General features: G+C 41.8%; 3 protein-coding genes and 1 gene segment (V, D, J or C); 2 read left to right on the top strand and 2 right to left on the bottom strand.

Annotated features, from left to right (window-relative positions):
- Positions 1–16,066: 16,066 nt before the first annotated feature.
- On the bottom strand, positions 16,067–22,755 carry LOC115175827 (protein S100-A13). Its single transcript, XM_029735370.1, has 3 exons — positions 22,498–22,755; positions 19,941–20,072; positions 16,067–17,178 (listed from the first exon to the last, which is right to left on the bottom strand). Exons 1-3 carry the CDS (start codon positions 22,507–22,509, stop codon positions 17,011–17,013), a joined length of 312 nt encoding a protein of 103 aa, XP_029591230.1. The 5' UTR covers positions 22,510–22,755; the 3' UTR covers positions 16,067–17,010.
- Positions 22,756–41,774: 19,019 nt separating this feature from the next.
- LOC115175826 (Ig heavy chain C region, secreted form-like) lies at positions 41,775–48,409 on the bottom strand. The segment is given in 8 exon segments: positions 41,775–42,464; positions 44,713–44,756; positions 45,150–45,190; positions 45,275–45,305; positions 45,972–46,070; positions 46,201–46,521; positions 47,357–47,671; positions 48,210–48,409. Coding segments are annotated over 8 exon segments (1,020 nt in total).
- A 5,842-nt stretch (positions 48,410–54,251) lies between these two features.
- On the top strand, positions 54,252–103,445 carry LOC115175825 (semaphorin-4A-like). 9 transcript variants are annotated; one of them, XM_029735364.1, is made up of 16 exons: positions 54,760–55,024; positions 65,470–65,513; positions 68,125–68,371; positions 87,922–88,082; positions 88,546–88,605; positions 91,290–91,388; positions 92,784–92,889; positions 94,166–94,288; positions 94,654–94,781; positions 94,904–95,085; positions 96,581–96,725; positions 97,584–97,773; positions 97,909–98,024; positions 99,412–99,575; positions 100,649–100,737; positions 101,419–103,445. In XM_029735364.1, the coding sequence occupies exons 3-16, from the start codon at positions 68,275–68,277 to the stop codon at positions 102,252–102,254; spliced, it is 2,496 nt and encodes an 831-aa protein (XP_029591224.1). In that variant the 5' UTR covers positions 54,760–55,024; positions 65,470–65,513; positions 68,125–68,274; the 3' UTR covers positions 102,255–103,445. The 9 variants fall into 9 exon arrangements, with proteins under 9 accessions (XP_029591225.1, XP_029591227.1, XP_029591224.1 ...); XM_029735363.1 differs by having other exon boundaries at positions 54,760–55,050; XM_029735365.1 differs by lacking the exons at positions 54,760–55,024; positions 65,470–65,513 and adding an exon at positions 54,252–54,270.
- Positions 103,446–109,202: 5,757 nt separating this feature from the next.
- mrpl24 (mitochondrial ribosomal protein L24) lies at positions 109,203–114,164 on the top strand. Its single transcript, XM_029735358.1, has 6 exons — positions 109,203–109,292; positions 110,018–110,204; positions 110,675–110,770; positions 111,474–111,577; positions 112,078–112,208; positions 113,684–114,164. The coding sequence occupies exons 2-6, from the start codon at positions 110,022–110,024 to the stop codon at positions 113,818–113,820; spliced, it is 651 nt and encodes a 216-aa protein (XP_029591218.1). The 5' UTR covers positions 109,203–109,292; positions 110,018–110,021; the 3' UTR covers positions 113,821–114,164.
- Positions 114,165–132,111: the final 17,947 nt, after the last annotated feature.

Genomic DNA, 132,111 nt, shown 5'->3' with positions numbered 1-132,111 from the left:
CTCTGAATCTTTGGAAGCTCTCTGCGGACCATGGCTTTTGCTCTGAGATGCAACTAAGAAAATGTCAGGAAAATCCTACTAGAACAGCTGAACTTTATTTGTGATTAATCAGAGCCACTTTAAATGATGGCAGGTGTGTAATGACTTCTATTTAACATGAGTTTGAATGTGATTGGTTAATTCTGAACACAGCCACATCCCCAGTTATAAGAGGGTGTGCACACTTATGCAACCAGGTTATTGTAAGGTTTTTATTTGTCATTTTTCCCCCTCGAAGATTTCAGTTTGTTTTTCAATTGAATTGTTCACATTATAGGTCACATTAACAGTAGAAAAAGTTCTGACATGATTTATCTTTGTCTCATTATTTTACATCACAAAAACCTGGCATTTTAACAGGGGTGTGTAGACTTTTTATGGCAATTTGAATGCCATTAATCCGCCACCATTTCAGCATGATAATGAATACTCACCAGACATATCACTCATTGAGCATGTTTGGGATACTCTGGATCAACGTGTACAACATCGTGTTCCAGTTCCCTCCAATAACCAGCAACTTCGCACTGCCATTGAAGACGAGTGCGACAATATTCCACAGGCCACAATCAACAGCCTGGTCAACTCTATGCGAAGGAGGTGTGTCGCGCAACATGAGGCGAATGCTGGACACACCAGACACTGACTGGTTTTCTGATCCACGCCCCTACTTTATTTTGAAAGGTATCTGTGACCAACAGATGCATATCTGTATTCCAAATCATGTGAAATCCATAGATTAGGGCATAATTCATTTATTTCAATTGGCTGATTTCCTTATATGAACTGTAACTCAGTAAATTGTTCCATGTTTCCGTTTAGATATTTATTCTGTATACTTCCAGTGGCTACGGATCAGTGCATATATTGTCATAGGCCTACTGAGGTGTTTACATGAAAACCAGTCAGCCAGGATCTTCATTATGCTACCACAAAGTCGTGGGCTGTTTTGGCCATAAAATGGAGAGGCCTAAATCTAGCCTAAATACTGGATCTGCACAGTCGGGTCCAAGCCAATGATTTCTAATAGGTGACTGATAGGGTGCTGTGTTGAAGCCACCATACCTCCATCTTTGCACTCCCCCACTTTGTAAAAAAATTTTTTTTTTGGAAGCTCTAAAAATGTATGTCTACATTAATTCTTGCCACATGTATTCTATTACATATACTTTAATGCATACTTTTAAATTATATTATGTGAGCTAAACATTAAAAAAAATACATTTTAAGAAAATATCCATAAACTATTGAGATTACTAATGTTGCTGTCCCCATCACAACCCCCAAAATGCTTAAAACCATTTAATTTTGTCCTCGAAACATTTAATTGAAATACTGTAGAATAACATTAATTCCTATGGAGGACTGCTCCAGCTGGGGAGCGCCAATGTGGCTGACCAGTGGCTTCAAAGCCTCTCAATGGCCAATACATAGAATAATCAATCCAGGGTTTATATACATCATTGGTCCAAACCCGTTGGTTCGCACTACCACCCACCTCTGTTAAACACATGCTTGTAAAAACGAATTCATGTCATAATCGAAGACCACAGTAAAACGCTTAATGTGTCTCTAGAATGCGCAGCTGTTTGGTTTCACATGCGTGTTCAATAGCGACTGGGGAGAAGGGTGTGTCCTGCCTTCAGAGCTTTCGAGCTTTCTCGCCATTCCTCCTCGCTGTCTTCCAGAAAAACAGACGCCCAAATTTGCGAAGACACGGGAAGTGGATTTAAGAGCCTGATTATCCCTAACTGAGGTATCTGTCAATGTCTCTGGTACGATGTCTCATTGCTGGACGTTTAGGCCTATGTTGAAATGACACTGTTCAGGAGACTAAGGGATGGCCTACACCAGGGCTATTCAACTATATTCTTACAGGGGCCAGATGTAAAAAAAGGTTCATTGCAAGGGGGCCGGACATTTTCCACATGCGATTATTCTTCGGAAGAACTGTTTTAAAAAAAGCAACGCACACACACACACACCAATAAAGCACTTGTATTAACATTAAATGTTGCGAAAAGTATTTAGGAAAGAAGTGGAGGCCTCTTAACCAACGTGACTCGAGGTGCACTCAAAACATTTGATAATCATTGAAAAGGAAAAGGCACAAATGCTCGCTCACCGTTTTTTAAATGTAATTTAAACAATAATTACAAGCTTATTAAAACGAATTAGGTCATTTTAAAAATCATCTGAAAACGAAGCATCTCAATAAATAATGCAAAGTTATGTCAAATCAGGTAATGACAATATCCAATCTGAAGGAAGTATGCTTTGAATTAATTTCCTTCCTGTTTTTTTTGTCACAATTCCTTCTAAAGAGTCATTGTGAGCATGAGAGAGGCAAACAGAAGGCACATAGATGTGTTCCTGAGAGTCGTTGCATTCAGGAAGGGGGTCATAATATTTTGTACAAACGTTAAAGCCAAGTTCATATAAAGAAAAAACATACTCAAATATAAAATGATCTTTCATGACCTTAAGATTAAAAACTCCCTAAGAAGGAAGGAAAGTACAGTATGAGTAAATAACTTATACAAGCAACTTCATACAAGACACACACACACACACAACACACACACACACACACACACACACACACACACACACACACACACACACACACACACACACACACACACACACACACACAGATATGATTTTGGGTAGGAAACAGGCACACACTCTGGCACAGGCAATTCAATGCAGTCTTCCAGTCTTCCACATAATTAACTTTCAGACAGTCATACCCTTTGTGTTGTAATAGTGTCATTATCTGTGGTCTCATTCCACTGTCTCTGCATGCATTGGTGTGTCAGCCTGTCTGTCTGTCTGTCTGTCTGTCTGTCTGTCTGTCTGTCTGTCTGTCTGTCTGTCTGTCTGTCTGTCTGTCTGTCTGTCTGTCTGTCTGTCTGTCTGTCTGTCTGTCTGTCTGTCTGTCTGTCTGTCTGTTACTTGATGAGTCTGAAAAGAGCGATTTGAACTGTTTGGACTACCTTTCAATTCTTTGACAAAGTCTGCCTGTACTTCTATAGTCTTGAGTCCTTAAACGACTGAGTCTCACAGTTGAGATATGGTGCAGCAATTTGGGGGCGTCGTATCAAACTCTTGGTCTCATGCTCAAGGCAAACAGGCTGTCCCAGTATTTGTAACTTTTTTGGGTAGTTCTTGTTATGTGCTTACCAGGTTATTAAAATATGTACATATTTTGATTGCTTCCACAAGGACACCATATCACTTATATTTTAAATCAGAATTATGTTTCACTATGAAAGAGAGAGAGATACTGTTAGATTTTTTTCAAGTGAACCCAAAAAACATCCAGCCAAACAACTTTTCCTCTCCCTTCAGTCACCTCATTATTACGGAATGCCAGAACCTGTTAAAACTTGCAGCACAGTGAATTGACTATGTTCCGGTCTTGTTTACATACTTGGCCATAGACATTGCTGCAACTTATGTGTGGCTCAACACCCTGTCATGAGGTGAGGCGCTGATATAGCTGATGAGAACCTGGCAGGATCCCGTTTCGCAGGCAGTCAAATGGATGAGTACAGTGTAAGGGTGCGTCTCAATAGTCTGAAGTGGCTTCCTCTCCTTCCTCTCCAACCGGAGTATACTTTCACCTGTTTTTCAGTGTAAACAAAGAAGACGTTGAGAGGAAGGCGTTTTAGGTTATTGAGATGCACTCATAGATTTCCTGCTACCCTCATCCTCTACCCTTGAGGAAACATCAGGCACCCTACAGGGCATAGAAGGTAGCACAATTTAAATACAGAACAAGCAGCGTTATCACTATCAATCCTCAGGTGCTGCATTCCGTCTGGTTTTCATTTCCCCCTGCACCTGATCGATTAAGCAACTGTCCCGAGAGGGTGTGGTATATTGGCCAATATACCATGTTTTTTAGGCAGAACATCAACCGGAGTGCCTGGATACATCCCTTAGCCGTGGTATATTGGCCATACACAACAAACCCCCGAAGTGCCTTATTGCTATTATAAATCAAGTCAAATGTCCAGGTAGCCATTTTATTAAATCTTCAGCAGTCTTATGGCTTTGGGGTAGAAGCTGTTCAGGAGACCTTTGGTCCCAGACTTGGCGCTCCGGTACCGCTTGCCGTGCGGTAGCAGAGAGAACAGTCTATGACTTGGTGACTATTTTTTGGGCCTTCCTCTGACACCGCCTAGTATAGAGGTCCTGGATGTCAGGAAGCTTGGCCCCAGTGATGTACTGGGCCGTACGCACTACCCTCTGTAGCGCCATACGGTCAGATGCCGAAGGTAATGGATAGGGGTGTAATGGTTCAACAAACCCATGGTTCGGTACCTATTGCAATTTTGGGGTCACGATTTGGTTTCGGTACAGCGGGAAAATGAAATGCCAGTGTCACGATTGTCGTAAGGAGTGGACCAAAACGCAGCGGGAAAATGTATACTCATCTTCTTTTTTTATTTGAAGAAGGAAAAACTAAATAAATACGTATACAAAACAAACGACTCCAAACAGTCCTGTCAGGTGCAACAAACACTAAACCAGGAAATAACTACCCACAAACCCCTATAGAACAAACACCCCTATAAATAGGACCTTCAATCAGAGGCAACGAGAAGCAGCTGCCTCCAATTGAAGGTCAACCCAATAAACACCACATAGAAATAGACCAACTAGAAATAACATAGAAATACACTAACATAGAACATAACCCAAACAATCCCAAAACACCCTAAACAAACACCCCCTGCCACGCCCTGACCAAACTACAATAACAAACAGCCCCTTTACTGGTCAGGACGTGACAGCCAGCAGGTACTGTAGTTAATTTTTGTTTATTTAAGAAAATACAAAGTGTTGGTATTTCTGATTCCTTAAATGATCATGAGTCATATAATGCCTGATGAGAGCTCAATCAGGAATTCCAACACTTTGTATTTTCTCAGACATTGTGTCGGCCTATGCTATAATGTTTTCTTACAGAGAAAAATATGCTCACTTGTGTAACTCTCATAAAGGTGAGGTGTCTGTAGCACTACTTTTTTTTCGCGTTTCCGTCTTTCTCCAGTGGTAGGAATACTGGGGTGATGTCGCCATAAATGTGTCAACATGTTTGAGGCATTGGTAGCTGCATAGGTTATTCTGGTTGAGCAGTGCCAACATACTCTCTCTGTCCATCGCCATTGTAATCTACTGCAAAGTCAAACATTTCCCAAATTTGAGATTTAAATTATGGAGAATCCTTCTGGTTAATCAACCCCACCACTCGCCATCGTACAGAACTAGTTCTCGGCAGCACCTCAAATCAAATCAAATTTTATTTGTCACATACACATGGTTAGCAGATGTTAATGCGAGTGTAGCGAAATGCTTGTGCTTCTAGTTCCGACCATGCAATAATATCTAACAAGTAATCTAACAATTTCACAACAACTACCTTATACACACAAGTGTAAAGGAATGAATAAGAATATGTACAGTGGGGCAAAAAAGTATTTATTCAGCCACCAATTGTGCAAGTTCTCCCACTTAAAAAGATGAGAGAGGCCTGTAATTTTCATCATAGGTACACATCAACTATGACAGACAAAATGAGAAAAGAAAATCCAGAAAATCACATTGTAGGATTTTTTATGAATTTATTAGCAAATTATGGTGGAAAATAAGTATTTGGTCAATAACAAAAGTTTATCTCAATACTTTGTTATATAGCCTTTGTTGGCAATGACACAGGTCAAACGTTTTCTGTAAGTCTTCACAAGGTTTTCACACACTGTTGCTGGTATTTTGGCCCATTCCTCCATGCAGATCTCCTCTAGAGCAGTGATGTTTTGGGACTGTCGCTGGGCAACACGGACTTTCAACTCCCTCCAAAGATTTTCTATGGGGTTGAGATCTGGAGACTGGCTAGGCCACTCCAGGACCTTGAAATGCTTCTTACGAAGCCACTCCTTCGTTGCCCGGGCGGTGTGTTTGGGATCATTGTCATGCTGAAAGACCCAGCCACGTTTCATCTTCAATGCCCTTGCTGATGGAAGGAGGTTTTCACTCAAAATCTCACGATACATGGTCCCATTCATTCTTTCCTTTACACGGATCAGTCGTCCTGGTCCCTTTGCAGAAAAACAGCCCCAAAGCATGATGTTTCCACCCCCATGCTTCACAGTAGGTATGGTGTTCTTTGGATGCAACTCAGCATTCTTTATCCTCCAAACACGACGAGTTGAGTTTTTACCAAAAAGTTATATTTTGGTTTCATCTGACCATATGACATTCTCCCAATCCTCTTCTGGATCATCCAAATGCTCTCTAGCAAACTTCAGAAGGGCCTGGACATGTACTGGCTTAAGCAGGGGGACACGTCTGGCACTGCAGGATTTGAGTCCCTGGCGGCGTAGTGTGTTACTGATGGTAGGCTTTGTTACTTTGGTCCCAGCTCTCTGCAGGTCATTCACTAGGTCCCCCCGTGTGGTTCTGGGATTTTTGCTCACCGTTCTTGTGATCATTTTGACCCCACGGGGTGAGATATTGCGTGGAGCCCCAGATCGAGGGAGATTATCAGTGGTCTTGTATGTCTTCCATTTCCTAATAATTGCTCCCACAGTTGATTTCTTCAAACCAAGCTGCTTACCTATTGCAGATTCAGTCTTCCCAGCCTGGTGTAGGTCTACAATTTTGTTTCTGGTGTCCTTTGACAGCTCTTTGGTCTTGGCCATAGTGGAATTTGGAGTGTGACTGTTTGAGGTTGTGGACAGGTGTCTTTTATACTGATAACAAGTTTAAACAGGTGCCATTAATACAGGTAACGAGTGGAGGACAGAGGAGCCTCTTAAAGAAGAAGTTACAGGTCTGTGAGAGCCAGAAATCTTGCTTGAATGTAGGTGACCAAATACTTATTTTCCACCATAATTTGCAAATAAATTCATAAAAAAATCCTACAACGTCTTTTTAAGTGGGAGAACTTGCACAATTGGTGGCTGACTAAATACTTTTTTGCCCCACTGTACATAAAGATTAATGAATGAGCGATGGCCGAACGGCATAGGCAAGATGCAGTAGATAGTATAGAGTACAGTATATACATATGAGATAGGGTATGTAAACATTGTTTCAAGTGGCTAGTGATACATTTATTACATCACTTTTTCATTATTAAAGTGGCTAGAGATGAGTCAGTATGTTGGCAGCAGCCACTCAAAGTTAGTGATGGCTGTTTAACAGTCTGATGGCCTTGAGATAGAAGCTGTTTTTCAGTCTCTCGGTCCCCGCTTTGATGCACCTGTACTGACCTCGCCTTCTGGATGATAGCGGGGTGAACAGGAAGTGGCTCGGGTGGTTGTTGTCCTTGATGATCTTTTTGGCCTTCCTGTGACATCGGGTGGTGTATGTGTCCTGGAGGGCAGGTAGTTTGCCCCTGGTGATGCTTTGTGCAGACCTCACTACCCTCTGGAGAGCCTTACGGTTGTGGGCGGAGCAGTTGCCGTACCAGGCGGTGATACAGCCCGACAGGATGCTCTCGATTGTGCATCTGTAAAAGTTTGTGAGTGTTTTTGGTGACAAGCCGAATTTCTTCAGCCTCCTGAGGTTGAAGAGGCGCTGCTGCGCCTTCTTCACCACGCTGTCTGTGTGGGTGGACCATTTCAGTTTGTCCGTGATGTGTACGCTGAGGAACTTCCACCTTCTCCACTACTGTCCCGTCGATGTGGATAGGGGGCTGCTCCCTCTGCTGTTTCCTGAAGTCCACAATTATCTCCTTTTGTTGACATTGAGTGTGAGGTTATTTTCTTGACACCACACTCCGAGGGCTCTCACTTCCTCCCTGTAGGCCGTCTCGTTGTTGTTGGTAATCAAGCCTACCACTGTAGTGTCGTCTGCAAACTTGATGATTGAGTTGGAGGCATGCATGGCCACGCAGTCATGGGTGAACAGGGAGTACAGGAGAGGGCTAAGAACGCACCCTTGTGGGGCCCCAGTGTTGAGGATCAGCGGGGTGGAGATTTTGTTTCCTACCCTCACCACCTGGGGGCGGCCATCAGGAAGTCCAGGACCCAGTTGCACAGGGCGGGGTCGAGACCCAGGGTCTGGAGCTTAATGACGATTTTGGAGGGTACTATGGTGTTAAATGCTGAGCTGTAGTCGATGAACAGCATTCTTACATACAGTGGGGAGAACAAGTATTTGATACACTGCCGATTTTGCAGATTTTTCTACTTACAAAGCATGTAGAGGTTTGTAATTTTTATCATAGGTACACTTCAACTGTGAGAGACGGCATTGTTTTAGATTCCGTCTCTCACGGTTGAAGTGTACCTATGATACAAAATTACAGACCTCTACATGCTTTGTAAGTAGGAAAACCTGCAAAATCGGCAGTGTATCAAATACTTGTTCTCCCCACTGTAGGTATTCCTCTTGTCCAGATGGGTTAGGGCAGTGTGCAGTGTGATTGCGATTGCGTCATCTGTGGACCTATTGGGGCGGTAAGCAAATTGGAGTGGGTCTAGGGTGTCAGGTAGGGTGGAGGTGATATGATCCTTGACTAGTCTCTCAAAGCCCTTGATGATGACGGAAGTGAGTGCTAAGGGGCGATAGTCATTTAGCTCAGTTACCTTAGCTTTCTTGGGAACAGGAACAATGGTGGCCCTCTTGAAGCATGTAGGAACAGCAGACTGGGATAAGGATTGATTGAATATGTCCGTAAACATACCAGCCAGCTGGTCTGCGCATGCTCTGAGGACGCGGTTGGGGATGCCGTCTGGGCCGGCACCTCACAAAAGGACAGTTTGAAATGTGCCAATTGAGATTAAAATTTTGATTACAACGTGGAACATTGCTACGGGGACTTGCTTTCATTCAGCCACAAGAGAATTAGTGAGGTCGGTCACTGATGTTGGGCGATTAGGCCTATATGCATTTAGCACTCAAATCTCAGCTGAACCGTGAGGTAGACAATTATTGTTTTAGTAAAGTAAAAACCAATAAAACAGTAGATTATACAATTTTGAATATGCTACACATCAAAACAACTAAAGGTATATTTTATTTCATTTGTTATAGACAGTTTTTAAGGACACGTAACTGTGGATAATTTGGCCAGTATTGCTTGTTTATTGATGGCACTGTCAGTGCCCAGTTGGAGGTGTCTTTCTCTCTCTCTTTCTCTCGGATCTGAACGGGTCTCTCGGATCCCTACCAGCACGGGTCTGTTTGGGTCTGTTTTCCACGGTCCTTTTCGGAACTGGTCTGAAGGTCCTCGGGTCCATTCGGAACGGGTCTCAGTGAAATTTGTATTTATTTATGCATAATTGGGTCGGGTGGGAAAGCCACAGATCCATTTAGAAACGAGTCCAACTTTTTGGACCTGTAAAGACCTCTATCACATAAGCTCTAGTTAGATTAACGAAATAGCCTGAAATGTTTTTGTTTTTTTAGCTTAGATTTACTCAAGAGACATACAACGCAGTGTAGGCCTTGGGTTTTAATAATTTTTTATGTATTCATTTGGCGTTTACAGTGTGGACCGAACAGAGGTCCTCATATGGAACGGTTTAGTACAAATAAGTGTACTGTTGCACCCCTAGTAATGGGCTAAGGGCCATACCCTCTCAAGCAATGACATGTCAATTGGCCATAAAAAAAATGACATGCCAATTGGCTATAAAAGTGACAGAAGATGCAAACTTTGAAAGCTCACGCCCTTCACCCCATTTTAGCTAAAGTCCTGAAACTCGGTACATACTGTCGGTCCTTCTCACAAGGAACATATTTGCCTCAAGGACCTATAAGGTCCCACATGATGGATTTTTTTATTTTGAAATTTGTGAGAAACATTTTCATGGGCAGTGCAGTTAAAACTGTGCTTTCCTGGTTTTTTTTGTATGATATTTCAACACACTGAGATCGAAAATAACACTCAAAAATTATGATAATGCCCTTTTTGTGTAAGAGCTGTTTGGGAAAAAAACCTGCCACATAATGTCACCTGCCAATCTGATTATAATAGACCAATTAATGTTCATTGTTTATTTACATATTTCCTCCTAGATTTGGTGCTGGTCCCGCCCAAAAGCAAGAGTGATTGCGCAATATGGCTGCCTTTGCACTGTATATCCAAACAATTTCTAAGTCTAATTTGGCTTAGATTTATTTTTCATTATCAACTGTCAGAGAAGTTCAGTCAAACCTACTGCACAGAGGTACAAATCTGTCATTCTGCCCCTGAACAAGGCAGTGAACCCACTGTTCCTAGGCCGTCATTGAAAATAAGAATTTGTTCTTAACTGACTTGCCTAGTTAAATAAAGGTAAAAAAATGATAATTAAAAACCCTAGCCTAAGTAACATTAGCCAGCTAGCTAACGTTAGCCACCTTGCTAGAATTATTTAGCAAATTTGTAACAAATTGTATATATATTTTTAATTAATATGTTACAAATTTGCTAAATAATTCTAGCAAGGTGGCTGACGTTAGCTAGATGGCTAATGTTACTTAAGCTAGGGGTTTTAAAAAATATATATTTTACCTTTATTTAACTAGGCAAGTCAGTTAAGAACAAATTCTTATTTTCAATGACGGCCTAGGAAGAGTGGGTTCACTGCCTTGTTCAGGGGCAGAACAACAGATTTGTACCTTGTCAGCTCGGGGATTCAATCTTGCAACCTAGGTTCATACCAGGTTCATACCCCTTGACTTATTCCACATTTTGTTGTGTTACAGACTGAATTCCAAAAGGATTAAATATCATTTTACACACAATACCCCATAATGACAAAGCAAAAACATTTTCAGAATTTTTTGCAAATTTATTGAAAATTAAATAAATATCTAATTTACATAAGTATTCACACCCCTGAGTCAATACATGTTGGAATCACCTTTGGCAGCAATTACAGCTGTGAGTCTTTCTGGGTCTCTAAGAGCTTTGCACACCTGGATTGTACAATATTTGCAAATTATTCTTTAAAAAATTCTTCAAGCTCTTTGAAGTTGGTTGTTGATCATTGCTAGACAGCCATTTTCAAGTCTTGCCATAGATGTTTAAGCTGATTTAAGTCAAAACTGTAACTAGGCCACTCAGGAACATTCAATGTCATCTCAGTGTATATTTAGTCTTGGGTTTAAGGTTATTGTCCTGTTGAAAGGTGAATTTGTCTCCCAGTGTCTGTTGGAAAGCACACTGAACCAGGTTTTCCTCAAGGATTTAGCCTGTGCTTAGCTCTATTACATTTCTTTTTATCCTAAAAAAAACTCTAGTCCTTGCCAATGACAAGCATACCCATAGCATGATGGAGCCACCACCATGCTTAGAAATATGAAGAGTGGTACTCAGTGATTTGTTGTGTTGGATTTGCCGCAAACATAATGCTTTGTATTCAGGACATGTAGGGCCGGTTTTACAGACAAGGCTTAGTCCCAGACTAAAATGCCTGTTTGAGCTGTCTTAACTCAAAGTGACTTGCACAGACTTGCGATTTAGTAGTAGTAGTAGAAATAGTAGTAGAAATAGTAGTAGATTTAGCCTGTTCTGGATTAAACAAAGACGATTGCAAGAGGGAGGATTAGAGCTACTCTAGGACTAAATGGAATCTTAAATGAATCCTTCAAAGAGGCAGGTTTAACTTCTGCTTAGTACTGTTTGTGAGGGAGTATGGACTATTTGGAATATGTAAATAGTGACCAACATGCACTACAGAGGCCAGCCAGACGAGTACTTGTGGATAGGAGTAATCCATTACATTTACATTTACGCCATTTAGCAGCTTATCCAGAGCGACTTACAAATTGGTGCATTCACCTCATTATTAAATTACTTTGATGAAATAGCTTTTTGAGACCGCTTTCGTATGTACAAAGAAAATGCATTGGAGATAATATATCTTTGCTTGAGCCTAGACTTTCCTCTGTCTCAAAGAGGAAGGCCATTACCCAATTCTCTCCACGTTCTGATCACTTTGAGGTTTTTGGCATCTGGAATCTTTCATCGTGAAACTGGTGATTTGTGTGGTGCCAGTGAAGCAACTGTGTGTAGAATAGTTCAAAGTCTGCAGGGCCATTTGTGAACTGAGGAGTCTTTACATCAAGTTTCCTGATGCTGCTGGCCAAGCCAACTATAAAGTCTGCAGGGCCATTTGTGAACTGAGGAGTCTTTACATCAAGTTTCCTGATGCTGCTGGCCAAGCCAACTATAAAGTGCAATTCTATGAATATGGGCACTTCCCAGGAGTGATCGGCTGTATAGATGGATGTCATGTTCCCATCAACTCCAGATGCTGAGGAGTTCAGGAACCGTAAGGACTGGTTTTCTATCAATGTTCAGGGTGTATGCACTCCTAATTTACACTCTCCTAATTTAGAGGTTTCAAACATTGTTGCCTGTCGGAAAGGTGCAACTCACGATTCAAGGATTTTTCTCAACTCTTCACTGTGTGCTCAGTTTGAGAGGACAACATAGTGGGCTACTACTTGGTGAAAGTGGATATGGTCAGTAACTTTTTAGTTGCTCCATACATAAATCCCACAATAGCTGAGCAGCAAAGATACAACATAGCTCATATTCGCACGAGATGGATGGTCGAGCGTATGTTTCGAGTATGGAAAAATCGATTCCAGTATTTACGCAATACACTTCGTTTCAAGCCAAGAAGATGCTGCAAGGTGATCATTGCTACAGCTGTGCTGCGCAACTACCTGAAGCAGCATTGCTGTCCTGATCCTCCAGATCAAGCAGATGTGTGTATGGCTGAGGCAGGCAATGACCAACGAGGACTTGCACATATTTAAATGAGATGCATTTAAATATGGAATGTATTCATTATGGATTATTTTTGTTTTGGTAATGTTTGTTCTGTACAAAATTCAAATAGTATGCAGCAAAATTAAATGTGACTAAACCAAGGCTGGTTTAAAATGTAGTTTATGGTGATTTAAATACTCACTCATGAATATCCAAATGACAAAACATGTATTTTTTTACATATCATATTGTTCACCATGGCTGGAAATCACTATTGTCTCATTACTGTATCTTTTATGGATCATACCTCTCTCTTCAAACTTCATATCCAAATCAACCTGTAGAATTCTCATTTTCTTTCCATGGTATATGTACTTTCTTTGGTATATGTACCATTTGTGCTCAGGTCTTCATCTAAACTGTCCTAATGGTCATCGTCTGGTATACCATCCAGAGGTTGCTAGTGCTCTATTATTCCAGACAGCAAGTCACTCAATTCGTCAGTCTTGTCTTGGTGGTCCACCACCAGTAGTACATCGCTCTCTTCTGATCTCTGCATTCTCTCTTTTTAAAGCCAGTTTAAGGTTCTTCCACAGAGTCTATAAAAGGCAGATATCATTCAATATGTGATGTCACAAAAATATGAATATGAGAAATACTGATAATGAAGATATCTCACCTGAAGTTGTTGTACTATTCTTGTGGTTACATCATTTGCATTGAATTCACTGCAAATTGCAGCCCAACCACTCTTTTTCTTTTGCTCAGTAGCAGTAGTATGGTTTTTACTTTCAACAACTGGATGGTTTGACAGAAATGTTTTAGTAACATTTTTTCATATTCACAAAAGTTTTTTGAACAAATTATTTTTGCCTATGTCATTGTTTTGTCTCAATATTCATTCCAGTAATGGTGTTTTCTATTCCATTCCGGGTTTTTATGCACACCATTAGACCAACAGCATGTGCTCATACTTAACCTAATCAGGCTTAACACAGGTGTTCTCATTTAGGCTTACTTACCTTACTCCAGGACTCTACAGTCTCTGACTAACTAAGCCAAATTTAAGCCACGTTCATGAAAGCTACTTTAATGTCCTAGTTTAACTAGTACACATTAAGGCCTACTCCTGGCTTAATCTAAGCCCAGTCTGTGAAACCGGCCCAAAGTGTATTTCTTTGCCACATTTTTTGCAGTTTTACTTTAGTGCGTTATTGCAAACAGGATGCATGTTTTGGAATATTTTTATTATGTACAGGCTTCCTTCTTTTCCCTCTTTTTTCCCCCTAGAAATAGATTCCCTTCTTTGCGCAGCATTGGAAAACCTCCCTGGTCTTTGTGGTTGAATCTGTGTTTGAAATTCACTGCTCAACTGAGGGAGTTTACAGATAATTGTACGTGTAGGGTACAGAGATGAGGTACTCATTCAAAAACCATGCAACTTATTATGTGACTTGTTAAGCAAATGTTTACTGCTGAACTTATTTATGCTTGCAATGACAAAGGGATTGAATAATTATTGACTCAGTACATTTCAGCTTTACATTTTTTATTAATAAAAAAAAAAAATCTCTGAACATAATTCCACTTTGATATTATGGGGTATTGTGTGTAGGCCAATGACACAAAATCTAAATGTAATTAATTTAGAATTCAGGCTGTAACACAACAAAATGTGGAAAAAGTCAAGGGGTGTGAATACTTTCTGAAGGGAGTGTTTATCGACTGAATGGATTCCGCTAGTGCAGTGGTATTCACACTTTTTCAGCGGGGACCACATTTTTTTCTCAAGAATTTCTCACAACCCTACCTCAAATCTAATGACACAACCTTAAAATCTATACATTTCTATTTTTACATCAACAAATAATCTTCAATTAATTACATTTTCATCTCTTATCAAAATGAAAAGAAACGAATAAATACATTTACTCAATAACATTACATTTTTCTAATTATCTTTCTCAAAAACTTTTGCATATTGTCCCATACAATAATCTGTACTCCCAACATTTGTTTCCTAAAAAAATGAATATACATTGAGTGTACAAATATTATGAACACCTGCTCTTTCCATGACATAGACTGACCAGGTGAATCCAGGTGAAAGCTTTGATCTCTTGTTGATGTCACTTGTTAAATCCACTTCAGTGTAGGAGAAAAGTCGAAGAAGGATTTGTAAGCCTTGAGACAATTGAGACGTTCCATTCAGAGGGTGAATGAGCAAGACAAAAGATTGAAGCGCCTTTGAACAGGGTATGGTAGTAAGTGCCAGACGTGCCAGTTTGTTGTTAAGAACTGCAACGCTGCTGTTTTTTTCACGCTCAACAGTTTCCCATGTGTATCAAGAATGGCCCACCACCCAAAGGACATCCAGTCAACTTGGCACAACTATGGGAAGCATTGGAGTCAACATGGGTCAGAATCCAGAGTCCATGCCCTGACAAATTGAGGCTGTTCTGGGGGCAAAGGGGGCCGCTCAGATGTACGAATATTAGATTCTGACTTGTAGATCATTTATTATCAGACTTGTAGATCATTTACATGTTTCAATTCAGTCATGTTTCAACCTGTCCTGATTCAACAGACACTTACCTCTGGGTGAGTCATGTAAAGTTTCTCCCCATTTTCTCTTGCTTGCTCTAGTTGTCGCTCACTCAATCTCACACATGCGCAGTTGCAGAGAAGAGGAAGAGATTAGCCAATTACACCCATTTCTAATAACAACATGTCGTATCTTTTTTGTATGCCAGACAGTGCCTGATTTGACCTTGTCTGATTTTCAATGCAGTATTACACTTGGTCCTGACAACTTTTGAATGCTGAAGGTGCCGCTCAGATGTACGAATATTAGATTCTGACTTGTAGATCATTTATTATCAGACTTGTAGATCATTTACATGTTTCAATTCAGTCACAAAATATTAGAGGTATTTCCAGAAGGCAGAGAAAAAAACGTCATAGAACAGGCGTTGTGTAACGTTTGGGTGTAGTATATTTACTGGTTTTGCACATCTTTCCTGATTTATGAAGACACTGCCATTTTTTCTTTGAGAATTTGTGAATGTGTTTGCTATTGTTATGAAGTTTTAGCTTTCAGTATTACTGTTTTTGCATTCTGTATTCTGATTTCTGTTCTTATGCTTCTGCATCATGGGATGAAGGTGAAGACCTTGAGGGGGGCTGCCAGAAGCAAACGTTGAACCAAAATAACTGCTTGGCTGGGGAAAAAAGAAATGTAATAAATTATAGGATTTTAAGTCCTTTATTGTTATTGTAATTAATTCCTTTCAGTCATGTTTCTTTTTATTGTATTTTTAATAACAGTATGTCAATAGGCTTCAGTTACCACAAGACCAGTTGTTAACCAAAAAGTACCACAGGACCATATAGACCCCATAAAAAAACCTTGTGGTACAGCTAGGATCACGATTACCACATAAACCTGAATTCCTGTGGTATACAGCTACCACACAATTTACCATTACAACAACAATTACCATGCGGTTACACCAAATAACCACAAACAAAAATCATTGAATTATCACATAAAAACAACAAAACGATCGCACAAAACCACAGGATTTGTACCCCAGCAATAACAAATTCATGCAGTAAAATGTTCCAAAATACCACACAATGTCTGGATATCATAGGTCAGGTACCACAGGAATAGCCCAGAGTTCCACCCCAATGGTTGAATCAACATTGTTTCCACGTCATGTCAACCCCAAAAACAAATGTGATGATGTTAAATCAAAGTGGAAAACTGATTGGATATGCAAATTTTTTTTTTTTTTACCCAACTTTTAACCTAAATCCAATGACATGGTGACATTTGTTGTTGATTTCACGTTGAATTCATGGTTAGTTGACAAATAAACCAAATGTAAATGAAAACTAGATGTTGAACTAATGTCGGTGCCCAGTGGGACAACACTACCACAGGAGAAGTACCAGAGGAATACTTGACTGTGTGTGGTAAAATTACCACAGGACATTTTTGTAAGGGAGGGAGTACAAAAAATGATTGTAAACCAAGCAGCATAGAGCTAGGAGATGAGCACTGCTGGCACTACCAAGCATGGGAGATGTACATAAAAAGGCCTGTAGTGGAGGGGGTGAGTACTATGTGAGTGTCCAGGTCTGGATGGGAGCAGTGTGGTGAGAAGGGCTACTGACACTGGGTGGGATACTGTCTGGTTCCCCCTGGCTCACACCACCGTCAGAAGGCATGGACCTCACAGGAGCACACAGCTGCTCTTGGACACTTTCTTACTAATGAGATCATGCTGCGTGGTGGCCAGCGATTGGATCAAGCCCCAGAAGTGTTTGAAGGTGATTCCCTCACCGTCCGACACACCCATCTGTTTCATCATCATGCCCAGGCCTTGCTCTGAGCCTCCAGTCTGGGTGAGGGAGGGAGCACAAAAACAACTCTTTATTATATAGGCACGGTATTTAACACTTAATAAGCACTTATTGACAGGTAATAAGAAATAAAGTAATCATGCATAGACATGTATTAGCAGGAAGTTAGCAATTAGTCTATTACACTTTTGAGAGTATAACATTGTTGCCTACATTACTCGGTAGGCTATATTCACAACAGCGTGGGTGAACGCTCAAATGTAGGTGCGAGGGGAATGGAGTGATTTGGTATTCAGCCAAAGTGTGTACTTTGTCAACTGTGTCATATGTTCCAGACTTTGTTACCCTCTAGTGGTTATAGATCCATGGCTCTTTTTCTAGGAATCGCCACCATATTTTACAATAGGTATGGGGTTATTTTCTGCAGTGGTGTAAAGTACTTAAGTAAAAATACTTTAAAGTAATACTTAAGTCGTTTTTTGGGGTATCTGTACTTTACTTCACTACATTCCTAAAGAAAATAATGTACTTTTTACTCCATACATTTTGCCTGACACCCAAAGTACACATTACATTTTGACAGGAAAATGGTCCAATTCACTCACTGTCAAGAGAACATCCCTGGTCATCCCTACTGACCCTTATCTGGCGGACCGACTAAACACAAATGCTTTGTTTGTAAATGAATGTCTGTGTTGGAGTGTGCCCCTGGCTATCCGTAAATAAAATAAAAACAAGAAAATGGTGCCGTCTGGTTTGCTTAATATAAGGAGTTTGAAATGATGTATACTTTTACTTTTGTATACTGAAGTATATTTTCGCAATTACATTTCTTTTGATACTAAAGTATGTATAAAACCAAATACTTTTGGACTTTTACTCAAGTATTATTTTACTGGGCGACTTTCACTTTTACTTGAGTCATTTTCTATTAATATGTATCTTAAACTTTACTCAAGTAGGACATTTGAGTACTTTTACCACCACTGATTTTCTGCTTATACAACCTTTCGACGCCAAACCCACCACTGGTGTGCGTGGCCAAAGAGCTCTATTATTATGTCATCTGACCACGGCAATGACATGAAAATAGAGCTCTTTGGCCACTCGACCTGAATGTACTGTATGTCCTAGCTGATGTGGCTAACTATTGTGTAGCAGAAAAACTCTACTTGGTTGTCAAGTGGTGGATGAAGTCGACTTGGTGCAAGGAGTCATATTACAATTAGGCCTACAGTTGTTCTGCTCTATTCATAAGGAAAACTGTTATTTACTTCTCTGTCAGATCGTTTAATCCCCCTCCAGATGAGAGAACAACCTTAAACCTTCATCACTTGTTCATATATTTGAACTGTCCTTTTCCTGTTTTTCAGAAGCATAGCTATCTTTGTCACCCTCTGGCAGATTCAGACTCGTCCTGGAAAACCGCCTTAGGCCTCAGACAAGTAAGCAGCGAGTTCCAAAATGAAGATACTTTGGCCTTTTTAATGTTTCAAATAAAGCATGTGTCAGATTCAGTTCGTAGCGAGACGTTTAACTTTAAAGGGCCAGTGCAGTCCAAAAAGGTTTTATTGTGTTTTATACACACTGAGTGTACAAAACATTAAGAACACCTGCCTAATATTGAGTTGCACCCCCCCTCTTTTGCTCTCAGAACCGCCTCAATTCGTTGGGGCATGTACTCTGTAAGGTGTCGAAAGTGTTCCACAGTGATGCTGGCCCATGTTGACTCCAGTGCTTCCCAAAGTTGTGTGAAGTTAGCTGGATTCCTTTGGGTAGTGGACCATTCTTGATACATACGGGAAACTGTTGAGCGTGAAAAACCCAGCAGCGTTGCAGTTCTTGACACAATGAGGATGCCCATGGCACCTACTACCATACCCTGTTCAAAGGCACTTAAATATTTTGTCTTGCTCATTCACCCTCTGAATGGCTCACATACACAATACATGTCTCAATTGTCTCAAGGCTTAAAAATCCTTCTTTAACCTGTCTCCTCCCCTTCATCTACACTGATTGAAGTGGATTTAACAAGTTACATCAATAAGGTATCATAGGTTTCACCTGGATTCGACTGATCAGTCTATGTCATGGAAAGAGCAAGTGTTCATGTTTTGTACACTTAGTGTATATTTACACACTATGAGGTTGGAATAATAATGTGAAATTGTGAAGAGCTGTTTATAAAGACTGGCTGAAATTTCTGCCTGTTTTGGTGGGATGGAGTTTTGGCCTGCCTGGTGACATCACCAGGTGGTATAAGTTAATAGACGAATAACAAAGAGTTTTAAACCTCTCTGCCAATAACATCTAGTTTTCAAGTTATATATCCCTCTCATTAGGCTCGTCCAATTAGGCCCCTCACTCAGACCACTCCCAGACAGTTAAATTACATTTGTTTATTTTTGACCAATTTAATAGAAAAACATAACAGTAAAGTACTTAATTGTTACCCAGAAATGATTTGATATTGCGAGAAAATATGGCTGCATTGGGCCTTTAAACCATGGACATCCAGCGTAGGTGCTCAGGATATGTGCTAACATGTTTAAAACTCAATTAGTTACTGAGTGCCAAGTAGATTACAGCCAAGTTTATTTTGCATCCAGCCTAGCAACCGACGCCCACAGGCTTTTCCTGAGTGTTTGTTTGGGAGTCATAGGATGCGGTGTGTACTGTATGTGTGTGGTTGAGTGGGGGGGGGGGGTAAGAGTCAGAGCCACGCCCTACTGGTAAAATCAATGGCAGGTGTGGCCAGGGAGGGCGTGGGCAACGTAGCCGACCGTTGAAGCTTATGTACCTTGACTAAGTTGGGCAGCTGGGAGGCGAGGAGATCTTTGAACTCTTTGGTTTGGAGCGTGGGACCTTTATTGGCCGCAGCGGCATGGAACTTTGTAACCAAAGTGTTGATGGCCTTTTCCAGGTCGGAGTGCTGCGCCAGAGGAGGAGAAATAAACGTGTTAGGGTGGGGGAATCAAATAATATAACAATAAGGAACGCATTATCTGACAGTACTTTGAAGTTCATTATGTGACGTTTATTATTATAATAGATCATTAAAAAAGAAAGAGAGAAAGTTAACATATTCTCGAGACAGACTCCCGAGGTGTGTGTCAAACAGTGGAGGCTGCTGAGAGGAGGACGGCTCATCATAATGACTAGAACGGCGCGAATGGAGTGGAATAAAACACATAGGAACCATGTGTTTGATACTATTCCACTGATTCTGCTAAAGCCATTACCACGAACCCGTCCTCCCCAATTAAGGTGCCACCAACCTCCTGTGGTGCCAAAGTGTACCGACCTCCACTCGCTTCAGTCCCAAATACCCCCAAAATGTCAGACACTCACATCCGTCCTCAAGTGCATATCTTGCATGCCTCCACGTGTTTGAACCCTACGCAAAGATACCACTCTTGATGTTTAACCCTGTCCTTGAATTACTTCATCTCAACAACATCGAACAACACTGCAGCATTCTTCTCCGCACATATCACGCACTTCTCCATTCAGTTAATTAACTTGCACCTTTCACAGTATCAGTGTCACTGAAAGCTTAGTGGTTAACCAACTCTGTGTCGCTTTTGTCAGTGTTGAAAAGTTAGTATAGTGCTATAAACCTAATAAGCCACAAAACAACTAACAGTATGCTCATGGGTGACATAGGATGAGTTTTAAAGAAAACGTTGTGAGAAATAATATGCTGAGGGAAAAGTACAGTTATACAGTTAGTTATACTTCCAGGTTACAAATCACCTGTTTGGAAAGTAGACGGTATGTTTGTCAGTGGAATATGAAACTGTCACACAGACTTGTTATGTTGGTCATTGTGAAGGACATCATTCTATACTCTCTTTAAACCAACATCCAAACACCCAATCTGTTGTAACTGTTGGGTTTTTGTTCATACTACTTTTCATTTATGTCCTAAATCACTGACATGAAATAACTGTTCAGGGACTTTGCTATGTCACTCACCCCTATTCAAATAGATATTTGAATACGCTATTGAAATGTGAGCATCTGTGGGTGGGGCGGGAGGAGTAAGTTTAAGTAACGAGAGACTATTGGAAGGCACATTCAGACAACTGGTCTACATGTAGAAGGTACTGGAAATACCTGCAGGTTGGGGTAGCTACAGTATGACAGCTCAACCCCTCACTGTTTATTTTCAGGGTGTGCCAGGGGCGGACTACATTTGCCCGAAACTACATTTCGGGCAAATGCCAGATGGGCTGTTCAATCTTTTACCCATTGGGCCTGTCTAACTTTTGTTTTTCACACAAAATGATCACTATCTGGCTAATAATGGGGGCCTCGAGGAAAAAACTGGGGTTTTGTGTCAGTCCGTCCGTCTGCCTGTCTGTTCGTCTAGCTGTCATCCCTCACTAATCTCCAAAGAAGGTCTCTGTGGCTTAGGCCATGGGGACGGAATAAGAAGGGACTGATTGCCTCCCCGTGCTTTCCATTTCCACACATGGTCTGTCTATAGACACAATTGAGAATTGAGAATTGCTCCCTCAACAGCATATGGCCTAGATTAATTTGTTATTGTCCACATTCTTTGCTGCTGTCCAGCATGCACACTGATCAGTGCATTGAAATGATTCGTGGTAAACTCACGTTAAGCTGGCAAGAGTGCATGCAAAGTTGGCCATATGCAAACGCCTATAGGACTTAATACGATCTCATGGACTGTGTCATGATATAAATTGGATAGCATAATATCTCAATGGAATTTTGGTTAAACTACATCTGTGCCACTTCCAACGGTAATCAGAACGATGCGTAGAAGTTGGGGGAAAGTTATCACCAAAATAACAACTCCATTCGTTGCTTCTAGGATGTGTAAAGCCACCATCTCCTCAACTGCAACGTTTTGACAAGTGTTGATGAATAAAAATGAATGAATGACATTTTATTTTCATGTCAAATCGCCAATTGGCAACCCATCCCTAATGGGATTAATTGACACATAAACAAACATTACAATAATTCACTGTGAAATGATAATTCTTCTTCCAGTGGTCTCTGCATTGCACATCGCATAAAGAGTGAAAAAATGTATGGTAAAAATCAATACATAATAGTAAATAAGGTTATCCAAACAATAATTACATCCCTAGAGCAGTAAAATAATATATATACATACATACATACATACATACATACATACATACATACATACATACATACATACATACATACATACATACATACATACATACATACATACATACATACATACATACATACATACACACTGTATATATACACATACATACACACATACATACATAAATAAATACAGAAAAAGAAACCGAAGGTATGATATTAAAATTGTATAGTAGGCCTACCTGTTCAGCCATTTAGATCGTTTTGTGCTGTCCTTTTTCAAAGTGAAGTTTTCTCTCTGCGATGTTCAGTAATTGCTACTTTTCTTGCTCAGCGTTCAATTGCTTCTGTCACATATTGGCAAGATTCCTAAATGATCTCACTCAAGAAAAGAAAAAAATGCAACTCGATTCCACCTTCCGTGTCAGTCAGAGAAAGCTATGGGAAAGTACAGTGTGCTCAGTGTAACCCGATGCATTGGGACTGTAAACTTCACGAGGCAGACAGTACCACATGCAGTCATATAGGCCTACCACCCTTCTATTATTGCAAAGTTCTCTTTCATTTAGAAGTTCTGCAGAGAGTAGCCTACACAGTTGTGCATTTAAAATGTATTTGCTATTCAAGAAGAGCCTGGGGGTGCTTCCCTCAACATCTGGAAACATTTAGCAAAAGTTGAAACCGTCTGCAAGTTTAGACTGGAATTTTTCTTCTTTATTGTTGCAATTTTTAACCCCTCGTATAAGCCTACCTATTTTATGCAGTTTCTGTAAAGCTTTGAATATCCACCAAAATAATACATTTCTCAATAGGCCTATTGTAAGAAACCTTTATGAACCATGCATACATGGACGGTCCTTATGGGCAGTTTTTTTTTTCGAGGTTGTTTGTAATTGAAGTCGTTTGTCATTGTCCATTCCAATTACCATTAGGTCTACATTCATTTTTACAAAGGTATCAGAGGTTGATAAGGACGTGCTGGCGAACTAAAAAGTGATGTGTGCACAATGAACAGGCACGACAACATTCTTGGAAGTATTAACAGAGTGGTGGGGAGACATGGGACTCGATAAAACAGTTTCTGTCCATAAATTGTCATAGGCCTATTGAGGTGTTTACATGAAAACCAGTCAACCAGATCCTTCATCATGCTACCACAAAGAAATGGGCTGTTGCAGCCTGGTCTCATTGACTATACGTAACATAGGTAAACAAATCCGGGACACTCAAATTACCATGATATGTAACGTTTGGTATCGTTACATAAGACACAAGGTTACTCAGCGCAAAAACAAAATTGTAATTCGTAACATATCATCCAGGAATGAATACATACCATGCGAAACATAACATACTGTATCATCCTAAATGATTTGTCTTGGATTTACATACAGAATAATATGAAATGCTATGAGACCAGATTGGCTGTTTTGACAGGCCTAAATCTAGCCTAGATACTGGATCTGCACAGTCGGGTCCAAACTCGTTGCTTCGCACTACCACCCACCTCTGTTAAACATATGCTTGTAAAAACGAATTCATGTCATAATCGAATACCACGGTAAAACAGTTAATGTCTCTCTAGAATGCGCAGCTGTTTGGTTTCACATGCGTGTTCAGTAGCGACTGGTATCCCTGGGGAGAAGGGTGTGTCCTGCCTTCAGAGTTTTCGATGTTCTGCTCTCTCGCCACTCCTCCTCGCTGTCTTCCAGAAAAACAGACACCACTCCCAAATTTGTAAAGCCACAGGATCAAGTGTATTTGAGAGGGCTGGCAAGCTCTAACACAGGTATCTGTCAATGTCTCAGATGCAATGTCTCATTGCTGAGACGTTTAGGCCTATGTTGAAATGACACTGTTCAGGAGACTAAGGGATGGCCTAAACGCTACAGTGTACCTACTATTTTATACAATAGTCAAATACAGCATTGATGATCAAATGATCTTTCATGATTTTAAGATGAAAAACTCCCCATGAATGAACGAGAGTACAGCATGAGTAAATAACTTATAGAAGCTACTTCATAAAAGACAAATAAACACACACACAATTATTCATATACATATATGTTTTTTGTAACAATGGCGCCGGAGAAGAAGGCTGACGTTTTACGTGTCCCCAACCGATTGTGTTTTCTTTCTTCGTTTATTTGCGTTGTTTGTAACTTTTTTAAACTTATTTTGTACATAATGTTGCCGCTACCGTCTCTTATGACCGAAAATAACTTCTGGACATCAGGGCTGCGATTACTCACCATGGACTGGCAGAATATTTTTTTCCCTTTAACGAGTCTGACGAGCCTGACACGAATGATATACTGCTTTCTCGGGAACAGGCCCAGATCCCCGTGATTTGCGTGAAGAGGAGGTGGAGAAACAGGGGCCGGAGGGCGGGCTGCCTTCTGAGAATTTGTAGGCGATCGAATAAACCCCCACTTCCCTCCATTCTGCTAGCAAATGTGCAATCTTTGGAGAATAAAATCGATGACCTACACGGAAGATTAAACTACCAACGGGACATTCAAAACTGTAATATCTTATGCTTCACGGAGTCGTGGCTGAACGACGACACTATCAACATATTTGGCTGGTTTTACGCTGTACCGGCAGGATAGAACAGCGGCATCTGGTAAGACAAGGGGCGGTGGACAATGAATTTTGTAAATAACACCTGGTGCACAATATCTAAGGAAGTCTCGAGCTATTGCTTGCCTGAGGTAGAGTATCTCATAATTTGCTGTAGACCACAGTATCTACCAAGAGAGTTTTCATCTGTATTTGTCATAGCTGTTTACGTACCACCACAAACTGAGGCTGGCACTAAGACAGCATTGAATGAGCTGTATTCCGCCATAAGCAAACTTGAAAATGCTCACCCAGAGACGGTGCTCCTAGTAGCCAGGGACGGCGCTCCTAGTAGCCAGAGACTTTAATGCAGGGAAACTTAAATCCGTTTTACCAAATTTCTATCAGCATGTTAAATGTGCAACCAGAGTGAAAAAAAACTCAGAACAACCTTTACTCCACACGCATACAATGCTCTCCCTCGCCCTCCATTTGGCAAATCTGACCATAATTCTATCCTCCTGATTCCTGCTTACAAGCAAAAATTAAAGTAGGAAGCACCAGTGACTAGATCAATAAAAAAGTGGTCAGATGAAGCAGATGCTAAGCTACAGGACTGTTTTGCTAGCACAGACTGGAATATGTTCCAGGATTCCTCCGATGGCATTGAGGAGTACACCACATCAGTCATTGGCTTCATCAATAAGTGCATTGATGATGTCATTCCCACAGTGACGGTACGTACATACCCCAACCAGAAGCCATGGATTACAGGCAACATCCACACTGAGCTAAAGGCTAGAGCTGCCGCTTTCAAGGAGCGGGACTCTAACCCGGAAGCTTATAAGAAATCCCCCTATGCCCCCTGATGAACCATCAAACAGGCAAAGCGTCAATACAGGACTAAGATCGAATCGTACTACACCAGCTCTGACACTCATCGGATGTGGCAGGGCTTGCAAACCATTACAGACTACAAAGGGAAGCACAGCAGTGACACGAGCCTACCAGATGAGCTAAACTACTTCTATGCTCGCTTCGAAGCAGTCTGTCTGTCTGTCTGTCTGTCTGTCTGTCTGTCTGTCTGTCTGTCTGTCACATCACAGAATTCTTGTCAATTTCTGTTCCACCTTACGTAAATTCATTTACTTGACAAGTCTGAAAAGAGCGACTTAAACTGTTTTGACTTTAAGTCTCAGAAATAACTTTTTATTCTTTGACAAAATCTGTCTGTACTCGTATAGTACTGAGTCCTTAAATGACTGAGTCTCCTAGTTGAGATATGGTGCAGCATTTTGGTGGCGTTCTATCAAATTCCTGGTCTCATGCTCAAGGCAAACAGGCTGACCACAGTCCCAGTATTTGTAACTTTTTTGGTAGTTCTTGTTATGTGCTTACCAGGTTATTAAAATATGTACATATTTTGATTGCTTCCACAAGGACATCATATCACTTATATTTTAAATAAGAATTATGTTTCACTATGAAAGAGAGCCAGCCAACAACTTTTCCTCTCCCTTCGGTCACCTCATTATTACGGAATGCTAGAACCTGTTAAAACTTGCAGCACAGTGAATTGACTATGTTCTGGTCTTGTTTGCATACTTGGTCATAGACATTGCTGCAACGTATGTGTGGCTCAGCACCCTGTCATGAGGTGAGGCGCTGATATAGCTGATGAGAACCTGGCAGGATCACGTTTCCCAGGAATGTCAAATAGATGAGTACAGTGCAAGGGTGCCTCTCAATAGTCTAAAGGGGTCTTCCTCTCCTTGTCTCCTCTCTTTCATCTGCACTGGTCTGAAAACACAGGATAAGTGAAAGCAATATGGTGGATTCCGACCGGAAGTATAATTTGACCTGTCCAGTTCTTTTCTCATCAGTGCAAACGAAGGAAAGGAGGCGTGGAGAGGAGGGTGCTTTAGATTATTGAGATTCACTCATAGATTTCCTGCTAGAATCATCCTCTAGACCAGGTATTTCCAAACTGAGGTACGCACAATGCCGTTTTTTCTTCACATTTTCAAACAGTCCATCTATATTTTCCAACGGGATATACATTTGGGTGATGTTTTTTTCTCGCCTGAGTTGCCTCGTTTCACTGCCAAAAATATCCAGTGTTCAGCGAAATAACGACACAATGTCAAATACAGGTAGCCTATTCAAATAATTATCATCCAATCACATTAACCTTTACTCTCTCGCGGGAAATCCACTAACGGTTCGTATGTAGCCAAACGTAGCTGCTGCTCATTCCGTTTGCTCAAAAATTGATAAATGGTTAAAAAAAGTAAGGCCCGCGTCTATAGAGACACATACCAGCTCTGTACTGCTGGTACTGCTACTACCAGCAGTACTACACCTGCACCTGTCGACTACACAAGTTGTTCTGCTTCCATGAGCACATCCAATGCTAGCATCAGTAATTCTACATTTGTTGTTAGCCCAGCTAGCATGGACACTGACAGTTGTGAATCTGATGCAGCCGAAGAGCTTCTGCCCCCTTACCCGGGACAACACCGAACAACAGACAGGGACGTTGGACCATCGAAGAGGTGCAAATCTGATGAGAACTACATTGATTTGGGGTTCACTTATATTGGGAGTAGTGCCTTTCCTCAGCCACAGTGTGTTATATGTGCAAAAGTACTATCTCACAACTCGATGAAGCCTTCACTCTTACGCAGACATTTAGAAACAAAACATGGCGAGAATTAAGATGACTTTCGAGTAGTAAGACATGCATTTGATTTGATTTGATTTAATAAGAAGGGGCTAGAAGCGTCTTATACTGTGAGCTACCGAGTGGCTAGGACAGGCAAACCCCATACTATTTTGGAGGACTTAATTCTTCCTGCTGCCACGGATATGGCTGGGACAATGCTGTGGGAAAAGGCCAAAGAAACTATACAGACAATGACTTCATCAAACAACACTGTTTCACGACGCATCAGTGACATGGCAGGAGATGTTTTGAAACAATTACTGCTTTGCATTCAAGCCTGTGAATTCTATGCGTTACAGCTGGATGAGTCAACAGACGTGGCGGGCCTGGCACAGCTCCTGGTATATGTCTGTTACGTTAATGGGGGGTCAATTAAGGAAGACATCCTCTTCTCAAACCACTGGAAACCAGGACAACAGGAGAGGATTTTTTTAAGTACTGGACAGCTTTGTGACATCAAATGGACTTTGGTGGTCAAGATGTGTTGGTATCTGAACTGATGGCGCAAAAGCCATGACAGGGAGACAGTGGAGTGGTAACGCCTGTGCAAGCAGTTGCTCTCGAAGCCACTTGGGTACATTGCAGCATCCACCGAGAGGCTCTTTCTGCCAAGAGAATGCCTGACAGCTTGAATGCCTGACAGTTTTGGACACTACAGTGAAAATGGTTATCTTTGATAATGCAATTGAATTTAATCAGACACCACTACCAGATTTCTGGATTGGGCTGCGCTCAAAGTATCCTGCCTTGGCAAATCACGCTGTTAAGACACTGATGCCCTTTGCAACCACGCACCTATGTGAGAGTGGATTCTCGGCCCTCACTAGCATGAAAACTAAATACAGGCACAGACTCTGTGTGGAAAACTATTTAAGACTGAGTCTCTCTACAATACAACCCAACACTGCAGAGTTATGTGCATCCTTTCAAGCACACCCTTCTCATTAACATGTGGTGTGTTATTCACACATTTCAATGAACAAATTAGGTTTTAAATGTAAGATGCCGAAATAAAGAGCAAAATTATTGATTATTATTATTTGTGCTCTGGTCCTATAAGAGCTCTTTGTCACTTCCCATGAGCCGGGTTGTGACAAACACTCACACTCATTCTTATGTTTAATAAATGTATGATATAGTGTGTGTGTGGCAGGCTTACAATGATGGCAAAAAACAACATTTGAGAGTGAAATGACCCTGGTTCTAGATGGGGTACGCAGCTGGAAGTTGAATGTTTCAAGGGGTACGGGACTATAAAAAGTTTGGGAACCACTGCTCTAGACCTCTACCCTTGAAGAAACATCACGCACCCTACAGGTCATAGTAGGTAGTACAACTGAAATGTGAAACCAGCAGCATTATGACTGTAATCTAAATGTGATCAACTCCAATCCCCAGGGGCTGCAATCCTGCTGTGTTTCGTTTTCCCCTTGCTATTCATTGATTCATGTCATTCATTTCCCAGAGACTGAGTCAAAGAAATGAACAAAACCTGTCAGACACTGTGGTCCTTACAATTGCATTTTCAACGCAGTAAATAGTATTAACAAATTGGTGAATTACTGTAGATCTGCAAAAGATATTCATTATTTAGTTGAATATACTAATGTTCCACATTGACCATACATCAAGAACGGGCTCTTCTGCTCTACATGTAATGATCAGCCACATTTACAAGAAAAGAGCTGACAATTATTAGTAGTTATAACTGTAATTAAGTGATGCAATGGTTCTATTGAGGTATTTCTTAATGTTGTAATAGTCTAACAGACTAGTGGACAGGAAACACAGGCCTTTGCAGAGAGATGAGCTGTGTTTTTGAAGTGAGGTTGTGTGGTTAGAAGTGGAGAGAGAGACGGAGTCTGATCTCACAAACACTATGAGGCCCTCAATAGACAAGTGACAAAGTAATGATGTATACACTACCAAACACCAGGCAAGTCAACATTAAACTGCCTTTAAGAAAGAGTACCAGTAGTCATTATTGATGGCATCGAGGCAATCATCAGTCCTGTTCAGACCAGGAACTGCTGAAGATTTAATTCATCATAATATGACATGTGAGAAGAAAAATGAAAAGTAACATTTTACTGTAAATGTAATACACAAACAGGAGGGCAACCATTACCTACTGGATATGCAGACAAATGTAAATCACTGAAATACCTGTTTACCCCAGTACCATAGTTTAATTAGGCAGGTGTTGAGGATTATCTACCATGACTAATGCGCACACTTTGGACTATCTGTCAAAATATTCTCAACAACTGGACTAGTCTGGCCCTAAGAGGTTTCTAAAATAAAGAATAGGAAGAATGTTAAAATATTTCTAAAAATGGTGATCCTGTATGTTCTATGTACATTTTTAGCCTTGGTGTAAAGTTTACTCTCTTGTCAATAACTCTTGAGGATCTAAAATAAAAACCATTTCCGGGACACCTAGACCATAGGTTAGCTGTAGATGCACTGTTGAAAAGCTTTTATTCAGTTTATCCTCTGATGTGTCAAGATGCGTACTTGTCTTTTGCTAATCACCCAACTCTTGATGAGTTGAATCAGATGTGTTAATAGTGCTGGGACAGAACCAAAATGTGCACACCTTGGGGTTTAGAGAGCAATGGACTTAGAAGCACCGCAGTACTACAAATAAAAACAAACATGGATAGTGGCTGTTTATTGCAGTTTGATATAAATGCATTAATTGTTAGGCACAATAGGATATCCAGTACAAAACACGAAAATAATGCAACTTCCTGTAGTTGGCATAACGCCAAAAGGATTAAAATGCTCAACATTCAACATCATACACCCCTAATGGACACAGCAAGGCATTTCAATTCAAAGAAGGAAAGTAAAGTACAGTATACACATTCATCAAAATATGGTATAATGTTTAGTAATGGATACTTCGGCAATCATCACATGTTTTGTATGTGTTTGTAAAACCATACAGCCGTCTACCGAGGAGCTCACAGTGTTAGCACAGAGTCTCTCTCCACCTCTAACCACACGATGACTCATCAAAAACAAGGCTGTGTTCTCTGCATGGGCCTGTGTTTCCTGTCCACTTGTCTGTTTAAAGCAGCGTAAACACGGACTATGACAACATAAGGAAACACCTCGGTAGAATCATCGCATCTCACATTTCAGCCACAACTAGCTACTATTAAAAGACAGCTCTTGTCTTGTTTTAGTTGCTCACAATGTATTACAGAAAAGCGGGTTAAAGTAATACTGGTCAATATGAGCAAATATTGACAACAAAAAGAAACGTACAAGAATTGTACAAAACATCAAGAACCCCCCGCACCCCTTTAGCACTCAGTACAACCTATATTCCTCAGGGCATGGACTCTACAAGGTTTCAAAGGGTTCCACAGGGAAGCTGGTCAATGTTGACTCCAATGCTTCCCACAGTTGTGTCAAGTTGGCTGGGTGTCCTTTGGGTGTTGGACCATTCTTGATACACACGGGAAACTTTTGAGCGTGAGGATGAGGATGCCCAGGCACCTACTACCATACCCTGTTCAAAGGCACTTCAATCTTTTGTCTTGCTCATTCACCCTCTGAATGGCTCACATACACAATCCATGTCTCAATTATCCTTAGGCTTGAAAATCCTTCTTTAACATGTCTCCTCCCCTTCATCTACACTGATTGAAGTGGATTTAACAAGTGACATCAATAAGTGATCACAGCTTTCACCTGGATTCACCTGATCAGCGTATGTCATGGAAAGAGCAGGTGTCCTTAATGTTTTGTACACTCAGTTGATGCCAATGAAGATACGTTACGTGCAACCAGTTTCCAATTGAGGAGTTAAAACATATAAGCTAATTTAAGTGGAGTAATAACATTTTCATATGGAAAAGTAGAAAGATAAGTACACATTTACAATGTGTTACTCCTATTGTCATTACTGAAAAGAATGTGAGATGTGTAGCTGAGTATGTGAGACTCAGTAGCAGAGTAGTCCTAAATGTGGTTTGATTTCTGTTTCTAATTGTGCCAGAGCAGTGGACAGGAAGTGACACCTATCAAGTCAGGTGGTACAGTAGAGGCTTTGTTGTGTCCTCTTTGCACTGGTGTAAAGTACTTAAGTAAAATTACTTGGGGCATCTGTACTTTACTTTACTATTTATATTTTTGACTACTTTTACTATTACTTCACTACATTCCTAAAGAAAATGATGTACATTTTACTCCATACATTTTCCCTGACACCCAAAAGTACTAGTTACAATTTGAATGCTTAGCAGTACATGAAAAAGGTCCAATTCACACACTTATCAAGAGAACGTCCCTGGTCATCCTTACTGCCTCTGATCTGGTGGACTCACTAAACATAAATGCTTCTTTTGTAAATGATGTCTGAGTGTTGGAGTGTGTCCCTGGCTGTCAAAAAAAGTTATTAAAAGGACATTTTGCAGTCTAGTTTGCTGAATATAATGAATTTGATGTATAGCATTTACTTTTACTTTTTACTTTTACTCAAGTATGACAACTGAGTACTTTTCCCACCTCTGCCTCTTTGTCGTGTGGTTTGAAGAGGCGGCACCAACTGCGGTGGGCTTTCAAGGTAAAGCTCATAGGTTGACTTCTGAAGAATGCATGCACTCATGACAAAAAAACTCCCCACTGCAACTGTTGTGACCTTCTGTGTCTTTCTGAATAATTTGTCACTAATGGTGTTTTATAAACCTTTTATTAATTATGATAAACATACTGATCATCATCATCATTTGCGTAAATTCTATTCCAATTCAATAAAACAAGTGTAACTTTGCATGCTGCACTGACTCATTGAAACATAATGGAGACCAATATGTTGTGTAACTACTTCTTCTCTTTAAAAGATGTTAGTTTGTCTGAGGTTGCTAACCAGAATGGTAGCATCAATTGTCTGCAGTCTATTTTTACTCACTGACATGGCCTCACAACTCTTACCAGGTCAAAGACATGACCACCATATTGCACATTTAGGTTGGAAAGCATTTCAGTCTGTGTCTACGTTTGATTTAGCTTAAGCAGAGAGGCTTGCATAAAATGTAAAGATGAGCCTTGTAAAGATAAACTGATGTGAACAGACCATATATAACTTATAATTACTTGGACTGAAAAATGTATTGACATGCCTCAAAATATAACATTCCCCTGAATCTGCCACGGACTGCATCGAGAGACAGCTCTCTAAAAAATGACATAAATGTCACTGTAATATGTTGCAGAAACTGTTTTGAAATGAAAAGCACCTTTATTGTCATTCATTCATTGATTCTACACAATTCAAGATAGCGTGAGATACGTAATGATATGTGTTTCACTACAGCTCTTTTATCATAGCGATTCCCCATTGAACTATAAAATAAAATAAAAACATTTTCAATATAATTTGAACAAAAGTGAACTATCACTTTAACCCCATATCAATCTATGCAAAGCATTTGGTTAATTACCATGTTTCTATATTCAGGTGCAGGGTCCATCATGTTGGAGGACTCAACAGTGACCTAGTTTCGACCTTTTGTTGAGGACGTGGTCGGCGGCATCATCCCCATGAACTGCGTTCTGGAGGGGTTGACATCTTACTGCTTTACCGTTGCCTGCATGAGACTGCCAACACAACCCGGGGTGCTGTGAGTCCCCAAGAACATCATTATCAACATCAGGTCTCAGTATGACATCTTCATGAAGATGTGCCCTGTGTTCATCTACATCGCTGCTGTCACCGACTCTGGGATTTACTGCTGTGCTGTCATATACAGGCGCCGTCATATACAGTGCATTCGGGAATTACTCAGACCCTTTGACTTTTGCCACATTTTGTTACAGTCTTATTCAAAAAGGTATGAAATTGTTTTTTCCCCATCATCAATCTACACACAACACCCCATAATGACAAAGCAAAAACAGTTTTTTAGAAATTTTAGCAAATTTTTAAAATAAAATCAAAATGAAATATCACATTTACATTAGTATTCAGACCCTTTACTCAGTACTTTGTTGAAACACCTTTGGCAGTGATTACAGCATCAAGTCTTCTTGGGTTTGACGCTACAATCTTGGCACACCTGTATCTGGGGAGTTTTCCCCATTCTTCTATGCAGATCCTCTCAAGCTCTGTCATGTTGGATTGAGAGCTTCGTTGCACAGATTTTTTCAGGTCTCTCTAGAGATGTTAGATCGGGTTCATGTCCGGGCTATGGCTGGGCCACTCAAGGACAATCAGAGTCCCGAAGCCACTCCTGGGTCTGCTTGGCTATGTGCATAGGGTCGTTATCCTGTTGGAAGGTGAACTTTGAGCGCCCTGGAGCAGGTTTTCATCAAGGATCTCTCTGTACTTTGCTCAGTTCACCTTTCCCTCGATCCTGACTAGTCTCCCAGTCCCTGCCACTGAAAAACATCCCCACAGCATGATGCTGCCACCACCATGCTTCACTGTAGGGATGTTGCCAGGTTTCCTCCAGACGTGACGCTTGGCAGTCAGGCCAAAGAGTTCAATCTTGGTTTCATCAGACCAGAAAATCTTGTTTCTCATGGTCAGAGTCCTTTAGGTGCTTTTTGGCAAACTCCATGCGGGCTGTCATGTGCCTTTTACTGAGGAGTGGCTCCCATCTGGCCTCTCTACCATAAAGGCCTGATTGGTGGAGTGCTGCAGAGATGGTTATTGTTCTGGAAGGTTCTCCCATCTCCACAGAGGAACTCTGGAGCTCTGTCAGAGTGACCATTGGGTTCTTGGTCACCTCTCTGACCAAGGCCCTTCTCCCCCTATTGCTCAGTTTGGCCGGGCGGCAATCTCTAGGAAGAGTCTTAGTGGTTCCAAACCTCTTTCATTTAAGAATAATGGAGACCAATGTGTTCTCGGGTGCTGCAGACATTATTTGGTACCCTTCCCAAGATCTGTGCCTGGACACAATCCTGTCTCGAAGCTCTACAGACAATTCCTTTGACCTCATGGCTTGGTTTTTTCTCTGACAATCACGGTCAACCTTATATAGACAGGTGTGTGCCATTCCAAATCATGTACAATCAATTGAATTTACCACAGGTGGACTCCAATCAAGTTGTAGGAACATCTCAAGGATGATCAATGGAAACAGGATGCACCTGAGCTCAATTTCGAGTCTCATAGCAAGGGTCGAATACTTATGTAAAGGTATTTTTTTTACATATATTTGTTTTATAAATTTACAAACATTTAGAAAAACCTGTTTTCGCTTTGTCATTAAGGGGTATTGTGTGTAGATTGATGAGAATTTGGATTTTATCCATTTTAGAATAAGGCTGTAATGTAACAAAATGTGGAAAAAGGGAAGGGGTCCCAATACTTTCTGAATACACTGTATAGCCAGCCGATCTACTTAGGCATCGGCACCACAGTGATTTTTTAAAGATTAGTCCAATAGCATTTTAACTATTAAAACATTAATGTAACCTGATTTTATATTGTTTTGTTGTATCTCAAATTTTACTTTAACTTCTATTCAGTAATAGTCACAGTGTCACGTCCTGACCATGGTAAGCTGTTATTTTCTATGGTAGAGTAGGTCAGGGCGTGACAGGGGGGTTTTCTAGTTTACTTTTTCTATGTTGGGTTGTTCTAGTTCGGAACCTCCAGCGGCGGTCTGCAGTCCAGAACCTCCAGCGGCGGTCTGCAGTCCAGAACCTCCAGCGGCGGTCTGCAGTCCAGAACCTCTGGTGATACAAAAGCGGAGGGATCAGCGGGCGGAGCGGGGGTTACGCCCTGAACCAGAGCCGCCTCCTCTACTGGAGGATTCGCTGGATGATAAGGTTCTGTGTACTGCACCAGAGCCACCATAGACACTTGTTACCCTCCCTACCCTCCCTTTTTTATGTTTAGTTGCATTCGGAGTCTGCACCTCTGGGGGGGGGGGGGGGGGGGTACTGTCACGTCCTGACCATGGTAAGCTGTTATTTTCTATGGTAGAGTAGGTCAGGGCGTGACAGGGGTTTTTTCTAGTTTAGTTTTTCTATGTTGGGTTGTTCTAGTTTTTGTATTTCTATGTTGGGTTTTTGTTTGAGATGATCTCCAATTAGAGGCAGCTGGTCATCGTTGTCTCTAATTGGAGATCATATTTTAGTTGGGGTTTGTCCCACCTGGGTTTGTGGGAGATTCATTTTGAGTAGTGAATGTTTCACCTCTGCGTCACGGTTTGTTGTTTTTGTTATTTTAGTTTATTTATGTATTGCATAGTTTCACAGTATAAATAAAATGTGGATGGACACACACGCTGCACTTTGGTCCGCTCATTCCTACGACAACCGTGACAGAAGCTCCCACCACATAAGGACCAAGCAGCATGGTCAGGAGACATGGACCTGGGAGGACATTCTGGATGGCAAGGGATCCTGGACGTGGGAGGAAATCGAGGCTGGATGGCATCGCCTCCCATGGGAACAGGTGGAGGCAGCGAGAGCAGAGCGGCAATGAGACGAGGAACTAGCACGGGAACGACGGAGGCACAAGAGGCACCCCCAACATTTTCGGGGGGGGGGGGCACATGGGGAGATTGGCAGAGTCAGGGTGGAGACCTCAGCCAACTCCCCGTGCTTACCGTGGGGAGCGAGTGAAGAAGCAAGCACTGTGTTATGCTGTGATGCGCACTGTGTCACCAGTGCGCATTCACAGTCCGGTGCGATCTGTGCCCGCGCCCCGCATTTGCCGAGCTAGGTTGAGCATTCAGCCAGGAAGGGTGGTGCCAGCTCAGCGCTCCTGGTCTCCAGTTCGCCTTCTCGGCCCAGGATATACGCGCCGGCGCTGCGCACTGTGTCGCCAGTGCATATTCACAGCCCAGTTCGTCCTGTGCCAGCTCCCCGCGTTTGCCGGGCGAAAGTAAGCATCCAGCCAGGACGGGTTGTGCCAGCTATACGCTCGAGACCTCCGGTGCGCCTCCACGGCCCAGTATATCCTGTGCCTGCCCCACGTACCCGGCTTCCAGTGAGTCTATCCAGCCTGGTACGCCCTGTGCCTGCTCCTCGCACTTGCCCTGAGGTGCATGTTACCAGTCTGGCACCACCTGTGCCAGCCCCACGTATCAGGCCTCCAGTGCGCATTCCCAGTCCAGAGCTTCCGGCGACAGTTCCCAGTCCAGAGCTTCCGGCGACAGTTCCCAGTCCGGAACCTCCTGAGACGGCCTACAGTCCGGAACCTCCTCAGACGGCCTACAGTCCGGAACCTCCTCAGACGGCCTACAGTCCGGAACCTCCTCAGACGGCCTACAGTCCGGAACCTCCTCAGACGGCCTACAGTCCGGAACCTCCTGAGACGGCCTACAGTCCGGAACCTCCTGAGACGGCCTACAGTCCGGAGCCTCCTGAGACGGCCTACAGTCCGGAGCCTCCTGAGACGGCCTACAGTCCGGAGCCTCCTGAGACGGCCTACAGTCCGGAGCCTCCTGAGACGGCCTACAGTCCGGAGCCTCCTGAGACGGCCTACAGTCCGGAGCCTCCTGAGACGGCCTACAGTCCGGAGCCTCCTGAGACGGCCTACAGTCCGGAGCCTCCAGCGACGTCCTACAGTCCGGAGCCTCCAGCGACGTCCTACAGTCCGGAGCCTCCAGCGACGTCCTACAGTCCGGAGCCTCCAGCGACGTCCTACAGTCCGGAGCCTCCAGCGACGTCCTACAGTCCGGAGCCTCCAGCGACGTCCTGCAGTCCGGAGCCTCCAGCGACGTCCTGCAGTCCGGAGCCTCCAGCGGCGGTCTGCAGTCCGGAGCCTCCAGCGGCGGTCTGCAGTCCGGAGCCTCCAGCGGCGGTCTGCAGTCCGGAGCCTCCAGCGGCGGTCTGCAGTCCGGAGCCTCCAGCGGCGGTCTGCAGTCCGGAGCCTCCAGCGGCGGTCTGCAGTCCGGAGCCTCCAGGGCGGTCTGCAGTCCGGAGCCTCCAGGGCGGTCTGCAGTCCGGAGCCTCCAGCGGCGGTCTGCAGTCCGGAGCCTCCAGCGGCGGTCTGCAGTCCGGAGCCTCCAGCGGCGGTCTGCAGTCCGGAGCCTCCAGCGGCGGTCTGCAGTCCGGAGCCTCCAGCGGCGGTCTGCAGTCCGGAGCCTCCAGCGGCGGTCTGCAGTCCGGAGCCTCCAGCGGCGGTCTGCAGTCCGGAGCCTCCAGCGGCGGTCTGCAGTCCGGAACCTCCAGCGGCGGTCTGCAGTCCGGAACCTCTGGTGATACAAAAGCGGAGGGATCAGCGGGCGGAGCGGGGGTTACGCCCTGAACCAGAGCCGCCTCCTCTACTGGAGGATTCGCTGGATGATAAGGTTCTGTGTACTGCACCAGAGCCACCATAGACACTTGTTACCCTCCCTACCCTCCCTTTTTTTTATGTTTAGTTGCATTCGGAGTCTGCACCTCTGGGGGGGGGGGGGGGTACTGTCACGTCCTGACCATGGTAAGCTGTTATTTTCTATGGTAGAGTAGGTCAGGGTGTGACAGGGTTTTTTTCTAGTTTAGTTTTTCTATGTTGGGTTGTTCTAGTTTTTGTATTTCTATGTTGGGCTTTGTTTGAGATGATCTCCAATTAGAGGCAGCTGGTCATTGTTGTCTCTAATTGGAGATCATATTTTAGTTGGGGTTTGTCCCACCTGGGTTTGTGGGAGATTCATTTTGAGTAGTGTATGTTTTACCTCTGCGTCACGGTTTGTTGTTTTTGTTATTTTAGTTTATTTATGTATTGCATAGTTTCACAGTATAAATAAAATGTGGAACGACACACACGCTGCACTTTGGTCTGCTCATTCCTACAACAAACACAGGCATGTATTTGTAAAAACAATTATATATAATTATAAATCTGTTTCCAAATGATCTAAAACCATTTTTATTTCCTTCACCAAAACCCTGAAACAAAATGGGAACTCCTCTTCCCTTAATATCATAGTTTGTACTACTGTAATAATATTGACAGTATGTTAATGTAGTAAGTAGTCTATTAATTTGACAAATTCAGTGAATATGAAGATATTGAAAAACGTTTTGTATTAAACTGTGCCATTGCATTTGATGAGATGTTATTGTGTGTCACTGTCAGACTTCTCTACAGTGTTACACCATAGTGAGTCTCTACAGGGTGCTGGGAATTGTCTCCGCTCTTCTTCTTCTCATTACACTGACTGCATGGGCACAACTATCAGGCAAGAGCAACAAATCAGGTAAGATGTTTTTCCGTATTTGCCAAGATAATCCATCCACCTGACAGGTGTGGGGTATCAAGAAGCTAATAAAACAGCAGGATCATGACACAGGTGCACTTTGTGCTGGCCACTCTAAAATGTGCAGTTTTGACACACAATACAATGCCACAGATGTCTCAAGTTTTGAGGGAGCGTGCATTTTGTCATGTTGACTGCAGGAATGTCCACCTGAGGTGTTGACAGAGAATTTACTGTTCATTTCTCTACCATAAGCCGCCTTCAACGTTGTTTTAGAGAATTTGGCAGTACTTTCAACCGGTCTCACAACCGCAGACCACGTGTAACCACGCCAGCCCAGGACCTCCACATCTGAAACCAGCCACCCAGACAGCCGATGAAAACTGTGGGTTTGCAGAACTGAAGAATATCTCCACAAACTGACAGAAACCATCTCAGGGAAGCTCATCTGCGTGCTCGTCGTCCTCACCAGGCTCTTGACCTAACTGCAGTTTGGCAGTTAGTGGGCAAATGCTCGCCTTCGATGGCCACTTGCACGCTGGAGAAGTGTGCTCTTCACAGATGAATCCTGGTTTCAACTGTACCGAGAAGACGGCGTCGTGTGGAGGAGTGGTTTGTTGATGTCAACATTGTGAACATAGTCACCCATGGTGGCAGTGGGGTTATGGTATGAGCAGTCATAAGCTACGGACAATTGATACATTTTAATTTTATCGATGGCAGTTTGAATGCACAGAGATAGCGTGACGAGATCCTGAGGCCCATTGTCATGCCATTGATCCGCCGCCATCATCTCATGTTTCAGCATGATATTGCATGGCAACTTCTTGCAAGGATCTGTACACAATTTCTGGAAGCTGAAAATGTCCCCATGGCCTGAATACTCACCATGTCACCCATTGAGCATGTTTGGGATGCTCTGGATAAACGTGTATGACAGCATGTTTCAGTTCCTGCCAATATTCAGCAACTTCGCACAACCATTGAAGAGGAGTGGGACAACATTCTACAGATCAACTCTATGCGAAGGAGATGTGTCAGGCTGCATGAGGTAAATGGTGGTCACATCAGATACTGACTGGTTTTCTAATCCATAACGTATCTGTGACCAACAGATGCATATCTGTATTTCCAGTCATGTAAAATCCATAGGTAAGGGCCTAATGAATTTATTTCAATTGACTGATTTCCTTATACATATGAACTGTAACTCAGTAAAATCTTTAATGAACACAGATAGCACTTTCAGTTAGTCAGATTTTTTTGTTTAACATTTTTCTTTATTTTTTACTTTTGACTATGATTCACGCACACACGTAGCTACACTGAACAAAAATATAAACGCAACATGCAACAATTTCAGTTTCTTCTTTAGGCTAGCTTGAGAAAAGCAACAGAAAATCCCTAAACTAAAGAAAAGGAGGAGGGCTTTCATTGTGAAAACTGCAGTAAATCAACATTCAGAATAAAAGTGCTTTGAGAGAATCGGAGTGCTTCATACCAACTAGGAAGATGTTATTAAGTATGTAGTACATTTTCTCTCTTGCGGCTGGCCAACTGGGTTTTGAAAGGCTATAGGATATTTTAGTTTGACTCATTTTCTTATTTATTAACTTTTTGATTTCATTACATTTTATGCAATATGCATAACACATATAATATGTTAGAGGAGCCTAGTGCTTCCATAAAGTGCTATCTATCCTTCAAGTACTGTCATGATGAAATGTTCTTCTTTCTCATCTCGTGGCAGTCATCTTGTGTCACTGTCTCCAAACATCCAGTAGATGTGAGTGTTTACTATAAATCTACCTGTCCTGTCACTCAGTCTGTAGTTGTTTTTTACCATTCAAACATCAGGTAGGCTGGAGTTAACTATTCAAACACATTAGGTAGGAAACTCCGTTAACCAAGTTATCTGTATCAACGTTTTAAAAAGTAGCTGTCATATTTTACAAAATGATTATTTCTGTGATGGGTCTATATTGCCTCATGTTGTATCATACTGTAGAAGTGTATATAACTGTACTGTCCTTTGTATTAAGAGTACATTAACATTTCATTGTAATACTTTTGTTCTGTCTTGCCATTACTTACTTGATTTCACCATGACTGAATCCAGCTACACTTCATTGAAACCTACTAAACCTTTTATTAAATCCTGTGTGAATTGGATGGAATACACATCCTTGTCACTCATCAGCCAGGGTGCTTAATTTCCCATTCAGAAGTAAGTGGGAGCATAACTATTTTCCAATCCTTTAAAATAATGTTGTTGTAGAAAATGAACTGTTACAATAATAACAGCACATTCCATCTATTGTCTGAGTTTCATTCATATCGTGAAAGCTGCTGAGGTTAGGTGATAGGATGGGAGCATATCACAAAAGTAAAAAGGTTTTCTAGCATAATGCGCTATTGGGTGAAAAAGCCTGCATATAGAATCTGCTAGTGGTTCGTTATAAGCAAAGCACAGATTTGATCAAAGCGGTGTCTGTCCAAAAGCATATCATGCTCAGAATACCACACGAGAGAGAGAGAGAGAGAGGAGAGAGATGAGAGAGAGAGAGAGAGAGAGAGAGAGAGAGAGAGAGAGAGAGAGAGAGAGAGAGAGAGAGAGAGAGAGAGATCTAAAGCTTAAACTACTGTGGTCTGTGGTGAGCTTCTGTTCCCAAGGCTACAGTCCTACACCTGTTACCTGTGACACTTTCTCATGTTACACAATCTGCAGTCTGTGCAGGATCAAACAACTCATGTTCCAAAAACAGTGAGCCTTTTCATTTTGCTCAGAGAAATAAGACGTACAGTTTGTCAAAGTGCCTTTGAGAATTTTAACATCATATTTTTTTTGCATTCAAGCAAAGTTTTTAAACATATGTTTTAGATATCTGTTCAAAAACAGAGGCCTGGTTGGCACTAAGAGTTCCAGGGAAATGATAAATTAGATAAAGAGGTAATAAAATGAAATCAAACAAAAACAAAAGCATTAATTTACAAGCCATATTGATTGATTTGATTTTGGATAATAAAACTCTTAGTTTTAAAAGTACAAAGAATCCCAGAGGATGACACACAATTGTGTAAGAACATTTATTTCCAATGTGGTCTTCTGTGTAGGACAAAAACAGGACACAAGAAAATACATGGAAATACATGGGCCAGTGGAGGCTGCTGAGGGGAGAACGGCTGATAATATTGTCTGGAGCGGAGCAAATGGAATGGCATCAATCCATGCGTTTGATGTATTTGATACTATTCCAATCCAGCCAATAGCACGAGCCCATCCTCCCCAATTAAGGTGCCACCAACCTCCTGTGACATGGGCCGATGATAAGTCGCTAACTAGCCTACACCATAACAAATTCACAATCAATACAAAATTCAAGAATATTTCAGTCATTTTCCTATTCAGACCTGTAGACTTTTTGTGACAGAAGGGCTCTAACCTGACCTCTGAAAACCTTTCTGGACTGGGACAGCTTAATGACGAATGGGAGTCTATTCTACAGTTGAATTCCAGTATAAAAGAAAGAGCTCTGTGCCGCATCGTTGGTTCTGGGCACTTTGCAATTGCGGACACTGGCTCTTGCTTTGTACACAAATACATATGTAATAATCTCAATGTTTTCAGTGGAACTTTATAAGCATCTAGATCATGAAAGAATACCTGGAACCTTTATGTAATTTCTTTGTCAAAATCTGATTGGAGAACTGTATTTGTGTGTCTCCCAAAATTGATATGGTCCAAAGTCGTATACTGGACCTCCTGTGGAACGATCAACACCAGGGAGTTAATTCTCAAGGGTTCAGAAATAGGTACAGTATAGTTGTTGCTTTATATTCAAGTATACAAAACTGCTTTAATACTTTATGTGGACTGAATTGGGGCAGCAATACTGCAAATGTAAACCAGGCTCTCATATGTGACTATTCATACTATGGATGTGATATTACATCAGTCAATCAATACATTCACAATGGAGATGACTGAGTAATCTAAAACAATCATTCTAGGGGTGAAGGTAGGTTTAGCCTCAATTCATTTGAGTTTGTTTACAAATATAATCCATGTACAAATGTCAATGTGTATTTACACAACCAGGTACAGTGGGGAAAAAAAGTATTTAGTCAACCACCAATTGTGCAATTTCTGCCACTTAAAAAGATGAGAGAGGCCTGTAATTTTCATCATAGGTACACATCAACTATGACAGACAAAATGAGAAAAAAAAAATCCAGAAAATCTCATTGCAGGATTTTTAATGAATTTATTTGCAAATTATGGTGGAAAATGAGTATTTGGTCACCTACAAACAAGCCAGATTTCTGGCTCTCACAGACCTGTAACTTCTTCTTTAAGAGGCTCCTCTGTCCTCCACTCGTTACCTGTATTAATGGCACTTGTTTGAACTTGTTATCAGTACAAAAGACACCTGTCCACAACCTCAAACAGTCACACTCCAAACTCCACTATGGCCAAGACCAAAGAGCTGTCAAAGAACACCAGAAACAAAATTGTAGACCTGCACCAGGCTGGGAAGACTGAATCTGCAATAGGTAAGCAGCTTGGTTTGAAGAAATCAACTGTGGGAGCAATTATTAGGAAATGGAAGACATACAAGACCACTGATAATCTCCCTCGATCTGGGGCTCCACGCAAGATCTCAACCCGTGGGGTCAAAATGATCACAAGAACGGTGAGCAAAAATCCCAGAAGCACACGGGGGGACTTAGTGAATGACCTGCAGAGAGCTGGGACCAAAGTAACAAAGCCTACCATCAGTAACACACTACGCCGCCAGGGACTCAAATCCTGCAGTGCCAGACGTGTCCCCCTGCTTAAGCCAGTACATGTCCAGGCCCGTCTGAAGTTTGCTAGAGAGCATTTGGATGATCCAGAAGAGGATTGGGAGAATGTCATATGGTCAGATGAAACCAAAATATAACTTTTTGGTAAAAACTCAACTCGTCGTGTTTGGAGGACAAAGAATGCTGAGTTGCATCCAAAGAACACCATACCTACTGTGAAGCATGGGGGTGGAAACATCATGCTTTGGGGCCGTTTTTCTGCAAAGGGACCAGGACGACTGATCCGTGTAAAGGAAAGAATGAATGGGGCCATGTATCGTGAGATTTTGAGTGAAAACCTCCTTCCATCAGCAAGGGCATTGAAGATGAAACGTGGCTGGGTCTTTCAGCATGACAATGATCCCAAACACACCGCCCGGGCAACGAAGGAGTGGCATCGTAAGAAGCATTTCAAGGTCCTGGAGTGGCCTAGCCAGTCTCCAGATCTCAACCCCATAGAAAATCTTTGGAGGGAGTTGAAAGTCCGTGTTGCCCAGCGACAGCCCCAAAACATCACTGCTCTAGAGGAGATCTGCATGGCGGAATGGGCCAAAATACCAGCAACAGTGTGTGAAAACCTTGTGAAGACTTACAGAAAACGTTTGACCTGTGTCATTGCCAACAAAGGGTATATAACAAAGCATTGAGATAGACTGTTGTTATTGGCAAAATACTTATTTTCCACCATAATTTGCAAATAAATTCATTAAAAATCCTACAATGTGATTTTCTGGATTTCTTTTTCTCATTTTGTCTGTCATAGTTGAAGTGTACCTATGATGAAAATTACAGGCCTCTCATCTTTTTAAGTGGGAGAACTTGCACAATTGGTGGCTGACTAAATACTTTTTTCCCCCACTGTATATCACCTATAAGTACTGTAATTCCACCAGACTTAACAAGTAATACACCAGTACGAGACATTTCAGAGCAGTATGTTCGGATCATAACATTTGTGTTTTTTCAAAATGAATACACTATGGGGCCGTTTCCCGATAAAAGAATTAAATATAAACTAAAAACCATGTTCAATGGAAAATGTCCATATCAAATGTTTTTTTAGAGAAAATCTGATAGCATGGCAATGGATTATAAAATCATGCAACATAAAAAACATTTAGCACGACCAAAAATGATAGTTTAACCCAAATACAACAGCTACTTACCGAGAACGATGATCTGACTGCCCTTCTTGCTTCTCCACGTCTCCCTGCAAACGTCACAACTCAGAACATAAACACCAATGCAGACATGACATCCCCCAACAGACAACTTCAAAAAGACTTGGAATCCTTCAATCAACCAACCCTGCATACTCCATCAAGAGATGCTGTGAAAACTAAGGGTGTCTCAAAGTGCTACAATGGTACACAATGTGTTTCTCTACGATTTATTTTGCGCAATTTGGGGAGCAAATAATATTTAATTAAAGCTCATTCATTCAAATCTATTTCAACTGAAGAGTTAAAAAGATAATGAAAACGCTAAAACATTTCCGGCACTAATTTCCTCCAAGTTGATAAAAGCCATCTTAAAATCCTTCTAAAGTAGTCGGCTGTTGTGTTGTACCAATCCTAATATTAAAAATAATGATAATAATTACCAGACTGATCCTGTCTGTTCTCAGTGCCCGTGCCTCTTTGTCTGAAATTAAAACAGAAGATTTCACACTCTAGCAATCACAGGCTTTTCTATAATCCAATTTGGGATTGAATGTCAGACTCAAACCTTGTATCTGCATCAATAACCACAGGATGCCCTATAGGAAAAAAACAATAGAATTAACACACTTAATATCCAGGTTGAAGAAAGCCTCATGATTCACTGATAATGTCGTTTGTCCATGGCCATTTGTTAATATTCACTCTCTGATCTCAAAAGCAGGTGGAGTAGACTGCAAAAGAACTGTCTAAATGTAGCAGACACTTGCCATAAAGGTCACTAGAACCACTACAGAGAGCCTGACTTGTGTGAAAGAGGGGAAAGAGGAACAAAGTCAAGAATTATCAACAGATTTTAATTCTCAACATTCCTGTGAATGAGAAAATATAGACCTACGAAATCCGTTTTTATTCCATTTGCTCAGAAAATGGCCTGATGGAATATGTTTAGCCACCTATTCTATGGTGTAAAAAAACAAACCATATAGGTCTGACCACTGAACTGTCTTACCTACACGACTACCCATGACCATAGGAATCACAACATGCCCTTAGTGTTTTTCAGTGGGCACTAGTAAGTTATAAAAAAGACTACATCTTGTACATTTATATCCTGCAAATGTACCAATTGATGGGGTGTGTGTCCCCTAAATTACAATGGTCATAACATCCTTTGCTGAGTACAATGGTATAAATTGTCTTGCACAAGATCATTTGGTGTTTGTTATACAGTATTGGCCCAATATTCATTGATTTGATCTTACCACGGTGCAGACACACAGCGATAGTGACAGCAACTATTATGGTGAGGAGAGCAGCTGCAGAGGCCCCATACATCAGCATTGTGCACATGGCATTGGAATCTATGGTGAAAATAAAGACAAAGAAGTCTAAATAAAGATAGTTTCAAGTTTTATCTTTGTTTTCAGTGTTAAATCCCTTACTGAAAGAACAGGTGCAAACGCTTAGTAAATCTGGGTCTAATGGAATTACCATTGTGCCGCAGAAGTGTTTTGGTGATATTTTGCCCCTCAAACTCCACCACACATGTAAACTCTGCTCGTCTGTCCCACTCCTCTGCCTGGACAAGAATCTGGTTCCTAGTGAACTCTGTGGCTGAATCACTGTTGTCTGTCCAGGTGGAGTCAGTGAGTCCACTCTCTTCTCTCCCGTCTATGAGCCAGAACACACGGACCTGAGACGGGACCACTTCCAACACCAAACACAGCAGAGGGATGAAGAAGCTGTCAACCTCTGGCGAAGAGACGATTTGGATGGTTGGAGCTTTAGTGCTGTTCCCTTCCCTTTCTCTCTCTAAGGACAAAATGGTCATCATTTTAAACAATTATATTATTAACAATTACCAACTTGGTTTTCCTCATGGTAAACTGGTTATTTAAAATAAAATAAAAAACAATGACTGGATTTAGGATCAAAGAATATTCACTACTGTTCAAAGGTTTGTGGTCACTTAGAAATGTCCTTGTTTTTAAAAGAAAAGCACATGTTTTGTCCATTAAAATATCAGATTGATCAGAAATACAGTGTAGACATTGTTAATGGTGTAAATGACTATTGTAGCTGGAAATGGCTGATTTTTCATGGAATATCTACATAGGCGAATAGAGGCCCATTATCAGCAACCATCACTCGTGTTCCAATGGCACGTTGTGTTAGCTAATGAAAGTTTCTCATTTTAAAAAGGCTAATTGATCAATAGAAAACACTTTTGCAATTATGTTAGCACAGTTGAAAACTGTTGTGCTGTTTAAAGAAGCAATACAATTGGCCTTCTTTAGACTAGTTGAGTATCTGGAGCATCAGCATTTGTGGGTTCGATTACAGCTCAAAATCCCCAGAAACAAAGTACTTTCTTCTGAAACTCGTCAGTCTATTCTTGTTCTGAGAAATGAAGGCTATTCCCCGCGAGAAATTGCCAAGAAACTGAAGATTTCGTACAACGCTGTGTATTAGTCCCTTCACAGAACAGCGTGCTATATATATTGTTTCATTTAGATTTAACATTCAGTTTTGTGTTTATTTTTTAAAGGTTTATGTCATTATATACATTTTAGTTTTTTAGCACAAGATCTTTTTCTATTTTAGTAAACTTTGTGAATAAATATGAACATACAAGACATTAAATTACCTGTCAAAATAATAACCTTAGAACCATTGCCAGAGTACACCATTCTGGAGTGAACAGCCAAACAGTAGTACATGCCAGAGTCGCTCACTTTTGCACTGGTGATTGTAGCAGAACATAGTTTGTCCTGTTCCTTTGAAATGTTATCAACCTTTAAATGTGTACTCATGTGTGTTCCGGTCCTGGGGTCCACTTTTATCCAACTCACAGAGAAGCAGTAGGTGAGAATCTCACTCAAATGGCAATTCAAGGTCACTGGATCACCAGCTTTCACCATCACCACTCCAGGTGTCTGTGTTATAACTGATGTGTGTGTAGCTAAAAACAGAATTAGGAATAACAAGAATATAACATATATTTCATCTAATTACTGTTTAGCATGTTTGGTACGTTTTCATAACTTTGTTAACTTTTTTTCATGAATATACCAAGCATGGATACAGAACAGAGAAAAAAAAGCTTAAATCACTGTCAACTTGTAAAACGATTTCGAAATTGAATCTTATACGTCTGCTTTGTCTAACCTAAGATGTTAATTATCTTGAAATTGCTTGATTATAACATGAACAAAACTAAATTATAAACAGGTTATAGATTTAATGACATACTGTATTTCAGATCACTGTTTCATCTCACATACAGGTAAGTAAGTTCATGAAAAAGTTATAACGTAGGCAGACTAGAATACTGTGGATATTTCTTGAAATAAATGAATGTAGGCCTATTCAGAGTAATGATGAAACAGTCTAAAGTCCTCACTGTCATCATGAGTTAGCGTTAGCCTAGCTGAATGTACCTTTCCTAAATTAATTATCGACACATTGTCAACGTGTGCAGAATATAGTGTCATACTTGCCTTTCAAGACATAGCTCCAGCACAGCAGAAGTAGCAGGGGGCCTGGCATTTTAGTTTCACTAAATTTGAAGGGCATCATCTCTTTGAGTCCGTTGAGCAACCTTTAGGAGATGAAAATGTCTTGCCCCTAGGCCGAGCCTACATCTCAAAAAGCGAGACCGCCTTGACAACGGAAATGAACACATGAAAAGTCCTGCGTTATAACTCAAACTGTGAGCAAGAAAAGTTAGGTCAGATTCCAGCAAAGACAACAAAACATGTTTTTCGAATGAATGCGAGAAGATTGAGAAGATTGCACCGACCTACCTTTTTTTCCCTCACTCTAAGAACATATTATAGGCCTAGTGTTCTGTAAAGTAGTATAGGCCGAAACTACCTTTTGTGAATTTTATTTGACATGGTCTTAATTCAATATTAATATTAGGCTATTTCCTCATTATTATATTTTATCTTATCAATAATCCTCGTTTGTAAACAATGCATCACTAAAAACGTTAGGTCAGAGGCCTGTATGCCAATATAGTATTGTTACATAATAATATTAGAGTTATTATAATAGTTAACATTGCCTAATTATCTGAACTTACTATAATTATCTTTACTCATGGCTCTGCATGCAACTAATGATGATTCCAAGCCAAATCCAATTTACAAACGTGCATTACAGGCTGTTTTATTTCCAGGCGGGAATAAAGACAAAAGTAGAACAAAAAAAGTTTAAGAGAAACATTAGATAGCCTACATTCAAATAGAAAGTTACGTGCTTCATAATGCTTCGTTTTGTCTTATATAACAAAACAACAGTTGCAATGTTTAATATGAACACACTAAATCGGCTATAGTTCATAATCAACTGGGGAAAAACAACATTGTATTGGATAGGCCTTGCCGATCATTTAAAAAAACGAAGAGCTACATACAGATCGAATGGCCAGAGTGACAATATATTCAGCCGTGTTTATGCTTATGTTCGTGAACTCCTGCCATTTATTTCTAACGTTGCTTGCCTTGATCTAACCACAAAGGGCGCAAGCGACGTTGCAACCGAGCGAGAAAAAATTGCTTGACTCGGCGCCTACACAAACTACCTGTTTACCATTGTGGTTTCTAGACCACCATGCTCATGGAAACTCTGAGATAGTGTGCATGACAATGCTTGCATTGCTGAACATGTCAGTCTGAACATATGTCCGGAAATCGCCAAAGGAGTTTGATTAAATTACAATAAAATGTTTTAGGCTAAAACATAAGAGATGAATGGAAATGACCTAAGTAAAACTGAAAATATGTCTAACGGAGAATTTTGTCTTCACGGTAAAGGCAAAGACGGCATGGCGATGGAGCCAAATGCGCTGATGCTCCACTCATGCGTAAAGAAAACGTTCTCAGTCTTGGTGGAAAATGTCAGCATTTACAACACAACTATGCAACTATGCTTTGAGTTTGTGGCTGTCAAGAGTTAATATTTTGCATCAAGTCTTTAATGCAGTGTTTGACGGATGAATGAATGATCAAGAGGACCACAATGGAAATAAGTCCCAGACTTTGTGCTTGTTTTTTGTGTGTTTTTTTTAAATGGTCGAATGAATAAACTACACTAAATCTGATGCTGAACTGTGAACTCCAATAATTTCCCCATAACATTCACATAGATGCTTCTAGTTGTTAGGAATTAGATTAAAATAAAAAACATTTGGACTTGAAGATATTTCAATCTATTTAAAAATACATGTTTTTTTTACCTTTATTTAGGCAAGTCAGTTAAGAACAAATTCTTATTTACAATGACGCTGGGCCAATTGTGCGCTGCCCTATGGTACTCCAAATCACAGCTGGTTGTGATACAGCCTGGTGTATTGATCTAATGCATTATAGACGCACAATTGGCACAAACAAGCGCGTTCAAATGCCAATGCCCGCGCGCCCTCTTTTGCTAAACATTTACGCACGGTGGTTAGGCCACCATTTACCTTGTCTCTCGAGTCGCAGACAGTCGGAAGACACTACCATGACTTATATCCTATCAAAGACAAATTATAAACGTATAAATCAACAGCCTACTTAGCTACATTAATAACAGGGTATTTACTTGTAGGTATTTACTTTTAGATTGTAACAATTGCTTGGATTTGCGGGCCTATTGAATAATGTGTTATGGCAACATGTACCGTTTATTTACCATGTCAGATAAAGTGTAGGCTATGGACCAATATCTGCAGGAGCTGTCAATACACTTACCCCTCGATTTTGCATATTTGGAAAAGGTGCAAAGACCTGCAAAAGTTTGTAACATTGCCATGCACACAAAGGGCTGTTCCGAGGTAGCTGCTGAGCCTAAAATCTTATTTTCACCTGTATTTGGGGAGTTTCTCCCATGATTCTCCGCAGATCCTCTCAAGCTCTGTCAGGTTGGATGGGAAGCATTGCTGCACAGCTATTTTCAGGTCTCTCCAGAGATGTTCAAGTCCGGGCTCTGGCTGGGCCATAAGGACATTCAGAGACATGTCCCGAAACCACTCCTGCGTTGTCTTGGCTGTGTGCTTAGGGTCATTGTCCTGTTGGAAGGTGAACCTTCGCCCCAGTCGGAGGACCGAAGCGCTCTGGAGCAGGTTTTCATCAAGGATCTCTCTGTACTTTGCTCTGTTCATCAATCCCTCAATCCTGACTAGTCTCCCAGTCCCTGCTGCTGAAAAACATCCACACAGCATGATGCTGCCACTACCAGGCTTCACTGTAGGGATGGTGCCAGGTTTCCTCCAGACGTGACGCTTGTCATTCAGGCCAAAGAGTTGTTTTCATCAGATCAGAGAATCTTGTTTATCATTGCCTGAGAGTCTTTAGGTGCCTTTTGGCAAACTCCAAGCGGCTGTCATGTGCCTTTTACTGAGGAGTGGCTTCCGTCTGGCCACTCTACCATAAAGGCCTGATTGGTGGAGTGTTGCAGAGATGGTTGTCCTTCTGGAAGGTTCTCCCATCTCCACAGAGGAACTCTGGAGCTCTGTCAGGGTGACCATTGGGTTCTTGGTTACCTCCCTCACCAAAGCCTTTCTCCCCCAATTGCTCAGATTGGCCGGCGGCAAACTCCAGGAAGTCTTGGTGGTCCAAACTTCTTCCATTTAAGAATGATGGAGGCCACTGTATCTTGCGGACCTTCAATGCTGCAGAATGTTTTTGCTACCCTTCCCCAGATCTGTGCCTCGACACAATCCTGTTCGGAGCTCTATGGACAATTCCTTCGACCTCATGGCTTGGTTTTTGCTCTGACATGCACTGTCAACTGCAGGACCTTATATAGACAGCTGTGTGCCTTTCCAAATAATTTCCAATCAATTGAATTTACTACAGGTGGACTCCAAGTTGTAGAAACATCTCAAGGATGATCAATGGAAACAAGATGGAGCAGAGCTCAATTTAGAGTCTCATAGCAAATTGGCTGGATACTTATTGACTGTAAATAAGATATTTCTGTTTTTTATTTTTGAAAGAAAAAGAAATGTGCAAAGAATTAAAAAAACCCGTTTTTGCTTTGTCATTATGGGGTAATATGTGTAGATTGATGAGAAAAACATATTTAATCCATTTTAGAATAAGGCTATAATGTAACACAATACGAAAAAAATGAAGCAGTACGAATACTTTCCGAATGCACTGTATATTGGAAATTCTGTGACTATTCAGTCAATAGCTTTTCAACCAAGCATGCCATGATTAGAACAATGATATATTCTGAATCAGGGGAATATGGAGAAAATTACACACACCCCCAACAAAAAACAATGCTATTAAAAATGTTATTGAACAACAACAACAAACAATCTCTATCCTCCCCTGATCCAGAATATATAACTATCATAGTCATGGCATGCTTTGTGTAAGAGCTATTGAAGATTGAAACTCTCACACACACACACACACACACACACACACACACACACAAAAAATATATATATATACACACACACACACACACACACACACAACAAAAAGCGTGGATTTTTCTCCATCCACCCCTGATTCAGAATATACCATCCTTCATAGGCATGACATGCTTAGTTCAATAGCTATTGAGAGAGAAAACCGAATATCCACCGAATGTCCAATATAAAACACATTTTACCTCGGTTCAAAACCAGCAATTACGCATGTGTTGTAGCCTATACATAACTGTGGCTAAAACTGGACCCCTCGAGCTAATAAAGCCTAAATGTCAGGATCAATACTTTAGATGACAATAAATAGACCGGTTTAAGAAGGAGACAATAATGGACAGTCTAAACAAGCGATGCAAGCATTGTGTCAATAATATAGTACTAGGGGGTAACTAGCCCTCAGGGGGTAGCTAGCCGCCCCGTAATTCCCATTAAGACCACAATATATTACCAAATAATTTCCCCAACACTTTCCCTGGCTGACACTACTCTGGCTCAACCAAAAATGTCCTGTGTCATTACAACTTTTGGAGATATTTCAACAAAACGCGTGTGGTAAGTTGATCTAATTTATTTCAATTTAGAAAAAGTTGTAGATATATTCCAATGAAGTTAGATATATAATTGTTTTTGTTTTTAAATATACAAGTAGGAAAGCCTTAAGATAAACAATCCATTTGTTTAGAGAGAACATTTTGAATGAATTTTTACTAAAGTAGTAATATGTTGGATGAGTGTGTTGAGGGCAACTCGAGGGTAACTGGGCCCTTCATGGTTATGAATGGGTTTCTACCTGTCATTTAGACAATGAATAGGCCAGTTAGCGCTAGTTTATGCTAACTTGAGTTGTGCTCCAATTTCACTTGGGATAGCTTTATTTGTTACCTATGTACAAGTTAGAATCTTCAATAGCAGAGCATAAGAGAGTTGCCACATCAATGTTACACTGAATTAATTCGTTAAGTTATTGTTATTAAATGTTATATTCCATTCCAATATTATATTCCAATGAATATTGTTTTTAATGAATTAAAAACGATTGAAAACCTTTTTCTCCTGAATGTCATTTTAAAGACTGCTGGGATCTAAAATCTTGCATTATTCAAATACTATTTAGTGCAATTGTACATAATGGATTGTATGGGAAAGGAACAACAAAGAAAGAACAAGAAAATGAATGTGCAGGTGAGTAAAAAAAACTTTACATCAAATCTCATAGTCAGGATATTAATGGTGACATGTGCAACACCATTTCCCCCCCATATTTTATTAAAATAATAAAATAAGACAACTAGACTTAGCTTTTAAGTATTACTTACTAAAGAAAAAAAGGGTTGGGGGGTGTTTTTTGTTTTTTAACGCTCCTTTTCTAAAACATGAAATAACTAAAATACTGTAGCCATTTATTTACATGACCTTTATCCACATACCAACTTTTCTCCAAACATTGCTTTTTTTGTGTCAGCAATTAGACATTGTTCTTAGTCTGGGCTAGTTACCCCCATTACCCTAACCCGTTTCGTCCTCACGATTATCCCTTGAGAAATTCTTCATTGGAGGTTTTCTCAGCGTTGATAGGGCGAGATATGTTTGAGCGGTTGTTAAACTGCCTAGTTCAAAATTACCGCCGGTATGGGCATGTAACGCCCATCTGACTATCCAAGATAGCGGCTGCGGTGGCAAATTGGTTTAAATTACATGAGAAGAAAATGACGGTCCGTTATAATAAGCGTTTCTCTTGTCCTTAATGACCTCCTGTAAATCGTCCCAACGAAAAGGCTGAGTGAAGGGCTTTCTATCATTTTCACCAGAGAATTGACCAGAGAGAGATTGACTGAAGATAAATTCTGTGGAGGGAGCAAGATCAAGTCATGACCAGGTAAAACGGATTCATCTACAGTACATGTCCGCACCTGTCATGAGCTCTGAGGCGCAGGGTTGCAGGCAGATGTTGGGGGTTTATGCATCATGTGCTGTGTAGGTTACGTTTTGTTTTATACCCAGCAAGCTGGTCCAGCATATCAAACAAATGATTGGCTTAACAATATGTCACTTTTTCCCCAGGTAATTTATTTGCACGTTATAGGCAACACTCATCCAGGTATCACCTGTGAGGTGGTTTCGCCTGCAAGGTATGTGTGAAAAGTCTACCCAATGGTTTGATTTGTAATTAAAAGCTTAGGCTATGAGAAGCTTTTCTGTCATTTTGTAGATATCAAGTGGCCATCTTAGTTTCAGGTTTTGATCAATTCAATTTGGCTAGGCCTACCTATTCAAATATATCCCACAGTAGATCTATTATAATCGGCATTGTTTTGTTTCCAAAAACGGATAGTCAAGTAATATGTCTGCCAGAATGCTCTGCTGAAGTTGAGTTAGTACTGGTTGATGCCAGTAAAAGCCAGATTGGGTTTTAAGTTGACAATGGCATTGAAAAAAAAATGTGTTAACATGAATTGTAATGAAGGGAAAATGTAATGATGTGACCTCAAGTCGTATAGCCTACAATATTGTGTTAAAAGCAGCAGAGGATAATAAACGTTGGTTAGTCTAACCGGTTTTCCTCCTGTAGATGGCGCCTGTTGATCACTAGAGATCAGTCCACTGACAGCAATCTGTTGATCAACGGTGTGTGTGTTCACGTCGCTGAACAGGGGCAATACAATTTGCGTGGGAGAAAGCAGGCCAGGCGTTTTTCATCTGGGAGCGCCATGAGCAAATGTTTACGGTCAGAGTGTTCCTCTTGTGGGCACGATTTATTTCGCTCGTAGCGAGAAGAGCTTGCTACCTTAGTGGCGTAGGTAGGCTTCTACAACAAGCAGACCGTCTACCTGAACGCAAGGACACTGGTTAGATCAACGGGAGGGAAATATAAACACGGCGAAGGTACACAATCCTCTGCACTTTGAGATGTGGGTAAGAAAGCTGTGTCGAGTAGGGCATTTTAGTAGCTTTTGTTCAATTCGTTTGCACAACACGTTAAATATGGCTATATAGCTAGTTATGCACTTTAAATTTGCACATTTCAACCAGCACAACGAGGATGTCGTTAGCCTGCTAACGTTTGCTAGCTCACCCTTTTTTTTCAGTGAGTGTTTTGATTGCAAACAGCCCATGTTATAGCCAGCATACTCATGGGAGCCTGCACATGTTTCTGTAATTTGCGTTGTAACTGGAAACGGAACAAAACAACCGATGCACATGTGTGATAATGCACGCTTGTATTTTGCAACTGGTTCCGAATGACTTTTGCTCGCTGTATACGTAGAGAACGCAACACTTCTGGGATGAATATAGGAAACCATGTGCTTCTCTCTGCCTGTGGCGGACTCTCGCTGTGGAATGTATTGACTGTTTTCCACGCTCTTGTACTTGGTTGTTATTGTAACGTTATGCAACTTGCTTCCAGCGTTCCCTCTGGAGTTCAACGTTTGTGGGTGTTGAGGAATATCAGCAGTGAAAATATCAGCTATGTTCACTGGCACATAACATGTGCCCTGTCTGTTCCCGGCAACGTTTCCAAACTAACTCATAACATGGCGAAACGTGTTGTGGTGATTGTCTACACTGTCTCAAACGTGAGTGTACCCCCTGATTCCACTGCTGCATAGAGATCGAGAATAGGCTACATCTGTGTAACAAAGTGATTTGAATGCCTTTTTTGTTATTCTGTGGCCGACCTAATGCCAAGGGAAAGCCATGATTGGCTGCAAATATAAAGGCAAGGAAGTCATAATTGACTGATTCTTGTCTTTATGGAGAGGGAGGGTCTTCTTGTTCTTACCTACTGAGGTGGAAAATTGGATAGATGGTTGAAGTGTGCATCAGAGGGGCACAAACAATTGCTTCTGCCCTTTTGAGGAGGAATTCCACAGCTCTTGAAACCAAAGCTTGCACAGCACAATCATCTTGTATGAACTCTGCTTCAGCCTCAGGACATGCTTGCTGATGCTTTATAACCTGGCAGGTAGTCGTTGTCCAACCCTTTCATCTGACAGTATTGTTCATAAGTGGGGTTTTTTCCCCCTCAGATCTTTGTATCATGAGTCAATGAGTAATGTTTGATAGCAGATTAAGAGGTGTGGTGGGCAGAAGTGCAGGTATCTGCTGGTTTGTCTAGTTAAGAGAGGCTTTGTATGCTTCATTCACACACGTGTCACCAGGCAGTGTGTCAGCTATGTACAGTCTTGTATCATGAACCTTTTTTCTAAATGACTATAGTATTTGTTGATTTAAAGTGGAACTGACATATTGCTATCAGGTTGTAAATCTCAGCTGGTCTGGTACATTGTTTGCTGCCTCAAGCCAATCGGGATGCACTGTTTCAGTTTTAATGACTCAATACTTTGGAGAAAAATGGTTGAATGTAACGAAGGCTGTGAATGTCAATACAATCATACTAGCATAGGCAATGATAACGAGTCAGTCATAACGTGGCTAATAGGATACCGTATCTATTTATGTTTTGATTTATTTTAGCAAGCTAAAAACACAGAGCCTAATGTTAGCTAGAAATGCAACATGTAAAGTGTTGGTCCTATGTTTCATGAGCTGAAATAAAATATCCCAGAAATGTTCCATACTCACAAAAAGCACATTTGTCAAGTTTTGTGCAGAAATTTGTTTACATCCCTGTTAGTGAGCATTTCTCCTTTGTCAAGATAATCCATCCACCTGACAGGTGTGGCATATCAAGAAGCTGATTAAACAGCATATTCATTATACAGGTGCACCTTGTGCTGGGGGTTAATAAAAGGCAACTCTAAAAGGTGCAGTTTTGTCACACAATACAATGCCAAAGATGTTTTGAGGGAGCATGCAATTGGCATGCTGACTACAGGAATGTCCACCTGAGCTGTTGCCAGATAATTTAATGTTAATTTCTCTACCATAAGCCGCCTCCAATGTCGTTTTAGAGAATTTGGCAGAACGTCCAACTGGCCTCACAACCACAGACCACGTGTATGGCGTTGTGTCTGCGAGCGGTTTGCTGATGTCAAAGTTGTGAACAGAGTGCCCAATGGTGGCGGTGGGCATAAGCTATGGACAACATGCACAATTGCATTTTATCAATGGCAATTTGAATGCACAGAAATATCATGCGATCCTGAGGCCCTTTTTATTTTTTAAGGAATCTGTCACCAACAGATGCATTTCTGTATTCCCAGTCATGTGACATCCATAGCTTAGGGCATAATTAATTAATTTCAATTGTCTTATTTCCTCATATGAATTATAACTCAGTAAAATCTTTGAAATTTTTGCATGTTGCATTTATATTTTTGTTCAGTATAGCTAGCTGCTGGGAGGATGATGTCATTGGGTGAGTGGACAACTTTTCCCCCCATATTGTTTTTTTGGTGTCTACAGCTAGAGATGCAGGTGTCAATTGGTTAGCTAGCAAAACATGTGACTCACTTTGCTAGGTAGCTATGCTGAACTTTAACGACTGTTATCCACAGTTAGCCTATCTCTTAGTTGTCAATCAAATGTATTTGGCGTCCGTCAAATGGGCGGCAAGGCAGGTTCCGACTCAGTTGTCAAAATGTGGTTTGGGACAAGCATGAATTGGCAGGCAAGCTGCAGAAAGGCAAGCGGGCTACTATTCTCCATCGACAAGCTGAAAAGGATTTGAGAGGGTTTATCTACCGTTCACTCGTTAGATTTGAGCTCCTATCTCACTCTTGCTAACATTAGTTGATCTTGTTGTTGATGTGCATAGGCAACTGAGTGAGAGAGAGCCTACCTCATTGTTTGATCAATAAGACTGTAAAGTTCCCAAATCTAAGAGGACTCCTATGGAATTTGCATATTTGCAGTAATCCATTCAGGTGTATTTTGTGCGCCGCCCTATGGGACTCCCAATCACAGCCGGTTGTGATGCCCTTGTTCGGATCCAGGCTGTGTCTGTAGTGATGCCTCAAGCACTGAGATGCAGTGCCTTAGACTGCTGCGCCACTCGGGAGCCCCAAAATGTGGGCGTATATGAACAGATTTTAATACGATTTCATGTTGCTAAAACGCTGTCAGTTCCACTTTAAATCTGACTTTGTTATTATAATGAGTAATTAAGGAATGTCAAGTTACAAGTTAATTGACTCGAGAAATGGCAACTCTACAGAGCACCAATGGTTAAATTACTTCCGGACATGAGCGGTTTGTACAGTTCTTCCTCCTTCTCACCTTTCTATGCTCTGGGCTGGTCAGATCTGCTGTAGTCATGGCAACCCCACAGGGGCCTAGGGGATCAAAGCCTTCACTGAGCCATTCCAGGAGATTTTCCCCTCGCTTTCACGCTCTCTCTCTGTCCCACTCTCTCGACGCCATATATACATACCCATATACCCAGACAAAGACAAGTCTTCTCTTTCTTTGCAGCTGGGGTTACCCCCACCTAGGGCTATAAAGGTCATGACATTTTGTCATGCGAAAGACTGCCCGTCTCGAGGGTAATTGACAGTTAATGAACATAAACGTGTTTAGCATCTCGAGACCTCCACACGTACAAGTTGCGTACAAGCCGCTGATGCGTGCCGTTGGAACATCTACATTTAAAGAAGTATAATAAATCAATTGAATATATATACCATAATGAATCCATTGTTTGTTTTAGGTAGGTCTAAAGAAACATGATATGAAGAAAATGTTTTTCAGATGAACAGAATATGGGTTGGCCTATTTATTCTATGTTATCTGGCTATGCCAAATGCCACAGGCTTGTTCATTTAGCAGACAAGATATGTCATTATTTTATATGAATTTATAGTAAGAAGAATATAATTGAACTTAGCTGAATAAAATTGAAAGGATATTTTTCCCATTCCATAGCGAGTGCGCATATGAAGGCTATGAGTGTAAAATGGATTATTTGAAACAGGTTCTATGGCTACGCTAGATTTAAAGTTGCCAAATAATAATAGTTGTTAATGATACAAACCTTACATGCTGACCAGACCCGCACCGTGCGCATGTTGATTTTTGTCAAGCCACCCCAGACGCACTCAGGACACGCAGGTTGAAATATCAAAGCAAACTCCGAACAACTATATTAATTTGGGGACAGGTCGAAAAGTATTAAACATTTATGGCAATAGCTAGCTAGCTTGCTGTTGCTAGCTAATTTGTCCTGGGATATAAACATTGTTATTTTACCTGAAATGCACATGGTTCTCTACAACAATTAATCCACAGATAAAAGGGTAACGTTAAACCAAGTTCGTTTCTAGTAATCTCTCTTCAGGCTTTTTCCTCTCCTTTGGACTTTGCCAGTTTAACTTTAACCTCTACAGGATCGGTGTTTCCCCCTGCGTGACGGTTGAGCTAATGTAGGCTAATGTGATTAGCATGAGGTTGTAACAAAAAAATGTCCCAGGACATAGAAATATCTGATATGGGCAGAAAGATTAGCAAGCATTTAAGCTAACTGCACTGTCCAATTTACCGTAGCTATTACAGTGAAAGAACACCATGCCATTGTTTGAGGAGAGTGCACAGTTATGAACTTGAAAATGTATTAATACACCAATTAGGCACATTTGGGCACTCGTGACGCAACATTTTGAACAAAAATGCACTGGCTCAATGGATCAGTCTAAAACTTTGCACGTGCACTGCTGCCATCTAGTGGCCAAAATCTAAATTTCGCCTAGATTCCTAAGTCATATTTTGGCCTTTTCTCTTGCATTTCAAAGATGAGGATAAAAACAATAAAACATTGTTATTCTTTTACCAGATCTAATGTGTTATTCTCCTACATTCCTTTCACATTTCCACAAACGTCAAAGCGTTTCCTTTCAAATGGTATCAAGAATATACATATCCTTACTTCAGTTCCTGAGCTACAGGCAGTTAGATTTGGTATGTCATTTTAGGTGAAAATTGAAGAATGGGTCCGATCCTTTTTTTTAAGGTGCATTACTACAACCAACTGGGCTGGAGTGTGGACATCAGTTCATCTTTCAATCACCCACGTGGGTATATGCTTCTAAAAACCAATGAGGAGATGGATGAGGCGGGACTTACAGCGCATCAACCGACACAAATGGAACCAAGTTCTATTTTAGCGCTTGGCCAAGCAGACGCTCGCGAGCAGTGTGGGTTCAATGATTGAATAACATATATGTGAGCGGTGTGGTCAGCATGTTAGAATGGCTTAGAAATCAAAACAAACAGTGCCTTCGGAAAGTATTCAGACTCCTTAACTTTTTCCACATTTTGTTACGTTACAGCCTTACTCTAAAATTGATTAAATGAGGGGGGAAAAATCCTCAGCAATCTACACACAATAACCCATAATGACAAAGCGATAAACCGTTTTTTTTAGAATTCTTTGCAAATTTTTCAAAAAGAATAAAACAGACCTATGAGATTTGAAATTGAGCTCATCCTGTTTCCATTCATTGTCCTTGATGTTTTTACAACTTGACTGGAGTCCACCTGTGGTAAATGCAATTGATTGGACATGATTTGGAAAGGCACGTGCCTGTCTATATAAGGTCCTACATTTGACAGTGCATGTCAGAGTAAAAACTAAGCCATGAGGTCGAGGGAATTGTCCGTAGAGCTCCGAGACTGCATTGTGTCGAGGCACAGATCTGGGGAAGGGTACTAAAACATGTCTGCAGCATTGAAGGTCCCCAAGAACACAGTGGCCTCCATCATTCTTAAATGGAAGAAGTTTGGAGCCACCAAAACTCTTCCCGGAGCTGGCTGCCCGGCCAAACGGAGCATTTGGAGGAGAAGGGCTTTGGTGAAGGAGGTAACCAAGAACCCGATGGTCTCTGACAGAGCTCTAGAGTTCCTCTGTGGAGATGGGAGAACCTTCCAGAAGGACAACCATCTCTGCAACACTCCACCAATCAGGCCTTTATGGTAGAGTGGCCAGACGGAAGCCACTCCTCAGTAAAAGGCACATGACAGCCCGCTTGGAGTTTGCCAAAGGCACCTAAAGACTCTCAGACAATGATAAACAAGATTCTCTGATCTGATGAAAACAACTCTTTGGCCTGAATGACAAGCGTCACGTCTGGAGGAAACCTGGCACCATCCCTACAGTTAAGCATGGTGGTGGCAGAATCATGCTGTGGGGATATTTTTCAGCAGCAGGGACTGGGAGACTAGTCAGGATAGAGGGATAGATGAACAGAGCAAAGTACAGAGATCCTTGATGAAAATCTGCTCCAGAGCGCTCAGGACCTTAGACTGGGGCGGAAGGTTTTCACCTTCCAACAGGACAACGACCCTAAGCGCACAGCCAAGACAACGCAGGAGTGGCATCGGGACATGTCTCTGAATGTCCTTGAGTGGCCCAGCCAGAGCCCGGACTTGAACCTGATCGAACATCTCTGGAAAGACCTGAAAATTGCTGTGCAGCAACGCTCCCCATCCAACTTGACAGAGCTTGAGAGGATCTGTAGAGAATAATGGGAGAAACTACCCAAATACAGGTGTGCCAAACTTGTAGCGTTATACCTAAGAATCGATGCTGTAATCGCTGCCAAAGGTGCTTCAACAAAGTACTGAGTAAAGGGTCTGAATACTTATATATAAATGTAATATTTCTGTTTTTTTTTATTTTCTTATTAGCAAACATTTCTTAAACAGTTTTTTGCTTCGTCATTATGGGGTATTGTGTGTAGATTGATGTAGAAACAAAACTATTTCATCTATTTTAGAATAAGGCTGTTGCGTAACAAAGTGGAAAAAGTCAAGGGGTCTGAATACTTTCTGAAGGCACTGTATATGAGCTGCATGGTGCGGCTATAGCAGGCCTGGATTATAAGCTACTGATGATTTGAGAAAGTGGCAGAAAAAGCTTGCGCTCTGTTCCTTGCCTCAGGCTGCACACACTGTTCTCTCAAGTGATCATATTTTCATCCATCAGACTATTCAAATTTAATCTCGAATTAGAATGACCCATTATCGCAGGGCAGAGGAAAAAGACATGTCATCCCCCGATGAGCTGGAGGCCGCTATCCCCCTGTTCGTTTGGGTAGGTTACACCGGTTATTTCACTCCTTGCCTCAACTTCTGTTTGAGGAGCATGCAGCCTCTCGCTGCACGACAGGTGATATTCTGTAGCTAAAGGTATCCTAATGTGTCACCCTATTAATTATGAAAATATAAAAACGTGTCATATTACTAGGCTATTAAAAATCAATCCAAATTCACTATTGTAGGCTAACTCTGTAAGCCGCCCTGCACAATCAATGAACCAACAGCATCGCCTAGGCCCATAGGATCTCCCCCAGACTCATTGATAAAAACTTTGGAGTGTAGCATAAGGTAACCTGTCCATCCAGTATTCATAATAATACATTCCACATTCAAAGGCGATTTCCTAGAATGTGTTTAATTTTGGAATATAGGCTAGAACAATTAAAGACATCTTAAATAAATAAAAGAATTACAGTTTTCTGCTGTGCGTAATTATCTGTAATCTATGTATTGTATAACAAACGGCACAATCATTATTTTATTTCATTTTTTTTTTTCAGACTTGATTTCAGTGGTTAGAAGGACAATAGATCCTTGAGTACCAGGCCATTAGTGAGTTAGACAACCAACACATGTCCTGAATGCAAAGGAGGAGATTACTTTTTTAAAAATTTTACTGTGGTCATGACACATGACTACCGGTGTTGGGGTAATACGGTTATCTCAACAGCCCTACCCCAATGAGTCATAGTGACATTTTAATTTAACCCTAGTCCCCAATTTTGTCTCAGATTATACCCTGACCAGAATTTGGTGATTTTAGCACCCACATTACGGTATAAACATCTGAACTATTGTCGCTGTATGGACAAAATGTTAATATGAAGCAGTTCTCACACAGAAAAGCTTTGTCGGTTTGCTTTCCTTATTCGCCTAATACCCTTGTTGTTTTGGTGGCTCTGTTTTGCACTGCTTCTTTTGACAGATTTGGGGAAGCTGCATACGAAATGTTTTTTATTTTAAGACAAAGTTCTGTTTAGCCCTAATTCAGATTCACACACCGAAGTAAACTTGTAATTTAGAAGGGTACTGTGAAATTCAAGGGTACTGTGAAATTCAAGAAGTATTTGTCCGTAGAGAGATTATTTGTCCACTTTGCTGCTTTATTAAAGTAAAGATTCACCTATTTTGAATGTTATATTGTTTTTGTGAATCTCTGAGCGATGTTCAATCAATTCCCGGGGGCCTTTTCATGTTTTCATGTGTCTCTTCGCTATTGCCTTTCAAGCAAGCATAAATTCTGCCGGGATGACATAGCATTATGTTAAAGCCGGTGTCACTACACTGGAAGTTAATAGGAATACAACTTTTATATCGCGAAAATGTCTATCATACATGTCAGATTTAAATACTGGCTGATGTCATAATGCTTGAGGATGTCTTCTCTCGAGTGAGCCATTGATCATATTTTTGCGATATTCCTACTTTGAGAAATTTATAATTTAAGAGGTTACACCACATTTCTCCTATTTGTCTGCCTCTTCAATCCAAAGGTGCATTCATAGAGATACACTGAACAAAAATATAAACGCAACATGTAAATAGCCATGTTTCATGAGCTGAAAGAAAATACCCCAGAAATGTTCCATACCCACAAAAGCTTATTTCTCTAAAATGTTGTGCACATTTGTTTACATCCCTGTTAGTGAGCATTTCTACTTTGCCAAGATAATCCATCCACCTGACATGTGGCATATCAAGAAGCTGATTAAACAGCATTATCATTACACAGGTGCACCTTGTGCTGGGGACAATAAAAGGCCACTCTAAAAGGTGTAGTTTTGTCACACAACACAATGCCACAGATTTTGAGGGAGCGTGCAATTGGCATGCTGACTGCAGGAATGTCCACCAGAGCTGTTGCCAGATAATTTAATGTTAATTTCTCTACCATAAGCCGCCTCAACGTCATTTTAGAGAATTTGGCAGTATGTCCAACAGAACTTACAACCACAGACCATGTGTAACCACGCCAGCCCAGGACCTCCAACCAGCTTCTTAACCTGCGGGATCGTCTGAGACCAGCCACCTGGACAGCTGATGAAACTGTGTGTGTGCACAACCAAAGAATTTCTGCACAATCTGTCAGAAACCGTTTTCAGGGAAGCTCATCTGCGTGCTCTTCGTCCTCACCAGGGTCTTGACCTGACTGCAGTTCGGGGTCGTAACCGACTTCAGTGGGCAAATGCTCACCTTTTGATAGCCGCTGGCACACCATTTATTACAGAGAATCTGTATCCTCTGCCTATTGGCGACTTAGCTTATTCAAGCCTGTCTCAAAATACTACACTGCACCTTTAAGACCAAAATAATGCTCTTTACATGACTCGCTTTTCAAAGATGTTTAGAAATGTACTCGTTTTGTGCCCTTGTAGGAAGCAATCACTCCCCTATTGCTGACTACAAATGATCTATAATTGGGCTAATAACTCAGTAACGAGTAAAGGATATTAAACAAAGTGTGCACATGTGGCTACATGCAGTTCTCGCTTTGATCACGTGTTTGTCACGCTGGAGGTGTCACATGGACATGCTGGCGTCCCTAATCCTGCTTATTCTGATGGTCATGGACTAGTAGTCTAAATGATTCCAGTGAGTTTTTATACTTTATCACCCAAGTATAATAACTCAATTCATGTACATTGAGTTAATGCTCAAATGTCATCAATGTGGGCGTATCCCAGACCAGTGGTTCCCAACCAGGGGTACTAGGACCCCTGGGGGTATGTGGTCTAGCCACAGGGGGTACTTGAGAAGACTCATTAGACCTTAGACTTACTGGTAAAATGCACAATAGTGGGTACTCCAGGCAGAGTCAAATTCAGTTGGCGGTACATTAAATGAAATCTGTTGGGAACCACTGTCCCAGAGTTCAGGGTCAATCTAGGTGATGGAAAAACCAGCCGGCTTTTCCAGTGATGTAACCTGGTCTACCAAGCCTGAAAAACCGGTTCTGCAAAAGCTGGTCCCAGATAACTGTAAGATCCCCCAGACAACGCTCTGTTTTCTATTAGTGCCCTGCAGGAATACAGCATCGCCTGCGCACATCTCGCCCTACGAAATACCAGCATCTTTCACAACACTGCCCAGAAAGGTAGAAACAGGGTGAGGGAGAGAGAAACTGAAAGGGAGAAAGAGAGATTGTCACTGTGAGAAACCAGGGTGGAGACAACTGGAGAAGCTTGGCGAGGCAAAGATTGACCACCAAGGAGATCTCAAACAGGCTCTGCTCTCTGAACTTTAACCCCTTGGTGAATGAATGTTTGAGGTGTGTTTTTTGTTTTGCTGGAATAGGGAGATTAGTAGCTACTGAATTGGATATTTTCATTCTACAGAAGGAAACTCTGAAACCTCCAGAAGATGGGTCACCCTGACATAGGTAAATGTACTTTATATAAAGGTTGCTTGTTCACATTTTGGACAAATGGCCTGCTGTAGTAGATGTTGTGAAAATATTGTACATTTTATATTAGACTTATTCGAGTTAGATAATACAGTCTCCAAAAGGGTTGTGGTAAGACCGATGAAGGGATGAGTGGCAGGTATATTTATAGTTCCAGTAGATTGACTTGGAACGATTACTCAGATTAATGATGAGATCTGTTGGCGAGGTGCTTCTGTCTAGACAGCCTGAGACTTCAACCTGTCCTCATTGCCACAGGTAAAGACATATCTGTGCTAATCCCCATGCCTACAGATCTGGGTAATCCTGTTATGCCACTCTGACAGGGGTGGACTCTGTTCATGATTGGCCTAGTGACCCAACACAGAGTTGCCACCGTCTATGGCGTTATGGGGGCTCCTCGCCATGTAGAGCTTACTTAAATAGGGCCCTATAAAATCCTGGATGTCGAGAACGCAGACGGAATCACGAAATCCAGACATTAAAACGGTATTCAACAATATTAGAAAATGTATAGAATTTAGTAGTAAATATATTCTAAAACAATTTTTTTTTGTGATTTTATTTTTTCTTATTTGTACGTTATAAGGTTGGTAGCAACATGGAAAACATTGTGGAAATCTGTTGCAGATATTGTCTACTACAAAATCCACAATGAAATGCTCTCTATGGGATGGCTGGCTGGCTAGCTAGCTAAGTCGCTAGCTAGCAAACGTAGCTACACACAATATCAAAGACAATATCATCATGTAACGTAGCTAGTTAGTGCACTTTATTTAGGTGATTTTACAGCTATCAATTTAGGACGACAATCTCACCATGTTCAATCTGCAGATCGTTGTGCCTCAGAGTAGAGTCAACATTTTCAATGGCAGATATACTTCTGAGAATTGAAACGTTGCGATGGATCATTGGGGATCATTCAATATTCCCTTTTGTTGTTCAGTGAAATCATCCCATGTGAAGTCGACTCATTTAATTAAATTTCAGTTTGTAACTAAATTGTTTTTTTTGTTTCTATTGGAAGGATTTTATCATTTGCAATTGTCTACTTATGATAAGGTAAAAGGTTTATGTTTCTGTCTCCATATATGGTAAATATATCCAATGCAAAAAAACATCTACATTTAAATGGTATTAATATTATATTGCATATTCCCATTAATTCCCACGAAAAGTTTCCACCTCTGAATGTGCCCCAAAATGTGCAAACCTAATTGTGACATTACATTCAACGAAAATAGGCACCCTTCTCGACATAAACACTGACTGTGAGGAAGTATTGCGTGATGATTAGCTTAGCAACTGCGTGACGCAGCATGACAACGTGAACTTATGCTGGGTGGGACGTTATACGTTCCTTCATTCATTGGATTTCTAGCTCCTTTCTATATCTGGCAACGGCACCATGCAATGCACCCTGGACTAAAGAGGTGGACAAACAGGAAAGACGTCCTTTTAAATTACACATTTTTGCAATCTGAAAGTTGTATTCCTATTAACTTCATCGCAGTGCCACGTCATACCTTCCGGGTTTCTACCTGCTTGAACGCCGATCACTTGAAAACATTAAATGCTTTTAAGAGCAAAAACCTGAATAAACAGGAACAATCTTAAACCTGGAAAAACTAAACAAAGAAAAAGTAATTTTGGGAAAAACGGAATTAGACAATTTTAAATAGATTTTACATGGCCCTAATTACCTTGCACAGTAGATATCAATGAACATATTGGTAATGCATTTTCCTATATAATTTTATTTTAAAAGTATCATATTATTGTGAGCAGCAGTCATTTCAGCCTAGTGTAGAGTAGGTCATATCTGTATTCGTCACTGAACCCCCGTGATGTTCCATATGTCAAATGGAATTTCAAAGTGATCGTTAAGTCCAACATCAGTTTGTCAGGCATTTCTCTAGTTATAATCGAAATGACTGAATTTTGTACCGTATGAATCATTTAATTTAGGATATTCCATGAGGTTTCTCGTAATGTTTTTTCCCCTAAAGAGCCTGTACTAGTCTGAAGTAATTTATTCCTCTTAATGCAGACTGGTGACGACTGATTTGGATATGTTTTTCTGAACTTATTAGATCATTTTAACTCTGTCACATGACAGAACTAAAGAACCCTCAGGTTGATGGTGCCTTATGATGCTTAGTTATGATCTATAATGCTCAAACATACTAGTGGTTTTGCTTCGTAGTGTTAGAGCATCGTTTCCCAAACTCGGTCCTCTGGACCCCAATGGGGCCACGTTTTGGCTTTTGCCATAACACTACACAGCTGATTCAAATGATCAAAGCTTGATGATTAGTGGGTTATTTGAATCTGTTGTGTGGTGCTAGGACATATATCAAAATGTGCATCTCTTTGGGCCCCGAGGACCAAGTCTGGGAAACTCTTGTGTTAGAGGAAGTGGCCTCTACTCCCCCCCCCCCCCCCCCCCCCCCCCCCTTCTCGTGAGAAATGAGTCATTCCCTTGCATGCAGGCTCTTTGTCCACCCACATCTCCACCATGCTAAGGGAGTACTGCTCTTCTCTATGACCCTCCCTCCATATCTCTGTATTTTTCTCTCTCCCTCAGATGCGATGACGGCTGGCTCCAGAGACCAGAGGAAGTGGCTTTTGCATCGGTGCTGCCCCCACAGACCCAGTGTTTGACATCTCAGACAAGCACCAGCCACTTTTCGCCTGACGCTAGCTCCCTAGCCCTGATTTTGCTCTTTGGGTCATCATGGAACACCAAGGCCTACTCTCTATCATCGTGGTCATTCTATGGGTTATGGCTGTGTGTGTGGCCAGGCTTACCCCCCGGGTCTCCTTTCCGATGGGTAAGTCGAAACACATTTTATGATCTTGTTAGCTCCTCGATTGTGAATATGAACTTTGAAATGGAGTGATACATTTCAATGCTTTCATTTAGTCTCACTGTCTTGAAATGAAGTGACAGTCGCTTAAAGCAAAGTACTTTGCAGCTGTGATACGCTCCAGTGACTGTCTAGTTATGGATTTGTGTTTTTTGACTTAAGAACAGATCAGAAAGACACTCTTAGTGTGAATGCTTGTCTGTCATGCCCTGCTTGGGCTGAAGACACCCACTCAGTCCACAGACATTTACACGTCCAATTTAACTGTGCTCCTGTACTTGTGTCGTGATATTAAAATGGTAAGGACTTGGAATGGCTGGGTAAGTATTGATCTCTGTTATGGTGATCACTATTAGAGCTCTGGTATTAACTGCATCCCTGACATGACAAGATGGAGGTTCAACAGGACCAACGGAAGGTCAGAAGTGCAACAGCGCTAACAGGGTGGAAATGCGACCGTGACTGACGAGCGAGGCGAATCAGTTCTCTTGGTGAGGGAGTTTCAGCTTTAAGTCGTGTTAGTTCAGTCCAATTTGAAGAATTAATCACAATACAAATCTTTGTTGTCTGTGTATGGTGGTGCTGTGTTTATGTGCACATTGTATTGCTAGGTCCAAAGTTGTCCCACTTGAGCCTATTACAGGTCTGTTGCCATACATCATTTGTGGATATTCTGGAGAGGGGAATGAAAGTTGAGCTGAACCGATGCTCTGTTGTCTCTCCTACAAAGCACTGCTCTCTGCCATCTTAAGAAAAGCTCACGAGTTTTGTCCCAACTAACGATCTACTAATGGGACAAGCATTATGGTTAACGAGGCAGCCAGCAGATGACATCACAATGGTTGAACTGTTTGGTTGCATCGTCTTCAAAGCTTGTATTCATTACTATCGTTAAGGAGCTGGGTAAAAATGTATTTTTTTGTAATATGGTTTTTAAACTGTTTCAGTTTTTGTTTGCTCCAGTTTTGAGTATTGGAAGTTGTAACATAAAGTAAATAGCATCCACTGTTGGCCAGTTGTTTGTATAACAATACTGTTCCTACCTTAGTTTGTACTGAAAATGCCTCCATTTCTAATCAAATATCTCGTGATGCACGGTATCACACACAAATATTTACCTTTTATCTTTCCAGAGAATGGCTTGTGGTTAATTTAAAAGCTGTGTTGTCTGTTGTGATCGAGGCCCTAATGGATTTATACTTAACATCGGAAGTGTTGTGCGATGCTAAATATTGAGTTGCCGAGAACTACTCAGTAAAACAAGGAAATAGTCTGCAGTGTCATGAAGGGAATCGAATAGGCTCTTGGCTTGCAAATATTACGGGACAAGATGTGGACACTGGCACAAGTTGGAAAACAGTTTCAAGTCCAGTAATGTTCATAGGGACCTATTAAAAAAAAAAAAAAAAAAAAGTTTTCTTTTTTTCCCAAATTCTTTTTTCTTCGTTATGTTTTTAAAGGTTTCTGTAAAACGTTTGTTTTTCGCTCTGAAAATCACGTGTTTTAAGGGAACATCCAATTTAGTTGTTTTTTGAATCCAAAACAATGCTTGAACCAAAACAATGCTTGAACCTACTTTTGAGGTCTGGTAGAAATTGAAGAAATTTAGTTACCCTTTAATGCAAGTGCACACCAGAAAGAGCCCGTTGTTTGGTTAGCAATGTTTCTGTAGCGCTCATGTGATTGCAGAGTTTGCAAAACAAATGGCCACTGGATTGATGCAAACAATCGTAACTACAAAGTAGCCTAACGTTTATGTGAGAAGGTTTTTGGGAAAGCCTTTCCGTATCTGCTAGAAGGTTATCATTAGCATTATCGCTAGCAGCTAAACAGTGTAGACATACGCACGCACACACAGGCATTCCTGTGCCGTTTCAGAAAGTTGAAGGAAAATACTAGTCACTGATGCATTTTGTTCATGTCTTATGATTTACAACGAATAAATCTTCTAATGGGCGCAATACATTTAGTTGATTTCCTACGACTCCGTGATTCCATTTGCGTTTATAGGGCCCTAAGTTAAAATGAAGAAGACCCGCTGTATAACACAAACGGAAGCCCAAATGGGGTCCGACTACAAGAAAAGGAAGCGAAGGTGACCTGATTGAGGAGAAAAATGAACGTGAAAGCTGATAGATTTGCTGATGTAGGTGAAGCCTTTTGTTTTGTTTACTTTGTAGCCTGGAATGAATAGTTCTGTTGTTTGGGCACAGTATCAGATAAGGTTGCGTGTGTGTTTGTATGTGTTGCACAGGAATAGTACAAGTAGGGGTCACTCATACCCTTTTCACAGTATTGTGCCGACCCAAACCGTTCTTTGCTGGCTTGGATGCATCTTCTCACATTGTCCTTTTCAGCATGGTTCCAGCACAGGCCGTTGCAGTATAGCTAAGCTCAGTAGTGTGAAAAGGGTAAGTTTTTAGTTTTCGCTGGAAGCCTGAATTGAACTCCTGGAAATATGCCCATTCTCATAGACAATTGCCAACACACCATTCAAGACCCATTTTCCCACACTCAATGACACAGCACAAATGCTAAGTTAGAGTTGACAACACTTCCTCCATCTAGGGACACAAGATCAGCATCTCCACCAATGCTGAATGTGTAGGGCCTGGGATTAGGGTCTGGGGTGCTGATCTTTGATCATTTCCTGAGATGTGAATGTAGACAAAGCTCCTTCAGGGTCTTTTCTCCTTTCAGATATCGCTTAAGGAGGGTTGGCGGCAGGCAGGGGTTTAGGGAACTTAACAGAAACCTGTGACGTCCCCCTCTTCCAATGCAGCTCGTAAAGGTGACTAGCTCTGCTACCTGTAGCTGGGATGACCAAGAGAGCCTGGCAGGCTGATGCCTTAAGACCTGCCTGCTGCTTTAGTTTGGTTGTAGTTAGGGATGCACAATATATCTGTAAGCATATCGGATTCGGACGATATTAGCTAAAAATGCCAACATCAGCATTAGTCCGATGTCCAGTTTAACGCTGATGTGCAAAACCAATGTCAAAGCTGACATGCATACCTATATAACATAGGTAGATGACGTAATGACACCACAAAAAATACAGCTCTACACGTGCAACACAGCATTCCTAACCTAGCCCACAATGTCTGCTGTGTGGATCGAGCAGTCAACAAGTCGAGCAGGTATTTGAAAGAGTAAGAACATTTCAACTAGACAACGTAAAGGCGACATCCATTAACGCCAAGAAAATGGAATTCATTGCACTTCGAGGACTGGTACACACTACCAAGTAGATGCTATTTTTCAGATGCTGCCCTACCGGAGTTGCACAGTATTGTTGAAACTCACATCCAACACAACTGACATTTGGACCAGCAATGTCAGCCCCACGAGTATTAGGAGTCTGACAGCTAGGGTTGCACATTTTGGGGAATTTACTGGAATATATGGGAATTTACTGGAATATATGGGAATTTACTGGAATATATGGGAATTAACAGGAATATATGGGAATTAATGGAAATGTATGCAAATTAAGGTTTTGCATTGGATATATTTACCATATCATATAGAGACAGAAACATAAGCATTTTACCTTATCACAAGTAGACATAATTGCAAATGATTAAATCTTTCCAATATAATTATTTTTTTAAATGTAGTTACGAATTGAACTTTAAATGAGTTGACTCTTCACATGGGATGATTTCACTGAACAACAAAGGGAATATTGAATGATCCCCAATGATCCATCGCATCTCCCAAAAACGTATTCAACATACATCTGTAAAATGATAGTCTAGGAACTAAAGCTTTGGTTGTCTTCCTCTCAGGCTTCTATGTCTTCTCCCTGGACATCCTCAATGTCCACCTCTTGAACATCAGACTCTGAGGCCTCATCTTCACTGTCACTTTCCAACCGTGTTGAGGATGGCTTGTTGTCAGGCTCAAAAAGCCTTAAATTTGGCCGGATGGCCACACATTTTTCAACCCTTGTATTGGTCAGCCTGTTGCGTGCTTTGTTGTGTGTGTTCCCAAACAAGGACCAGTTGCGCTCTGATGCGGCTGATGTTGGTGGGATTTGGAGGATGATGGAAGCAACAGGGGAAAGAGCCTCAGATCCACAAAGTCCCTTCCACCAGGTGGCTGATGAGATACGTTGGCACGTCTACCATATTGCATCTCCATCCCAAAGCCCTTGCTTGGAAGTGTACTTCGCCAGACTGCCAAGAACCTTGCCCTCATACAGGTCAAGGTGGCGATACGGTAGTGATGACACCACCTTGTTGATCTCTGCACCAGACAGGATGCTCTTGACAGCATACTTGGGGTCAACATGTACGCTGCGGCGTGTATGGGCTTCAGGCAGAAGTCTTCACGCTTTTTGATGTATTTCAGAACTGCTGTTTCCTCTGCTTGGAGCAACAGTGGGCAGGGCAGTATGGATTTCTTATCTTACATCTGCAAGCAGAGTCTGAACATCAGACAGGATGGCATTGTCTCCCTCAATCCGCGCAATAGCTATTGCTATAGGTTTCAGGAGGGAAATGTATGCACTTGGCCAGATGATTCTTCATCTTTGTTGCATTCTTCACACATTATTTGGCACAGTATTCACTATATTTGCTGCAGTGAAATGTCTCCACACATCAAATAAAAAACATAACACAATTCCATGTACAGATAAATAGTTAAGCAGTTAGATTAAACAAATCCTTTGTAAGATATGTTTTTAAATGAAACATGTATAGAAACAGGTGAATTAACACTCAGTTAGCAGGCTCAAGCAAGCTAAAACCCACATGGTAGCAAAAACTAACTAGCAGAAATTGTTAACAGATTTAAACACACTTTGTTGTGGGCTGCTATTTACTAGTTTACAAAAAATCATGTCATATAAAATATATTCACCCCACCCAGTATTGTGGGGCGGCAGGTAGCCTAGTGGTTAGAGCGTTGGACCAGAAACCGAAAGGTCAGGTCAGGGATTCGATCCAGCAACAAGGTAAATATCTGCCATTCTGCCCCTGATCAAGGCAGTTAACCCACTGTTCGCCGTCATTGTAAAAAAGCATTTGTTCTTAACTGACTTGCCAGGTTAAATAAAGGTTAAATACACATATATAAGTCAATCACACTTCTGTGAAATCAAACTGTCCACTTAGGAAGCAACACTGATTGACAATAAATTTCACATGCTGTTGTGCAAATGGAATAGACAACAGGTAGAAATTATAGGCAATTAGCAAGACACCCCCAATAAAGGAGTGGTGCTGCAGGTGGTGACCACAGACCACTTCTCAGTTCCTATGCTTCCTGGCTGATGTTTTGGTCACTTTTGAATGCTGGCGGTGCTTTCACTCTAGTGGTAGCATGAGACGGAGTCTACAACCCACACAAGTGGCTCAGGTAGTGCAGCTCATCCAGGATGGCACATCAATGCGAGCTGTGGCAAGGTTTGCTGTGTTTGTCAGCGTAGTGTCCAGAGCATGGAGGCGCTACCAGGAGACAGGCCAGTACATCAGGAGACGTGGAGGAGGCCGTAGGAGGGCAACAACACAGCAGCAGGACCGCTACCTCCGCCTTTGTGCAAGGAGGAGCACTGCCAGAGCCCTGCAAAATGACCTCCAGCAGGCCACAAATGTGCAAGTGTCTGCTCAAACGGTCAGAAACAGACTCCATGAGGGTGGTATGAGGGCCTGACGTCCACAGGTGGGGGTTGTGCTTACAGCCCAACACCGTGCAGGACGTTTGGCATTTGCCAGAGAACACCAAGATTGGCAAATTCGCCACTGGCGCACTGTGCTCTTCACAGATGAAAGCAGGTTCACACTGAGCACATGTGACAGACGTGACAGAGTCTGGAGACGCCGTGCAGAACGTTCTGCTGCCTGCAACATCCTCCAGCATGACTGGTTTGGCGGCGAGTCAGTCATGGTGTGGGGTGGCATCCATGTGCTCGCCAGAGGTAGCCTGACTGCCATTAGGTACCGAGATGAGATCCTCAGACCCCTTGTGAGACCATATGCCGGTGCGGTTGGCCCTGGGTTCCTCCTAATGCAAGACAATGCTAGACCTCATGTGGCTGGAGTGTGTCAGCAGTTCCTGCAAGAGGAAGGCATTGATGCTATGGACTGGCCCGCCCGTTCCCCAGACCTGAATCCAATTGAGCACATCTGGGACATCATGTCTCGCTCCATCCACCAATGCCACGTTGCACCACAGACTGTCCAGGAGTTGGTGGATGCTTTAGTCCAGGTCTGGGAGGAGATCCCTCAGGAGACCATCCGCCACCTCATCAGGAGCATGCCCAGGCGTTGTAGGGAGATCATACAGGCACGTGGAGGCCACACACACTACTGAGCCTCATTTTGACTTGTTTTAAGGACATTACATCAAAGTTGGATCAGTCTGTAGTGTGGTTTTCCACTTTAATTTTGAGTGACTCCAAATCCAGACCTCCATGGGTTGATAAATTGGATTTCCATTGATTATTTTTGTGTGATTTTGTTGTCAGCACATTCAACTATGTAAAGAAAAAAGTATTTAAGAAGATTATTTCATTCATTCAGATCTAGGATGTGTTATTTTAGTGTTCCCTTTATTTTTTTGAGCCGTGTATATTTATTTTTTCGTAATTGTAATCAAATCTTACCAGAAAGCATGTAGTCCTTGGCTCAGACAGTGTAGTAGTGTGGGCTCAATAGCATCACATTACTGTGCAAGATCTTGAGAATCAGCGGTGCATGTGATGGAAGAGTGTACTGTGCATGTGATGGAAGAATGTGCTGTGCATGTGATGGAAGAATGTACTGTGCATGTGATGGAAGAATGTACTGTGCATGTGATGGAAGAATGTACTGTGCATGTGATGGAAGAATGCACTGTGCATGCAGAGGGTTGCAATTCTATTGAATTGGGGATAGTTTAACCAAAATATGCCACAAGACCTAGAATTGCCTTATGTGTATCCCCAAAAAAAGGTTCACTGTTATAAGCTGACTGTTTTGATGAATTTAAGCAAAATTCTCCAAATTCCAGGGCTTGACTTCTCATGGAAAGTTTCCAACCCTTTGCCACTACTACTGACAGCACAGTGGGTCGACAAGGATTTTGTACTGAGAAAAACCGCATTGCATGCTCAAGAATTTGCTGGTTCTCATACCACTGCTGCCATTTCAATGGCATTTGAGACCATGTTTGAAACTTGGAAACATGAACACTCCAAGTCCCATTCGAAAAACTAACTTGAGAAATAAGCTCAACTGCATCTGCAGCAGACGTGATACCCTGTCATGGCATTGAAACACCTGCTCAACAAAAATGCCAACACAGACCGTGGGGTTAACTTGGAAAAGTACTCTACTAGAGGCTGTGAACAAGCGATTCGGTAGCATTCTCTCTGAGCCTTTTTACTGTGTCGACACCATGCTCGACGTTAGGTACAAGGACCGCTACTTCGATGCAGACAAGAAACAGGGTTTACGTGACATGTTAGACACAGCTGGACAAGATGGAAAAGGACACAGTGCGCACCGATGAAGAGAGGCCACGGGTAGACAGAGCTGAAACTTCACTGCTTGACATGTATGATGAAATCCTGGTTGAGACTGAACAAAGGAACAACGAAACAGCATACCAAGTAAGTGATGGGGACATACTTAAATACTTACAAAATAACTTTTTGGTCAGTTAGTGTGTGTGGTGTGTGTGTGTGTGTGTGTGTGTGTGTGTGTTCAACTATTTAACTGTACTAGAATGCTTTAAAGGCTGCAAAAAAATATGGCATCAGGTATTTTTGGAAGGGAAAATATCGGATATCGGTATCAGCCAACAATGTCATACAACGATATCATTAGTTGTAGTCCTATCATTTTCTCACAATAACATTGCGTTATTGGAGTTTGTGTACAGGAATCGCCTAACTTACAAAGCGGTTTGTCTTACAGTATGTTAGACCTGTGGTCAAATCAGTGTAATAAGTATTTTTTGCTTTTCTCCCAGTTTGCCAGGCATAGCCTATTAACCCCAATATCTGGTCTACCTCTGCTGTAGTTACATTGAGATATACTTTTAAAAAATTAAAAAAAGATACCCTTTACAAATGCAAGAGAATTGCCTCGTTTTAAGAATATGGTGTAGAAATGTTTACCTCAGGTGTTCAGGGCAGGTGCAGAAACTAATTTGTGAAGAATGTGCTTTCTGCTCACTCTCTGTTAGCTAAATGAGTACAAACAAATTGTTGATAGTGTGAGAACCAAGAGACATGGTTGAGATAGACAACCACGTTTACAAGCTAAACTCCTTGTGACCCTACTCTGTGCTGTTTAGAATTCCACAGAATAGTGTTTGAGTTGGCCATCGGCGAAGACCTGACTATCACTTTACAGAACTCAGTCATTTTTGTTGTGTTGACATGAGGATTTTTGGAGTTCCTCGTCTCGTTGGTCTTGAGGAAATGCCCTCAGGTAGTACATTTCTGCTGTTTGCAAACTCGCACATCTCCATTTCCATCAGGCTTTACTTAACCACTCGGCCTCAGACAGTGGGGCCTCAGTCGGCTGGAGCCAGCCACTAATGTAGTAGCCGTCACGCCACATGTGGAACACGAGTTGTGTACACATGCGTGCGCACACACCCACACACATTTTATAGATACACAAGTTTTAGTGAATGATGTTTTATTGGAGTGTGACACAAGGAATCACACAAGTGTTGATATCATTACAAATGGATGTCGAATACGGTAGTTATTTAGATTGAAAAGGGCATCAAATTGCCAAGTGAAAGGGAGAAACATGAGTCCTGTATCCACAATTGTGTTCAGTGTGAGAGTGAAAATAATCTCTTAGGAATAGTTTCCACTGAGGTCTCTTCATTTCCTCACTGAGACGAGTCTTGAACCCCTGTGTGTGTCTGTATGTGTGTCCAGATAGCTGAGGGATGATGACGCGCATTGACAGGTACGGGACGGGATCCCTCCTAATCCCCAGGATGACAGGTCTTATCTGCCGTGTTGCGCAACCCCCACTTCACTCTCTTTCTAAATGGGTGACTGCTCACACAGTAGCCCAGCCGTTGCTCATTCATGAGTAACCAACCCATGATACATGACCCATAGAGCAACACCGTAGTCAGGAAATGCAGTATTCACTCCCTCTGTCAAATGTCTCGCATGGCTAATTCTGCAATGTGAAGTGTTACATTTGTATTCACAGGTAAGGAGCTCACAGATGTTTTGGACTTCTACATACGAAAGTTTGTTATTTTACTATTTCAAGTGAAGTCAATGTGACTCTTTAAATGTAAACTCATCTCTTTAGCTGGTATCCTGCCCCATCTTCCGCTCCAGCTGTGTTGCGTTAAAATACTTGTCTGAAGGCACGTGAAACAGCAAAATCAACAGTTTGTCTGGGCAAGGCCTCCTCCACACAGCCTTACTCAGGACCCCTGTGAATCCCTTGCCAAGCTTGCTGGGGTTGCGGACTACATTTCACTTGAACGGTTGCCAAGGACTGTTTGCTTTACTCCTTGGGCCTCGTGAGACTTGATCTGTGTGAAGCCATGATCTGCAGAGAGTTTACGTCTCAGCGCGTGCCTGCAAGGGTGTGGAGTCTGTGATGATTCATCTGGCCATGCATGGGTGTGTGTGAGAGATTGCAAGAGTGTGGCGTGTTTGTGGGGGTCATTAGCCAACAGACATCATTCATACCCACCCCAGTCAGACTGAGAAAGACCTGTGTGTGTATTTTTGTGAACTTTCGTTCTGAGTGTAGAGGAACTTTGAGGTTGTGGGAGAATCTTCCAGTGTGCTTTTTGCACACCCCAGGGAGAGGGAGATGTGCCCAGTAATGAGTGTGGCAATACACATGAATGAGTGTGAGAGAGAGAGAGAAATGCCCTGTGAGAGAAAATGTCCAGGGGGAGAGGGGAAAAAGTGAGAGGAGACAAAGAAAGCAAGTGTGGGTGAGATAAAAACAACATATGAGAAAGACCGGGCCACTGAAGCTGTTGGCTTAAAGGAATAATCCACTCAAACTTTCTTTTGGTGTTTTTTTTCTCCATTAGTCCACTGTTAATACAGTCCCAAAATGTTGTGCATCTCAGCAATCAAGTTTTCAAGATATAGGACTTTCAAAAACTGATATCTTGATTGCTATTTTGTGCTTGCATCAACAGTGGACTAATGAAGAAAATACCAAAATATAGTTTGAGTGGATATTCCTTTATGTGAAAATGATAAACTGCACGTGAAAAAGAGAACAGCACGAGAGTAAAACCTAATGTAGCGTGCTTCCATAATACAGTACCTCTTGGCCCAGCCTGAGCCTACAGCTGCTGGGTGGAGTTAGGGTGGGGTAGGGTGAGGATCTATGTCCTTGCTTGAGGATGAGGGGGTGGGGAAGGATCTATGGCAGTGTTGGTTCTTTAAACAGGGGTTACGTCTGTAACCTCCGGTTGCCACTAGATGAGGTTGTAATAAACAGAGCATTTTTTTTTTCTCTAACAAATTCGCCGCTATCTTTTGGAAGGTTTAAGCTACAAAATATTATGACCCTTCACAGAACGATGTGTGTTCACTGAACATGTGTCTTCTGTTTCCCTACAATATCTGACCAAATTATGAAAGACAAGAATTGTACTTTTCAATTCTGTAAAGTCAGTGTGGAAGAGGTGACAAAATGATTGTCGTCCATCAACAATGACAAGCAACTGGGGTCTGACAATCTGGATGGAAAGTTACTGAGGATAATAGCGGACGATATTACCACTCCTATTTGCCACATCTTCAATTTAAGCCTACTAGAAAGTGTGTGCCCTCAGGCCTGGAGGGAAGCTAAAGCCATTCCGCTACCCAAGAATAGTAAAGACCCCTTTACTGGCTTAAATAGCTGACCAATCAGCCTGTTACCAACCCTTAGTAAACTTCTGGAAAAAATTGTTTGACCAGATACAATGCTATTTCACAGTAACAAATTGACAACAGCCTTTCAGCACGCATATAAGGAAGGACACTCAACAAGCACGGCACTTACACAAATGACTGATGATTGGCTGAGAGAAATGTATGTTAAAATGATTGTGAGGGCTGTCTTGTTAGACTTCAGTGCAGCTTTTGACATGATCGGTCAGTCAGCTGCTGGAAAAACTTGTGTTATGGCTTTACACCCCCTGCTATAATGTGGATAAAAAGTTACCTGTCTAACAGAACACAGGGTGTTCTTTAATGGAAGCCTCAAACATAATCCAGGTAGAAGCAGGAATTCCCCAGGGTAGCTGTTTAGGTCCCTTGCTTTTTTTCAATCTTTACCAATGACATGCCACTGGCTTTGAGTAAGGCCAGTGTGTCTATGTATGCAGATGACTCAACACTATACACGTCAGCTACTACAGCAACTGAAATGACTGCAAGAGCTGCAGTTAGTTTCAGAATGGGTAGCAATGAATAAGTTAGTCCTAAATATTTCCAAAACTAAGAGCATTTAATTTGGGACAAATCATTTACTAAACCTCAACTACATCTCATAATGAATAATGTTGAAAATGAGCAAGTTGAGGTGACTAAACTCCTTAGAGTAACCCTGGATTGTAAACTGTATTGGTCAAAACATTGATACAACAATAGCTAAGATGGGGAGAGGTCTGTCCATAATAAAGCGCTGCTCTGCATTAACACTATCAGCAAGGCAGGTCCGACAGGCCCTGGTTTTGTTGCACCTCGACTAATGTTCAGTTGTGTGGTCAGGTGCCACAGAGGGACTTGGGAAAATTGCAGTTGGCTCAGAACAGGGCAGCACGGCTGGCCCTTGGATGCACACAGAGAGCTAACATTAATGACATGCATGTCAATCTCTCATGGCTCAAAGTGGAAGAGAGATTGACTTCCTCATTACTTGTTTTTGTAAGAGGTGTTGACAAGCTGAAGTCACTGAGCTGTCTGTTTTTAAAATACTAGCACACAGCTCCGACACCCATGCATACCCCACATGACATGCCACCAGAGGTCTCTTCACAGTCCTCAAGTCCAGAACAGTCTATGGGAGGTGCACAGTACTACATAGAGCCGTGACTACATGGAACTCGATTCCACATCAGGTAACTGATGCAAGCAGTAGAGTCAGATTTAAAAAGCAGGTAAAAATACTCCTTATTAAGGAACAGCGGGACTGTGAAGTAACACAAACATAGGCACAGACGCATGCATACATACACACAATAACATATGCACTATACACACACACTTACACATGGATTTTGAGTTGTAGATATGTGGTAGTGGAGTAGGGGCCTGAGGGCACACACTTAGTGTGTTATGAATTCTGTAATGTTTTTAAAATTGTATAACTGCCTTAATTTTGCCGGACCCCAGGAAGAGTAGCTTCTGCTGTAGTGTAGCTACATGCTGTAGAAAATCATACACCATTATGATGATCTTCTGAACTTCCCAATACCTTTCTGATGCATTTCAGTCACTTCAAACCATACTTCCTTCAGATTGAAATACTATCAAAAGTACTGTCAGACTGATTTGTAATAGACTGTTTGTAATAGCCCCAATTAAAGAAGTGAACATTGGCCGCTGATTACATTTACTTTTTTTTTACATGGTGGGGTCGCAAAACAATTTTGATATGAAAATGGGGTCCCGGCCAAAAACGTTTGGGAACCCCTGTCTATGGCTTTGCCTGGGAGGCTGAGAAGAGACTTGGTTGTGACTAAACACATCTAACATGATTGGTGCTGATCAAATGTTCACTGTCGAACCTCGAGTCTGGCCCTCGTTTGTGTACACAGCACTGAGATCTGGAACACAAATAGCATGGCCCGAGTCCAGTTCTTCCTGGATTAACCAGAACTGAGCACCCGAGAGAGGGAGACAACCCATATCAGACCCTGAGGTGAGGGGATGGTGCCTTTCAGACAGGTATTTTAACGCAACACAAACTTTCATGTCCAGGAGTTGTAAAAATGAATGCGTTAGTCCACTGTTGATTCAGTCACAAAATAGCAATCAAGTTTTCAAGATATAGGACTGTCAAAAAGCTATTTGTAACTTGCCACATTATAGTCCGGTTTTTGAAAGTCCTATATCTTGAAAACTTGATTGCTGAGATGCACAACATTTTGGGACTGTATCAACAGTGGACTAATGGAGAAAAAAAAATACCAAAAGAAAGTTTGAGTGGAATTTCTATTTCTGTCTTCTCTCTCCCCTGGAAATGTCCTCTCACAGGGCATATCTCTCACTCCTTAATTAATGAATGTGTATTGCCATCCTCCCATTTCCTGGCGCGACCACTTCCGTGAGTGAGAGTCCCAGTGGAGGAGCACATACCTGTTGAAGCATAGACCACACTCATCATTACTGGGCACATCTCTCTCCCTGGGGTGGGAAAACGGCACACTGGAAGTTTCTCCCACAACCTCAAAGGTCCTCTACGCTCAGATGGGCTGGGTATGAATGATGGCCGTTGGCTGATTTTCCCCCACAAACACGCCACACTCTTGCAATCTCTCACTCACACCCATGCATGGCCAGATGAATCATCACAGACTCCACACCCTTGCAGACCTAAAAAATCTCTGCAGAGCATGACTTCACACAGATCAAGTCTCATGAGGCCCGAGGAGTAAAGCAAACAGTCCTTGGCAACCGTTCAAGTGAAATGTAGTCCGCAACCCCAACAAGCTTGGCAAGGGATTCACAGGGGTCCTGAGTAAGGCCGTGTGGAGGAGGCCTTGCCCAGACAAACAAGCAACAGTTGATTTTTGCTGTTTCACGTTCTCCACTAACTCATAAGCTGAAGCGGTTTTCTCATGACCTCCACAATAAAGGAGGACTGTGTGCCCAGGGCCTGGAAAGAGCCACTTCATAGGTGGGGTGGGCATGGAGGACAAACAATTACCTTGATCGCCGAGCTGGTGTTTTTGCGAGACGTCTCCCGCTAACAGAGCTTGGAGAAGGACGGAGTGGTGAAAAGTGACCTTGCACACAATGAAACCAGTGTTAAACTAGAGGGGTGGCAAATGCTCCTGAGGCCACCTTGCCCAAGGCCTAATGGCAAGTGTTGACTGCCTTAGCTACATTAACACCAACATTTCATGTAGGGCTGTAGTCTGTTCAAAACATATATTGGCTGAATACATGACTAATTTGAGGACGTTACTGCATAAAATATTCTGATTGCATAACCTTTGTGAACCCAGAGGTAGAATTTGCTTTCATTGCAAGGAAATTAAGACTTGAAGAGAATACTTCTCAAAAGCATAATTTTTAACATCTTTATGATTCAGTCGTGTGATCGTTGCATTGATTCTAGGGTGCTAAGTATCGTGGTCGATGTAAATGGTTCCTAAACTCTCTGCTACAATGACACAAACCAGTCAAATCACCACGTTATTTTCACTGCAGCTCATACAGAGTAAACCCATATTCCACCAAACTTTGTGCTGTTGCAAAAACTACTTTTCAGAGTTCAAGCGGAACTGGTCTTGTCCACCAGCCGTGTGTCTGACAGCTGTGAACCCAGGAAAGCCATGCGAAAGCCGAACGAATGCATTCACAAGTCTTCAAAAATAACCGTTTCTGTGAAAAGCGTGAAATAGGCCTGATCAATGTAATCAGTTTGGCTGTTGACTGGTTTTGAGGAATTGCCTAAAGCTGTTAGTTGGGTTCACTCACAGCACTTACTGTTCAAGTCTCATTAATGTTGTCAATGTTTTGTCGTCTGTAACTTCTGATGCCCCAGGCTCTCTTCACAGGAGGTATTGTAACAGATCATAACAGTATTCTGGATGGAAGTGCCTCTGTTCAGTAAGCAGAAGTGTTAGAACAATTTAGGCATCCACACGTATAGATCCCTATACACGCATGCAATTGTGCTGTGTTTAAATCAAGGTCTGTGTTTAAATTTAAGGGTTGTGTGTGTGTGCATGTTTTAAACACCTGTTTTATGTGTGGCCATGTTTGAGTAAGGGCTGTGTATGTTTCTGTGCATGCATTCAATAGCTAGCCGTAAGGTTGAGCCGCGGTACATGGATGTTTCCGCTGTTGTGTTAGCACATCACTCCAAATCTCTTTATCTTATCTCTTATAAAACCCGAGATCTCATCTCACCAGCAATACTTCCCTAAGCAGGAAGTGGCTTTGTGCGCTGTTCGTCAGCTCAATGTCACACATACACAGGCACCTTTCGCAATCACTGAACACAAAGCTGTCAAAGTGAAGCTCTGTCGCTTTTCAAAAATAAATGATATATATATACACGCCATATATACAGTTGAAGTCGGAAGTTTACATACACTTAGGTTGGAGTCATTAAAACTCGTTTTTCAACCACTGCATACATTTCTTGTTAACAAACTATAGTTTTGGCAAGTCGGTTAGGACATCTACTTTGTGCATGACAAGTCTTGTTTACAGACAGATTATTTCACTTAAAATTCACTGTATCACAATTCCAGTGGGTCAGAAGTTTACATACACTAAGTTGACTGTGCCTTTTTAAACAGCTTGGACAATTCCAGAAAATGATTTCATGGTTTTAGAAGCTTCTGATAGGCTAATTGACATAATTTGAGTCAATTGGAGCTGTACCTGCGGATGTATTTCAAGGCTTAACTTCAAACTCAGTGCCTCTTTACTTCACATCGTGGGAAAATCAAAAGAAATCAGACAAGACCTCAGAAAAAAAATTGTAGACCTCCACAAGTCTGGTTCATCCTTGGGAGCAATTTCCAAACACCTGAAGGTACACGTTCATCTGTACAAACAATGGTACTAAAGTATAAACACCATGGGACCACGCAGCCGTCATACCGCTCAGGAAGGAGGTGTTCTGTCTCCTAGAGATGAACGTACTATGGTGCGAAAAGTGCAACTCAATCCCAGAACAACAGCAAAGGACCTTGTGAAGATGCTGGAGGAAACAGGTACAAAAGTATCTATATCCACAGTAAAACGAGTCCTATATCGACTTAACCGGAAAGGCCGCTCAGCAAGGAAGAATCCACTGTTCCAAAACCGCCATTAAAAAAGCCAGACTACAGTTTGCAACTGCACATGGGGACAAAGATTGTACTTTTTGGAGAAATATCCTCTGGCCTGATGAAACAAAAATAGAACTGTTTGGCAATAATGACTATCGTTATGTTTGGAGGAAAAAGGGGAGGCTTGCAAGCCGAAGAACACCATCCCAACCGTGAAGCATGGGTGGCAGCATCATGTTGTGGTGGTGCTTTGCTGCAGAAGAGACTGGTGCACTTCACAAAATAGATGGCATCATGATGATGGAAAAGTATGTGGATATATTGAAGCAACATCTCGACATCAATCAGGAAGATAAAGCTTGGTCGCAAATGGGTCTTCCAAATGGACAATGACCCCAAGCATACTTCCAAAGTTGTGTCAAAATGGCTTCAGGACAACAAAGTCAAGGTATTGGAGTGGCCATCACAAAGCCCTGACCTCAATCCTATAGAATATTTGTGGGCAGATCTGAAAAGGCGTGTGCGAGCAAGGAGGCCTACAAACCTGACTCAGTTACACCAGCTCTGTCAGGAGGAATGGGCCAAAATTCACCCAACTTATTGTGGGCAGCTTGTGGAAGGCTACCTGAAACATTTGACCCAAGTTAAACAATTTAAAGGCAATACACTCAATTGGTATTCGGTAGCATGTAAACTTCTGACCCACTGGGAATGTGATGAAATAAATAAAATCTGTAATCATTCTCTACTATTATTCAGACATTTCAGATTATTAAAATAAAGTGATGATCCTAACTGACCTAAGACAGAGAATTTTTACTATGATTAAATGTCAGGAATTGTGAAAAACTGAGATTAAATGTATTTGAATAAGGTGTATGTAAACTTCCGACTTCAACTGTAATAAATTGTTATATATATATATAACCATTTTTTTTATTAGCCTGTTGTTGATATAGTCCCAAATTGTTTTGCATGTCAGCATCAAGTTTTCAAGATGTACAGTTCCTTCGGAAAGTATTTATTTATTTATTTTGTCTCATCAAACAGATTTTTTTTTAAATATTTGCTAATTTGTAAAAATATATATATATATTACATTTATGTAAGTATTCAGACCCTTTACTCAGTACTTTGTTGAAGCACCTTTGGCAGTGATTACAGCATCAAGTATTTTTGGGTATGACGCTATAAGCATGACACACCTGTATTTGGGGAGTTTGTCCCATTATTTTCTGCAGATCCTCTCAAGCTCTGTCAGGTATGATGAGGAGCGTTGCTGCACAGCTATTTTCAGGTCTTTCCAGAGATGTTCGATCGGGTTCAAGTCCGGGCTCTGGCTGGGCCACTCAAGGACATTCAGAGACTTGTCCCAAAGCCACTGTGTTGTCTTGGCTGTGTGCTTGGGGTCATTGTCCTGCTGGAAGGTGAACCTTTGCCCCAGTCTGAGGTCCTGAGCGCTCTGGAGCAGGTTTTCATCAAGGATCTCTCTGTACTTTGCTTCATTCAGTTTTGCCTCGATCCTGACTATTCTCCCAGTCCCTGCACTTGAAAAACATCCCCACAGCATGATGCTGCCACCACCATGCTTCACCGTATGGTGGTGGCAGCATCACGTGGCGTCATTACGTCATGTAGCTACATTATATAGGTATGCACGTCAGCTTTGACATCGGTTTTTCACATCGCCGTTAAACTAGACATCGGGCCGATACTGATGTTGGCATTTTTAGCTAATATCGGCTGATTCCGATATATCGTGCATCCCCAACGCAAACCGTTCCATGTATTGAGTCAGTCTCCCTCTCCTCTCTAACAGAGGAATTCAAACATGACAACTCTGTTCCATTCAGTGTTCAGAGTGCTTTTTACAGAGAATGCATGCCTACACAGTTTTTTACAAATGTCTCTACCTAATAGGCAAGTGGGTTGAGTTATTGTAATTGGCTAAAGGCCATGGGATGGTCTTTAAGAGTTTGTTCTGTACTTTCTTCAGTACTGTACTTTGTGTGTGTGTACCTCTCGTGCGCTATGAAAGATGAATAGCACACTGCTTAAGGGCCTCCAGTCCAAATGAAATTGGAGAGTGCATGGAACGAGGCAGCATATGGGAAAAGGTTAATGAAATTAGTACAAAATTCATGAATGTCGGTTCTGTCTCGACACTCAATCTGAGCAGGTTAATATAGTCTAGTTAGTAGGACATTATATTGCATGTCCTCGTGTGAAAATGGCTGCAGTTGTACATCATTGAAACATTGGAACGAGACTACTCTTTCCCTGGAGTAGACTAAATCCTAAGTCTTTATAGATATTCTGTGCTGGATAATGATTATTCAATGCTAAAAAATATGTAGGCTTTTTATGTAGGCTAGGCTATAGGCCTAGGGTTTGGTGCCAAGTTTGCAGACGACACAGTGGTAGGCCTGATCACCGACAACAATGAGACGGCCTATAGGGAGGAGATCAGAGACCTGGCCGTGTGGTGCCAGGACAACAACCTCTTCCTCAACGTGGTCAAGACAAAGGGGATGATTGTGGACTACAGGAAAAAGGGCACCGAGCACGCTCCAATTCTCATCGACGGGGTTGTAGTGGAGCAGGTTGAGAGCTTCAAGTTCCTTGGGGTCCACATCACAAACAAACGATCATGGTCCAAACACACCAAGACAGTCGTGAAGAGGGCACGACAAAGCCTATTGCCTGTCAGGAGACTGAAAAGATTTTACATGGATCCTCAAAGTTCTACAGCTGCACCATTGAGAGCACCCTGACTGGTTGCATCACTGCCTGGTATGGCAAATGCTTGGCCTCCGACCGCAAGGCACTACAGAGGGTAGTGAGTACGGCCCAGTACATCACTGGGGCCAAGCTTTCTGCCATTCAGGACCTCTGTACCAGGCGGTGTCAGAAGAAGGCCCTAAAAGTTGTCAGACTCCAGCCACCCTTGTCATAGACTGTTCTCTCTGCTATCGCACTGCAATTTGTACCGGAGCGTCAAGTCTAGGTCCCCCCCGCTACTCTCTGTTTATTATCTATGCATAGTCACTTTACTTCTACCTACATGTACATATTACCTCAACTCAGCTGTACCCATGCACATTGACTCTGTACCGGTATCCCCTGTATATAGCCTCTCTGTTATTTTACTGCTGTTCTTGAATTATTTATAAAAAAATGTATAATACTTATCTATTTTTTTCACTTAACACTTATTTTTCTTAACTGCATTGTTGGTTAAGGGCTTGTAAGTAAGCATTTCACTAAGGTCTACCTGTTGTATTCCGCGCATATGACAAATAACATTTGATTTGACATTTCTGCTGCTGGAAATTTAGGCCTAAGCTAATATTCTTGTAGACCATTTACTAGCTACTCGAATCCAACATGGATAGCATATGCGGGATTTGAACCCACGACCTTTGTGGGGCTGACACCATGTTCCAACTATTTGAGCCGTATGATACTCCTTGGTTTATATGAAGGTCCAGTTCTATCTGTATGCACTTCATTTTGAACGTGAAAGGGAAGCCTAATGCCTGTCACTTGAATCTATTGCCTAACAGGTACACCCGGGAGGTGTCTCAGCCGCTTCGACAGCTCGGACGTCGGCAACACCACCACACTATTGCTAAGCGACGACGGCGACACGCTGTTTGTGGGAGCACGGAACGCAGTTCTTTCATTGGATGTCAGCCAGGAGGACGCCATTGTGATGAGGAGCAAGGTGCGGGGTTGACATTTTACTGTTGACGTTATTAACGTAGTATTATGAGCTTTATGAGACTTCATGAAGCTTTATAGACCCCATAAGCTTTAAAGTTCATACATTTACATTTTTACATTTTAGTCATTTAGTCGCTCTTATCCAGAGCAACTTACTTTTTTTCGTACTGGTCCCTCGTGGGAAACGAACCCCACAACCCTGGCGTTGCAAACACCATGCTCTACCAACTGAGCCACACGGGACCACCAGATTTTGTGGGAAAATACCTAAGCCCTACAGTTCATGCAGGCTATATCGGATCAGCAGTTTTCTATTGGGAAATATTCAACACTGCCTGGAGCCCGTCTATGCTGCAGAAAATGTCCCCCTCCAGTGGCTTAGTCCGGCGGTTGTCATGTGAAACACAAACACAGCTGGTTCAACAGTCTTAACACTGACCTCTCTCCCTTCATCCTTCTCTCAGCTGGACTGGTCCCCCTCAGAGAAGGACCTGGACGAATGCTCCATGAAGGGCAAGAAAAAGGCAAGTTAACCCTAGCTCATACAATCCACCCATTTAGCGTTATTAATGCCACATGCTGCCAAGTGTTTCCCCCTAGATTTGATCTTGGCCAGGCAATTAATATCGCAAGGTTTTTCAATAGCACTTAATTTGAACTTTAGAACTTAAATAATAACTTAATACATTAGAATTAGAAATGACTAAAACATCAAAGCAAGTAGGTGGGGCGATATAAGTCTGGGCAAGCGGGTCGGTGTTAGGGAGGATAAACATGACTCACCGGAGGCACAGCTGTCGTTGCATTCCACTACTATCCACCCCACCAAGACTACTACTATCCACCCCACCAAGACGACTACTATCCACCCCACCAAGACGACTACTATCCACCCCACCAAGACGACTACTATCCACCCCACCAAGACGACTACTATCCACCCCACCAAGACGACTACTATCCACCCCACCAAGACTACTACTATCCACCCCACCAAGACGACTACTATCCGCCCCACCAAGACTACTACTATCCGCCCCACCAAGACTACTACTATCCGCCCCACCAAGACGACTACTATCCGCCCCACCAAGACGACTACTATCCGCCCCACCAAGACGACTACTATCCGCCCCACCAAGACGACTACTATCCGCCCCACCAAGACGACTACTATCCGCCCCACCAAGACGACTACTATCCGCCCCACCAAGACGACTACTATCCGCCCCACCAAGACGACTACTATCCGCCCCACCAAGACGACTACTATCCGCCCCACCAAGACGACTACTATCCGCCCCACCAAGACGACTACTATCCGCCCCACCAAGACGACTACTATCCGCCCCACCAAGACGACTACTATCCGCCCCACCAAGACGACTACTATCCGCCCCACCAAGACGACTACTATCCGCCCCACCAAGACGACTACTATCCGCCCCACCAAGACGACTACTATCCGCCCCACCAAGACTGTAATTCCCTAATGGAACTTTTTTTGCTATTTGATTGATTGGATAACTTACACCGGCTTCCTGGCCGTCAATGTGTTTGCAATACAAAAGGAGGAAGTTGATACAAGAAGTTGATACAAGATGGTCTTAGCCAATAGGGATTAGCAGACCTATGGACCTGTAGGTACAGGGTTCGCGTTAATGCAGAAATCTGCGTTTTTCACAGAAGATAAAACGCGTAAGAAATGTCTTGCTGCATTTTGTAAACACAGATCTAAAACGCTTCTTATTCTAGTTTCTGTTCAGCATCAGACTAACGTTGGGTTTCAGTTGCACTTCTCCACTTGGATGAGAATTCACAAACAGGCATTCTTTTAGCAGACAGCACTCTGACCGATGTGTAGCTACTTTTCTCTGGTACTTTGCTATGTGTATCCTACTTTCTCCGGTAAAATGCAAGATTAACTTCAAGCAAAACATTAGTAAATGTAAATGGCTACTTTCTTTTGATCAACATTAGAAATATGATGGCCATGCATAGTTTTTCATTGTTTACTTGTGTAGCTGCTAGCCAAATAGTTGCACTTCTGTTCTCATCTGATGAAGCTATTTTCTGACGAATGTGTTGTACTATTGTATTTACTGTGAAGAAAAACTATAGTTGCACGCCCCTGATCACTCTATTGAAGACAAACGGTTGACTTTCAAAATAAAATGCAGGTGAAATGCTTTAAAACACTGATTTTTTTGACGGTCTGTGTTTTGAAAATGCAGATTTCTGAACTCTTAACACGACCCCTGACGTTGCGTCACAGGCAATGGGCTTAGCTACATTTGACACATCTTCCTCTGTGACAGGTCAAACAGAGCCATTCTATACACATCCATAGTATAAATCAGATGAGCAGTGGCCATGCATACAAAGAAAGACCAATTCCATTATATAATATAGACTTGATCCTCTTCAAAGGTTATGCAGGAGCTTATACACGAAGGTACCTTGCACAGCTTTATGCACGAAGGTAAATGTGTCATAATTACCAACGTGCCCCATATCCCATGATTAAGGATTGAGGAAGGAGCTATGATAAGTTATATCTTAGAGGGATAAAGAAATGATGCGAAGCAAGCTGGTCTGAGTGTGTGTGTGGTGGGGGAGAATATGCGCAATTCTCGCAATAAGAACTTCACAATTGATCTAATTCAAGTTAAAAGCATGACGTTTCGGCTGCCAATGGCCTTCATTAGAATGAACGTTGTTGGGTCAGAAACAAGGAACTGCCATGGCTTATTGTAATGTAGGTCCTCCATGAAGTAAGCCTCCACATGTGGCTCCATTAAACTAAGTAATCGGATTAGGGTTACCAGGGCTAACGGTGCTCCCTCCCCCTTCCCTGTTATCTTTAGGCAGGCTGACACGAGCTTTGTTGCAGGGTCACCCGGTTCTGGATGTTCATTGTGTTTATTTATTTGGCTTGGCTACCACCTATCAAACTTTGGCCAAAGTTTAAATTCTACAATTCCTAGAACAAGAGTATTCTGTAGACTGGAGTGACAGGCAGTAGCACACAGTGTGCCTTAAGGACCAGGATTAGGAAACCGTTTTACAACATTAACCTGTCTTGGTTTTCTCCATCTCTCCCTGCACTCACATTTCTAGGAACTGTACCTAGTTATTTGCACTGTTTAAAAAAAAAGAAAAAGTTATCCGTCTCTATCTTGTCCCTTCTTTCGGTCCCCCCCTTCAGACGGACTGTCCCAACTTCATCCGGGTGCTGCAGTTCCTCAACTCCACGCACATGTACGCCTGTGGAACCTTCACCTTCAGCCCACGCTGCACCTACATCGTAAGATACTATTTTCTCCTCCATGTTTCCTTTACTCTGTTTTACTGGTGTGACATACATTAGTACAGTATATTGTAACCCACACCTACATAGATTATCTTCTTAAAATACTTTTCTCATACTCCATATTCAAATAAAAACAAGCTTTATCGTCACCGAATGTATGATTCAGTGTTATCCAAGCAGTGTAGTCAAGGGCAAGTAGTGAGGAAAACAAGAACTCAACAGGTTTTAGTATTCATCCCGCACAATCTTGCATTTATCACTGTGTCAGACTTATTTTATTGGTTGTTTTTATCCCTATTTGTTTTCTCCTTCCGTCACTGCCTTCCTCACCCTCCTTCTATTCATTTTGTTTGTTCCGTCTATCACTTCCTCTCTCCCACCCACTGAGTATCTTCTCCAACTCTCTTCAGAGGGTAATGGTGCTTGGTCATGGGCTGTACAGTAAACCCATATTAGATATTCAATGTCAACGACATTAGTGCCAAGCACATCACGGCTGTAGGTCATTTATTTGCTCAGAAACGCGCGTGCCGGTGCTTCACACGAGGTTGATTAATTTCTTAATCCAGTTATATATGTGCAGTACTGAGCTCAACAACCAGCCCCAGCAATGTTTACATACTCTGCTGGCTCGCCCCCTGAGTGTGATGCCCAGGGGCTGAGACTGTGTGTGCATTTCTGTGTGGTGAACGATATCATGCACGTCATGGTATACTGGTGTCTATGTTTAAGAGACTGGATCCTCGCGTGACCACCAGTCCAGCTTGTTAACTCGGGTCATGTTGATGCCGGCAGCTTTGCTCTACTACACTCACATAGCCAACGCTAGCCAGGCTACTCAGACAGGACATCCCTCACATATAATGATTCCCAAGACTGGGCTACACTTGTATCTATCTCCGTCTATGGTATAGATAAAGACAATTCGGTTGCTCCTTTATATACTTAGCTAGAATTAAGCGTCCTTTAGCGTCAAAGAACCATGTGTTTCTTTAGTAGTCATTTTTACATTTCAGCCAGGTTGTACAGGAGAGGTTACGATCTCTAGTAGCCTAACACTTATAGGTTTTTAGCAGCTACACTGGCAGCTCAAGCCACTTAATCAAGTATTTACCCTCATGAGCCGATGTTCAATTAGCAGAAAATAGACTCCAAGCCTACTGTCACGCTTCAAAAGGACGCGTCGCTCATACGGCCGTTGTAGCATGATTAATTGACTATGGGGAGGGTATTACTTGTGGCATATGCTCAGCAGAAAATGAAGTGTCCAGTGTAGCAGGTCTGTAACTCTTATGGTCTTAGATGAAACTGCACTAAACATGGATTAACGTAGGCTTCCTCATGAGTCATGACCTTTGGTGTGACCCTGCTCTGCTCTTTTCCTTACAGAACTCTGAGACGTTCTCCCTGGTGACGAGCCCCAGCGGAAAGCCAGAGGAGGGCAGAGGTCGCTGCCCCTACGACCCCTACCAACGTAACTCGGCCATCACCGTCGGTAAGAGATGACTCACGGGAACTGGAAGGGGTAGCCAAACGAACAAGGAAATATAATTGGCAAAGGGCAATTTGGTTCCGTGTGGCTCAGTTGGTAGAGCATGGTGTTTGCAACGCCAGGGTTGTGGGTTCGATTCCCACGGAGGACCAGTACGGGGGGGGGATTTTTTTTTTTTATGAAATGTATGCATTCACTACTGTAAGTCGCTCTGGATAAGAGCGTCTGCTAAATGACTAAAATGTAAATGTAAAATGGGCAATGATGACGACATAGCCTTACACATTCTCCAGGAAGTGTTCCATTGTGGTCGGAGCTCCAGTCAATGTAATCACTCAACCCAATGGCTTTCAATGCACTGAACGGAACCAACGATATCATGGTATACTGGTGTCTACTCCTGAGATCTGAAAGGGTTTGACAGGTCTGAGTTATATGGCAAACAAAATGAACCCAACCAATGAGAAGGCAACATGAAGCAATTAACATATTGCTTGAACCAATCCAATCCTTTCAGATCTACAGGAGTGCCTAGGGGGATAGGGATCCATGTGAACTGCTTGGTCTCTTCAATGTCGTCATATTTGTCCCGTCTCATTGTAGGGTTAAGAATAGTGTGCGTGAAGGTGGTGGAGATTGCCATGACAACGTGGTGCTGTTTTAATCTGTGATTGTGTGAGAACGAGGAAGAGCACACGCTGATAATCCTCTTGTTAATAAATCCTTGGCCTGATGTCTTTATCGTTATGTGGGCGACATGTGACTGCTAGCAAACGTTACAGGAGGGTGGGCAGCAGTTTTGCATATGCATCCTGATCAGGCCTATAAATCTGCCAATGGCCATAATTAACATTTTATGTTTTCAAGATTGTGATTTCACTTACCGTTTTTAATTTTGACTGATTGTGAGAATCTGTCCCCAGCAGAATCTGTCTCCAACATTGCAAACATCTTGTATCCCTCGCAATAAATATCAAGCCTTGACAGAATCTGTCGTCACCTTCTAAGGCATTGTGTCTTGATGTGGAAGGCCATCTCAAGTACAGTACATAATGATTACATGCACTGACTGTACAACAACAGTTTTTCTTTCCTCTGACCATGACCTTGTTGTCATCCAAAGCCAGTACAACTCTATCATTAATAGAGGTATTGCACTCTGGAATTTTTCAGCTTTGGCTGTTATGTCATTCTCCTGTATGTTTACTCAGATTCACATGTTTGAGTCACACAGAGGCTCGTACTGGATGACGCTCACTGTGTGTGTGTGTGTGTTTAGATGGAGAGCTGTACACTGGGACGGTAGCGGACTACATGGGAAACCGACCGGTCATCTCCCGCCACCTCAGCGAGGGCGGCCATGTTGATCTGAAGCTGGACGACACTTTGGGCTGGCTGGAGGGTACGTGTCTGCAACAAACTACTCATGATGTATTACACACACACCCCCAAGGCTCTTACATATATTGGATATTTAGCAATACGTGACAGAGGGAGAAATACCTACAAGTAACTTTTTCCACATAAATCACAACTAAAAGGAAATGTACATTTTGACTTCTGTATTCAAACTGGTATTTTAAAGCACTCGATTTTTTTTTAAGGAAATCGTTGAATGATAAGTAATTTGGTGTTGGTTAAGCCTCCTAAACAATACGTCTGGAATACTTTCCAATGATTCCTTCGTTAATTAATTTGCCTAACCAGCTGTCAGAAACGCACTTATCTCTCAATTAGTCTAGCCAATTGTTCAATCTTTTTCTCCAGATCCCACTTTCATCAGCTCCAACTTTGTCCCCAGCGAAGAGAAGATCTATTTCTTCTTCAGCGAGGTGGGCCGGGAGTACGACTTCATTGACAAGTTCACTGTATCTCGCATCGCCCAAGTCTGCACGGTAAGACTCTAAGAGATGCATTATTGTGTGTTTGTAAATCATTGATTGTGTGGTTGTATGCCTGCTTGTGTGCGGAATGCGTGTTAATGGTAATCCATTCAACCATTTCCTGTCTGTCCCAGAGTGACGTTGGAGGCCAGCGTACCCTGCAGCGACGCTGGACCACCTTCGCCAAAGCCCAGCTCCTGTGTCAGTCTGACAACGAGCTGCCCTACAACGTCATCCAGGACATCGTCACCCTCCCGCCACCTGAGGGCGCCCCAGTGGACGACACCCTCTTCTTCGGCATCTTCAGCTCTCAGTGGTCAGTAGTTTACACATTCTATACGCTGTGAATGGGATGAAGTCATCTGTTGACAGTCTCCCGTAGGAATGGCAACTGTTTCTTGTTAGCAGGTCTTAATGATATGTACAGGTCTCAGTCACCAGATCTCAACCCAATTGAACACTCATGGGAACCAGTAGCGGTGCGTGGGTAAAATCACAAAGCCAGATTACAACCTATGTGTTGTGATAATTGTGTTTCCTCTATAACCTGTTAGTTCATATACCTTAAGTAAATTCAACCACCTTAAGTAAATTCAACCACATCTTCGTTTCATCACAAAACCGGAGAGCAACCTCTGTCTGGTGAAGTCCACACAGCATATTGTATATAACAAACAGTTACATGACCTACAGCATGGTCGAGTAAGTTAATGTTTCCAACATTTTCAGACTACTAAACATCTATTGATTTAGAACCGTGGAGAGTTACCGCAAGTCACAAAGAAAACAGGAGCTGCCTCCACTATTCCAGCACCATTTCAACTTCAACATTTTAACTTCATCAAATCACCTCTCAGTCTAATACAGTGACAACTAAAAGATACCAAAAACAATTCAGTCCAATCAACAAAAGCTAAATAGGATGTGGCTGTCCATGGTTCAGATGTCTTTCTCTGTGTGTGGGTATTGAACTTCCATCTTCTCAGGCCAGGGGTACAATGTATTAATTAATGGTTGGATCAGAATCACCATTATAATCATTGGCCAGTACGGAGAATTAAGTAAACCCACAAGTCCAAATCCATGGCGATTTAGGATAGGGACAATTTTAGCTAGCTAGATAACCACTGGAGAACAACAACACAATGAGATGCAACAATTCAAGTTGTTTTTGTCAATGAGGTATGCTCTCAATGCGATTTGATAGGAGTGACGCCAAATCCAAACTGGACCCCCCCCCCACTTTATTTTTGTTATTTTTTTATATATTCAGCCTTAAGGAAATTATGAAACGTAGAGAGATGAAATACATTTGTTTTTTTTCTTAATACTTTTTGGGGGGAAGCGTGGCTTCACTTGGCATTCATGAATGCATGCCACTGATGGGAACATTTTCTGGAGCGGCACCTGGTATAGCGTTTTCCTCCACCGTAAAAAAACCCCACCAAATGATGGAATTTCTTGTGGAAGAATGGTGTTGCATCCCTCCAATAGAGTTCCAATGGAGTTCCACTAGTAGCATCTATGCCAATGTGGATTGAAGCTGTTCTGCCTCGTGGTTGCCCAACGCCCTATTAAGACACTTACGTTGGTGTTTCCTTTATTTTGGCAGTTACCTGTACCTTGCTAGTTCAGTATTAAACTCCAAATTTTATTTGAATCCCTGAAAAACATTTGTCAATTATGTGTGTCGAGGGTTTTGAAACAAGGAGTGCATTTCAGAAGGGTGTTCAAGTTTTTACAAATTTAGGTGCTACCAGATTGTTGCATGGTTGTGACCGCAAGTGTCTTTGATGTTTGTGCACTACAAGGTCGGTGAACTCGGGGCAGTCGGCAGTGTGCGCGTTCCGCCTGGGCGACATCAAAGCGGTTTTCGCAGGCAACTACAAGGTCCTGAATCGGGACACGCTTCGGTGGAGCATGCGGGTTCAGGAGAAGGTCGCCAACCCGGGAGAGGTAAGCGGTGTCCCCGTCTCGAATGACAGAGATCCCCAGATGGTTAGCAGAAATAAATTGGCTTGTTAGCTAATTTTGACTTCTTCTAAGAAGTTGGATAAAAGGAAAATATACATAAGTTAAAAAAACTTCTCTAGACAAAACAATGCTGGGAGAATGCCTTGTTTAACCTTGCCTAGGTAAATGTTAGTTCAGTTTCTGATTTGTCTTGGATTCCTTGACATATTGTGTTGTCTCCCTATGTTGTATTGGATTGAGGATTAAATCAGCCATGCCTTACATCAGTGGTATTCAAATGTAAAACATTTATCAGAGTACAGATTATTGTATGGGAGTGCATTTCAGAAGGGTGTTCAAGTTTTTACAAATTTAGCTGCTACCAGAATCTTAATTTTTTTGAGATACAATTTTATTGAGTAAATTTATTTATTGGTTTCTTTTCATTTTGATGAAGAGATGAAGATGCAATTAATTGAAGGTTATTTGTTGTTGTAAAAATCTAAATTTACAGATTTGAAAGTTGTCATTATATTTGGGATGGGGGGGAAAATTGAGTTCCCAATAATCCTGGTGGAAAAAATGGGGTCCCTGTTGAAAAAGTTTGAAAACCACTGCCTTAGATCATAAGCATGGCCTTGTTTGATGTTCAGTCAGAATAGACTTCCACGTATTGGAATAATACATGTGATATTGGAGTTTTAAGACTTTGGAGTCTTCTTTATTCAAAGTTTTTTCTTTTCTTCAAACTCCTTAACATAATTGTTATGGATGAATCCCACACCAGCCAATTGGCACACAGCTGGATGTTTCTCAATAGCGATGCCTGGCTCAATCCCATTTGTCTCTCCCTCGTCTCAGTGTGGCCTGCACAATGCCTCAGACAACACCCTTCGCTTTGTCAAAGAGAACTTCCTCGCGGACGACAGCGTACACCCTGTGGGGCGGAGCCTGACCATGGTGTCACCTGACCAGCGCTACAGCCATGTGGTCACCCAGAGAGTTCAGGCCGCCAATGGCAAGGACTTCACCGTTCTCTTCCTGCTCACAGGTTCTGGACATGTATTTAACTCGGTGTGGCTGGCAATTGAACTGGAATCGGCCTAAATATGACTATTACTCAGAACATGTATGCATGTGCACACCATTACCGTGTTAGTCATTTCTTTCAAACGCTTGCTTTCAGAATCGGGCTACCTCCACAAAGCAGTGCTGCTGGAGAAGGGTGCACACATCATTGAGGAGATCCAGGTCTTCGAGCAGCCTCAGCCCGTGAAGAACCTCCTGCTTTCCATATCAAAGGTACCGTTCTAGTCATTAGGTATTCTCCATCTCAAGTTGAGTACTCATTCCACTTTACCCTCGCCTCGCTGTCACATCAAATTTTAATTCAGAACCTGCTGGCACTTAACTTTAGTGCTTCAACCGTACATGATGCAAACTGTGAATCCCCCTGTCGCCAAAGCTCTCAGATGTTTCCTTTAGATTAACTGCCCCTGTCATCTCTTCCCTCAACCTTCCCCACAACCAGACATCTGGTCACCTCATGCGTGACGGCCTTGTCAGTTCCTTTTACAGCGAGGCAAGCACTTGCTCGCCCCTGAGGAACAGATCACATTAAAGTATAACACAGTGAACCACGCGACAGTGGAGAGAGTTTCACGCTAGATCTTTGCGTGATGCATATGGTGGGGCAGGCAGGCTGGCCCTGGTGAGGGGTCAGTGTGTGTAGGCGCTGGGTTCATCTGCTCTCTAACCTCACCAGCATGCCCAGAGGTCTCGACCAATCACGTCACATCTGCTGTAGACTGACAGATGGACATGGCCTGTGGAGTCCGTGTCACTTGCTGGCTTCATGCCGTCTGTGAAGTGCGAGGTGGTTGGTTAGCACGGAATAGACACAAAGTCAATTGCACATGCAGAAACTCTGTGAAACATTTGTATTACCACTGCATATAATATTTCTAAGTTTATCCAACAGCCTTCACACATAATGAAATACCAATGACGAATACAAATTGTTGAATTTTTGGGACCGTTGAACTATTAAGTGTACACTGAACACCATAGTGTAGGCTAAAGTAACAGAAGTTAAGGTTTTGCAGGACTATGTGTCCGAGGCAGCATGACAGTAGAGAAGGCCATGGTTTTAGCCCTGATAAGCCCTCTCTCTCGGATCTGCTGCACGAGAGCGAGCGAGTGAAATAAGCTGGCAAGCTGTCTGTATGGGGTGTGTATTTCACAACGCAGCTCTCCAGTGTGACAAATGTATTAAAGGTGTGCACAGTTCATTTTAGTTCTGGTTCAGTATGGCTGGCCGTAGAACTCAAGTTATTTAGGACATCATGTCAAGTAAGGTCACACCATGTCGCAGAGAATCTTTGTTCTCTGACTGAACTAAAATATGGTCATTTAGCGGACACTTTTATCCAAAGCAACTATCAGTTGAAGGGGTTATATTCAGTACGTGACCCATACCCCATACCCACAACCCCAGTGTTGAGAGCGCCTTGGTTTAACCAAGATGGTCAAGATTAGTTTCAATTCATTATTCTCGTAATTACTACCCAATCATCAGTTTGTGCCATTGGTCATTAAGTGTATGCTAATGCTAACATGGTTCTGTCCTTATCGCCCATGTACAGTAACATTAGCGAATTAGCACTAACGCTATCCTTCACCCCCACAGGGTGTGGTGTTTGTGGGCTCATCAGAAGGCGTGGTGAGGGTCCCGGCCTCCAACTGCTCCTACTACTGGAGCTGTGCCGAGTGTGTGCTGTCCCGGGATCCTTTCTGTGGCTGGGACCCCTCCGTCAAAGTCTGTACCCACGCCAACAGCATCCAGGACAACGTGTGAGTGTCACACCCCATCATGTTACATTACAGCCACTCCACCCAGCAGGCACAACACCCATAGAATGGATTTATAGAATGTACCATGGCAAGTATAATATGATACTTGCATAGAGCTGGGTGTTAAAAATTACTTTTGGAACAAGGCCATTGCATTTGATTTTGTGGAATTGATTTATTTCCTTCAGGGCTGTATTCCCTGCACAGATGAGACTATTCCTCAACTAAAAAGCACTTTAAATGGATAATATCCATTGAACATGCTTCTTAGTATAGGAGTAGGCTTAATGTGTCCCTTAAACTGGCCCATAATATTTATGAATAAACAGAATAACAGTTAATGGGTATATATTTAGGGTGTAGGTAGAGTACATACTTTTATTGGGTCCTTATTTATTTTTATATTTTTTTAATTTTACATTATAGAGCCCTTTGCACTCTCCGAGAAGTTTAGTTGGTGCTTAAAACCTGTGAATTCAGAAAAGCAAAAAAGTGTGATGGGTCCGCACTCAAAGATGACGCATAAAGCTTACTTCATTTTTTTATATATATAAAAAATAATAATATTCACTGCATCAGGGATAGTGTACACAGACGTTTCGGCTTTGCAGCCTTCTTCAGTTTGTAGGTACAAATCTTTTTAATTCAAAAAAGATTTGTATGGCCTAACGAGTGGCGCAGCGGTTTAAGGCACTGCATCGCAGTGTTGCGGTGTCACTACAGCCTGGGGTTCGATCCCGGAGGGTGCAAGACTCGACCTTCACCTCCCCCGAGACCGTTGGGGAGTTGCAGCGATGAGACAAGATCGTAATCCCAATCTAAAAAATAATACAATAATTGGTACCTACACAGTGAAGAAGGCTGCAATGCCAAAACGTCTGTGTACGCTACACTATCCCTGATACAGGGAATAATGTATATATTTTTTTTTAAGTACGTTTTATGCATCATTATAGCGTTAACCAGAATGTAAACAGAAACTTTGCATGGACTGACACACAGAATAAATCACACAAACTCACACGTAAACAAATATACCCACACAAACTGAGTGTTTATCTCGTCTTCTACAGAGGCCAGGATGTGGAAGGAGGGAATGTGCAGGAGGCGTGTGCTTCGCCCATGCCCAAATTCAGATTTGGACTGAACAAAGGAAAAGCAGGTGAGAATCACACCATCTTCATACTTATCCTTATCCCGTCAGACTAGTATAGCTAGATAGTATAGTATTCATAGGTTGCACCAACATGGTGGTGCCCTAAAGTGGTGTTAAGCCCAGCCATTCTGGATGGAGGCTAACTACTATTTTGTCTAAATTACACTTTAGTGCCTGAAAATATGATGACATTTGCCAGTGTTATCATGTCGTCAAATGTACTTTAGTCAGATGACAATGTTGTCATTAGCTAGCAAAGTTTGTCAAAAATAGCTAACAATGCTAACATTAGCTAGCTAAAATCCGGTGGCCTCGATCCCCTCGATCTTAGCTAGCTAACTAGTGTTATACTGCATCTAAAGTCAATCTGGTGACAACAAAATGATGACAAAAGATTTTCCTACTAATTATTTGCCTCCTTATGAATGTCATAGTATTTCGAAGCCACCGTAATGCTCTTTTGATGAAATCTTAATCAGCGCTCATTGAGGATGCATTGAGTAGAATGCTCAGTCGGGCATCAATCCAGAACGAACATTCAGAACAATATTGTGACGAAACATGCAGTGTGTGTGTGCTCAAGCCTTTGCTTGTGGGCTAGCCGCTAGCTTAGCCGCCAACTGCCATAACTAGCATCCGGCTCAGTCGAAGCTTGGGCCTCAGTCAGTGACTCCTGATTTCTGTTAGACTCCTTTCCCGTAGGTGAGCTGGTGTCTGTGTCCCTGAATGAGGTGGTGCGACTGCAGTGCCCAGAGGCCTCGAGCCTGGCCCACCGCCACTGGGAGCGACCCAACAGCCGCCTCTCCCCAGACCTCTACCTGCAGCTGGAGGATGGAAGCCTGCACTTCCTGGCCACGCCCGCCACCCTGGGCCACTACCTGTGTCTCTCCACAGAGAACGGCTTCCAGCAGAACCTGGCCATCTACCAGGTAAAGCAGAAGAGCAGCCCCACCCCTCAGGCCGCTGCCCCTGGCATGATGACCACACGCCCCCAGAGCCCAGCCCTCCCCCCAACCACCCAGGCCGGTTCAGGAGGATGGCTCACTCCGCACTTGACTGGGCCCAAGCAGACCAAGCCAGAGCCCACCGCGCCAGCAAGGGAGACTCCGGTCACCACGAGGCGGACCAGCAGGAACTTTACTTTCTGGGTGGCGCAGTCGGGGGAGACTGAGACTGAGGCGGAGTGGCAGGGAGGGGAGAAGCTGCTGCTGGGGCAAACCTACCTGAAGGAGCTGGTGGTGGTGTCTGTACTGCTAGCGTGCTGCGTTAGTGTTCTGCTAACTATGGCGCTGTATAGCGTGAGGCAGCGCTGCCGCAGCAGGACGGCGCCCCAGACCAACACCCCAGGGAGGGACTCGGAGAGGGGCGGCCCTCAGGAGCGGGAGGCCCTTCGGGGCGGTCAGTCGCCATGCAGCAATGGCATGCGGAATGGGCAGATGGCACACAACGGCCAAGCCAACGGGGTTGTGTGCAACGGCACGCCGAGGGGCTCCAATGGGCATCTTCCCAACACCCCTATCTGAGCACAGTCAACCACATCTCACCCTAACTATTGACATACCATATCCACTCTACCTGAGAACAATGTAGCCTTTACATGGTCACTCTTGAGCCATGGGGTTTTACATGAACACGGCTAACTGCAGCACTGTGTGTGGACTGATGTGGTAACTCAACTAAATGGACACCGTTTTCTGGTACGATACCAGCCTTTGTGAATCAAAGGGCAGACCGATTAACATGACTCACTGCTCTTATATAATAAAGTGTATTATATTGTGCTGTAAATACTTTGGAGACGAGGTTCCATTTGACTAGACTGTTTATTTGTGTATTTAATGAAAGAGCCAAGAAAGCCGATTTATCGAATGTACATGAAGGACTGCATCACTACACTGCCACAACAACTGCCACTGCCGCTACACTGCCACAAAAAAAGAAAAGAAATGGCTCCTAAACAGGTTTCCTACCACTAACTATTAACTAACGTGTCCACTCAAATCACAGGCAGTGGATGCATATTGCGAGGAACACAAAAAACAGCCTTTTTTGTTCTAACAGTAATTTTGTAGCATCAGGTCTACATTGCTAAACCACTTCCTTTGTATGCAGCGCCATTGCGAAAGTTAACGGAGCACGTTGTATGGTACAATGTTCTATTGTTATTTATTTTGCTGGTTTATTTTTGTCGTTCTGTTGAATGTGCTGCCAATTTACTTTTCTTTTTTGTCTTTCACCCAAAACGCACATTTTTTTTGGAAATCCTGCGGTCTGTGAAGCCATGAGAACATGATGTTGATTTGACACTGTAGGGCTTATCTCTGCCAGAACAAACAAGATTATGCTGGTGTTTAGAGACCTTTTTTAGTTTTTATAATTTATGTTGTCAGCATATTAACTGGACAGAAATCCTCAAATCACTTCGAAAACTGTGATATTGCCAAAATTGCATTTTGAATGAAAACACGTTTTTTTTTTGCTAGACAGCTATTCAGAAACTGAAAGCAGATTATGAGAGAGTTGGTTCATTTTAAGCTGCTTTATATGACGATGAGAAAGACTAATAGTTATTAAACAAATACATGGTACTCCTTGTCTTCGGTACAGATCACAAACCACTTTTCTTTTTAAAATAAGTTTTGTCTTTATTTTTATACAATCGTATCTTACTGTTTCAATGTTGCAAATAAACTGTTCAATTTGTGCAAAAATAATATCTGTAATTTGTGTTGAATTAAGGCCTACTGCAGAAAATCCCAATTTACAGCATTTTAAAGCTTCACAGTAATATGTTATTAATGTAAGCTTAGTTGAGTAGGATTTAACAGAGAAAATGGCTCCAGGCTAATCTCCATATAAATTGGCCATTGTGCTGTGTTGTGAAACAGTTTTTCACAAAGATGTGATTCTCTGTCCCATAAATCTTCATAGTCAAAAGACCAACAATTGGGCAAAAGATCAGAATCTGGCTGCCTGTGTAAACGCAGCCATAGTACCATATGCCACACAGAAGGGCTTGTTTGAGAAATACATGTTGATGGCTTGCTACAATGGACTGGACTCGACATGATCAGATTGATTTTCATCAGTGTCTTGATGTAATATACTGAACTTCAAGTCAAATTATTATTAGTCACGTGCCGATTACAACAGGTGTAGAACTTAGAGTGAAATGCTTACTTACGAGCCCCTAACCAACAATGCAGTTTAAAAAAAATATGGATAAGAGATAAAAGTAACAAGTAATTAAAGAGCGGCAGTGAAATAACAATAGCGAGACTATATATGGGGGGTACCGATACAGAGTCAATGTGCGGGGCCACTGGTTATTTGAGGTAGTATGTACATGTAGGTAGAGTTATTAAAGAGGGGGGTCACTGCAAATAGTCTCGGTAGTCATTTGACTTGATGTTCAGGAGTCTTATGGCTTGGGGGTAGAAGCTATTTAGAAGCCTCTTGGACCTAGACTTGATGCTCCGGTACCGCTTGCAGTGCGGTAGCAGAGAGAACAGTCTATGACTAGGGTGGCTGGAGTCTTTGACAATGTTTAGGGCCTTCCTCTGACACCGCCTGGTATAGAGGTCCTGGATGGTAGGAAGCTTGCCCCAGTGATGTACTGGGCCGTACACACTACCCTCTGTAGTGCCTTGCGGTCGGAGGCCGAACATTTACCATACCAGGCAATGATGCAACCAGTGAGGATGCTCTCGATGGTGCAGCTGTAGAACCTTTTGAGGATCTGAGGATCCATGCCAAATCTTTTCAGTCTCCTGAGGGGGAATAGTTTTTGTCGTGCCCTCTTGACGACTGTCTTGGTGTGCTTGGACCATGTTAGTTTGTTGGTGATGTGGACGTCAAGGAACTTGACGCTCTCAACCTGCTCCACTACAGCCCCGTCGATGAGAATGGGGGCGTGCTCGGTCCTCCTTTTCCTGTAGTCCACAATCATCTCCTTTGTCTTGAACATGTTGAGGGAGAGGTTGTTGTCCTGGCACCACACGCCCAGGTCTCTGACCTCCCTATAGGTTGTCTTGTCGGTGATCAGACCTTCCACTGTTGTCATCGGCAAATTTAATGATGGTATTGGAGTTGTGCCTGGCTCTGCAGTCATGAGTGAACGGAGTACAGGAGAACAGGAACTTACTCCATATCCTGTAGATAGGTCATTTCTGACATTTTTGAATGTCACTTTAAAAATTCTCCCATTTGTCCACTGGGTGGCAACCACTTCACAGAAACAGCCACACAACTGATACAAGGTTAGCCAAAGATTTTTTTGTAACTAACCCAAGATAGACCAGAGCATGTCGTGTCCAATGGGAGTAAATTAATCATAGTGGGCAGAAGAAGCGAGGAGGTAGGCGGGGCCAAATGCTATGTGCATTCTAGCATTTATTTGCATATTTCTGTTAGGGAACTCCTACTCTGAAGTGCGCGTGTGCAATAACTCAATGTGCCCTTGCACCCCTAAACAATGCAGTTTTGTAAAACTTTGGCAAAGGGTAAAGTCTACAAAACGCAGTCCACTCTGTTTGTTACAGATTCTAGTTTTGCAAACAGAAAACTGTATGGCGATCAAATGTTTCATCGATGAGAAAATGAATCAGAATGTTGGCCAAAGTCCATCTCGCTCCGTCTTCTCCCACTGCTGGCCGGTGGGCTTCCTCTCATCACCATATTTGGTAGTGAGTAGAAACGCCAACCGGATGCTCCGGCAATGATTTTGCCCAATTTGTCACAAATGCGCTGACGAGGGAAAAAGTTTGATGTCAGGCTTGATTGAACAATATGCAGTAAATGTGCAGGATTGGTTGCAGTTGCGAGCCCTATTTTTGTAGCGCGTGATTGGTCGGTTTTAGTGGAAACGCAAACCGGATGCTTCACATTTATACATTATCTGTCTCATTGTTCTTTCTGTGGTTTAGCATTAGTCTTGGAATCTTGCCAATTATCACCAAGTTATTCAAACTAGATTTACAGTAGTAGGTAATATCCGGTAATCTGCAGCACTGACGTGATGCTTTAAACATTGTAATAATAATACTTAAAAAGAAGAGTACAGACACCAACAATTGATCGACTAAACTCACTCACTCTCACTAACAGACACACACACACACACACACACAGAAGACATCCTTAACTGGATTTGGCTGTATTTTCTCAGGGACATGAGGCCGAGGTGTGCCATCAATCTATTTCCCACATCTTAAATACCTGAAAATGGATTCTGTAGATTTACAGAGGAGACACAATTCACTGTGACCAAGTATTTTCAAATGTTAATGATAATTTCTGTTTATCTGCAGCAAAGCATCAGCCCACCCAAGGCCACTACGCAAGATTACTTAAGTCTAACCTGCTTTGAGGCTGTAACAAGCATATCCGCTGCTAGGCTCAAGTTTGCGGAGGGTGTCATCCGGATTGTGAATGGAAAAATTGATGAGGTGTTGACAGAATAAATCTAAGGGTAACCATTAAGTCTGGATTTTGTGAGGGCAAACCAAGTCCAAAAGAGTTTGAAGTACTGACCTGAAGGAGTATTCAGATTGTTAGCAACTTGACAGGGACTGTCCTTCAGAAAATGCTTGACATATTTCTGGAGAAATACATAGAGGATGGGCGCCATGGAGAAGAGTGTGAAAACCTTAAATATTACAAGGCAAGGGTACAACATGGACAATTTCAGTTTCCTTTGCAGAATGTGCAGTAAATCTATCTTGTTTCCTTGTGATCATTACAGTAATACCCTACATGTCCAACAGTATATGGACACCCATTCAAATTAGTTTATTTGGCTATTTCAGCCACACCCGCTGCTGACCTGTGTATAAAATCAAGCTAACAGCCATGCAATCTCCAAAGACAAACATTGGTAGTCAAATAGCCTGTACTGAGGAGCTCAGTGACTTTCAACGTGGCAACATCATAGGATGCCACCTTTCCAACAGGTCAGTTTGTGACATTTCTGCCCTGCTAGAGCTGCCCCGGTCACCTGTAAGTGCTGTTATTGTGAAGTGGAAACACCTAGGAGCAACAATGGCTCAGCCACGAAGTGCACAAGCCTAAGATCACCATGCGCAATGCAGAGCGTTGGCTGGAGTTGTGTAAAGTTCACCGCCATTGGACTCTGGAGCAGTGGAAACGCGTTCTCTGGGTGTGATGAATCACGCTTCGCCATCTGGCAGACTAACGGACGAATCTGGGTTTGGCAGATGTTAGGATAACGCTACCTGCCCCAATGCATAATGCCAACTGTTAAGTTTGGTGGAGGAGTAATAATGGGCCCCTTAGTTCCTGTGAAGGGAAATGTTAATGCTACAGCATACAATGACATTCTAGACGATTCTGTGCCTCCAACTTTGTGGCAACAGTTTGGGGAAAGCCCTTTCCTGTTTCAGCATGACAATGCCCCCGTGCACAAATCGAGGTCCATACAGAAATGGTTTCTTGAGATTGGTGTAGAAGAACTTGACTGGCTTGCGCAGAGCACTGACCTCAACCCCATCGAACACCTTTGTAATAAATTGGAATGATGCTCTTGTGGCTGAATGGTAAGTCTCCACAGCAATGTTCCAACATCTAGTGGGGGAAAAAAATCTTCCCAGAAGATTGGAGGCTGTTATAGCAACAAAGGGGGGACCAACTCCCTATTAATGCACAGGGTTTTGGAATGAGATATTCGACGAGCAGGTGTCCACATACTTTTGGCCATGTAGTGTACATCAAAGAACATTGAGTGAAAACATAGAATCCATTTGTATGTGAAAAACTAGTTATTTTAAAAATATACAATTGTTATGTCACCATTTTATTGTGATGGTTAAACATGAGGTTCAAGTCAGTAAGTTGGATATATTCAATATCAATCTGTCAAACTAGCCTACTACAATTAGCAGAGTATGAAATGAACAAGTCACAAACTGGGCAAATTGTGTGGGGACAGCTTCCAGTGCTGAATGGTCAATAACATTAAAACCGCATTCAATTGAATTGAAATAACATTAAATAGAAGGATCACAATGGAAATAAGACTTCAGGCTTTATTGTGTTTTATTAATTCTAATTTAATGTATTTATTGTACACATGCCAGCACCTCTGCGTCTACACTGAATTGGAATTTATTTGGGGGAAAGTTCAAATTACACCTTTTTGGATTCATCATATGGCTATATCCTTGCCAGACTTTAGTAACAAACTTGACATACAGCCACACACTTGACTAATTTAAATCAATGGAAAAATGTAAAGTGTTTCTGTCATTCCATGAATGAGTTAAATGGGTTATCCTATGAGTTTGACTGCTGCTGTAGTTATATTGTATAGACTTGACCTCTAGCAGTTGTTGTTTCTGTTGGACACTAGGATACTGATTTGACTAAAGAAATGACGAAAGGAGCTTCAGCTATTTAGTTCTGCAATCCCTCCTGTGAACAGGGACATATTCGGAGGTGCTAAAACATCAAGCTGTCATAATAACCACAATAACCTTTTAATAGGATAACATTGTATATCATTTTAATCCACTCACATCCATGACTATTCACATGTACTTCTCCATTTTGCTTGTTTGAAGATGAACAATTGCACTTATTGATCATAACATCTCCAGAAGTTAGTTTTTGCACATTCAAAACAATTCTGGGAATAATTGTACATATATATCTGGCAGACCTGGATCATTTGGTTGTGTATTCTTCATCACAATTTACATTTTAAGATATCATTGTGGATACTACAATTATATTTCATATAGGTATGGTCAGGCGAAATGTATCCAATAAGTTGTTTAGTGGCTATATTGGAAAAAGGCTTTTGTGGGGTTAATGTATGTAAGTCTTTTTAAAAACCTGTTCTAGCTGTGTGTGCAATTTGGTCCTTCTATCACTAAAGTTACAATTCAAAAACGTAGTTGCCCCCACAACATGGAATTCTATGTCTACGTTTCCAACATTCTAATGTCAATGGCACAATTTGGGAGATTTTTCAACAATAGTTGTAGCTCGTGCATTCAAAGTTTGTTATGTTATATATATATCATTCGAAAGGCAATTTCATGACCTTTCAGAAGTACTTGTCAAACACAGTTTAACATGTATCAGGTATTGTGATATGTACCCTAGAGGTCAAAGTTCTGTTGAACTGAACATTCCTGAAAATGTGTCTGATGGATAGCTGTGAATCTAAGCATTCCATTTATGATTGAATTATATAACTTGTTTTATACTGACAATGTTTGTCATAGGGTAAAAGTCCTATCGGAAAAATGAATGGGATGGCGGGTGAAAGAAAAAGAGAGAACAGAAAACTCCCAAATTTGGGGGGGCTGACTCATGGGCTCGGGGTCATTAATAGTAGTCTTAGTCAGTTTTTGACTTGGGCGTCTGCAGGTGATTTCGTTTGGCTGTCATTCCTCATTCACCCGACAGTGGCACAGATTCATCACTCCACCCGTACGATAGATGGCGGTAGAGATCCAGTAAACTAATTACAACCCCTAAAGAAGTAGTAGGGGTCAAAGTGGAACGATTTATGCATGTGACATTGAAAACGAGAAGGGGTAAATGCAATTTTCTGATTGATAATTTGGAAATGTATGTTATATGCATTGGCTTGCTATCTATTTTAGTTGCGTTTTCTGGATTGTGGAGGCTATTGACTTTCAAGCTTCCTTGAATCCTCGTCATGCGTCTCTCTTTTCAAGCTAACTAACGTTAGCTAACTGTCAACAAAATGTCACAACAATTAGCGACATTGCTAGCGCTAGTTTTTTCGGGTTAGCTACTAAAATGAAGCTAACTAGCTACATATACGCTTGCCAACGTACTACTAACCAGAAAATAGCAGGTGTGTTTTGCTATAGCCAGAAGAACGATTACCATTCTAGCTAGCATAGCCAATGTTATCCAGCATCTAACTGACCAGTGATGATAATGATGGCTCTGTCAATGTCAGTGTTGCATTTGTGTCAATAAAACATAATGAAAATGCACAGTTATTCACACAGTGTATACTTAAAAATAATGTGTCTATTTTATAATCAACTTTACATCACAGGAGAATTTGCTGATCAGCACATTTCATCTTATGTATCCAGCAAGCTATCTATACTGTCAGTATCATAGAGATCCTAATTATACGGTCACTACACTGTATGGGCATCCATAATTACGCTGTTGAGTAGTAAATGTTGAAAGATAATGACTTCTCTTTGTCTCCCTTTGATTTTTAGAAACCACACACACCAATTAAGTAAAATTCTTTTTTTAATTTTTTTTTCTCCAGGAAAATGCGATTAACAGCCATACTGTCGATGGCCGCTAAGGCTGCCTTCCCTAAAGACTACCGCTACGGCACCAGTCGGCCATGGACCATAGCTGCCAAGAGACTGAACCCACCGGGCAAGAAGAGACGAAAGGTGTTCATTGAGCCCATAGCTTATGAGGACTGGTCTGTTTTCAAAGGGGACACAGTAAGTGGTCATGCCAAAAGGACAATGAAGATTTTTAGATATGGAATATTTAAGCAATAAGGCACGAGGGGGTGTGGTATATGGCCAATATACCACGGCTATGGGCTGTTCTTATGCCCGATGCAGCAGAGTGCCTGGATACAGCTCTTAGCCGTGGTATATTGGCCATATACCACAAACTTTATAATTTCTAATAATAAATATTATACACTGAAAATGTTATGCTTCCCTCTAAACACTGGTATTGCAGTTTTGCCTAATTCCTTTGCAGAGATACCAGTTATTAGACACAAAAAAACTGTTAGGCAAACCATTGAGTTGATCAATTCCTTGCTATAAAAGCAACGCATGGAAGGTGACGATAATGAGATGTAGGACTGAAAAGGGAGTGTCACTGTTAAGGTTTATTCAGCCATTAGCCTAATGTTTTGATGCTTTGATATTCTAAACTGGTGTTCCACCTTGACCAGGTTGAGATTCTCTCTGGGAAAGACAAAGGAAAGCAGGGCAAAGTGGCCCAGGTCTTCAGACACAGAAACTGGGTCATCCTGGACGGGCTGAACACGGTAAGAATCCTAGTCATCGTTGTAAGAGGGGATATGTTTGCAACATAACAGAGAAGACATTCATGCACTACATTCAGTATAAACACCCAACAATTGTATCCTATTTTGTATACATACTGTATAACCCACTTGATATAGTGCCAGCTATGGTGGTTGTTGCGTAGTCACCTATTTATTTTATTTTTGCATTTTAGAAAACTGTCCCTACTACCAATGAGGAGCTTCATAAATGCTTGATGGGCTTCCTTCTAAATGTTTTATCATACCAGTTTCTAGTGCGCTGTCTTTGAATCTGGGTAGCCTTCTCAATGGCTTCACAGGCCAAGCTACAGTTGCAAAGACCAAGCTACAGTTGCAAAAGCCAGGGCCCGGTTTCATCGCTGGAACCATAGGATCATTTTTTAAGAGCAACTCACGAACTAGACTTAATGCCATCCAGCAATTTATTTTGCTACCATCATTAGTGAATTTAGTGAGAATCCATTGTCATGTTTTGGACTATGATGATAAACAAGTATGGTATGTTTCTGTTAACAAATACTGTATTTTTGATGTTGAACCCCACTTTATATTATTTAAAAAGAATATGGCCCTTTTTAGGCTGCGTTACAAACGATGGACATTGATTTCAACAGCAATTGAAGTTCTGTTATCTCTGCAATGTTTGAATAGATTAAATGAACACAGTATTTCTCAATTGTAGCATTTCAGGTACATTGGGAAAAGTGCAGATTACCGGGGGACCTATATTGCCAGCGAGGCCCCCCTTCTAATCCGAGACATCTCACTTGTTGACCCTACTGACAGGTGAGTCCCAGTGCATTATGGGGAGGTCCAGATTCTAACATTTGTCTAAGCCCATGATCACCAAACCTGTTTCTAGATAGTTGCTGGGTGTGCAGGCTTTGGTAACAGCCCAATACTGAAACAACTCATTCAGTTAACCAGGGCTTCAGTGGAAAAGTATCATGGTATTCAAACCTTTACCACAGGGTGGTGCAGAAAACACCCATGCAAAAAAGAAGTGGAACAATAGCCTGCTCACCCAGTAGCTATCTAGAACCAGGGTTTGTGTCCATGCTCAGAGTTTAGTTTTGGATTTAGTTTAGATTTTCAGTAGATTTTATGTGCAGGGCTTGGATTTAATGGTGCAATAAGTAGGATTTTTGTGCACAGATGAACCCACATTTCTATTGTATTTAAATAGTTTATGATTAGTGAATGCTTTGACTTGAACACTGACTGATCTTGACCACTTCAGTCCTGAGTTTAATACCAAACCCGACTCCTGTCTGTTGCTCCAACAGGAAACCGACCGAGGTGGAGTGGAGGTTCACAGAGGAGGGGGAGAAGGTGCGCGTCTCCCTCAGGACGGGCCGCATTGTCCCCAAACCAGTGTTCCAGCGCAGAGACGGCATCGTACCGCAGCAGTGGAAGGGTGAGTCTGCATTTGGGGAGGGAGGAACAGAGGCTAGAGGACGGGCAAAGAAATCTAGATGGATTGAGGTCGAGAGGGAGCTTTTGTGAATGAGAGTCAAGCTTGTCAAAAATTTGGGTGAAGATGAGTGAGTGGAAAAGCAGGACACAAGCTGGTCTGGGTGATGTATAAGGAACGCTTTTATTTGTTTAAAGCGGTAATCAGCATTTGAAACAATAACAAAGCTTAGTCCCCGCCACTGTTTTGGTAAAAGCTGAGGGATGGGACTGTAGAAATGTAACCACTCAAATTTATTCACAGAGTTATGGATGCAAACTGTCCATGATATCAACATTCCAGTTTAAAAAAAATGTTTTTATGTAAATGTTTGTTCACATTTACTTTGTTTACAAACATTGGAGTAAAACAAGCCCACCTTTTGGGTTCTGATAGGGTATGACAGTTGAACTAAGCTCATGAGGCATTAATAAGTTCTATTTTCAAGAATCAATGGGACTTATCATTAATTTATGAGTTGAAAAAATTTGGGAGCAACTTCAGATTGCCCCTTTAAAGGACCAATGCAGCTATTTTTATCTCCGTGTCAGATCATTTATGAGTAACAATTAAGTAACTTACTGTAATGATTTTCAATTAAAATTCTGAGCAAAGAGCAATTTCTCAAGAAAGAATTTTGCTAGGAATGTTTGGGAGTGATCTGAGTGGGAAGGGGAAAACTGAAAACTAGCCGTTGTTGGCAGAGAGGTCTTTCTTATTGGTCTATTAACTAATTTACCAAAACTCCGTCCCGGCAAAACAGGTTGAAATTGCAGGCGGTCTTTTCAAACCACTCTAGAGTGGAAATATATATAACACACAGGATAAATCACATTTTGGCCGGCGCTGGGCCTTTAACATATACCCCCTTGTGAAATCAACAGGCTGGCCATAACTCCACCCATGAAAAACCTACTAATTAGAATGTCCTGTATAGATTGTATTTTCAACCAGCAACTATCAGAAAAGAACACTGATAAAAAACAAATATATATATATATATATATATACAGTGTTATTTTCATCGGCTGTTATTACACAATAAAACACAGGAAAACTTAATTTCGACTCCACTGGGCCTTCAATTCTCCGCAAATTTTATCAATTACCGCATAAAACAGTAAAATCATCGCAATATCACAAAAAAGTGACCAATCACACACTACGAAAACAGGGCTCGCCGTTTAAACCAATCGCTCACATTTACTGCATAATATGGTTCAATCAAGCCAACAAACGTTTTCCTTCGTCAGCGCATTTTCGTAACAGTCAATAACAAAACAATTACTAGGGTGATGTGTACCATATTATAGGCTGGAAGTTAGGTGAGTTGGGTCAGCTACATGCTCTGTACTTAGTGTAAGTATACCCTTTCTTCTGAATTGACCCCCCCCCCCTAATTTTGGAATCCCCTTATTGGTTGGTGTCTGCCATCCCAGACGGCCCCAAGGACACCAGTCCGGAGGACACCCTGGAGAAGACTTACACGCCCTCCCTCAAGACTCTGGAGGAGGAGGTGATGGACAAACTGGGCATCGAGGAACCCAGGAGGAACCGGAAGACCTACTGGTACTGAGAGGGAAGACCCTCTGGTGTCGGTGCCACACAGCCACGGGTTAGGTTGGGGCGTTGCATCCACAGTATCCCTACTGAATGCTCTTTATGGACCTACAGTAGGCCTATATCTGTGTATTAAAGAAATGTTCCACATCGCTCAGTCCAGATGGATATCAGTGGAAATGGGTTGAGTGAGTACAGTAACGTGATGGGAACCTTCATGTGCACATAGAAATGTAACTGTATTACAGGTCCTCTGTCAGGCATAAATTCAGCAGAAGTCATTATTTATGATGCTTTCAGAGTTTGTCTCAAATGTTTTGGTTTGTTTTTATCATAAATAAATGTCTAAGGAATCTACAATCCTGTTCTTGATTTGACTTTGAGTTTTCCTAGATAGTGGGAGATAAAAATGAACAACAGAAGTAATCCTAATGTTTCTGTACTACAAATTGAGCAGGTACATGCTGTAAATACTACATCTGCATTTGTTATAGAATTGGCTACTTTAGTTATCCATTCAGATGTTGAACAAGTGGTCTTGTCAAAGCATCCCTAAGTGAACTTATGTCTGAGACTTGGATGAATATGTGTAAAGCTGACGTCTCGTGTCACCAAAACTGCACAATCAGCAACAAGTTCAAGCTTTTTAAACAGGTTTTTACTTTGCAGGACAGAACTTGGCTTTTGAGGGACATTTTGACAAATAGAGAGCTCAGAATTTGACAGACGAGCTGAAATCAGAGTTAAGGAGAAAGACGTCTAGGCTCTAAAGTTCGAGCTGCAGTAAACGCAGTGCCAGGAAAAAGAATTAGCTGCCAGCCTCTCTTGTAAAAGGGTTTGGGAAGATGAAGTAGAAAATACCGTAAGTCATTACTCATCTTGGGAAAGCTCACCGCCACTTTGGCCATTTATATGTTAAAATTAGTTATATTATACTACTTGGGCCAGGGTGTAATAATGCCATTTTAAGCTTTAAGACAAATGTCTGGGTCTCTTTTCAATCCATCTGAAGGAAAGAGGCGAAGGACCAAGTAATGGACATAGTCCAGAAGGAAATCCCTAGCAAGGGAGTGGCGAGGAGCGGGACGTATTCTCAATAGGACCACACTCACCTCATTTGATTATGGTGCGTCGTTTTATATGCCCAGTCACCTCATTTGACTCTGTTGAAAGCTGGATATGTGACATTCAAACTTTTACCAGAGGGTGGTGTACAAAGTACTCATACAGGTTTTATATGATGGTCAAGAAGGGAAAAGCCCACCCCCAAAAAACAACAATACTGATGTACTGAACACTCCATGATTTAGAATTGATTCATCTTTACATTTTATTTTACCGAAGTGTAATAATATTCTGTCGGTCAATAGTGGAAAACCTACAGCTGTCCTTAGTCAACTGAAAAGCAATCATCGTAAATCAGTTTTTTTTGTCACTGTGACATCCTGCTTGTTCATTTGCATCATTTTTAAATAGCAGCTGCAAAGGTGTAATGTAATATGGATGCATCCATTTCTTCAATTTATACTGTCCATCCAGTTGATGCTTAGATTAGCTGATGCTCCCTGGTGATAAAATGACGCCGACAGATAGCAACTTTGCAGTATTTTTTTTTATTTTTATGTGTTATAGCTTACATTATTAGCCCATCATTTTGGGGGGATTATTACATACAACTGGAACTAACTTTTGGGTATCAGAGCGGCGGTAACTCACCAGCATTACGACCGGGAATACGACTTTCCTGAATTTGATCATTTGTTCGTACCCCCCAGGGCAATAGAACTGATTCCAGAGGCTGCTCCAAAACACCGCCGGTGGAGGAGAGGGATTCGGAGTCCGACTCAGGAGGCGCGCACACCACCCACCGCTTCTGAGTATATTACTCGCAAATGTTCAGTCTCTGGATAATAAAGTTGACGAGCTCAGTGTAAGGATCTCCTTCCAGAGAAACATCAGGGATTGTAACATAGCCATGTTTCCGTGAAACAGAGTCTCTCGGGATATACTCTCTGAGTCCGTACAGCCAGTTGGGTTCTCAGTTCATCGTGCAGACAGGAATAAAGATCTCTCTGGGAAGAAGACGGGCAGGTTGTATGTTTCATGATTAACTACTCATGGTGTGATTGTGATAGCATACAGAAACTCAAGTCCTTTTGTTCACCCGACCTGGAATACCTCACAATCAAATGCCAACCGTATTACCTCCCAAGAGAATTCTCTTCAGTTATAGTCACAGCTGTGTATATTCCCCCTCAAGCCGATACCACGACGGCCCTCAAGGAACTACACTGGACTTTATGCAAACTGGAAACCACGTATCCCGTGGCCGCATTTATTGTAGCCGGGGATTTTAACAAAGCTAATCTGAGGAAAACGTTACCGAAGTTCTTCCTCACAAACTTTTACAGATGCACAATTGAGAGCATCCTGTCGGGCTGTATCACCGCCTGGTACGGCATCTTCACTGCCCTCAACTGCAGGGCTCTCCAGAAGGTGGTGGTGTCTGCCCAACGCATCACCGGGGGTAAACTACCTGCCCTCCAGGACACCTACAGCACCCAATGTCACAGGAAGGCCTAAAATATCAAGGATAACAACCACCCGAGCCACTGCCTGTTCATCCCGCTATCATCCAGAAGTCGAGGTCAGTACAGGTGCATCAAAGCTGGGACCGAAAGACTGAAAAATAGTCTCTATCTTAAGGCCATCAGACTGTTAAATAGGCATCAATAGCATGTTAGAGGCTCCTGCTCTATATACGTAGACTTGAAATCACTGGCCACTTTAATAATGGAACACTAGTCACTTTAATAATGTTTACATATTTTGCATTACTCATCTGATGTACAGTGGGGGGAAAAAGTATTTGATCCCCTGCTGATTTTGTACATTTGTCCACTGATAAAGAAAGGATCAGTATATAATTTTAATGGTAGGTTTATTTGAACAGTGAGAGACAGAATAACAACAAAATAATCCAGAAAAACGCATGTCAAAAAATGTTATTAATTGATTTGCATTTTAATGAGGAAAATAAGTATTTGACCCCCTCAATCAGAAAGATTTCTGGCTCCCAGGTGTCTTTTATACAGGTAACGAGCTGAGATTAGGAGCACACTCTTAAAGGGAGTGCTCCTAACCACAGCTTGTTACCTGTAAAAAAGACACCTGTCCACAGAAGCAATCAATCAATCAGATTCCAAACTCTCCACCATGGCCAAGACCAAAGAGCTCTCAACGGATGTCAGGGACAAGATTGTAGACTTACACACGGCTGGAATGGGCTACAAGACCATCGCCAAGCAGCTTGGTGAGAAGGTGACAACATTTGGTGCGATTATTCGCAAATGGAAGAAACACAAAAGAACTGTCAATATCCCTCGGCCTGGGGCTCCATGCAAGATCTCACCTCGTGGGGTTGCAATGATCATGAGAACGGTGAGGAACTACACGGGAGGATCTTGTCAATGATCTCAAGGCAGCTGGGACCATAGTCACCAAGAAAACAATTGGTAACACACTACGCCGTGAAGGACTGAAATCCTGCAGCGCCCGCAAGGTCCCCCTGCTCAAGAAAGCACATATACATGCCCGTCTGAAGTTTGCCAATGAACATCTGAATGATTCAGAGGACAACTGGTGAAAGTGTTGTGGTCAGATGAGACCAAAATGGAGCTCTTAGGCATCAACTCAACTCGCCGTGTTTGGAGGACGAGGAATGCTGCCTATGACCCCAAGAACACCATCTCCACCGTCAAACATGGAGGTGGAAACATTATGCTTTGGGGGTGTTTTTCTGCTAAGGGGACAGGACAACTTCACTGCATCAAAGGGACGATGGATGGGGTCATGTACTGTCAAATCTTGGGTAAGAACATCCTTCCCTCAGCCAGGCTCATTGAAAATGGGTCGTGGATGGGTATTCCAGCATGACAATGACCCAAAACACACGGCCAAGGCAACAAAGGAGTGGCTCAAGAAGAAGCACATTAAGGTCCTGGAGTGGCCTAGCCAGTCTCCAGACCTTAATCCCATAGAAAATCGTTGGAGGGAAAATCTGAAGGTTAGAGTTGCCAAACGTCAGCCTCGAAACCTTAACTTGGAGAAGATCTGCAAAGAGGAGTGGGACAAAATCCCTCCTAAGATGTGTGCAAACCTGGTGGCTAACTACAAGAAACATCTGACCTCTGTGATTGCCAACAAGGGTTTTGCCACCAAGTACTAAGTCATGTTTTGCAGAGGGGTCAAATACTTATTTCCCTCATTAAAATGCAAATCATTTTATAACATTTTTGACATGCGTTTTTCTGGATTTTTTGTTTGTTATTCTGTCTCTCACTGTTCAAATAAACCTACCATTAAAATTATAGACTGATCATTTCTTTAAGTGGGCAAACGTACAAAATCAGCAGGGGATCAAATACTTTTTCCCCCCCACTGTATATACTGTATTCTATTATATTCTACTGTATTTTAGTTTATGCCGCTCCGACATTGCTCGTTCAAATATTTACAGTTGAAGTCGGAAGTTTACATACACCTTAGCCAAATACATTTAAACTCCGTTTTTCACAATTCCTGACATTTAATCCTAGTAAAAATGCTCTGTCTTAGGTCAGTTAGGATCACCACTTTATTTTAAGAATGTGACATGTCAGAATAATAGTAGAGAGATTGATTTATTTCAGCTTTCATTTCTTTCATCACATTCCCAGTGGGTCAGAAGTTTACATACACTCAATTAGTATTTGGTAGCACTGCCTTTAAATTGTTTAATTTGGGTCAAACGTTTCGGGTAGCCTTCCACAAGCTTCCCACAATAAATTGGGTGAATTTTGGCCCATTCCTCCTGACGGAGCTGGTGTAACTGACCTTTTGGGTTCTGATAGGGTATGACAGTTGAACTAAGCTCATGAGGCATTAATAAGTTATATTTTCAAGAATCAATGGGACTTATCATTAATTTATGAGTTTAAAAAATTTGGGAGCAACTTCAGATTGCCCCTTTAAAGGCCCAATGCAGCTATTTTTATCTCCGTATCAAATCATTTATGAGTAACAATTAAGTAACTTACTGTAATGATTTTCAATTAAAATTCTTAGCAAAGAGCAATTTCTCAAGCAAGAATTTTGCTAGCAATGTTTGGGAGTGATCTGAGTGGGAAGGGGAAAACTGAAAACTAGCCGTTGTTGGCAGAGAGGTCTTTCTTAATTGGTCTATTAACTAATTTACCAAAACTCCGTCCCAGCAAAACAGGCTGAAATTGCAGGCGGTCTTTTCAAACCACTCTAGAGTGGAAATATATATAACACACAGGATAAATCACATTTTGGCCGGCACTGGGCCTTTAACATATACCGCCTTGTGAAATCAACAGGCAGGCCATAACTCCACCCATGAAAAACCTACTAATTAGAATGTCCTGTATAGATTGTATTTTCAACCAGCAACTATCAGAAAAGAACACTGATAAAAAACAAATAATATATATATATATATATATATATATATATATATATACTTTTGCAGTGTTATTTTCATCAGCTGTTATTACACAATAAAACACAGGAAAACTTAATTTCGACTCCACTGGGCCTTCAATTCTCCGCAAATTTGATCAATTACCGCATAAAACAGTAAAATCATCGCAATATCACAAAAAAGTGACCGATCACACACTACGAAAACAGGGCTCGCCGTTTAAACCAATCGCTCACATTTACTGCATAATATGGTTCAATCAAGCCAACAAACTTTTTCCTTCGTCAGTGCATTTTCGTAACAGTCAATCACAAAACAATTACTAGGGTGATGTGTACCATATGGTAGACTGGAAGTTAGGTGAGTTGGGTCAGCTACAAGCTGTGTACTTAGTGTAAGTATACCCTTTTGGCCCATTCCTCCTGACAGAGCTGGTGTAACTGAATCAGGTTTGTAGGCCTCCTTGCTCGCACACACTTTTTCAGTTCTGCCCACAAATGTTCAATAGGATTGAGGTCAGGGCTTTGTGATGGCCACTCTAATACCTTGACTTTGTTGTCCTTAAGCCATTTTGCCACAACTTTGGAAGTATGCTTGGTGTCATTGTCCATTTGGAAGACCCATTTGTGACCAAGCTTTAACTTCCTGATCGATGTCTTGAGATGTTGCTTCAATATATCCACATAATTTTCCTACCTAATGATGCCATCTATTTTGTGAAGTGCACCAGTCCCTCCTGCAGCAAAGCACCGCCACAACATGATGCTGCCACCCCTGTGCTTCACGGTTGGGATGGTGTTCTTTGGCTTGCAAGCCTCCCCTTTTTTCCTCCGAACATAATGATGGTCATTATGGCCAAACAGTTATATTTTGTTTCATCAGACCAGAGGACATTTCTCCAAAATGTATGATCTTTGTCCCCATGTGCAGTTGCAAACCGTAGTCTGGCTTTTTTATGGCGGTTTTGGAGCAGTGGCTTCTTCCTTGCTGAGCGGCCTTTCAGGTTATGTCGATATAGGACTCGTTTTACTGTGGATATAGATACTTTTGTACCTGTTTCCTCCAGCATCTTCACAAGGTCCTTTGCTGTTGTTCTGGGATTGATTTGCACTTTTCGCACCAAAGTACGTTAATCTCTAGGAGACAGAACGCGTCTCCTTCCTGAGCGGTATGATGGCTGTGTGTTTATACCTGCGTACTATTGTTTGTACAGATGAACGTGGTACCTTCAGGCGTTTGGAAATTGCTCCCAAGGATGAACCAGACTTGTGGAGTTCTATAGTTTTTTTTTCTGAGGTCTTGGCTGATTTCTTTTGATTTTCCCATGATGTCAAGTAGAGAGGCACTGAGTGTGAAGGTACACCACAGGTACACCTCCAATTGACTCAAATGATGTCAATTCGCCTGTCTGAAGCTTCTAAAGCCATGACATCATTTTCTGGAATTTTCCAAGCTGTTTAAAGGCACAGCCAACTTAGTGTATGTAAACTTTTGACCCACTGGAATTGTGATACAGTGAATTTTAAGTGAAATAATCTGTCTGTAAACAATTGTTGGAAAAATGACTTGTGTCATGCACAAAGTAGATGTCCTAACCGACTTGCCAAAACTATAGTTTGTTAATTAACAAGAAATTTGTGGAGTGGTTGAAAAACAAGTTTTATTGACTCCAATCCTAAGTGTATGTAAAATTCCGACTTCAACTGTATATATTTTTAATTCCATTCCTTTACTTTAGATTTGTGTGTATTGTTGTGAAATGTAGATATTACTTCGATATTGCTGCACTGTTGCAGCTAGAAACACAAGCATTTAGCTAATAATATCTTCTAAACATGTGAGACCAATAAAATTTGATTTGATTAACACACTCATCTAAAGACATCCCATCTCCAGATCTCATCGTCTCTTCCGCTTGCTCAGCTGTTCTCCACTCGCTCAATGGTTTGTATTGTGCTTCCTCGCTTTTTGTCGAGTGGCTTTCTGTGTGCCTTTTTAGCTATTAACTTCTCAGTTTTCTGTTGGCGTGTGTGTCTTTGATTCAGTGCCTAGCTTGTCTTGTCTGTCCACTTTAAATAGCCCATTTTCTCTGTAGGCCTACTCTTTGCACTATGAACAAAGGATACTGTTAGTTCTGCCGCAGACTGCCATAGGGGTGGTCTGTCATGAATCATCGTCTGTTTGACTCTGAGGCTCAACCGTGTGTATGTGTGTGTGTGTATAAAACCCCAATGTATATATTCTTCCAAATACCACCGCTGACATGTTATGTCCACTGGTGTCCATTTCCTCCCAGTTAAAAGTGCTTCACAGGATTCAAACTGCTGGAAAAACTCTCATCACCGCCAGCTGGTGAGACAAGAGAAATGATGTGTCACGTGTTATATAAATACATCATTACCTCATTCATGGTCATCCATATCCTCCCTTGGCCAATGCAATACCATCATCATCTGGGAGTATAACTAGCTAGAGGTTTGGCCAGGGCAGTCAGCTTCTTACTGTAAGTGAGACAAGCACAGTTATTTGCCCAGGCTTTGCATCCAAGGAAAAAGAATGGCGAGTCAGCAAAAACAAATCTGGTTTTGTGGTTTCTTTTAAAGGAAAGGAATGAATGGGAAAAAATGACTTAACAGCTTGTCTCTTTTCCCACTGCCGTGTGAGTACGTTATGGATCGCAGCGTAGGAATATGGAGAGTAGGCCTGTAGCCAAACTCTTGCTCACATTTTTTACGCCTGTGTGTTTTGGGATCTCTGTCTCGCTTTCTGAATTCAATTTAAGAAGCTATATTGGCTTAGAAAGTGCAAGAACTTACATTACCAAAGCAAGCGTATAGGGACATATTGAATGAATGATGACAGAAAAATCTCCCTCTGGAATTCTCAATATTTAATTGGCAGATGAAACAGATTTCTCAACAACCCATCTTTGAGCCTGCACAGTAATGGGAAAAGTGATCTTGAAAAATATGTAAACTTGTATTTTCCTATGTGGTAAAACAGCAGGAAGGATAACAAGCCATTTAAATAATACCACTGAGAGTGACTCAGCCAGGCTAAATTAGAGACTTCTAATAAACACAACTCGGTTCCTTGTAATTTAGGTGATTCACTTGGTGACCCTGCTTGTCCATGGAAAACAAATGCATCCCACCTATAGGCCTGTATTTAATGCAATTTTTCTTACCTAAATTGTTAACCTTCTTATTGTGGGTTATTTGTTTCAAAGAGTTCCGGCATAGTTCTGATGTAATGTTGAACCGCATTTGCAATCATTCCCATGAGTCACTAAATGACCTGTGTCAATGATGGTTACTTGCATGTTTGGTTGACTCCATTTTGCATAGCTTCCCTCACCAAAGGGTAATTGGTTATTGGTAACGAAATGAAACAGAATTGATGCTCATGAAACCGACATCATTGTACTGCTAACAGTATAGCTTCCTCCACTGCCCCCAAACCGGCTCGAACCAGTGATCCTCTGACCGCAAACACATGACCGCCTTCCTTGACAACGTACCAACCAATTGAGCTATAGAAAAGGATCCAATTTGATGGCTCTATTGGAGACATTTCAAGCTTATGGCATGTTCTTAACTCTGTGGCAGATTTGTGGACCTCACTTATGCTAAGAAACTACCCAGAGGAATTCCCCAAACTTTTGCACTCTGAGACGTGGCACAAATAGTCTTGTGCTTCAGGACCACCAATCAACTTCCTCCAATGTGTATTTAGTCATCCACCTGGATGCCTGAATAAGCTAGCTAGGTCATCAAAAAGAAAACCCCTCGGTCTTTATAGCCTTGGCTAACCTCAGTTGAATGACAGCCAGCCCAAATCTCTATGGAATTATGCCCCCTGGACGCCAGCAGGATGGGATGGATGGATGGATGGATGCACTGAGCATCCATCCACCTTTTGGTTCCCCCGGTATACCAAATGTATAAAATATTTGAGACCCATCATGCTACCAGCATGCTTATGGCTAGCTACTGGATGGCTCTGAATGCACCGCTAGCATGCAGTCACGGCTTTGACCTCGTATGTTATGTTAGTGTTCTTCTCTGACTCACTTTAGCTGTTCAGTCAGATAACCTTTATGTGGAGAAGTTTCACTCTATTACATTTCCTTGTCACATGGTGGTATACAGCGGAGCATCAACCTTGCACTACCAAATTCTCTGTCAATGGAGGGCACATATCAAGGGACTATGTTGTCCTACCACCACTGAGGTGCAAGGACAGGGAAGAGCTGTGGCTGGGATGAAGGGTGGGGAAGCCAAGTGTCCACAGATTGCTGAACAGAGTGCTTGAGCCGAGGCAGAGATGGGCAAAGATACATCAAAATGTATATTGTTACAAAATACAACCCCAAACAAATTATCAGAATCCTGGTGCCAAATAAAATAAATATTTTATTTAAAATACAAAAGTCGAGTCACTTGTGGACCAAATTCGCTGAATGATCCTCGCTCTGGAAGTGCATCCCTGTTTCAACTGTCTTTCAAGCTCCTCCACTCATCCACCAACACCTCTAATGGCCTCAAAGGATACTGCCATAAGACTTCTGATACCAATGCATTACATTTGGGGTAATGGGAGCCACAAAATTCGGAACCTCTATAAAAAAAATGTTTGAAAGTATTTTGTAAATGTTCTGAAGTATCTTGTTACAAATCACATACATTTTTTCCCCCAGGCCTTTCAAATACAAATGATAAAATACTCATAAGTAATTAAAATACCCATCTCTTACTGGAGGTAGGGAGGAGCGGTTACCTTTGCTGCTCTGTAGGCAAAAACCAAGGTGTTGAATTGGATGCAAGCTGCTACTGGGAACCAATGGAGATTGCAAAGGAGCGGAGTGACATGGGAGACCTTGGGCAGGTTGAACCCCAGGGGGCTGCGGCATTCTAGATGAGTTCATGACATGGAGCCTAGCCAGCAGAGTTGCAGTAGTCCAGACAGGAGATGACATGTGCCTGGACTAGGACCTGTGCTTCAGCTGCCAAGTCATATTTTGCTGTTGTTCCCCTTCAATCTATTAGACACATTGTTCAGATGGTGATTGTCGTTTCATTTCAGTTGTTTCTGTCATGGCCTCTTCACCCCAGTGAGGATGTTGTTCTCAGTCCTTGGTCTCCAGAGCCCCTCTGAGTTTCTGTCAGAAGACTCCGGTGTGCTCCCCAGCTCTGGGCCAGCTCAAGTAGGTGCGTCTCTCCAGAAACACCAGGATCAACACGTCCTTTTGCTCAGCAAACAGATGGAAGATGGAGAGACCAGAGGCGCGAATAAAAGTGAGTTGTGTTTGTGTGTGTGCATAGTAAAGAGAGTAACCCCAGAGGACATACTCAGGGTTTACTCAGGGTTTAAATCGGCATTTGTTGTATTTGGTACCTGTTCGAGTCACCCCAGTCTGATTCGAAGGACATTAGACCCACCCCGCTACCTGGAACTATATGGAGCACCACTCGCCCCCAGGTAAATTCCTCCTGATCACACAGATGGTCTTTCTGCTCCCGTCTGTGATGTTGTCTATGATTGGTTTGCCTGTAGAATACAGTTGAAAACCAATCCTTGGTAAATACTGTTTATATTCAGAACCACATTAATGTAAAGCTTAGAGAGGATCTCATGTTAAATACTGTTGAAGTAATATGGTTACAGGTTCATCTGCCTCACCTAAAGCCCACTCTTGTGGGAAGCTGCTATAGACCACAAAGTGCTAACAGTCAGTATCTGGATAAAATGCTTGATAATGTATGTGATATCAGCAGAGGTATATTTTCTGGGTGATGTAAATATTGATTGGCTTTCATCAATCTGCCCACTCAAGAAAAAGCTTCAAACTGTAATCAGTCAACCTACCAGGATAGTTACAAACAGCAAAGGAATAAAATCATCAACATGTATTGATCACATCTTTACTAATGCTGCAGAAATTTGCTTTAAAGCAGATGTGATGATGACAATATAGTAACCATATCTAGGAAAACCAAAGTTTTGGAGGGAGGCCTGAGACGCCATTATAGCTGAGATCAAGGGGTGTCAGTGAATGTGTTTGGGTGCAGGGTCTTAATACAAAATCTCCTGCAATGAAAAATTATAACGATCTCAGACTTTCAACGTTTTAGTCATTTAGCAGCCGCTCTTATCCCGAGCGGCTTACAGGAGCAATTAGATTTAACCACCTTGAGCAAGGGCATATCAACAGATGTTTCACCTCATTGGCTCGGATTCAAAACAGTGACTTTTCGCTTACTGGTCTAACGCTCTTAACTGCTAGGCTACCTAGACAGTTAAGCGGTAAACTACAAGGTACTCCCAGAGATCCTGATTGTCAATCATCAGGTAATCTAGAGATGACAGGTTAGAGAACGGTGGAGAGATTGGTATATCTGTTTCATAGAAGATAGCATTACAGGATATTTCAAGGTTTAGTAAGCTTCTTAGTCCTGTGAGCACAGCACTTGTTATATGATATTGATCAACTGGATTTGATGACAGACGGAGTATTGTAGCGTTGGCCAGTCGCTCTAAGACCCCGGGTTCCAGATGGAACATTTGATTTCCAGATAAATCTAAATGATTGACTATATTATATATAAGCTTTTTTTGTTCAGATTGATTTAAGATTATTTCCGGTCAAATCCAATGTCTCTAGTTTTTGCAAACCCTCCTTGAAAGTCTTACTCAAGGTCTGGAGATTGTAGCTCTCAATATTCATGGTTTTTAGGCCCTCAAACCTTGGGCAAAACAGTCTTAAAGGTTTGGAATGATGTTGTTAAAATTGAGTTCTGTGAGTCCGGTGAGATTTTCACCACAGAAATTGCACCTTTTTCTGGTCTTTTAAAAGTAATCCCATACATAGCCAGCAAAACAGCCTAAAATGTTTTTGCAATGGAAAAATAAAATGAATGTTTCTTATTGGACAAGTCCAGGTATTCCCTCCCTATTTCAGTCCGTTTTCTTCTATTTGATGCCTAATGAACATGACCTAGCCCTTCCTGCTTTGCAGTTTTCCGCCTAGACAGTCCTGGCAATGTCTCATCGGTGTTAAATTCCTCTGGGCCCCGCCACTTCTGCCAAGACAGAGGAGGACATCTACAAAGCACCATTCACTCACTGCCCGCCAACACAGGTGCCACTATGGCACACTACCACCAGGTGTGTTGATATCCAACTCAATACCCATATGCAGCATGTATGTGCTGGCTTTCTCTTCCTTATATAACTTTTTGTCCAATTAAATAAGCTTAGAGAAATGTGATTCAAACAACTGGAGAAGATATGGTGCTGCTTAAAATACAGTGCCTTCAGAAAGTATTCACACCCCTTGACTTTTTCCAAATGTCGTGTTACAGCCTGAATTTAAAATTGATTAAATTGAGATTTGTTGTCACTGGCCTAAACACAAAACCCCATAATGTCAAAATGGAATGATGTTTTTTGACATTTTTACAAATGATTTACAATTGAAAAGCTGAAATGTCTTTAGTCAATAAGTATTTGTCATTGTAATCAGAGGGCTAATATTAATACTATTCATGTCAGTCTCTCTTGGCTAAGAGTTGAGGAAAAACTGACTGCGTCACTTCTTGTTTAGATAAGAAACATTCAAATGTTGGAAATTCCAAATTGTTTGCTTAGTCAATTTATACAGCACTAACACACACACACTTACCCCACCAGACATGCCACCAGGGGTCTTTTCACAATGAACAGGTTCAGAAAAAATTCAAGGAAACGTACAGTATTATACAGAGCCATGAGTGCATGGAACTCACATCTTAAATAGTGCAAGTAAACAGCAAACCTGGTTTCAAAAAACAAATAAAGCAACACCTCACGGCACAACTCCTCTCCCCCATGTGAACTACTTGTTGTGTGTATGTACTGACATGTATGTGTATCTGATAGATTCACACACACACACTACATGTTAATGTATGTAAATTGTAAAGTCTTTAGTCTGTAATGTCTTTTTTGTTATTTGTCGGACCTCAGTAAGACTAGCTGTTGCCATTGGCGTCAGCTAATGGGGAGCCTAATAAATCAAATAAAAAAATGTGTTATGACAAGCTTAAATATATTCAGGAGTAAAAATTTGCTTAAGTCACATAATAAAGTTGCATGGACTCACTCTGTGTACAATAATAATGTTTAACATGATTTTTGAATGACTACTTCATCTTTGCACCCCACACATCTGTAAGGTCGAGCAGTGAATTTGATCCACAAAGACCTGGGAGGATTTCCAATGCCTCGCAAAGAAGGGCACCTATTGGTAGATGGGTAAAACAAATGAAAAGCAGGCATTGAATATCCCTTTGAGCAGGGTGAAGTTATTAATTACACTTTGGATGGTGTATCAATACACCCAGTCATTACAAAGATACAGGAGTCCTTCCTAACTCAGTTACCAGAGATGAAGGAAACTACTCAGGGATTTCAACATGAGGCCAATGGTGGCTTTAAAACAGTTAGAGTTTAATGGCTGTGATAGGAGAAAACAGAGGTGGATTAACAACATTGTAATTACTCCACAATACTAACCTAATCATAAATAACTCCCTAGTCCTTGCCGATGACAAGCAAACCCATAACATGATGCAGCCACCACCATGCTTGAAACTATGAAGAGTGCTGTGTTGGATTTGCCACAAACATTGCGCTTTGTATTCAGAAGGTAAAGTACATTTCTTTGCCAATTTCTTTGCAACTTTACTTTAGTGCCTTATTGCAAACAAGATGTATGTTTTGGAATATTTGTTTTCTGTACAGAGTGAAAAGAAGGAAGCCTGTACAGAATACAAATATTCCAAAACATACATCTTGTTTGCAATAAGGCACTAAAGTAAAGTTGCAAAGAAATGTACTTTACCTTCTGAATACAAAGCGCAATGTTTGTGGCAAATCCAACACATCACTCTTCATAGTTTCAAGCATGGTGGTGGCTGCATCATGTTATTGGTGTGCTTGTCATCGGCAAGGACTAGGGAGTTGTTTATGATGTGAAAGAAAAGGAATAGAGCAAAGCACAGGCAAAATCCGAGAGAAAAATCTGGTTCAGTCTGTTTTCCAACAGAAATTGGGAGACAAATTCACCTTTCAGAAGAACAATAACCTAAAACACAAGGGTAAATATACACTGGAGTTGCTTACCAGACAACATTGAATGTTCCTGAGTGGCAAGACTTGAAAATGGCTGTCTAGCAATGATCAACAACCAACTTGATTGAGCTTGAAACTTAAAAAGAATAGTTGTGCAAATATTGTACAATCCAGGTGTAGAAAGTGCTTAGAGACTTACCCAGAAAGGCTCACATTCGTAATCGCTGCCAAAGATGATTCTAACATGTATTGACTCAGACACAACACATTGTGGAGAAAGTCAAGGGGTGTGAGTACTTTCTGAAGGCACTGTATGTACTGTGTACCAACCACTCAACTCTACTCTGTTTCCCAAATTCACACTTTAACCCTTGGGATGGGATGCCACACTCTGCTTGCTTTGCATACTGCTCTTTGGGGTTAAGAAGACAATGTTGTCAATGATGCACTTTCAGATATCATTAGCAGAAGAGGAACTTTGTGAAGTTCAAAGGTCTGTGTCAACCTTTGTGAACATAAACATTGTATGTACTCATTTTGATCTAAATAATATCCTAATTTAACATAACACATAGAATTTCTAAATAATTTGTATTATGTTCATTGACCAAAATGAACCTATTGTAAGTGCATTATAAGCCTATTGTAAATGCACTATTAATGGATATCTGCAGGCATACGTTATATTCAATATACTTTTTCGTGGGCTGCAGCCCATCTTCACATCGTCTTCTTTGCCTGCTTCCTGCGAATCTAGCCTATACTCTCTCTCTCAGCGCGTGCCTGCAGCATCAGCAACTTGCCCGCATGCTGCACTGACTGACGCACTATCCCCATTTGTCTCCTCTCTACGCACGGCACTTCTCTTCTATCGCCCTTTTACTGCAATATAACCATGTCCTTTCCATTAAATGTCATATTCACTATCCGTTTTATGACGAATAAGCCTACGTTGAGACATTGCTCTGTAGGCTGTCATTCCATCCCACTTTATACCCCATCCCTTTTTGACGGACACATTCTCCTCCATCCTCTTAGTTACATGAAAAAAGTGGGCAGTTCAAGATTTTATATTTGCCCTCACTGTCTCAAACTCCCTCTTTTCTCCCTGTTCTTTGCAGCCGGTCGGACGCACGCGTCCCATACCTGCATAGAGCTCCCTGCATTCTTGAGGACCGTCCTGTATCGAACGTCGCAATATCCCGCGCGCACTGCACCAAGAGGGAGACGATACCGAAAAAATTCACTTCAACCAAAAATATTATAAAGTCCAGGACTTCACAACCATTAATCGAAATGTTTGTCAAAAGAATGCGGTAGGTGACGTTTTATTTAATTTAGCCTAACAGCTTTGGACCGATGGCGCTTAAATGAGGGAAGAAAGTTATAGTTGGCTATGTCAGAGTATATTTATTGTATTTACCCATAGCCTGCATTTATATGTGATATGGAGCTTTTCTTTCTTTCCTCGCATTGCGTTCCTCCCCCGGTGGTCCTGAATTTAGCCTACTCTTATTTATATGGGCTATAATAGGACTACAAACAGGTTTAGACCAATTAGGGTCGTATTTCTTTGAAGCTCACCTGCGCACTATCAGGAAAAAAGTATATGTTAATAACAATACTCCACTAATATTCTACAGTGACATTTGGCAGCGTAATTTTAACGTCTTTGCATCAGATTGAGGATAAACCCAGTAACATAACTTTTAATTCCATAATCTTAATGCAGTGTCTTTTGGCTGATACGTCTTAAACTTTGCTTTGTAGCTTAAAGTTTGAACCAACTATGGGCCGAAGGTGTCGCCTACTAAATGCTGCTGATGAAAGAGGGTTTTTATGTGGACCTTTGAGAGTTCTGATATGGTTTGTGGAACATCTTGCAAAGCTCTTTAATTACATTAAGAAACGTACAGTAGACTTCTTCACCCGTTTTCTAATGTAGAAACTTACACATAATCCAACTCTATACTTTCCTTCAACACTTTCTTTTTGCTCTTCTCCACTAGTACAGTACCACTCCTAGTAACTCTCAGTTTAGACAGGGTCATAAATAGCATCTCTCACACTGTCTTTAGTCTTTCTTTCTCTCTTACACTCTCTCTCTCTCTCTCTCTCTTGTCTCCTCCCTGCTACCTCTATTTCTCTCTCTCTCTTGCTCTCTCTCTCTCACTCCCCCCTCTCTAATGCAGTCTCTTAGTGGACATGTTGCCTTTGGCAACGTAAGCTAGAAGCCTCAGTCTCTATCAGTGACATTCGACTTTAAAGGTCCAGTGCAGTCCAAATCGTGATTACCTGTGTTTTATATTTATTTCCACCCTATGAAGTTGGAATAATACTGTGAAATTGTGGGAATTTGGACAAATCCCTTTTTGTGTAAGAGCTGTTTGAAAAGACTGCTTGAAATTTCAGCCTGTTTTGGTGGGATGGAGTTTTGGCCTGCCTGGTGACATCATCAATAGACCAATAAGAGAGTTCCAAACCTCTCTGCCAATAACATCTAGTTTTCCGTTTTCCCCTCCCCACTCAGACCACTCCCACAGTCCTATCAAAATTCTTGCTTGAGAAATAGCTCTTTGCTAAGAAGCTATTTTTGTTTCATTTTGATAATTTTAATTGAAAATAAAGTAGTAAATATATATATATATATATATATATATATATATATATATATATAGTCAATATTTATAGTAAATATCAACTGTGTTGCTATTTAATTTTGATGTGAACTATTTTCTGAGTAGAGATGTTGCTAACCCTCATGATGAGTATTCTTCTCCTCTCAATACAACCCATCTGAAGAAGATGATTGCACATATATGATCTTACCCCCGCAGTACTGCTTTGGCACTTTAATCTAGTGGCACCAATAGGATTCTAGCTCATAACTACCAAACTATTATCAATATTCAACTTCAGGGCTAATTTTAACCAACCTAATTTGCCAGACGTGATTTAAAATGGCCGGTGACGGAGTGGGCGTATATTACTTGTTATTATCCCTGGCTTGTGTGCTTTGTGGCCACAAAGGTTGTTGTCCAGAGCCCACATTAGTGTAGAACATCCAACCCCCAAGCTATGTCGGAAGGTGCAGTCTTGACAAACAAATGTTATTGCCACCATTGGTTGTGAATTTTAACTTTTGAAGAGTTTGTCAACCACTGGTCGGTAGTACAACTATGTTGACACAAGGGTTGGGGTCAATTCAGTTTCAATTCAGTCAAATCAGGGGGTTGGCTAAAATTCAATTTCAATTTTTTTGTTGCGATTTCAGTTTATTTGAAGACACTTTCTGATAGACTCATTCGGTTCAATCAAATGTCATTTTCACTCCCAAGTGGCGCAGCGGTTAAGGCACTGCGTCGCAGTGAGTCAAGAAGCAGTGTGGCTTGGCAGGGTCATGTTTCGGAGGACACATGGCTCTCGACCTTCGCCTCTCCCGAGTCCGTATGGGAGTTGCAGCGATGGGTCTAGACTGTACCAATTGGATATCTCGAAATTGGGGAGATAAAGGGTTAAAAGAACAACAACAAAAAATTATTTTCAACCATGAATCTGAAATTGCAATAGTGGGGTTGGTTGTGTGATTCACACACTTTTTATTAGCTACATGAAAAGGAAGGATGGATGGATAAATAGATAAATCCATTAGGATTTAAAATCTATTGAATCTCCAGCCCAAATAATATGTAATAATCCTTACTAGAG

This window comes from Salmo trutta, chromosome 36 (genome assembly GCF_901001165.1).
Source record: "Salmo trutta chromosome 36, fSalTru1.1, whole genome shotgun sequence".
In the NCBI taxonomy this organism is placed as follows: domain Eukaryota; kingdom Metazoa; phylum Chordata; class Actinopteri; order Salmoniformes; family Salmonidae; genus Salmo; species Salmo trutta.
The sequence above is the reverse complement of the archived record's forward strand: the minus strand, read 5'-3'. Positions and strand labels throughout refer to the sequence as shown.

Bases quoted from the DNA above. Each gene is read 5' to 3' on its own strand.
- LOC115175827 (XM_029735370.1), bottom strand. The intron at 17,179-19,940 runs GTACATAAGCTT...TCCCTCACCCAG, and splicing joins AGCTGCCCAACTTAGTCAAG to ACTGGAGGCTCAGAGCAAGG.
- mrpl24 (XM_029735358.1), top strand. From the start codon at position 110,022: ATGCGATTAACAGCCATACTGTCGATGGCCGCTAAGGCTGCCTTCCCT. The intron at 110,205-110,674 runs GTAAGTGGTCAT...CACCTTGACCAG, and splicing joins CTGTTTTCAAAGGGGACACA to GTTGAGATTCTCTCTGGGAA. The intron at 112,209-113,683 runs GTGAGTCTGCAT...CTGCCATCCCAG, and splicing joins CGTACCGCAGCAGTGGAAGG to ACGGCCCCAAGGACACCAGT.
- LOC115175825 (XM_029735365.1), top strand. From the start codon at position 68,275: ATGGAACACCAAGGCCTACTCTCTATCATCGTGGTCATTCTATGGGTT. The intron at 88,083-88,545 runs GTGCGGGGTTGA...TCCTTCTCTCAG, and splicing joins CCATTGTGATGAGGAGCAAG to CTGGACTGGTCCCCCTCAGA. The intron at 98,025-99,411 runs GTACCGTTCTAG...TCACCCCCACAG, and splicing joins TCCTGCTTTCCATATCAAAG to GGTGTGGTGTTTGTGGGCTC.